The following is a 144,179-nucleotide window of genomic DNA, read 5'->3' on the forward strand; positions in this document are numbered from 1 at the left end:
GAGTATAATCTAAAGTCCTTGAGAAAAGGCAGAAGTATGTTTGAAAACCTAAGAATAAAAGTCAACTTACGTAGACTGCAACGCCGACTCCCATGTCCTCCTTTCCCTCTTGAGACACTCAAACTCAGGAAAATACAACACAGTTATTAGTCCTGAGGAGCCGTCGGGAAACAATTTTCCAGGTGGCTCACCATAATCCAATGGCGGGTCACTTAGGACAAGAAAAAACACTGCACCGGTTAATGGCCCGCTTTTATTGGCTGGGCATTCGCGGGGATGTGCACAGATGGTGTGCGGCATGCCGTGAATGTCAGTTGGTGAATCCACCGGCCACCCCAAGAGCGCCGTTGCGCCCATTACCGTTAACCGAGGCCCCCTTCGAAAGAATTGGTATGGACCTCGTCGGGCCATTAGAGCGGTCAGCACATGGACATCGGTTTGTATTAGTCCTGGTGGATTATGCAACACGATATCCGGAAGCGGTGCCTCTACGCAACATCTCAGCCAGCAGTGTTGCGGAGGCACTCTTCAAAATTATCTCCCAGGTGGGGATTCTGAAGGAGATCCTCACCGATCAAGGCACAATCTTTATGTCACGTATACTGCACAAACTTTATGAATTGCTGGGGATTAAATTGATCCACACCAGCGTTTACCACTTGCAAACTGATGGGCTGGTTGAACAATTTAATCGAACCGTAAGTTCAGATGATGATTCGTAAGTTCATACATGAGGACGCTAGAAACTGGGACAAATGACTGGAACCCCTATTATTTGTGGTCAGAGAGGTCCCGCAAGCCTCCACGGGGTTTTCCCCCTTCGAGCTCCTGTATGGAGAGTCTGAGCCAAACGCACACCCCACGTTAACCGGAGCTGAACGCTGCAAAGCTGTTTAATTAGTATTTCTGGTTTATGTTATCTGTTATCCCTGAAGCTGATGAGTATAATCTAAAGTCCTTGAGAAAAGGCAGAAGTGTGCTTGAAAAACTAAGAATAAAAGTCAACTTACATGGACTGCCATGCTGATTCCCACATCCTCCTTTCCCCCTTGAGACTGAGAACTTTACAGCAACTATAGCTTAATATGCAACTATAAGTAAGCCATTTGTAGTTTGAATTCCCTAAAAAAATTGTTAAAAAACTGTGGCTCTTTGTTACTATGAAAACATTGCTCTGTTTCTTTGAGCATACCAACCAACCAGATATAGCAAAATATCCTAATCTACTAAAATAATAGTGTGAGTTTTGGGCAGTACTACCTTTTTGGCCAACTGAAGATAGACAGGGGAGTCTTCAGGTAACCTGATATTATTTTTGCAATTCTGTTTTGTGCCACTAACATTACACCCCCTTCAACTCAAACTGAAATCTGACGTTCTGATAGGAGGTGAAATTACAATGGTGGCTGACAAAAACACAGTTCATTTGACAAATGGATGACACGGTCTATTCCTATAATGCTATCACAGGAACAGTGCATTTACATTTCTGTTTATGTTCTTGTCAGACAATTTCGTACTAAAGCCACTTACAAGAAACACATTTGCTAACCATTTAACCAGGCACCTTTTCTTGATTAAAATTTGGAGACAAAATTAGTTTGATTATGTTTGCTTGCTATTTACATTTGGATCTAGTTTGGATCTAATTTATTTCCTTTTTGTCCTCCAAGTACATACATGAAAATAGCAATGCGGGTCTGGTCTTAATTTTTGCCACTTGATCTTCCATCTTACCCTCAAACTGATTCCTGACTTAGGATATTTGTGGTGTTTATTTGATTCTAAACAGTTGAGTATTCTTGTTGCTATTAATGGTCCAAATAAATAAAATGTCACCAACAGCCACTAATGCAGCTTTAATTCCCTGCATTCTTAAATGAATAGATTGAGGTTTAAGTCTCACTGATTTAAACAAGCCGTCACAGTGGAACGAGACACCCACATCCTTAGCCCACCACAAGATTTACAGGAAATATCTGACTTTGGCATTTAAAGACATCACAGGTCTATTAAGGTTAATTAAGGGTTATTAAATGCCAATAAAAAACTGTGTGAAACTTATGGAAATACTTTGCATTTCTAGACTCCAATAATTATATGTTTTGCATTGGAGTCATTGGGTCATTATATATTCCAACAGGTTTTCTGATCGAAAGCGCTGTTTATAATATTGCATTTTAAGTTCTCTAAATTACCTCTTCAAGGTCTGCGACATCTAATCTAAGCCATCTCTTGTAAGCACAGATTTTTAAAGTTAATACACATTGGGGCTTGTTGTTAGTTGGTGTCACAGTAAATGTTTTACAAATAGTAAAAAACAATGTTTTTGTGTATATAGAGTACTTACCCAGGGTAAATTTACAGATTAACAGTTTGTCTGTCAGTATCATGAAGCAAGGTGTGTGCATGTGTGTGTCTGCATAATGCCTGTCTTTTAGAGCTTAGAGGTACAAGTAAAAGTAACAGTGGTTTGAAGGTCAAGCACAACATATGAGACAGGTTTCTCCATTCTCCTCAAAGAGAAAGTCAGGATAAAAACCCAGACTGTGTGAAAATTAGACAATAGAACAATTATTTAAACTGTTTAGCCATATTTCCTGATCAAAACCAGATGATCAGTGTCAATAGGTTCTGAGTATACATGGCTAACAAATACATAAGAGACTAAACCTCTATAGCCTGTCTACTCAAGTGAGAGAGTTTAAAGATCAAAGGTCAGAAGAGGGTGTCTGTGTATGTTTGAAATACTAACATTTCACATGGATAGGTAGACAGAAATAGATTTTAGTGGGATAAGTTGATGTGATCACAGCTTGACTTACGAGAACACACGTCTATGGCAACCAAAAGCTGACTTTAAAAGGTTAGATCACCTGACCTTTTCCTTCCTAAAGTCAACCACTTTTCAGATAAGTGCCATCTGAGGGTTTTAAAGTCAATAAGCTTCATGAAAGCATATACTCCATATTGCTGTTGACATCCAAACAGAGCAACCACTGACATAACCAGTAACTCAAATAGTCATGAAGTAGATCTGGAGGGTTTGGAAACTGAGAGAGAGGGATTTCGTTTAATTTGCATTGTTTATTTTATTTTGCACTGTTCTTTTTTGCCCAGTGCAATTGTTTTGGCAATGTTATTCGGCAAATGTGTGTTATTAGGTGTGTTGCCAATATAGCACATTAAAACTGAATCTGATATCACGAGAGAGTCAGAGTGGAGGCAGAGACAGACCGGGACCAAAAATCACAACCCACAGGAAATGATCCCCCACTATATGCATTACAATTGTATATTACAAGCTACTTGCTGTACTATTAAGTTAATGTCTGAAATAGCCGTTTTACATTGAAACATTCCTGCTCCACATGACAGTATATTATATACCCTATATCTTCTGATATTTGGCTGGTATTTTGTTAGAGCTTTTTCTCCCTTTAAATCTTAATGTTATGTGATAGCTCCATAAACATGCACTCTACTGTATGTGTATTTATGTTTGGAAACCCATGCTCTGTGAAAAGTCCCATGATTTCAATTTGGTTGTGCAGACAAAGAACAGCTTGATCTGCTGGTAGTTTTGCACTGATGGAGAAGTTAAACGTTTTAGTAAGAGTCTTGACAGTTTGTGGTGGATCTGTAGAAGTACAGATATAATTCAGTATATACTCAGTGTTCCTGTAATCTAGATTTATTTAATTGTATCTAATCTGTTGCATTATCTTTAAGAAGCACATAGACTCTTAATCATAAACAAACCACCGCACGACTAAAACACCAAGCACACCGCAAACATATTCTAAAAAACATCATCCTACTGACACCAAAATGACCAACATACGCTCTAACAAAATTCTTGTGTGAGATGAAAGAATAGAGGTGCATGCATGCTGTTATCATTTCTACTGTATTTGAAACAATGTAGTGTAATGTTTATATTTGATATCTCCATATGCAGTACTCAACATAGAATAGCTTATGAAAGACATGATGTTATTTCTGTTTTTAGCTTTTAAATGAGCTGCTCATTCTACCAGACTTAATATAAACGGTAATGCACCGTAAAATATACAGGCATCAAAATTACAAATTACAGTAAAGCCTGAAGCATGGTTACCGTATTTTTTAAGGTGAATTTCTGGCAACCACAGCTGCCAGTTTTTTACCATAAATTTAACAGGATTTATTTTTTACTGTGTAGTAGATCATTTTCACGGTTAATGTTATTACGTCATATACTCAATATATATGTCAATACCAATGTTCCCAGATTAAGTATATCTGGAACACAGTATATTCATAATACTTGCATGCATACCTAAAGAACGTACCCGTTTACCAGACAAGAAGTGCCTCCATCAAATAGTACATACTCTGACAGTACACGATTTCAGACACAGGGTAATTTTTCCTTTACAGTAGGTAATTCCGCCCTCTCAGATGCAGATTGAACCCACACAGTAAGTGAAACTTTGAAATCATTATCTCTCAAGGTGAGGTGTGTAATGTAAAATACTTTCTCCTATCCCATCTTAACTTGCAGAGACAACTATTAGTAAGCCATTGATTGTTCCCAAAAAGTGTAAACACTGTGACCCTGTGGTGCTTTCAAAACATTGGTGTTTTTGAACATCCAGCCTGGCTCAACCAATTTTGTGAGATTGGGACATTTTGTGAGATTGGGACAGATTGTTTGATCTTATGGAAGACGGGGGTACTGTTTGGGAAAAATGTATTGACACTAACAGAAATTTTAGACTTCGCCATAAAGTTATTTTATTTGTTTACTTTTGACCTTTGACTAGTTTAACATTTGACCTCCACACATATATTTAGCAAAGAACACAGTGTTTTATTTTTTTCTATTGTTAAAGCTTTTAAGTCTTCTGTAACATTATTTGGGTGTTTTATATAATTTATTTGTTATTTGTACAAAATTTCTAATGTTGAGCAGATTTTACTATTGCATAAAATGGTTTGTAATACTTTCTGAACCAAAATGTCAATATACTAAAACACATTTTAAATAAAACTAAACAATCACTAAACAATTAAGACGTGATAAAACAAAAAAGATTACATGCTATCTAAACCAATATTAACATCAGGCTGATGCCATATTAAGACACAACCAGTATAGCCACAAATCATCATACATCCTTTAACAATGTATGTTAGCTATATGTAGTGAGGTTCACTTCCCCATAGAGGGTGACTAGGTTCAGAGCTGTGGCTTATGTTCTTCATTATCCGGTGCTTGCTCAGACACCAGCGGCAGGATCCGATTGGCTCTGCCTGGTCTCAGAGAGGCAACACAGATCTGGCTCTAAACTAAAGCAGAGGCTGATAATAAAAGTTGTTCCTCAGTTGATTCCAAGTCTTTACTGAATTATTGTTAGATATGATGCATTAATACAAATTTGATGCTGCTGGGTTTTGACTGAGAAACAGATCTGTAAACAAAATTATACTTAACTGTTAATTAACTGTATGCTTGTTATGATTTCTATGCCGATAATTCCACCACACATAAAAAAAAAAATAAAACATTGCTTATTTTCCCTTATTTATGTGAGGCAAGTGGCTTATTTTGGGCTTGTTTTCCAGACCAGGTCGCTTGTTTCTCTTGATTTATAATATAAATGATAAATCATTATAAATAATATGTACATGGATGTGAACATGCAAGTGTAGGAGGTGTTTTGGGGGTGCTTGTGCAAGCACATATATGCAGTATCACTATATCAAATCTGTCTATGTAAATGCACATTGCATGCCACTTCAGAATCTTCTACCCCTTTTGCTCCCTTATTAACACAAGTTATTTACAAAAATAAAATAAATAATGGAAAGATTTATTTTATATAAAAAGACCCGTCATCTTGTTCTTCCCCTTTATGATAACATTAAACTACCCATTTGTCTACTACTTTGCACTAACATTTCTACACTCTTTGTGAACTTTCACACAATATATACACATTTACGTTTGAGACATTTAGATAAAAACAGAATTTCTATCATTTTTGGGACACACTTTGTCTCATGCATCCACAAGCTTAGTGTCTGACTGACATGTGTCTGACTGGCAAGTTTCTAAAAACTTTAAACTGTTTAGATGCTGCTATGTGACCCATTTTAATTATACACAGAATGCTCTACTTTTAAGCACTACATGGAGGAAGTCAAAACTCTCAAACTGCTAGACAACCCCGACATTATAGACAGCACTGATGAGGTAAAAAGGAGATTGACATTAATTACAAGGCTTCATCATCCCTACTAATATGTATAATATTTTTTACTGCAGTAACACTAACTGGTAACTGGTATAGATTCATATTAGCCTAAATATATTTGGGCAAATCTATAAGACTTCATTTTTATTACATCTCTGAAAGTTGTACTTAAAGGTTTCCAAATGTGTTTAGTCTATTAGTTTTTTTCATAATAAATACTATAGTTCATTTATTGCACTGACCTAACTATGGCAATGAGGAGATATCCATGGTCATACCAGTAGTAATGGCATTGTTATTATAAATGCCACTGTTCAGCAATGGAAGAACAATGGTAAACTTTCATAAAGGCAAGTACAATTTAGTACTTTATTAGGCCTGTGTTCTACTAAGCTCATATCATTCTCGATAAAAAATAAATAAATAAAAAATGTCCAAACAAAATCATGAGGCATGTATTCTGCTAAACTCATATCATTCCCCTTCAAATAAAATGTCCAAACAAATGCATTCAGTTACAGTTTCCTGTTACCTTAATCAGAGGGGAATTTTGGCTAATAAAAATGATGAGTGGCCAGTGACTTTGAAATACCACTAGCCACAGTGGCCGGTGAGCCAAAAAGTTAATGTCAAGTATGTGTGTGTCTGACCATCCAATTTGATGCTTATGGTTGTCCATTGCTTCTGTCTGATCACAGTTATCTAAGATTTTTTATTTTCCAACAGAATCCTGCGAGTCGTGATAAACAGTTTACTGCGGATGTAATTTCCCCAAGAGCACACGTCTGGAGATCATCAGGGACCTGCGCAAGTCCAACACCAGCACTAGGAGCAAAGTTAGCTCAGTAACTACACAAACTCTTTAGTGCTTCAACAAGGTCTAGAAAACACATCTCCTCTCTCTCTGCAAAAATAACTCACTTGATGTCCTGTTCCTCTGAAGCCTCCCAGGCCACCCAGCTTCAGCAGTACCATATCAATCTTCACCAGCAAGATTCTCTATTGGTTTTTCTTTTCATTTCTCTTCTGTCTCAGCAGGCTCCAATTCTGGAGTCAAGGACTTTTGTTCCTTTCATTTCACGTGCCATAAAAACAAACAGAGCTCAAGATGGCTGCCATTGTGATAAAGGCGGGAAAATAAACAAATGTGTGAGTTACCTGCTGGCCTACAGAAACTGTGAGTGGTTTAGATGTTTAATGTTCACTGCAAGTTGCTTTATTTTGCTTTGAAATGACATGAGTCTTTGAAGTGAATGAATGGAATAATGTGGATATATGAAGCCAACAGTGTGTGGCTGAGTGCTTGTATGTACAACGTATATTCAATGGTGTGATGACTTCACAATGACTCCAATGCAATCAAAAGAAGCAGAATGGTTGGCTTTCAGTTTTCAGTGTTTGAAAGCAGCTTACGTACCAGATGTTGAGGGCATAAGTGCTTAATATAAAATCAACAAATAACAGCGAAAATTAATCTTGACATATTTGCAAATTTTCTAGTCAATTTTGACAATTTTGGATACATTAATTCTTAGTTGATATGCTCTTAAAGCTATGACATAATATTTAAGCAAGACCATTTTTTTTACGTCTATTTACGTAATTTTTTATCAAACTGTGAATACTGAGGCACACAACAGGGATTCATTGCAAGTAATACATCAAAGATGCAAGGATTCATATATATATATATATATACTGAACCTGCCTAATATTGTGTAGGTCCTCCTTGTGCTGCCAAAACAGTGCCAACCCGCATCTCAGAATAGCATACTGAGATGCTATTCTTCTCACCACAGTTGTCCAGAGAGGTTATCTGAGTTACCGTAGACTCTGTCAGTTCGAACCAGTCTGGCCATTCTTTGTTGACCTCTCTCATCAGCAAGGCATTTCCATCTACAGAACTACTGCTCACTGGATGTTTTTTTTTTTTTTTTTGGCACCATTCTGAGACTGTTGTGCGTGAAAATCCCAGGAGATCAGCAGTTACAGAAATACACAAACCAGCCCATCTGGCACAAACAATCATGCCATGATCCAATTCACTGAGATCACATTTTTCCCCCATTCTGATGGTTGATGTGAACATTAACTGAAGATCCTGTCCCGTATCTGCATGATTTTATGCACTGCACTGCTGCCACATGATTGGATGATTAGATAATCGCATGGATGATTGTTGGTGTCAGACGGGCTGGTTTGAGTATTTCTGTAACTGCTGATCTCCTGGGATTTTCACACACAACAGTCTCTAGAATTTACTCAGAATGGTGCCAAAAACAAAAAACATCCAGTGAGGGGCAGTTCTGTGTATGGAAACGCCTTGTTGATGAGAGAGATCAACAGAGAATGGACAGACTGGTTGGAACTGACAAAGTCTACGGTAACGCAGATAACTGCTCTGGGGGGCCTGGTTCGAATCTAGGGCGTGCTGAGTGACTCCAGTCAGGCTTCCTAAGCAACCAATTGGCCCGGTTGCTAGGGTGGATAGAGTCATGTTGAGTTAACCTCCTCATGGTCGCTATAATGTGGTTCTCGCTCTCGGTGGGGCGCGTGGTGAGTTGTGCGTGGATGCCGTAGAGAATAGCGTGAAACCTTCACACACGCTAGGTCTCTGCGGTAACGCATACAATAAGCCACGTGATAAGATGCATGGATTGACATTCTCAGACACGGAGGCAACTGAGATTTGTCCTCCACCACCCAAATTGAGGTGAGTCACTACGCCACCAGGAGGACTTAAAGCACATTGGGAATTTCAAATTGGGAAGAAAACAATAACCACTCTGTACAATTGTGGTGAGAAGAAAAGCATCTCAGAATGCAATTCAGAGATGCGGGTTGGCAGCACAAAGGGGACCTACACAATATTAGGCAGGTGGTTTTAATGTTGTGGCTGATCGGTGTATATATATACAGCCATCTCACTTAAGGGCAAAGGTTGAGAAAGCCTGAAACTTCGTTGTCACAGGGGTGGCACAAAAATTCAAATCCCATGCGGATGAAGTCAAAGCGGGGTAAGATGAGGTGAGGACACCTTCTCAGATGGATCATCAGCCTCTCAGATAGATTCCCAGAAGCTCTCAGTGGGTAATAGGAGAAGAGGGGTACTGCTTGTGTAAATAAAGTTTCCGTATTCTCACACATATGTGCACTGATTGGAGACTATCGTTGTCATCACTCTTAGGCCTCACTCAGAGTTGCTGTGGAGCTTGATGAATAGAAAGACTGGAACCCTGTTGTTTTAATAACTTATGTTCATTTGAAAGTCTTTAGTGGAAAATAAAATGTTCCATCTTATCATTTAACACTCAAAGTCGATAATAACTCATCGTTTCTACTATCCCAAGGGCAAATAATGTAAATCCTAAAAAGGCCTCTGATTACAATAAATTATCCCACTCTAAAAAGTTGTCTCCCATTACTAGCCACAGGGAAGTATTGGTTGCTGGGATGCTTTTATTTATGTGTTCAAGGTTAACTGCAATTCCCATAATTCTATAAATCGGACATGCCTCCGCTTCTTCAATGTCTGTCACCAATCTGTCACCACAGTAATAAGTGGCAATCAGTGTAATCTCAGTCGGCTAAAGTGTGACTGTGAGGGTGGTACAGGCCTGTATTTAATCATGCGGATCAACATTGTGGTCTGCTTTCTATCAAAAAGATTTTCACTTGATTCTGTTTTTCTTCTAACTCAAATTTTTTTCTACCTTTTTCTAAATTGGATATTCTATACAAAGGGAAGGCAGAAGAGGGCAGCTGAGGGACAGAAGAATGCGGAAAAATTTCAAGAATTAAAAGAAAACCTGGAGGCTTAGTAAAGCAAAAATGTTAACGGCCAAGGAAAGATAGGGAAGGGTTGCATAATGGACCAAGAGGGCAAAGCTGATAATTTTTCATTATTCAATTACGTCCTCTAATGGTGAAATAAATTAGTGTAATCATGCTAGAATGGGCTCTTCATCATCTGCCCTCTGGGGGATTCTCTGATTAATAGGGAACTGGCAGTCATCACTGAGATTTTACATGCATGTCACACCTTTTAAAGTTGATCCCTAAAGCTAAATTTACCCAGCCTACAACTAGCAGAAGACAAAACTCTCTGGGGTGGTCTGGAAATACAATAATGCTCATTAATAAAATCATTCATTAGTCTTCATCAGAAAGAGTGATAAGTGGAGATGTGAAAATTATTAAGATTGGACTATATCATTCTTTAAACAATTTCATTGATGTCCTCTGAATAGTCTATGGGGCAATCAACTAAAAAAGCTGATGTAAAATTATGATTAATTTAAGAATTTTGTATCTCTTGGTTTTAACATATCTGGTACTTCCTGAATGTTTAGACATGTCCATTACATCAAACCCTTCTAAAAAATTGTAATGTGGGGAACAGCAGTTTACATCTCAGAAAACTCATTGATGTGCAATCTACCAATAAGTTAAACACAGGGGCAAATGTTTGATGAATAGTTGTACCCTTACTTTTTTGTCTATGATTTTTGTCTACTGCCAAACCTGAACATAAGCATTCCAGTGAGTCAAATGCCCAAAACAATGATCTGTTGGACAGATAAGTGGAAAAGGCAACAATTAAGAGAGAAGTCTGAAACAGTATGTGAAACTCATGGTGAAAGATCAAAGAGTAAGTCGTTATAACAATTAGTCCTTCTCATATCCTTTGAGGATCATCTGTGGAAATCTGTCAATAATACCTAAGAAATATTGCTAAATTACAACACACACTCTCTGTTGCTGATGTCGAAAAACTAATTAATGCGTTCATGACCTCAAGACAGGATTATTGTAATGCCTTACTGGGAGGAATACATAAACTTCAATTGGTTCAAAATGCAGCAGCCAGAGTGCTGACTAGAACCAAGAAATATGATCATATTAGCCCCATTTTATCGTCATTACGTTGGCTACCTGTTAAATTTCGTATTCATTTTAAAATTCTGTTAACAATGTACAAAGATTTGAACGGTCCAGCTCCGCAGTAATTAAGTGACCTTCTACCATGCTATATTCCATCACGTTCATTAAGATCGCAAAATTCTGGCCTGTTAATAGTTCCTAGAATATCAAAATCCACAAAAGGAGGTAGATCCTTTTCATATTTGGCTCCTAAACTATGGGATAGTCTTCTTAACACTGTTCGAGATGCAGACACACTCACTCAGTTTAAGTCTAGACTAATCGTGCGTTCCATTTGTCTCAGAAGTCGGAGCTCCGAGTTATTTTCAGAGTTCCGAGACCGGAACTCACAAATGGAACACCTCCCGATGTCGGAATTCCTACACGGAAAGTCGGACGAACTCAGAGGACCCCGAGTTCAGAAAGCAAGATGGCTGCGAAGAGCATCGACTGTAGTATGCTGTGGGTTTAAAGTTTTTTTTAGCACTTTTGTCTTTTTTGTGTATAATTTAGTAAGTCGTATACACAATACTGTATGACCGTTGCCTATTGGCATGTTGCTACGATCCTGTTATGCGTGAATTACCATGTAATGTGTTGTTTATAAACTGGAACAGCTAAAATTGGCTAGGTCGCTGCTGCTAACAACAACAATGGTCGCTGCTGCAACAAGAACGATGGTCAATGTTGCTACAACAACACTGCCTAAAGTTACAAACCGTAAAACCATTTACAATTAAACCCCATTAGGCAAATTTATATTGCAAATATACGTTTGTACTTCCATAGGGCATTGCCCTTTGTTTACACTGCTGGTTCAATTAAAACGTGGTTAACATGTTTTGATACAATCAAATACGTGGAAACATTAACATACCTTCTCCGCTTTCTGTCATCTTCCTCGAGGTCTCTTAGGTGAAGGGCATACTTATTTTGTAGCTCTCTGTACTCCAAAAGAGCTAGTGCAACAATTACTTTCCTGGAGGCGTCCATCTTTTTTTCTGACTTGTCGTGTTGTGTGTAATGGAACGCATCCAACTCGGATTTCTTGTTTTTTTTAACGGATATGACGTCGATCCGAGTCCTGAGCTCCGACTTCCGAGACAAATGGAATTCAGCATAAAACTCATCTATTTAGCCAGGCATACACCTAATTTATCCTTCAACTCACAATTAGGTCTGCCGGAACCAGAAACATTGATCATGATCTATAACTCTGCAATAAATTGAATGGCATCTATGCTAATATTATTCTGTTTGTATCCCTGTCTCAACCTCGGGACTCCTATCCTGAGGTCACCAGAACCAGCTGGATCCAGCTCCATTCCTGCTTCGTGTTGGACTCCACTGCTACGTGTCTCTGAGTGATGATGACTAAATGCAGCCGGTGCCAGCCAAACATCACTTCAGTCTATTGCGATGGACTTCAGAGGATGAACTGATGCCAACTCCAGTCATAAGACATGGGATACATCATATGCCATTGCCTGAACCTTGAACTTAGGATAGACCTCACTGAAATTACTGGCCGGTTGAACTGCGATGCATCTCACTGATCTCTGCCTGCATCACCTCGGTCTAATGATGGACTACACTCTTATAATGGAATGCATAGACTATCAATTAATTGCCAACAAAACCCTTCATCAGCCAACTAACAAAGGACAATGCATCTATGTGAACTTCTGCAGTTAATCCAGGATGGACTTCAAAGACATTAGTCATTAATCTTATAGTGCATACAACATCTTTGTTTAAACACTAACCCTTAACACTTACTTAGTTTAATAATTTTAAACCATGACTTGCACTATACATAATTAAGTAATATTGGCATTATATTCATGATGTTAGCCAGAGGGGAACTGGCCCCACATTGAGCCTGGTTTCTCCCAAGATTATTTTTCTCCATTAACCATCTAATGGAGTTTTGTGTTCCTTGCCACAGTCGCCTTCGTCTTGCTCACTGGGTTTCTAAATACAATTATTATTCACAATACACAATTCACAATCGTATTTTATCAAACTACACAATGATGACTCTAAGACATTATAGATATTACAGTTTCATTTTCTGTTAATGTATGATTTTCTGTAAAGCTGCTTTGAAATGATGTGTGTTGTGAAAGGCGCTATACAAATAAAAATGACGACTTAATTCAGCTCTGGAAGCAATGATATTGTTCTCTCTGAAAAGTCTGCAAGAACATGATGACCTCTGTTACACTGTGCTTAGCCAACCACACTGCTTTAAATGGATAGTTCACCCAAAAATGAAAAATCTGTCATCATGTACTCACCCTCAGGTTATTCCAAACCCGTATGACTTTCTTTCTTTTATGGAACACAAAATGAGATGGCAGAATGGCAGCCTCAGTACCCATTCACTTTCATTAAATGGAAAAAAGAAGCAATGAAAGTGAATGGGGACTGAGACTGCATAACATACTACTGTATCAATGGATGAAAGAAAGTCATATGGGTTTGGAACAACATGAGGGTGAATACTGTAAATAAAATCAGAATGATCTTTCTTAGGTGAACTAACCCTTTAATATCTTGTGCTTCTGTCTTTGTGAATTATATAAAACTATATCTGAATGCATCACTTACCTTGCAAAAGAAAGAAATTTCAACTGGATATTTTAGCATTTTGTTTGTATATATTGATTTTAAGTGTGGAGAGGGTGGAGGGGGAAGAAGAGAAAGGATGGATTTTGTACACGAACAGAACACACATTGCTGTATTACATTAGAGCTGTTTTTAAGTGCAGCTCAAGGGCATTTAGGAGAACAGACATAAGATTGAACAGAAAAAAGCATGACATGAATGTGCCACATTATTACAGTTTGTGTCTGATCAGAGGACAACAGTAAGATGACTGGACAACAAAGAAAGACTTAAAGATGGCAAAAACAGACAAAGAGCATGTGTTTGGAAACAAAGAAAAGCTGTGTAACAAAGAGATGCTTTAAATGAAAAATCCAAACTATCAGATACTCACTCTCTCTACATATGCAAGTTCAACACATGTTGTGATTGCATCATTGACTCGCCATGCTTTAATTCTGAAATACTGAAACTGAAGGAGTATGTGTATTTTAATATATGTACATTGTTACATCAATAAACTATTTTCCCCATGAGCACTTGGTGTAGCTTACTCTTCTTTATGTATTAGAAGAACTCTGATACATTGGCAAGCCACCCGATATCTGGTCAGCCAAATACAAGAAGATCTAACAATTTGGTGAGCCAGCCAGGAGAGATTGATAAGAAGAAACTCATCAACTACAACAAGAGACACAAATAAGTAGAGAACTCATCAACTGCAACTCATAAAGTGAATAGAAAAACCTTGGAGATTCTACAGATATTTCAAGTTGAAGATCAACAAAACTGAGTCTGTGGACAATGTATTTGCAACACCTAGACCCTATCAAAAAGATCTTATTTTGGTGAGTGAAACTTAAAAGCTCTCTTAAAGAACACACTTAAGTAAGCAGACCTGTAACTTTATGTAGTGTAGTCACAATATACAATGTAGCACTGTCAAATTTAAGCTTGGTCCTTTCTTTGAAGTCTGTATGTAAAGGAGGAGGCGAGAAGCAGCTTTCCTTGTTTAGGTAAGGATTTATTTTCTCTGTTTGTAGCACAATTTACAGTCTCACGTGATGCACTAAGTTAATCCACTATCACACCGCTTCACAAAATAAACTCTCATTATTTGTAATAGAAAATCTTTGCTTCTGGTTCGGGTCTGTCGTGCCCAGGCTCTCTCTCCCTCTTCTATTTGCGGTGTGTCTATTTATGCCGCTCTCCCCATGCTCACTGAAATTAGAGACAGGTGTTAGACATAATTTAGCTCAGGTGTAAGCGCCCTTACCGCTTTCTCTCTCTCTGGAGAGATGCTTGACCACGCCCCCGCTGCCACATATCCCCACCACCCGACTCAGGCCGGGGCGACATCCGGCCTGCCTACCACTCCCCCCCCATTGCTGGAAAGGAAGTCGGCGACAGCCATCTGCGCCCCCGGTCTGTGGACCACCTTGAACTTAAACGGCTGAAGAGCCAGATACCAACGGGTGATCCGGGCATTAGTATCTTTCATGCGGTGGAACCACTGGAGTGGGACGTGATCTGAGCAGAGGGTGAAGGCCCGCCCCAGCAGGTAGTATCAGAGAGTGAGGACCGCCCACTTGATGGCGAGACACTCCTTTACCACGGTGCTGTACTTAGTTTCCCTTAACGAGAGCTTATGGCTAATGTACAGCACCGGGCGCTTCTCCCCCTCCACCACCTGCGAGAGTACAGCCCCTAGCCCCCTGTTTGAAGCATCTATCTGTAAAACAAAAGGGAGAGAGAAGTCAGGTGAATGTATAAGCGGCCCCACGCAAAGTGCAGCTTTAACTTGCGTGAACGCCCGCTGACACTGCTTCGTCCACTGGACCGGATCTGGAGCTTCCTTTTTAGTGAGATCAGTCAGCGGGCTGGTGACGTCCAAATAATTAGGCACGAACCTTCTATAATAGCCAGCCAGCCCCAGGAACTGTCTCACCCCCTCTTTGGTCTTGGGTCTCGGGCAGGTCGCAATCGCCGCTGTCTTATCAAGTTGGGGACACACCTGCCCGTGGCCCAAGTGGAACCCCAGATACCGTACCTCCACCTGCCCAATCGCGCATTTCTTCGGGTTCGCTGTGAGTCCCGCTCGGCGCAGCGATCTCAGAACCGCCCTCAGATGTTGCATGTGCCGCTGCCAATCACTGCTGTAAATGATGATATCATCTAAATAGGCAGCGGCATAGGCTGAATGCGGTCTGAGGATTTGGTCCATGAGACACTGAAACGTAGCCGGGGCCCCAAACAAACCGAAAAGAAGTGTCACAAATTGGTGTAATCCAAACGGTGTGGAGAAGGCGGTTTTCTTACGGGAAATTGGTGTCAAGGGGATCTGCCAATAACCCTTCGTCAAATCCAATATCGAGTAAAATCGAGCAGTGCCCAACCGATCGAGCAACTCATCAACGCGAGGCATTGGATACGCATCAAATTTAGACACCGCGTTGACTTTTCTATAATCCACACAGAATCGTACAGACCCGTCGCTCTTAGGCACTAGAACAACTGGGCTGGACCAATCGCTGTGGGATTCTTCTATTACCCCCATATCGAGCATCGCATCCAATTCTTCCCCAACAATTTTCTTCTTGTGTTCGGGTAAACGATAGGGGCGGCTACGTACCACGACCCCTAGCTCAGTCTCGATGTGGTGATAGATGAGGTTTGTACGCCCCGGTAGAGGGGAGAACACATCCACAAACTCCTGTTGCAACTTAGCAACCTCCATGAGTTGACTCGGTGAGAGGTGGTCTCCGCAAATGACCGGGGTGAACTGTTTATGTTTTGAACTCACCTCCGGTCCGAGCTCTGCCTTCTCGGGAATTACCGTTGCCAGCGTCACGGGAACTGCCTCCCTCCACAATTTCAGGAGATTGAGGTGGTATATTTGACGTGCACCCCCTCTATCGGATCGTTTAACCTCATAATCGAGATCTCCCACTTGTCATGTGACCTCAAAGGGTCCTTGCCACTTGGCGAGTAATTTAGAGCTCGATGTGGGAAGCAATACAAGCACTTTATCTCCCGGTGCAAATTCCCTTAGCTGAGTTCCCCTGTCATACAGTCGGCGCTGTCGTTCTTGAGCTTGGAGCAAATTCTCCTGTGTTAGCTGCCCCAAACTGTGGAGTTTTGCTCGAAGATCAAGGACGTACTGAATTTCATTTTTACTGTTTGAAGGTCCCTCCTCCCAGGCCTCTCGCGATACATCAAGCACACCACGTGGGCATCGCCCATACAGCAGCTCGAATGGGAAGAAGCCAGTGGAGGCTTGCGGGACCTCTCGTACTGCAAATAACAGGGAGTCGAGCCATATATCCCAATTTCTAGCATCATCGTGCACCAACTTACGAATCATGTTTTTGAGGGTTTTATTAAATCGTTCAACCAGGCCATCCGTTTGAGGATGGTACACGCTGGTGCGAATCGATTTAATATTTAACAACTTGTACAGTTCGCGTAGTGCCTGTGACATAAACGTTGTGCCCTGATCGGTGAGGATTTCTTTCGGAATCTCCACCCGGGAGATTATTTTGAAGAGTGCCTCCGCAACACTGCATGCTGAGATGTTGCGAAGAGGCACTGCTTCCGGATATCACGTTGCATAGTCCACTAGGACCAATACAAAGCGATGTCTGCGTGATGACCATTCTTATGGCCCGACGAGGTCCATTCCAATTCTCTCAAAGGGGACCTCGATCAGAGGGAGAGGGCGCAATGGCACTTTTGGGGTGGCAGTTGGGTTAACCAGCTGGCATTCGTGACATGCCGCACACCACCTGCGGACATCGCCGCCAATGCCCGGCCAATAGAAATGGGCTATTAGACGGTTCAGTGTCTTCCTTTCTCCTAAGTGACCCGCCATGGGATTATAATGAGCCGCATGGAATACCATTTCCCAACGGCTCCTTGGAATCAAAAGTTGGGTTGTATCCTCTTTGGTCCGAGTGCCCTGTGTCACTCTATACAACCGCTCATTTATAATTGCAAAATAGGGGTATGAAAGGGCGATGTCAGGCTGGAGTCGTTGACCATTGATGACTCTCACTTGGTCAAAGGTGTGTTTGAGGGTTTCGTCTCGCGACTGCTCCAAAGGGAAATCCCCGTCAGGGAATTCCCTGAGAAGGGGAGGGGCTGCAGCCTCTCCCCCTCTCTCGTCATTATGACGTGGAGCTGTCGAGGATGGCCCCGGCTGCGCCTCCCCTGCCAGAACATCGCACATTACACATCTCCCTATTTTCGTACAGGACCCATCTGCGCAAATTCCCTTTAATAAAACTCTAAAATCAGGCCAATCAGTCCCCAAAATCAGCGGATGGGTGAGGCAGGAACTAACCGCGGCCTCCACTCTATGCTTTTCCCCCCGGAATTTAATTGTCAGGGTCACCACCGGATACTTGTGAATATCCCCGTGTACACATTTCACCTTCACCGTTTTAGTTGTGACCAATGCCTTGGGTTGAACCAGGTGTTGGTGGATAGTGGTTTGATTACAACCGGTGTCCACCAACGCTTGGTGAGTAGCCCCCTTGACACTTACCGGTATCCAGTACGCTCCTGCCCAGTCGGGGGCAGCCTGTGGGAGGTCAGAGACCTGCACCACTGTCCCCAGCTCCATCAGAGGGCACTGATCTCAGAAGTGGCTCGGGTCACCGCACCTCCAGCAGGCCGGCCCAGGCGCTACGCCCGCACTTGCGTCGGTGGGCGCCCCCCCCTGAGGGGGAGAGCGGTGGGGCATTGGAGTAGGGGAAGGTGTCGCCTCCCACACCCGGGGAACTGGTCTCAGGGGCTGAAGTCCTCCTCGTCTGCGTGGGGCAGGAACAGGACCTGGAGAGAGAGCAGAACGAGAAGAGAGAGGGGAGGGGGAAGAAACAGAGGGAGGAGAGAAGATGTAGGAGGGCTCTTCTGCCCTCGGGATCGCCGCCATGTGGTCCTCCGCAAGTCGGAGAGCTTCCTCCAACGACGCCGGGCGGTGGCACTGGACCCACTCCGCCATCCCTTTTGGCAGTCGATCTGTGAATTGTTTCAGTACCACCTGGTCGATAACTCCATCGACGTCGCGGTCCCCCGCTAGCAGCCATCTTCGGCAGGCGTCACGGAGCCACTGGGCGAAGGCAAACGGGCGGTCGGAGCTCTCCAACTTCAAGCTCCGGAAGAGTTGACGACTTTCCTCCGGAGTGCGACCAACCCGTTGCAAGATGGCTCTTTTTAAATCTCCATAGGCCAGGAGGCTCGTCGCTGGCAGTTGTTGCGCCGCGAGCTGGGCTTCCCCGGACAATAGTGGGATCAGTCGGGCCGCCCATTGGCCAGCCCCAGATCTCAGCGGTCCACTCAAACAAATCCAGGAAGGCCTCAGGGTCGTCCGCCACCCTCATTTTCTGTAATGCTGGTGGGGATAACGGCGTGGGAGTGCCCGGGGTAGCGGCTGAGGATGCCTCCTGGCTGAGGAGGCTCCGGATCGCCTGCCGGTCCTCGGCTTGAGCGTGCAGGAGCTCGACAAACCGGCGGTCTTGATCTTGTCGGAGCTCAAGCAGTGTCTGTTGGTGGCTCTGATGTAGGCTGGTGAGGGCTTGGAGGATCTCCGCCAACTGGGAGGACTCTATGGGACGACTTCCATCCATCTTCGACCCAAACTTCAATTCCCGGGTTTCGGCACCAGTGTAAAGGAGGAGGCGAGAAGCAGCTTTCCTTGTTTAGGTGAGGATTTATTTTCTCTGTTTGTAGCGCAGTTTACAGTCTCACGTAATGCACTAAGTTAATCCACTATCACACCGCTTCACAAAATAGACTCTCATTATTTGTAATAGAAAATCTTTGCTTCTGGTTCGGGTCTGTTGTGCCCAGGCTCTCTCTCCCTCTTCTATTTGCGGTGTGTCTATTTATGCCGCTCTCCCCGTGCTCACTGAAATTAGAGACAGGTGTTAGACATAATTTAGCTCAAGTGTAAGCGCCCTTACCGCTTTCTCTCTCTCCGGAGAGATGCTTGACCACGCCCCCACTGCCACACTGTAGGAATTGTTAAAGAGAACAATTTGGTCCAGTCATCCAGGGTTTGTAGGAGCTTATAAATGTAATACTGTTAATTTTGAGCTTGGTATTTTCCTTGGAGTCTGTAGGAATTGTTAAAAAGATTGATTTGGTCCTTTCTTTAAGGATTATAGGAGCTTATAAATGTAACATGGTTCATTTTGAACTTGGTCCATTCCTTGGAGTCTGTAGGAATTGTTAACAATTTGGTCCAGTTTTTCAGAGACCGTAGAAGCTAATTAGGTTAACACTGTTTAGTTTAGGCTTGAATTTAAGTGAATTTGAGTTAAGAAGATTATCAAAAATTGTGCAAGTTAAAGTTAACATGCCTTCCGCTGAGAGAAACAGAAAGAGTCTGAACCAAGTTATGTAGCCTTCTGAACTAGGATTCAGAAAGAATTAATAAGTGTGATTTCTCACAAGTGAGCAGATAAGCACAATACCCTAAATGTGGTTCATTTGTTTTCTTAACGCCGAGTTAGAACAGAACAGTAAGCATAGGCTAAAAATATAAAATGAGAATAACATCTTGAACTGTTAGAAAATTAAGAGTTCACTAGATGTAGTTGATACAGGACGTGACAATTTTGTTTTTTGGAAATACATGTTTGAATTGTCTGTGTATCTCAATTTGATCTGTCAAATAAATAGCTTTGTATTTACACTTGAATAAGCACCTTGAATGTCTCTAACATCCTTCTGTTCTGTTTACACACCTTTGAGGGCACATTGAGTCTACGCAAAACAATGGTTATGATTCTGGACTGAGGCCAACAACATAAAGGCATGGAACAGAACCTCCAAATGTGACCACTGATCAGATGATGGATAATCTGAATGAATATTTGGACAATATTTGGACTGGGAACCTTTTTGTTCAAATTGAAACCTGCAGAGGTTAATTGGACACAAAATCACCTCATGTTTGCAAAAAGCAGGAACATTTTTGCTGAGTATGAGGTACGCTTCAGACAAACTTGGCTGGAACATGCTGGTGTGAATGAAAATGTATGAAAAACATCTTGACAAAGATACTGGCTTGCCTCTTAAAACTGCATTTGTAAATGGACTTAAACCTGAAATCTCTAGAACTGTTAAAATCTGCTACAATGACTGGGATAGTGTTGGAACAACTTTCATTCAGATTGCTGAATGGACAGCAAAGCTTGAAAGAGCACAGGATGTCAAACTCAGAACTTTGCAATCCAAACCATTGAGGCACAAAATCATAGACAGTGAGCATGAAAAGAAGAAACATCAGAGATGCTAAAGAGCAAAAACACAACATGGAAGGTGCAGGTATTGCAGCAAGGAAGGACACCGAGCTCGTGACTGCACACTGAGATTAAGAAACCAACACAATGATGAGGACAACCTTGATAAGAGGTTTCAACAGCTGACAGCAGAACAAAAACAGATTCTACTAAAAGCTGTTGAGAATCAGAATCAGCAAAACAGAATGAGCTTTATTACCAAGTATGCTTACACATACAAGGAATTTGTCTTGGTGACAGGAGCTTCCAGTACACAACAATACAAACAGCAACAAAACTTTTAAAAAATAATTAAAAATTGAATAAAAAATAAATTAAAAAAAGATATAACGTATTTGTAGAATACACAATAGACAATATATATATATATATATATATATATATATATAATGTATATACATACATACATACACATACATACGTACATACATACATACACACATACATATCACACATACACATACGTAGTGCAAATCTAAATACAAATCTGTTATATACAGTGCAAGGGAATGTAATGGCAGAAGAGGTTGGATAATAAAGTGTATTGCACATTAATTATTGTTCAATGGGTCAGTTTTAACTGTTCATGAGATGGATAGCCTGAGGGAAAAAACTGTTCTTGTGCCTGATGGTTCTGGTGCTCAGAGCTTTGTTAAACTCTTTGTTAAACTCCCCAAGAATAATAATAATAATTGAACTTCATCAGCTGGTGAAGGAAGTACAACCTCTGCTGGGCCTTTTTCACAATGAAGTCAATGCGTGTCTCCCACTTCATGTCCTGTGAGATGGTAGTGCCCATGAACCTGAATGACTCCACTGCTGCCACAGTGCTGTTTAGAATGGTGAGGGGGGACAGTGTTGGGGTGTTCCTCTTAAAGTCCACAATCATCGCCACTGTTTTGAGCGTGTTCAGCTCAAGGTTGTTTTGACTGAACCAGACAGCCAGCTGTTTGCAGACTCATCGTCATCTCGGATGAGGCCAATGACAGTGGTGTTGTCTGCAAACTTCAGGAGCTTGACAGAGGGGTCCTTAGCAATGCAGTTGTTGGTGTAGAGGGAGAAGAGTAGTGGGGAGAGCACACATCCCTGGGGGGCACCAGTGCTGATTGTACAGGTGCTGGAAGTGAATTTCCCCTGTCTCACAAGCTGCTGCCTGTCTGTCAGAAAGCTGGTAATCCACTGACAGATAGACATGGGAACAGAGAGTTGGTGTAATTTAGTCCGGAGAATAGTTGGGATGATGGTGTTGAAAGCCGAACTGAAGTCCACAAAAAGGATCCTTGCATATGTCCCTGGTCTGTCCAGATAGCTGGGATGATGGTGTTGAAAGCTGAACTGAAGTCCACAAAAAGGATCCTTGCATATGTCCCTGGTCTGTCCAGATGTTGCAGGATATGATGCACTCATGTTGACTGCATCATCCACAGACCTGTTTGCTCAATAAGCAAATTGAAGGGGATCTAGAAAGATGTCCTTTAGGTGGGTCAACACCAGTCTCTCAAATGTCTTCATGACCAAAGATGTCAGGGCGACAGGTCTGTAGTCATTAAGTCCTGTGATTTTTGGTTTCTTTGGGATGGGGATGATAGTGGTGAATTTGAAGCAGCATGGGACTTCACACTGCTCCAGTGATCTATTGAAGATCTGTGTGAAGATGGGGGACAGCTGGTTAGCACAGGATCTAAGACATGCAGGTGAAACGCCATCTGGGCCCTGTGCTTTCCTTATCCTTTGTTTTCAAAAGTCACGGCACACATCATCTTCACAGATCTTAAGTTCAGGTTGAGTAGCAGGAGGGGGGAGGAGGGGGGTTGCAGGAGGTGTTGGTGTTTGTGTGAAGTGAATGTCAGGGTGGGTGTGGGGTGTGAGATTGGGCCTTTCAAATCTACAGTAGAACACATTCAGGTCATCAGCCAGTTGTTGGTTCCCTACAGTGTTGGGGGCAGGAGTCCTGTAACTCGTAATTGTTTCATGCCACTCCATACTGATGCAGGATCGTTAGCTGAAAACTTGTTTTTCAGCTTCTCAGAGTATCTTCTTTTAGCCACTCTGATTTCCTTATTCAGTTTGTTCCTGGCCTGATTGTACAAGACTTTATCCCCAACTCCATAAGCATCCTCTTTTGCCTGACGAAGCTGCCTGAGTTCTGCTGTAAACCATGGTTTGTCGTTGTTAAATGTTAAATAAGTCCTAGTAGGGATGCACATATCCTCACAGAAACTGTTATATGATGTAACAGTATATGTGAGCTAGTCCAGATTGGTGTCTGCAGCCTCAAATACACTCCAATCAGTGCAGTCAAAGCAGGCTTGTAGTTCCAGCTCTGCTTAATTGGTCCATCACTTTACATTTCTTACTACAGGCTTAGCAGATTTTAGTTTCTGTCTGTAGTTTGGAAGAAGATGAACCAGACAGTGATCAGAGATTCCCAAAGCTGACAGAGTGATATGCATCCTTTATTGTTGTGTAGCAGTGATCCAGTATGTTCCTGTCTCTGGTTGGGCATGTAATGTGCTGTTTGTATTTGGGCAGTTCACGTGTGAGGTTTGCTTTGTTAAAATCCCCATGAATAATAATAACTGAGTCCGGGTATTGTTGTTCTGTGTCTGTGATTTGATCAGCCAGCTGTTGCCGCGCGGCATTCAAACACACATTTTGTGCAATGTAAACACTCACCAGAATAAACGAGGAAAACTCCTGCAGCGAGTAAAAAGGCTTACAGTTAATAAAGAGTGCTTCCAAATTAGGACAGCACATCTTCTTTAATGTTGTTACATCTATTCATCAACATTCATTGATGTAAAAACAAATTCCACCACCTCTCGTTTTCCCCGTTAACTCTGCAATGCACAGCTGAAAGCCCGGCAGATGTAACGCGCTGTCCGGAATGGCTTCACTCAGCAGAGGTTGAAAAGTCCTTGTTTGTGTGGGTGAGGAGATGTAGTTCGTCCGTTTTGTTAGGAAGAGAGTGGTGATTCGCTAGATGAATACTTGGCAGCGCTATTCGAAAGCCGTGCCGACGGAGCTTGACCAGCGCGCCTGCTTGTCTCCCTCGCCTGTGTCTCTTGAACAGCAATGCTGCGCCTCCTACTAAAATGTCCAGCAAAACATCTGAATATTCAAAAAACAGGAAAAGATTGACTGGTATATGCTGTCGAATGTTCAGCAGTTCATCTCTGGTAAAACTGACTGGAAAAAGATTACTAAACACAGGACAAACAAAAAAAAACAACAAAACAATAGGAGTGCTCCACATCGAGTCGGCCATCTGCAGCGCCATCATGATGTAGCCACAGGGAAACTACTGAACCCCTCTCTGCAGCACCAGCTAAGGGCACTCCATCCAAAAGCTGATGGACTTAAAATGTGTGCAAGCAAGCCAATGAAGCCACCACTATAAATGTAAAAGCGCACACTGAAGTCTCAACAACTGAAGCCAAAATTGGTGCCCTGGTAGATGATGCTGCTACACATACAACGGCATTAAGACAATTTGAATAAGACAGACAATCAATGCTGGAGACAGAAAACAGTGAACACATACAAAATTAAGCATCCAAGGACCCAATGTTGTCGCTGATGGAAGATGAAGCAAAACTGTATGATGGCAATCAATGCAGTGAGAACATCCAAAAAGAAACTGGACTCAGCTATTCTGCAAATGTCACAGGCCGGCCCATATTCCCACTTTGAACCACAGATATTTACAGAGATGTCAACCTAACATCTGACAGTCTTGTCCAAAATTGTGAAACACTCAGCCTGACAGTACAGGATGCAGAGAAGCACGTTTGGAATACTTGTGAGCCACCTCCAGAGGGGGGTCATTGTATAGTGCCTGGTCAGTGTGTAATGATTCAACATCCTCATACGGTACCATCAGAATCCAAATGGCAAGGTCCATATCAGGTTCTTTTGGTAACTGATGCAGCAGTTAAAGTTCAGGAAATAGATTAGTGGATAGACGTGAGCCATTGTGAGTTAACTAATCTGCCTAGGGACGAGGGATAGATGGCAGTAGTGTTTTTCAGAGTCCAGAAATGGTATGACTAGAGTTTTTAGGCTCTGTTGTAGCTTGTCGCCTGAGGATGAAGAGGTAAACATACCACCACTGATAAACATTGTAGTGCCCTGCCAAAATTAGGGAAAGTTTTAAGGGCAGATAGTTATATTTTGGATAATTATATTTTCTTTGGCAAAGTAATTTCCCCTTTTCTCTTGTGTGTCATTGCAGGTATTCCAGTGTTCCAGTGTTCCAGAGGATGCTCATGAACATCTGACATCTACACTGAAACCTGTTGAACATCTATGGACCATAACTGCACCCACCAATTACACATTATCATAACTTGAAAATAACATTTCCTGAAGGACTCAACCTGCATTCTACAGCAGAATGCAACATTAACAGAACACAACAACATCTGGCAGTTCCATATGATCATAACTCCAAAATAAAAGTTTCCAGAGGACTCAAACATTCTTCCAATGGAATGCAACCATGACCATGAACTTTTATTCTGACATACTGTATAACATGTAAAGATGCCTGTATACAGCATGTTGTATACATAATTAGTGAAATTCATATTTTTGATTATCATTTTACATGCTCAAAAATGATCAGAGGGGGGATTGAAGGATTACGTGTTTTTTAATAATCTTTAGTCTACATTGTTAGAGTTGGATCTGTGTATGTAAAGGTGTGAACCAAAAGGGCCAGAAACTCAAGAGCAATCAACCCCTCCCAGGGAGAACATATGGACATTTCCTGTATGTCTGGTTTACTGGGGGCCAGAAACTCGGATCAATCAACCCCCCCCAGGAGGAACATATGGAGATATCTTGCATGACTTTTTTATTGGGGTCCTTTCAGGGAGGTGCTAACACTATTGTTCTTCAAGTATAAAGTTCTGTCACACAGGCAGAACTTTGGGTTAAGATTCAGGAGAGGTACACTACACGATCAACATCAATAAACTCTTTTCCCCACAAGCACTTGGTCTGGCTTACTCTTCTTTATGTATTAGAAGAACTCTGATATATTGGCGAGCCACCTGATATCTGGTCAGTCAAATACAAGAAGATCTAACAAAACCCTGGGTCTTGCAACATACAGTACATGTCAAAAATGGCAAACTTCTTTCTTGCATTCTTTCTGTCTGTCTTTCCATTTCTCACTCTCTTGTCTCCATAGAACCATATTCACAACTCTTCTGCAAAATATTTTTTTACAGTCCCACCTTCAAACTTCTTTCCTTTTCCTTTCTTTTTCATTCTCACTCTCTTTAACTGCTGTTTAATTAGTCCTCTGTTTTTTCCTTAGAATTCTTACAGCTTGCGCTGACAAAACTACATAAATAAATAGCTCCACTGGAACCTTAATAAAGCAACTGCACAGATCCTGAGAGCCTAATCCCCTCTTCCTGAACATGAAGACCCCTAAGGACCCCCCGCCATGGGTTTTAGGTTTCCCACTCAGTGCCAGAAGAAAAAGACCAAAGTGCAAAGCTGGTTTCGCTTTTTCTTTTTCCACTGTCTTCCTTTCCTCTTGACGTCTGAATGTTGAAGGTTAACTATTTCGACATTTAGAACAAAACAATCATCAGTCATTTCAGTTTTCATAAAAATTTGATGGAGCAGTTGATCAGACAACCCTTCAGAAGTCAAGAGAGAGCCCTGAAGGGGTCTTTGTTTATGATTTCAGTCTTAACCACCCAGGGAAGTCTTACCTTTCCCATGTCCCCCTAAACTCGACATCAACCCTACTCCCTTAAAGCATGTGGTGCAGGAGCACGCTGAGGTGCTCTAGGTGTGCTTTGGATGATATGGAAACATTGTGTATCCGCTGGGAGAAGGTTTGAGGCACCATTAGTGCTGTTAAAACATTGCAAAATATGGCTTGAAATGGAGTGGTTTGTCCCTTATGTGTGATCCCTGACCTGGGTCACTGAGTGACCTGTTTTTATTTTACAGTAGGTAGAATGTGTGCAGCTTGCTTTTTTATGTATGTTGTGTGTGTTATGCTCATTTGGAAGAAATGAAAAGTGCTTTGAATGTTTTCACAGCCTGAGTGAGTTATAGTGTCTGTTAATCATAACCACACTGCATTATACATCTGATACCTCTCGAATAAACATATATATATGCATTTATATAAACATGCACAAACACACAGAGTATGGAATCTTAAATTATGCATGATGGATGGATGCAGCCACTTATCATTAAGGAAAAGAAATTACAAAATGTAAATGGATGTGGCTCTCAATGTTCTATACAATTATATGCAATATTTGCATACTTGCAAACAGATTAATTGAAATCCTGTATATTCTGAACATGTATAACTTGAAATAAGACAGGTCTCTCTGGAAAAATCAAGGTGTATAGGTATCAACAAGTTCTTCCTTGGATCTAATGGCCATTGCATTTCCACAAGTTCCAGGTCTTTATTATCACATACCTGGAGAGGATGGGTTTGCTATTTCCTCATGAGACAGCATCTCAAGCTGTCTCAAGCAGCATCACCCTCTGTTTCTTTTGAGGTCCATCAAGGAGGAACTGTAGAGATGTTAAAGAGTCAAATAAATGAAAAGTCTGTGGGGCATGGCCATCAGCTAAAACAAATAGGAAGCTCATGAAAGGAGCATTGTTTTAGAATGCATTTTTCAATTCTGTTAATGGGGTTAAATGGGAAATAGTCAGAGTTAAAGAGATGCAGATATGAACTAGCTGGTTGTAGAGACCTTTATTCAAGGTAATGTGGTCACACACTCATTAGCACTCTTTTCTTTAATACCAGTTACTTGAAAAAACCTGATTAATATCAAATAAGCACAACACAAAATAAGTGCCCACCAGGAAAGAAGAGTAAAGCAGATATTCCAGAACAATGTAAATAGAAAACACATGAAACTCACTAAGTCAACAGGAAAGCAGCCATCAAGGAGGAGAGGGTCCAGCCGAGGTGCCCTTTGCATAACTGGAGGGAAGAAAAGGGTCATCATCATTGAACAGCACATAAGGAGAAGAGAAAGTTTCCAGATGACTTTGTAATGGAAAAACATTCATGGATGTGTGAAAAGAAAGAAAAGGAAGAAGAAGAAGAAGAAGAAGAAGAAAAACATCATGGTTACTGGTGTAACCTCCGTTCCCTGATGGAGGGAACGAGACTTGTGTCGATGTAGTGACACTAGGGGTCACTCTTGGGAGCCCGAGACACCTCTGGTCTTTGATAAAAGGCCAATGAAAATTGGCGAGTTGTATTTGCATGCCACTCCCCCGGACATACGGGTATAAAAGGAGCTGGTATGCAACTCATTCAGGTTTTATGCTGAGGAGCCGATATAATGTCCGGCCATTTCAGCGGGTAGTTCAGCGTTGTGGCAGGAGGGACACAACATCTCGGAGGTTACACCAGTAACCATGACGTTCCCCATCTGTCACTCACTCGATGTTGTGTCAATGTAGTGACACTAGGGGTCCCTATACGAAACGCCACAACTAGCTGAACTGTGTTACGTGAACTGGCGGTGTGTGGTGGGCAGACTGCTGTGTGCCTCATAGCCAGCACACCAGGTTGACACGTAACCTCCCCCAACATAGTTATGAGTGTCGAATGGCACTTTCTGGGGACAAGTCAACTACCCAAGGATAGAGACAGGCTTAACCCAGTCGTGCCCCCCTAAAAAATAAGGGGGATTATCCGACTGGGTCACCAGGTCTAGTCGGGGGGTGTCCCTCCCAAGGGGAAGACACCGCAGAGACCACACCTCGCCCAAAGAGAGGGGAGGATATTTAAGTGGAAGAATAAGTCACACGGTCTTTCCAACCATGTGGAGAGCCTTCAAGGTAGAGCCTGCCCAATGGGGGAGGAGTTACTACAAACATGGAGACTGGGGCAGAGGGGCTCTGCCCAAGGAAGACGCAGTTTGCCAGCAGGGAAACGAACTAGCGGAAGATATATCAAATGGGGTTAGCGTTACAGGGAACCGCCACATGCGGAGCACCTACCCCAGAACAGGGCTCTTAGTTAGCGCGTGTACTGGGCCGGCAGCGAGTCTCTCCGAAAACTTGACTGCCACAGGGCTTGGAGGAAGTCAACCAGGGAACAATGTTTGTGAACACTACTGGGAATTAATGGTGCACATCTTCAGCTCCAAGGGAGGTGGAAGGTGCTATGTGCTAGCGATACACCCGGCCAGCTATCCCGGGCTTATCCGCTTGTGTTGCGTGCCACTACCTGGAATGAAACCGGTTCCACCCGGAGGTTGTAGAACCTTGCACAGGTGTTGGGTGTTGCCCAGCCTGCTACTCTGCAAATGTCTGCTAGAGAGGCACCCCTGGCCAGGGCCCAGGGAGCCGCTACACCCCTGGTAGAATGGGCTGGTAGCCCTACCGGGGGCGGCATGTCCTAGGCGACAAATGCCATAGTTATGGCATCAATGAGCCAGTGGGCGATCCTCTGCTTGGAGACAGCGCTTCCTTTCCGCTGAGCACCAAAGTAGACAAAGAGCTGCTCAGAGATTCTAAAGCTCTGCATGCAATCCAAAGAGATGTGTAAAGTGCGCACCGGACAAAGCGACAACAGGGCTGGGTCTGCCTCCTCCTGGGTCAGTGCTTGCAGGTTCACCACCTGGTCCCTAAAGGGGTGGTGGGAACTTTGGGCACATAGCCCGGTCAGGGTCTCAGGATCATGTGAGAGTAACCTGGACCGAACTCCAGGCACGTTTCGCTGACAGAGAACACTTGCAGGTCACCTACCCTCTTGATGGAAGTGAGCGCAGTCAGGAGGGCAGTCTTCAAGGAGAGTGCCTTAAGCTCAGCTGACTGCAAAGGCTCAAAGGGGGCTTTCTATAGACCCTGAAGAACTACAGAGGTCCGATGAGGGAACGAGGCGTGGTCTGGAGGGATTCAGCCTCTTGGCGCCTCTTAGGAACCTGATGATCAGGTCGTGCTTCCCTAAGGACTAAGCGTCGTGGTGTGCTGCTATTTCGGCAATGTACACTTTCAAGGTGGAAGGGGACAGCCTCCCTTCCAACCTCCCCTGCAGGAAGGAAAGCACTGATCTGACTGCGCATCTCTGGGGGTCTTCCCGATGGGAAGAACACCACTTAGCGAACAGATGCCACTTAAAGGCATACAGGTGCCTCGTAGAGGGGGCCCTAGCCTGAGTGATTGTGTCTACCACTGCCTGTCCAGGGGCCAGACATGGAGATTCCAGAGGTCTGGGTGCGGGTGCCAGATGGTGCCCCGTCCCTGAGAAAGAAGGTCCTTCCTCAGGGGAATTCACCAGGGGGGAGCTGTCGCGAGGAGCGTGAGGTCCGAGCACCACGTCTGGGCAGGCCATTAGGGTGCTACCAGGACGACATGCTCCTCACCCTCCCTGACCTTGCACAGGGTCTGTGCAAGCAGGCTCACTGGGGAAAACGCATATTTGCACATGCCAGGGGGCCAGCTGTGTGCCAGTGCATCTATGCCGAGAGAGGCCTCGGTCAGGGCGTACCAGAGCGGGCAGTGGGGAGGATTCTTGGGAGGCGAACTGGTGCACCTGTGCCTGTCGAATCGACTCCAAATCAGCTGGACCACCTGAGGGTGGAGTCTCCACTCTCCCCTGAGGGTAACCTGTTGTGACAGCGCGTCCGCTGTAGTGTTGAGGTTGCCCGGGATGTGAGTGGCTTGCAGTGACTTGAAGTGCTGCTGACTCCAGAGGAGGAGACGGCGGGCGAGTTGTGACATATAACGAGAGCGCAAACCACCTTGGCGGTTGACATATGCTACCATTGTTGTGTTGTCTGTCTGAAATAACACGTGCTTGCCCTGGATCAACGGCCAAAACCTCCACAGGGCGAGCAGAATTGCCAACAACTCGACAGTTGATGTGCCAATGCAGTCGCGGACCCGTCCAAAGTCCGGCGGCTGCGTGCCCGTTGCAAACAGTACCCCAGCCCATTTTGGAGGCGTCTTTCATGACCACGACGCACCTGGGGACCAGTTCTAGAGGAACACCTGCCCGTAGAAACGAGAGGTTGGTCCAAGGGCTGAAAAGACGGTGACAGACCGGCGTGATGACCACAAAACGTGTCCCATGGCGCCATGCCCATCTTGGTACTCGAGTCTGGAGCCAGTGCTGAAGTGGCCTCATATGCATCAACCCGAGTGGGGTTGCCACCGCCGAGGATGCCATATGCCCCAGGAGCCTCTGAAAAAGTTTCAGTGGAACCGCTGTTTTCTGTTTGAACACCTTCAAATAGGCCAGCACAGACAGGGTGCGCTCGTTCGTAAGGTGCGCCATCAAGGAGACGGAGTCCAACTCCAAACTGAGAAAAGAGATGCTCTGAACTGCGAGGAGCTTGCTCTTTTCCTAGTTGACCCGAAGCCCTAGTCTGCTGAGGTGTGAGAGCACCAGGTCCCTGTGTGCGCATAACATGTCTCAAGAATGAGCTAGGATTAGCCAGTCGTCGAGATAGTTGAGAACGCGAATGCCCACCTCCCTTAACGGGACAAAGGCAGCCTCTGCGACCTTCGTAAAGACGCGAGGAGACAGGGACAGGCCGAAAGGGAGGACTTTGTACTGATACGCCTGACTCTCAGATGCAAACCGCAGGAAGGGTCTGTGTCGAGGAAGGATCGAAATGTGGAAGTACGCATCCTTCAGGTCTACTGCCACGAACCAATCTTGATGCCGGATGCTCACCAGAATGCGTTTTTGCATCAGCATCTTGAACGGGAGTCTGTGTAAAGCCTAGTTCAGAACTCACAGGTCCAAGATTGGCCTCAACCCACCGCCTTTTTTTGGTACGATGAAGTTCATCTCAGCTGGAGGGACAGGTTCTATCGCGCCCTTCCGTAGGAGGGTAGTGATCTCCGTGCAAGGTAGCAGCATTTTCATCTTTCACCAAGGTGAATTGGACACCGCTGAACCTGGGCGGATGCCCGGCGAAGTGAATCGCGCAGCCGAGTCGGACGGTCCGGACCAGCCCTCACAACGGATTGGAAAGCGCAAGCCATGCGTCCAAATTCCGCGCAAGGGGGACCAAAGGGACAATGTCATCAGACGTACCGGCAGGTGGGGCCTTGCAGCGGGGTGGAGCTCGAGGTGCCACACCACGTCGTGGCCGTGCTGAGTCTAAGGACTTCGAAGCACTTACCTGGCTCCTTGTGACCACCCCCGGAATAGCCTGGGACGGGGCAGGAAGAGGCCTGTCCTCATGACCCGTGGAGACTGTCACATCAGGGGCGGATTTGTGCCACAGCTGGGTGCTCAGGGGCGAGAGGCCGCCGCTGGAGCACCAAACCTGCCAAATAGAGTGGTGGACGGTGGTCGTGATGATGGCCGTGCACACCGGATACGTGACCCAGGGAACAAGGAAACTGCTCTTGCTGAGCTCTTGAGTACTGCAGCCACTTGGGCATGCAGCGCAATTAAATGCAAAAGGTAACAAAAAGATGGAGATAGTCCTTGGCCGCCCCACCATCGAGGGTAGTGAGGGTGGGGAAGCTGACAAGATCGGGACCGGGCAGTTAAAAGTGCCTCCCGCGACCTTGTCAGCTCTTCATGCACTTCCGAGAAGAAAGGAATGGGGGCGGGGCATGGCTTTGAGCGGCACCGCGAGCCCAGGAACCAACCACCAATCGACCCCCGGAGGGAGGAGCCCAGCTGAGCTTCCAACTGGACGAGCCCGCTCTCCGATGCTGCGCTCGAGAGCTCATCACTTTTACGGGCTCCAAATAAGAGGTCGAACTCGGCATGAGATGAGCCGGCGGACTCATCCGGAAGCCCGATCGGGGCAGACGAGCATGCTGGGGAATGGGAGGTCCGCGGGGGGATACCCTGCGGAGGCGGTCCCATTGGGGTCCCCAAATTGCCCCCAGTGCTAGCCGCGCTGGCCTCATACCCGTGGGTAAAAGGACCGACGCGAGGGCCTCTGGGGTGGCTCGCTTTCTTACGAAGGCGAGCCGCGACTGCAGCGTTGCCATGGACATATTCTCGCAATGAGAACATGACCATCCACGAATGCTGTCTCCGCGTGAGCAGTGCCCAGACACGTTAGACAGTGATTGTGACCGTCAGAAGGCGAGAGATAACGAGCGCAACCAGGAATAAAACACAATCGGAAAAGCATCTTTAAAAAGACGCGTCTTTAAAAAGACGTTCCGTGTGTGCCACTCTTTTAGAGAAATATACTCTTTTAGAGAAATATACTCTTTTATTTCTGCCGATGCGCCCAGGGGCATTCTCTGCAGTGCACCAGTGCAGAGGGGGGAGAAGCCGCTGAAATGCGCCGTCAGATCCAGCAGAAGTGAATGAACAGTAGTATTCAGCTCAGTGAGCATGACCGTTTGGCTCCGAAGAGAAAATCTGAATGAGTGGTTGCATACCAGCTCCTTTTATACCCGTATGTCCGGGGGAGTGGCATGCAAATACCACTCGCCAATTTTCATTGGCCTTTTATCAAAGACCAGAAGTGTTTCAGGCTCCCAAGAGTGACCCCTAGTGTCACTACATTGACACAACGTTGAGTGAGTGACAGATGGGGAACTAGCATTAATGAATTAAGCACATACATAGAAGACTTGGACGTTCTGACATTAAGAAGTCTGCTGTAATGTCAGCTATCCTGAATTGGCTGGGACATCCCATATTTTGGCTGAAATAAAGTGAAACGTCTATTTTCCCCTATTTTAGTGGCAAAATGCTTGAACCCCTTGAAGGACAGAATGAGTGGATCAAACAAAGACTGGAGCATAAAAAATGGAATGGATTCACAAACTGTCTCTTTTTTCTTTTTTGAATCAAAGGTGCTGGAATGCTGTTCTAGACCATTCCGACCAATTTAACCACTGCTTGAGGCCTATGGAGGTAGAAGTTAAAAATAAATTATCTTGATTTAGCAAAGATAGCTATGTTTTGAAATAAATGGTGACAAATTGGACAGTGAGACATGCATTCAGCTACAAATACACAATGTCTCAATATTTTCAAACAGGTAGTGGTATATAATAATATATTTCTGGTGCAGCAAAAGGTAATTTCTTGCAAAGAGACATGCAAGAGTTTTAACAGTATTTTGGAGGTGGTGTGTGAATAGTAGCAATAAGTTAAGCACAGAAAGCCATTGCTTACATGAAAAGCAGGTGTGGTACCAAAAGTTAATTCAGCAATGTTACAGCAATTTAACAGGCGTCTAATGATGTATTGTTATAAGAGAACAAACATATTCAAGATTATCCATGCTAAATATTTAAATTTTCCATTGTCTGTTTTTGTGTGATCATTGCGAAAACTGAAGCAATCCCACTTAAAGAATTAGATTATGGCACGAGTTCGACTTCTCGTTCGGAGCTCGGGAAGACGATGAGTTATCGAGGGCAGCATCGGAGAGCAGGCACGTCCAGTCTGATGCAGAGGCTTCGGCTGAGCTTCCTCCTTTGGGAACAGTCGGCCAGTCTCACGCCGACGTGGAAATTATAGACATGCTTTCTCTGGTGGCCGTGAGCGTTGGGCTAGAGTGGAACCCTCCACTCTCCCCTGAACCCTCGTGGTTCGACGATTCGTTCCTGGGCTCGGGGCGCCGCCCACGGCCACACCCCGCCCCCGTTCCTTTCTTTCCGGATGTGCATGAGGAGCTGACAAGATCATAGGAGGCACCTTTTACTGCCCTGTCCTGGTCTTTCAGCTCCCCCACTCTCACTACCGTCGATGGTGGAGCGGCCAGGGAGTATTCAGTGATCCCCCAGGTGGATAAGGCGCTCGCGGTGCACTTGTGTTCGCAGAGTGCCTCCACCTGGCATGGGCACCCAAAGCTCCAGTGCATGCAGAGCCTTAGAATCTCCGAGCAGCTCTTTGTCTGCTTTGGTGGACAGCAGAAAGGAAGTGCTGTCTCCAAACAGAGGATCGCCCACTGGGTCATTGACGCCATCGTGATGGCATATCAGGCTCAGGATGTGCCACCCCCTGTGGGGTTACAGGCCCACTCTACCAGGAGTGTGGCGGCCTCCTGGGCCCTGGCCAGTGGTGCCTCTTTGGCAGACATCTGCAGAGCAGTGGGCTGGGCAGCACCCAACACCTTTGTGAGGTTCTACAATCTCCGGGTTGAGCCGGTCTCATCCCGTGTATTGGCAGGCACGAGCAGGTAAGTTCCGGGACAGCTGGCCGGGTGTACCACTTGCGCATAGCACCTTTCCCCTCCCTTGATGTGAAGACGTGCGCTCTTGACTCCCAGTCGTGTTCACAGACTGTGATCCCTGGATGACTTTCCTTCTTAGCCCTCTGGCAGTTGGGTTTGCGGAGAAACTCGCTGACCGGCCCAGTACGTGCGCTAATGAGCCCCTGTACTGAGGTAGATGCTCCACATGTCCTGGTTCCCCGAAGGCGACCCCATGTGATATTTTCCGCAAAATCGTTTCCCTGTTGGCAAACTGTGTCTTCCTTGGGCAGAGGTCGCCATGCTCTGTAGAAACTCCTCCCCCTTCGGGTAGGACCTACCATGGGACCTCTCCAAATGACATACTTCCAACAAGACTCGGTAAGGCCATGTGACGTATTCCACTCAAAATACCCCCCCTCCCCCCTTTTTGGGTGGGGTGTGGTCTCCGCAGTGTCTTCCCCTTGGGAGGGACACCCCCTGACACAGACACTTATGGCTCCCAGTCAGTTAACAAATTCCACTCTTTTTGGGGTGAAAAGAGAGGGAAAGAGGCCTTGGCTGGGCTAGCCTGTCCCTATAGTTGGGCAGTCGACTTGTTCCTGATGGACCGTTCGATGCTCATAAGAGCGTTGGGGGAGGTTACGTGACAGCTTGGTGTGCTGGCTACGAGGCACACAGCGGTCTGCCCGTCACACACCACCAGTTCACGTAACAGTTCAGATAGTTGTGGTGTTTTGCATAGGGATCCCTAGTGTCACTACATCGACACAACGTCGAGTGAGTGACAGATAGGGAATGTCCTGGTTACTTTCGTAACCTCCATTCCCTGATGGAGGGAACGAGACGTTGTGTCCCTCTTGCCACAATGCTGAACTACCCGCTGAAATGGCCGGGACCTGGTCTCAGTTCCTCAGCACAAAACCTGAATTATTGGTTGCATACCAGCTCCTTTTATACCCGTATGTCCGGGGGAGTGGCATGCAAATTCCACTCGCCAATTCTCATTGGCCTTTTTAAAAACAATCAGAGGTGTTTGGGGCTCCCAAGAGTGACCCCTAGTGTCCTAGTGTCACTACATCAACACAACGTCTCGTTCCCTCCATCAGGGAACGGAGGTTATGAAAGTAACCAGCTTTTATTTTGGCGGAACACTGAAAGTGCACTGCAGTGTCAGTGTGTGTATTTGACAATTTACAGTGTTTCTAATTAAAAATCTGGTGAGATGCTGTTGTTTCCTTCTTTTCTGTAGTACTTTGTAGTGTTTTTAGATTTGTATAGTGATTACAGATGTGTAGAATTGTGAGATTGCATGAACCTGCAGCATTTTGCTTTACCAATGCACTTGAACCGTTCCGATACCTCTGAAAACTGTGTCATGTGAGCTCCTTGGTATCGCTCTGAAGGGCGTACAGAAAATATATTCATGTCATAAAGTCACAGCCTTTTGCAGTATTGACATATGACTACATCACAGTTCTGATGTTAATTTGATTAATTGTGCAGCCCTGAAGGATAATGAAATTAGTCTAATGACTCGCTCTGTAGAAAATGCAGTGACCAAATAAAAAGCCTATTAAAATTATCGCGATATTCACGATATTTCTAAATTTTATATCATCAGCAAAATCATCACGGTTATTTCGTGATTATTCAATATGTCGCCCAGCCTTAATAGACAGGTGCTTTATTGATCCTATGTGGGAATTAAGGTGCATTAGCAGCAATACAAACACATAATAAAGTACCCACAGAGTTCAAAATATACCAATAAATACAGAACATTAGACAATAGTACTATATAAGAGACACATTATAAACAAGGCATGTAGTATACATTTATTTGAAGTCCCTAATTCGTCTTTTAAGTTTCTCTCTTTTTCTATGATGGATACAGACCAAATTTACAATGAAAAGCAATTGCTTTGTTTTATTACAGTTTTTGTGCACATAAGACTCAGCACTTGTATTTTCCCAGGATACTAGCATACTACTCTTACTATCTCTATTGTACAGATATGACAATAGTGAAAGAAAAGAATGGTAGTATGCCATTATGATCTCAGACTATGTTCTAATAAGCAAACTTCATGCATGGAGGCCAATAGGTGTCAGTATAAATTCCAAGACCACTGGGATGAAAAAGTGCCAGCAAAACAGCAATGGCATTTTTTCTGATCCTCTTTTGAGTGTGCGTGTGTGTGTGTGTGTGCGTGCGTGCGTGCATACATGCATGCGTGCGTGTGTGTGCATGAAATGGCTTTGCCCTAATCACTCAACCCTTAGTGGAACTCCCTACACTAAAAGCTTTTTTAATTATGAATTCCATTAATATCTCTACCCTCTACACCCCAGTGGGAAAGATGCACACATACACCTAAATCCATCTGTGTGCATACTAAAATAACCCAATCTGAAACACACAGATAAAATATAACACAAACAAAAAATACATTCCATAAATTATGCCTTAATAATAATGTGCCCATGTGTCAGAGAAGATGCCCCACTCCAAAGCATCCTTCTTTATGGAAACAAACAAACTGCATCATTAAAGGTAACAACAGCAGAGGCTCTATAGCCCTTAACAGCATGAGTCACATCAGATGGGGATAAGTAGCCAGGGATTATTGATTTTTATATGAAGTGCCTCGCTCGCATTTAACCAAAGTCTCTTAAAAGCATTTATCCCCATCCACAGACATTAATCATGCATCACTGCTGTATTAATAAGGACTCTGTGTCTGGTTTCTCAGAAACAAATAGATTATATTTTTGTTTAAATTATCTGGCCAAACATTCTGAAATAAAAATGGTTACTATCTCTGTTTGCCATACTGTTCCATTGACGAGGGGCTAGACCAGTGGTCGGGAACCTATGGCTCATGAGCCACAGGTGGCTCTTTGTTAAAAATCAAGTGGCTCTCCAGGTGTTTCACCATTCACCAACACATGATCATTTAAAACTTTCTAAAGACAATTTTCCTGCAGAAAGCGTGGGTGAGATTGCAAAGCTTGAAGACAATGACACTGTTTTTATTTCCTTTCTCCCGAAATTGTCGTAAAGACTACTCCTGGTGAACAAGGTTTGAAATTAATGCGGAGTATTTTGTTGATGTACCAGCCACATTCATAGAGTTCTGGGCCTCGTTTGCCAATAACTATTGACCTTAGCTGTTAAGAGCATATTCTATGAACGATTTTACAAATGTTTGTTATTTTTTTATGTGCGCCCAGGGTGTGAAATAGCACCCTCAAAATGCGACGAGGCTCAATCCATGAAATGCAGGTATTTCATGCACAAGTCATTTTGCTCATCTACCCACAACAGGCGGGTGACCTGTAAGACGTCTCGGAGTGACACATGACAACAAATGCTTTTAGTTACAAAGACATGTGCTTGAAGAAACACACAGACAACAGACAAAAGAAAAGCCGTCATTGCTCGTGTCTGATTCACTGTTTGTTCAGAGGTGTGCAGTGGGATCCCATTTCATGGAACAAGCATTCTGAAAACTGTTTGCAAGAATAATGTCATCTATGAGAATGCTGTAAATTATCTCCGATCATCTCAGAAGGTGCTGTGAGTTTAGTTTGCTTTATTTCCACGGAGCAGTTCGCTCTTACGCATTGTGAACGCAACTCTGCAGGTTCAGTAATATATACAGGTATCTTTGTATTAAAGAAACAAAGATGAAAGTGATTAAATCATAAAGTAATACAAGACACGTTCACCTTGAACCTAAAATTGAGTTCCATTTTATTTTCTTTAGGCAGCATTAACTGTATTACCAAAATGCAATACAAACACATTCGATAAGAACACATATTTGGCAGCATTTTTTGGGAACACAAGTGAATTTATTAGGCTTATTTATTATGATGATTATTATAATTATCTTTACATATATAATTGTCTTTAGTCCTTAATTTCTAGGCTATTAGTAATTTTTTACCTGGTGTCTTTGACGGATGCTTGCATGATAGCAAGTTGGAGAGGGTACGTAAATGTTTGGATTTGGGGAGGTGGCTATATATAAGATTTTTTGATCACTCCATTATTTTATTGCTTTTGTCGTGTAGTTTGAAGTGCAATTTGAATTTAGAAATGTCTTTGGTTTAAGTTTTTCGTGTTTCAATAAATACATGTATTTTTTAAAGCAAAATCAATCAAGCAAAATTATTCACTGACCCTTGGCAGGGGGGTTGACCATATAATCGGAAATCGCGATATTTTAAAGGTGATTATTGTTAAAATATTATATTGTTTACATATCGCCCAGCCCAAAAGGGATGTTACATTTTTCATGAACAATTGTAAAATTATGTAATTTTATGGAGACCCACACAGACACATGTATTAAATTCCATATTGCAACATGTTACCTATTAATTTTTGCATATTTATTTGTTTTTGTGTTTTTGAGTAGTCTATGAGCAATATAAACATTTTATTTGATTGATAAACATTGTTTTTGAAAATGGCTATGGTTCTTTCGAAAAAAATGCATCAACCAAAAATTTAAAAGTGGCTCCTTAGTGAAAAAAGGTTCCTGGCCCCTGGGCTAGACATTTGGGTGATTCAAATGTAAGCTATATATGCGCAAAAAAAACATTGTTTCTGTTTGCCACTGCACATGTGAAAACACTAGCTCAATTTTTAGCATTTTAGGTTGGGTCTAACCCTTTTGAGAAGGTCATGACTGCTTCCTGTTTCGACCTGATCATCTGTGGCAAAAGGACAATACGGGAGCAATACACACACACAGAGCAACCTCTCAAATTATACTTCCCCAGTGACCCACAGTGTGTGTGTGTGTGTGTGTGTGTGTGTGTGCGTGTGAGTGTGTGTGTGTGTGTGTGTGTGTGTGTGTGTGTGTGTGTGTTTTGGTTTGAGTGGTTTACGAGGAATTTTTTTTAGGTTACAAACTGGTAATTACAAGGGTATTATGCTATAAATGTGGTTTATGAGGACATTTCTAGTGTCCCCATAATTCAAATCACTTAAAAAAAAAAACATACTAAACAATGTTTTTTTGAAAATGTAAAAATGCAGAAAGTTTTTTTGTGAGGGTTAGGTTTAGGGGTAGGGTTAGGGGATAGAAGCTATAGATCGTACAGTATAAAAATAATTATGTCTATGAACAGTCCTCATAAGGATAGCCCCACCAACATGTGTGTGTGCGTGTGAGTGTGTGTGTGAGTGTGTGTGTGTGTGTGTGTGTGTGGGAAGCAGCACGTGAAGTTGTTTTATGTTATATTTAAGAAATAAATGTATACGTGTTTGTTAAGCTGGTTCCAGCTTCCTCCTTGCCCATGCATTCCTTGAATCGTTACACTGTTTAAGACAAATCATGTACTTATGGGCTGCGTAAAAACCAAAACAGCAAGAAGAAAGAGAGAGAGAAAGAAACAGACGGGCAGACACAAATTAAATCTCTTTGCGGCTTTATCTCTATGTTTTATACTGTATGTCATTAGTTGCTTCTATGGGTACATGCAGGCTTATATTTAGCATGCTGAGGCAGTCTGATGAAGTCTGTTTAAGGAGCGGATCAACAGAGGCCATGAAGGACAGACCTGCCCCTTCAGTCCCATCTCATCATCCAACTCATGACTGGATTTAGACTCAACTAAAAGACACTCATTGGAATAAATGCTGGAGGCAAATGGCTCATTTTCATATTGATTAAGTTGTTTGGTGATCTTTAAACGACATTGACCAAAAAATAAATAAACAGAAAAAAAAAAAAACAGAAGGGCAGTTTTGAAGAGGAAGTGACAGCAAGAGAGGGAGAAGATGAAAGGGCAAAAGTGAAAGACTAAGGAAATTACAAAAAGCCACTGCTACGCTGAGGGCTTGACTTTGACAAAGTCTGAGAACAATTCCTTCAGAGAGAGAGAGAGAGAGAGAGAGAGAGAGAGAGAGGCCTCTGATATTCTGTATAAATTTATTTTACTTCAGTTACATGCAACAAAGAAACACGCACACATACCTGTAATGAGTCTGTCTATTAAAAGCAAACCAGTGGATCTGCCTTTATGGAACTAGAGAAAAAAGGGCAGCAGATGAAACAAAGAGAAGAGGGCAGAATCAGGGACTGATGAAGCTTGATCCTTCAGTAAACTCGTCCTCTGCAGTCCCTCTTACCACCTTCTTCCCTGCTCTCCTGTTACTTAAACTGCAGCTCTTTCATCCTTCATCTTCACATCTCTGTCTTCCATATGGGTTTACTTTGCTGATGGTTTGCTTTTGTTTCTCTTTGTTTTCTTTTTCTGTTCCCTTTGTCCCATCTTTGATGTTTTCTGTGTTATCCCACATGTCTCTGAAGTCTTAAGTGTAATTTTGACATTTTTAAACAGCACTCAAGCTGAGTAAATGCTGGTATTATGTAAAGTTGGGGGAAGGAATTGGGATTGTATTTTTCGGCACAATTTGTTGCAGCTAAAAACAAACACCAACCATATGCACTGCTTTTTTCCCCTCTGTGATTAAGTTTACATTTTCAATATACATTTCCTCCCTCCTCATCATTACGAATGCTAACATTCATGAGTGTGTATCACTGTAGATTTGTGATGATGTTGGATTGATTTAGACTGAGCAGAAATAGGCAGCTGTGATTACTGTATGTTTCTTTCACTGGTGATTGTTTGGCCACCTCGGTTCTCCCAGACAGGTTGCCTTTCTCATTTATATCCTGTTTCTCTGTGCTTTGGTCCCTCATTCTTCTCTCTGTCTCCCTGCACCTGGAAAAAGAAACATAATCATAGGGGTGAAATCAGTGGGAGTGAAATTATTTTATTCATAATTCTCTGGTGAGGGATCATTTGAGCTGAAATAACTGAGTGAGTGTCACTTGCAGTTTGATGTCTCCTGACTGAATGCAAACAACCTTTAAAAAATCCTTGTTGTGTATCTGCTGGGAACAGTATTAAACTAAACTTTCAATTCAAAGTACACACACAGTGACTGAAAGCAATGGTGCCCTCTTCAGTTGCTATGGGTAAATCACACCTACTCACATCCAACAAGGTTTAATTTTCCTCTGTTAAAGGAATAGTTCACCCAAAAATGATAAATCTCTCATCATTTTCTCATCTTTATGCCATCCTAAATTACTTTCTTTCTTCTGTGGAACACAAACAAATTTATTTTTATGAAAATATTATGTGTTTTTGTTCATACAATGCAATGGAGTTCAACACTTTAAAGCTCCAAAAATACATAAAGGCAGCATAAAGGAAATCCATAAAACCCAAGTGGTTTAGTCTATGTCTTCTAAAATGATCTAATCAGTTTGGGGTGAGAAATGGACCAAATGTAACTTCTTTTTCCCAGTTAATATTGCCATCTGCAATCTCCTAGGAGCAATCATGATTTGAAGTTTGATTACAACTCCTCACGCACAGCTGATTGCAGCAAACTAGAACAAAAGATACATACATATGTGAACAATATATATCACTTCACTTAAGACTGCCCATGTATGTTGTATTGATCAATAAGATGTGACTTCAAAGTTCCTTGACCGCCAGTCTAAAATCAGTTTTCTTCAAAGGTGCATTCATATGAACATTTTCTTCAGAATGGCTGTAGTAGGAACAACCAACACTAGATAGAGCTAAAGAGCTTTCTGATGCTCTTAGCTCAGAAACACAGTTTCTCCTCATTGGATTATCCACTGTTTCCTACACAACAAACTCAAATGACATTAACGTTGTGAAAAAAGATAATGCCAGTAACACCCTCAGTCTTGATCCCTGCGCTAATGCAGGCACACATACACAAACAGAGATACTATCTCTTTCACATAGACACACAAATACACACTCTACATGGGTTGCTACATCTTTAGGCATAATGATACAGCAGAAGAGATTTGGTTACTCACATACAACATGTCCAGGTCACATTTCACCCCAAAATCATAAGGGGAAAAACAACAAGAAATAAGGTTTTGCAAAAATTAAATAAAGCCTGTATTTTTAGGACAATTAAGATTTTTGCAAATGTGACATTATTTTCATGACAGCTAAACACATTTCCTCCTAAAAATGCTCTAACATTTTTCTTTTTCAGTAATTTCTATTAATCTCAACGGTGATATTTTCCAGTGTTAAAAATATTTTATTACTTTTTCTGCATTACATTAATGAGAATAGGGAGCGGGACATGATTGCCATGAAAATAATGCAATTTTCTTACAGCAATTATAATTTCTTATTTCTTTATTTAGATTTTGGGGTGAAATATGACCTGGGCATGTTCTTGACACGTTTTGTGAGATTCGCCAAGACGTATCTTACTTTAAATAGTGATACGGGTACATTTATTTTCATGGAAGAAACAATGTGTGTGTTTTATCCCTCTCCATTTAAAGGTACTGTATGTTTGTGGAAAAAGCTGACTTAGGGTAGAAATTACTTTCTAATCACTCTGTTGCTGGTCTTTAATGTCATCTGAGTGTGTCCCATGGAATTTCACAAGTGAACTTTGACCCTGTGAGGTCACTGTACATCCACTGTCAAATATTAAAAGCAACAAAGTAGTGTGTGCGTGTGTGTGTGTGAGTCTGATTGGGAGTGGGAGTGTGTTGGCTTGGAGGTGGGGTGATTAGGGGCATAGGGTCAAAAGCTTGGAACCCTGGAGAGCATAACACAAAATGCAAAAATCAAGCTACAGAGTAACAGAGAAACACCACAAAGTGAGAAAGAGAGAAGAGAGGGAGCAGTAATGACATATCCACCTTATTTTACAACGCGGAAGTAGGCAAGCGGTTGCATTTCTGGCAAGTGTGACAAAGTTCCATTGTTATTAGCACAATGTAAATAACTAGAAGCAGTCCCAGTCCTCCCTTTACACAATATATGCAAGTTGCGTAGGGCCCCCAATCCACCAGGGGGCCCCAGTGCTATCGAAGACATCATAAGCAGCCAAGTACTGGTATTTGTTGCCATGCAAACAGGAGGGCTGCATCCGAAAACCGGAAAATGCTCCCTTCAGAGGTAGGAAAAAATAAGGTGCTTTTTTAAACTGTACTGAGACCAGTTGCTTTAAGAGTTCCATTCATTAAAAAACGCTGTCGGTTAAGCAATTAACTGATTAGGCAGCAAGGCAGCAAGTCAGCTGTCAATGTTTTCGATTGCAGCTGAGAGCTCCTTGATGCAAACATAACAGTAAAAATAAAAAATAAAGATTGTTTCCATTTCGGACATGTGCCAGATAAAATGTGATGTGTACCGTAGTAGATAGGCATGGCTATGGTTATCCTACCTGTGCAATCATGCAAGTTCTGCTGAACAGACTGTCATGTCAATACTTCAATAAACAAAAACCATTATAACTTTTAGTCAAAAGTGTGCACATTTAGTGAAATATGCTCAAACATTATGTTTAATTCAGATTTCATAAGAAAAAATATCTTTCATATTTTCTGGTCAATTTTGTGATTGGAAAAGCATTCAACAGTGATATTTTGTTCAGAAAGCTAGATGCCACTGGCTAGCTCATTATTTTTGGTGAACATCAAAATTTGATTTAATTTATTTAATTGTTCATTTTTCTTAACTCCCATTTTAGTATTTTTTCAAACTTTAGTTTTTCAAACTTCATTAATTTACTCTTGTTTATTGTTTTATTGTTTGCAAAAATTTTGAAATTACTAGTCTGTAAAGTTAGCTGCTACTGTTACATTGCACTGTACTGTGTTAGGCCATTTTAAATGAAGTATCAAATATATATTTTTGTAATTTTTTATCTGCCTTCGGGACAATTCTCAAGTTCATCAGTAAGACCAGAAGCACCAGCGAGACGCCGGTAATGCACAACCAGCTAAAGTAGTGCAGACCAGTTATGTACAGCTAGCCGTGCAAGTAAAGTCATGTTTATTTGTATAGCATTTTCACAACACACATCGTTTCAAAGCAGCTTTACAGAAAATCATGCATTAACAGAAAATGAAACTAAAGTCTTAGAGTCATCATTGTGTATTTTTATGATTGTGAATTGTGTATAAAAATAAATAATTAAATAGTTAAATAATAATTGTATTTAGAACCCCTGTGAGCAAGCTTTTGCAAGGAACACAAAACTCCATAAGATGTTGGTTAATGGAGAAAAATAACTTTGGGAGAAACCAGGCTCACTGTGGGTGCCAGTTCCCCTCTGACTAAACAACATGAATAAAACGCCAATATTACATATTTGTGTGCAGTGCAAGTCATGGTTTAAAATTAGTAAACTAAGCAAGTGTTAAGAGCTGGTGTTTAAACAAAGATTTTGTATGAACTGTAAGATTAATGACTAATGTCAGACCTGTAATGTACAGCTATCTAAAGCAGACACAAGTGCAGACCCCAGTAATGTACAGGCAGCAAGTGCCCTGCCAACTGACCCTGCAGACCGGCCTTATGTTCCTTTTACTTTTATTTATTGAAAATTAGCACCTTATATACAGTTAGAATTAACTCACTGTGTGTTGTTTGTTTACTTCGAAACTGCTCTTTGAGGTCTTATTCTCAGGGGTGGGGGTATCGTTTTCGGGGTTACGGACATACTGATGGGGGGCCCCCTACACAAAGATTTGCTTAGAGCCTCCAAAATGCTAGGACCGGCACTGACTAGAGGGATAAAAATTCCAGAATTTAGTGATATAGGTTTATTTACTATCACACAACCACAGGATGAACAGCAGAATAATATGCTAATGTAGGATCATTTTCTAACGTCTGCATTAATTGATAAGAGTAAGTAGATCATTCACTTGTTGCTGTGTGTTGTATTAAACAGACAATAATAAAACCTGCTTCTTATTTTACAGAGAGTGTGACGATGCAGTGTTTTTTGTCTCCATGTAAACCTCCATTCATAAGTACCGGTACCTGTATAACCTCCGATGATGCCTTTATTTAGTCATTTATTTTATAAGCCATGATGAATGCGAGAACTATGTGTCTATTAATTACACCGCTAAGAAAGAGAGAATGTTCTTACAAGAAAGGAGAGAACAATGTGTTTATTATTTTGCCAAGATGACACTAGATGCCATCTTTGTGCAATGAATGTTGAAAAAGCAATAAAAGTGCACGCTGAGCTCACTCCTGGTTGTATAAAGTAGTTTTTGGTAGATGTGATGACGGAGCTGATGACTGCATTAATTCCCTCTAATGTGTTTACAAAAATAATCATCAACAATAATAAGATGACATATATTGCCAGCCTGCAATATAAGGCAGCATAATTTAGTATATTTGTATCAGTATAACAGCTTGAAGTGGCTCATACCGGAAGAGGTCTACATTCAAGGTTGATAATGACCATGCCCTAGTGATGCTGAAAAATAAGGTGGACAAGAAAATAAATTATGGCTCATCATGACAACAGTGTGCAAATGAACCAAGTGTTCTCAATCGGCTTTAAGGTAACTGAACTGATTTGATAATAGAGTCACATAGTGAAGCAGAGGATGCCAGGCTGTTTCAAATCAATAAAGCTAAACAAATGCATCTCAAAATGCACAGTAGGGCTCTCCCAGTGCCAATTAACAGATAGGTGGAGGGAAGAGTTCCTCGGATGATGAAGGAAGAGCCGATTTACCGCATAGACTGTGGTGCATCAACACAGACAGACCCATGTGTATAGCCCCTGTGCCTTATGGTGGGAAAACACTGGCATCAGGATTCATTATAGCATGTGACGCTCTTGCTCTTAGCACATTGTGAATAGGACATGTTCCTGGAATAACATACCTATCACCCTCTTATCAATCAATCAATCAATCAATCAATCAATCAATCGATCAGTCACAGCCCTTCACCCTAACCATAAAATCTAAAATACCATTGCATTCAAATTCCAAGTGTTGCATTTGAAAGACATAATTTGATCGTTATTGTGTAATCAGGCACATTTTCAGTAGATTTAGAGAAAAGAAAAGAAAAGAAAAGAGAGTGATGTAAGTAAAAAGAAGACGACTGAAGGCTCTGACAGGAGAGAGAGAGAGAGAGAGAGAGAGAGAGAGAGAGAGAGAGAGAGAGAGAGAGAGAGAGAGAGAGAGAGAGAGAGAGAGAGAGATGTAGGGGGGTGTCAGTGCGTTTGAAAGCCCCGCTGCCAGTGTGCATGTACTGATATGTGCGACGCACGAGGAGTTTGCGTCCCGGTCAGGCTCGCGCACTGGGACCCAAACCGTGACCAACACACAAAAGCGCGGATAACGGAGATGATTTCCCAAACAAACTAACACTAAACGGAGTAAAGTGTACGCTGTCGTCTCATCTTTCATCGCAGAGATGAAGTGTTCTGTCAGTTTCCACACAGCTTTGGATGTGACGCGGTCAAAGTAGCGGGAGTTTACCGTGAGAGACAGCAGGTGGTATTCCGCTGAGAGGAGAGTTGTTGTTGGACATGGGACCGGGTCTCGGCTATTTTGGATACGGTACCGGAGGAACCGCGTTTTCTTGAACGGAGAGCTGACGATAGAAGGAGACCGACGAGATGCGCTCCGACCACGGCTTCATCCTGCTGCTCCTCAACGGGACAGCGTGCTTGGTGAGCGGGAAGGGGTGTGATTTAAGGTCTAAGGGGTCTGTTAAGTTTCAATATTGTGTTTATTGAACCGAACGAGGTCTCTGTGAACGGCTGTGTGCCGCGCTTCAGGTAGTCATACCTGCCCGTCAAGGGCTGACCGTTAACTGTTTTCCCGTCATGCGCTCGCGCCTTCAACCGTCCACTTCACACTTGAGGGCGGGAGTTTATAGGGGCGAGATCTGGATGGACCCGTACGAGCGCGTATTGACTGTTCCTTGAACGTCACGGTTCGCTTCGCGCGCAAGGGGTACGATGCCTGTTGTGCTGTGTGCGAGATAGAGATAGGGAGGAAACAGAGTGCAATTAAAAGAAATACAGTGAGAAAAAGAAGGGTGTCACGCATTTTTTTTTTTTTTTTTTTTTTTTTTGGAGGTGCCCTTGGAAAGTAAATAAATAAATAAATACAACGCAAAAAAACTTTTGGTGTTACTATACATAAGTGTACTGGAAGATAATGATTTTATATTGTAGTGATATCGTTTTATTTCTGAGTGCAAGGGGACCTGGTTTCAAATCCCGACCTGTTACTTTTTTTCTTTTCTTTCAATAAACCAGGCGAAAATCAAGCTTGACAGCCAGTTTGTTGTATGGAAAAGAGAAGCTCGGACATTTTGCAAAATAACTCATTTGGCATGCTGGTTAGTAAATGATGAATTTTAGTTTCGGGTGAACTATCTAAAGTGAATTATCTGTGAAAGGTGAGATTCGATTGGACTGATCAAATTTAGACATGTGAATGGGTGATTATGTGAAAAAGTTTTTAGACAAACATTTGTTTTATTTTTTATTTTTATTTTATTTACCTTTAATACTCGCGCAACTTAATTATCAAAAATACAAATTATTTTTAGTTGCGCTCATGATCCACTTGGCTTAAACATTTTAATAAAGGGATTCCTTTAGGAGTGGGACTTTGCTGAGCTGTTAGACAATGGTCCTCTTGGTTCCCTTGGTGCGTCTATGACTGATATCAATGAGCAAGATATGCCAGGGGAATCTACAGTATATAGCTTAACTTGCATTCGAGCAAAGGTTGTGCATGGCTGCTTGTTTTTCATGCACCTGCTGTGAGAATGTTATATCTTAACACACTCAGTCTAAATTTAATCCCCCTCTAACAGCCTCTGTGTTACAATTATATGCTGTGTAGCTGGAATAATGAATGACTTCTTTGACACCTTTTAATCCTCTTGTATTTTGCAGGGATGCAAAATGCTGACATTTAAAAAGGGGGAAAAAATCAGATTCTGAAATCTAAACAACATGCAAGCATTGGTTTATTTGTGAATTTTAAATATGCCACATACTGTTTAGTGACTGCTGGTAGGATGTAGCATTAGTGCAAATCCAAGCCCCGCTGTAAAACCTCACTTTTGGCTACTTACATTTGTCCATTTTAAGAGTCATTCAAAAGAGGGTGGACAACCTAGATTAATTACAAAACACCAACGTGTAATTAACTGAGGGGGCTGCCAGTGAGAGGAAACTTAATAAGGTCATATTCCCTTATATCTGAAACCCAAGTCTGGATTTGATAGAGGTCAGTCCTATCTTGCAGGCAAAAGAGAGGCACACAGCACATCTAGCAAGGACATTACCAATACTGGGCATGTCCAATTTAATAAGGAAACCCCACAATCTCAACTGAAGAGGTTCATAACGAAGGCAATAATTTTCTCTAATTTATATGAAAAAAGATATATTATTGCAAAGAAGAAGAAGAAGAAAAAAAAAAAAAACTCACATAGGCTGAAACAGTAGACTCAAAAAATTACAGATGAGGGCCAGCAAGGCATTTCATTAAAAATATTGTACATGGTTTGCCCCCCTGTCACAGTGCTGTCAGTGCATACCTTTAGATGAATAACCATACTTTACATCAGCAAGACAATAATAATAATTATCCTATTTAGCTCATGGCTTTAGGTCATTTATCTGCTACATTACTTAAAATCTGAGGCGAGAGGCGGATGCGAGAAAATGGCTTACACGTCTGCACGCCTAAAAAGGGCATCATGGGTAATTCATTTGCCGTGTGACAGTGATATATTATGGAGCAATCTGTGAATTATCCCTTATTAAACACTATTATGCAGTTATTATTAATAGACATGTAGAGCACATTAATAATCAGCTTTAATTTTAAGCTGCTTTATTGAAACTAAGGGCCTGCTTTAATAAAGACTTCCAGGGTTTGTTCAGTTACACTCTGGAGCTTTCCATAAATGTTTGCCCTGTGCCATGGGCTGAATTTAGCAGCTGAGAAAATCCTCTGATCAGTAACTGATTCTTATGAATACGCAGGTTATAAACATCTCAAATCTGGCCATGGACACACTACAACATTTCTGGAATGATAGCTGCATTTCAATGCAGATGTGAATCCTCTAAATTGTTATTCGGTGTGTGTACAGAATACAGGAGTCGCTCCTGAAGTCACAATGGTTGACATAATGATAACCATAGATAGATTTTGGCATCCCACAGCTGTTAACAAGAAATGCAAATGCAAAGAGTTTAACCCATTTGATGTTCTCTATTTTTGTCCTAAGTAATATTGGCGACCAGAGACGTATTATAGTAGCAGTGATTAGTAACCTGTCGTCGAGACAGGTGCTGTGTTTTTTGTTCATGCTGCTAATTTTGAACAGTTTACCTTCTCTTGACTGTATTTGTATGGAATGCCCGCAGACTGCAGAGCTGGAGGGAGTAGCTTATGTGTAGAAAGACAGACTGGTGTCAAAAGTAGCCAATAATTCAAGACACATACCTCTGTTACTGTTATTTTCAAGCACCACACCTTAGACGAGCTACCAGTGTCCAAAAGAGAGTGGCATCTCTGCATTACAACTAAATTCAGTTGCATTAACGACCAGATGTTCATTTCAGTTCTGTATGCACAATGCAGATTTAATGTAAATGCGGTTGTCACTACATGGATTTTTCAGGAGTGAACTTGGTTGTAGAATGTGGTTGTCACCTACATAATCAAACTCTGCGCGTACAGAAAAAGCACTCAGAAGTAGAGGAGTGACAACTGCATTTAGCAGTGTGTGTACGTGGCCTAAACAGATTTATATACTGAATAGATCTGTACAACTGCAAACATCTCACTTAAGTAAAATAATAAAACTTATTTTATTTATGGCATCAATCGTCTTACACAAGTCAAAATTTTTTCACTCTCTTTTGCGTCTGATTGTGATGATTTAAGAGATTTCTCAACAGAACAATGTCAAGCAGTCAAGTGCTTATTGCTGGCAATTACCTCGTTAAACATACAGTCCACTTTCTACACAGTCATTAGGGAAAATCAACTAAACACCAATATTAAAATCAGACAAGCTTCAGTCCATCTTTGTGTGCGTGTTGTAAGATTTAGTTTTGGCTTCCACAGAAATTGTAAAAGACACCTGTTTCTTAAAGTGTATGAATATGTGTGTGCGAAATAGGCCTGAAACTATTAGTTGATGTTATCGACAATGCTGACAATAAAAAAATTGTTGACAAAAATTTTCATGTCGAATAGTCGTTTGATCTCATTTAATGTAACAAGAGATCACATTAAACTCTAATGATGACACACGAGAGCAGCTCTGCAGCTTGTGCCTGATGGAGGAGAGGAAGGATTACACAGCTCACAGTCCAGATGCACTCTAAACTTTCCAAACAGCTTCAGGTGATGTAGATCGCAAAGTATGAGGGAATTATAATGCAAAAACACAAAATAAGTAAATACAGAAGCACTCTCGTTGTGGAATAAGTGGAGCTGGAGCAGAACTTGCGTGTCGAGCATCTTTAAAGGAAACACCCCGGCGATACATTGTTTTGCAGTTATATTCAATGCATTATAACTTTATTAAAGTTCAAATGATACGGAACCAGGTTATGTAAATAACTACAAACTCCGAAACTGCCATTTCTCTGTGCGGTCAACGCCTCTTCTATGAGTTGCGCGAATGTCCCGATCTAAGGGGGGGAGATTGAAACTACACCCGGCTGATAGACACTCTGGCACGGGGACGCTCGTCCCTCAAGCGTGCGCACTTAATGCAGCTAGATTATAACGTGATGGCTCATGACTTATTGAATTATAATATATGTCACTGTGCATTTCTTATTGTGATGAAAATGGGCAATATGCAGCTTTATTAATAAGAGAGAGTTTGTTTTTTGTGAGTTAAAGATGGATTAAAGTGAACAGAAAGGTGAGAGAGGGTAGTCTTTGCCCCAATATACACTGCAACAAAATATGTTTTTTATTAGTTTTTGTTTTGGCTTGTTTTCCAATATATATATATCTAAAACTCCTTTAAAACAACATGCATTTACTTAAGCAGCTGTACTGCAGAAGAAAAACTGTTATCTGAGAATGTTGAATACAATATTAAAAATACAAATATTTTAAAATATCTAAAAATCCTTTAAAAAAAAAAAGATGCATTCACCCGAGTAGCAGCATATAAGATATTTCGACTTGCTTTTATAGGATAGATCTTGAATATAAGTATATTTTGTCTTTACTGCACTCGCAGAAGTATAACCAAGAGAAAAAATACACTTATATACAAAATACACTTATATTTAAGACAAATTCTCTAGCCGTTTAAATATCTTACATGTTGCTTCTCAAGTAAATGTATCTTGTTTTAATGATTTTTAGACAATTTTAAATGGAAAACAAGACCAAAAACACTTGATAACAAAAGGATTTTTTGCAGTGAATTTCTTTACTGAATTAAACTTAATAAAAAGTATTTTCTTCCCTTTAATTCAGTGTATGTCATTTAGAGGTATTTTTAAAAGATGATTTTGTCCTCTTTATTGTTAGAAGCACATTTAATACAATGTTTTAAGTCAGGGCACAAGCTGAATGATCGGTTTAGAGCTAGCGATTAATCGCTGAATAGTCAAATAATTGTTCTAATAATCATTAGATGAATCGATTATCAAAATAATCGTTAGTTGCAGCCCTAGTGCGAAATGCAAACACATTCACACCCTCTCTGAAAAATACATGTAATATGATCAATGTATGATCAATTTTATTTATTTATTTATTTATTTTTTAGCCCATTTAGTTTGGAGGGACAATTCTGAATGGATTAAATCACTGAAAAAAGCCATTTTATAGAATGGACAGTATAGACTAAGTGTTTCAGAAGAGATCAGCAGGGTGTGGGTTCAAGCCTGATTGTGTCCAAATCTGATGTTGTTGAAATGCAAGCTCTTTAAATGAAGCTCTTTAAAATAACTTTTTGCATGCTGCAATCTGATATGGTGCGACTCACCTGTTCAGCAATGCCTCTCCATCCCCTCACGGTCTGCTGCCTTGTCTGGCCAGATGCACCGTACAAGTAAATATTGAGAAATGTCTCTTAGATTGACCTGCAGCTCATCTTGAGACAGCAAGAGGGCATGTTAGTCACTCATAGACAAATAAGAAAATCTCACAGATTTCGGGAAGACAAAAGCACAGTACCAATGGGAGGGATAAAAATAGTAACTCTGCAAGATGTACACACACTCCTACTGAGGAATTCCAATTCGTTAAACAGTCTGCTTTTGTGGTGTGTGTTAAACACTGTTGATTTTATGTGTAAGCACAGCCCGGCTGACCCCTGGTGCAGCCCATGTAGGTCTCCCACCCACCTCCACTCCATAGATGGGCATCACTGACATGGCACTCATGAGCTGGATTTCCTCTTTGGAGATTACAATCCAAGCTAGAGAAATACATATGACAACTTAAATGGCACTTCTTCTATGCATACATCATTATGTCAGCACTCAAAATGGGTGACAGCCATTTGAATTACATCTTTGTTAAATGCCCTTACATAAATATTTATGGAATGCTTAATTGGGACAAACAAAGAGCATTATGTTAGTGACCAATCTAACATTATGCCAAGCATAAAAGGCAACAGGTGTATTTTGTAGTGGTCCTTTTTTGCTAGTCTCTATCATCAGTAGTGATTAAGATCATGACTGTAAGGCCAGAAAAGTACTCAACGCAAGTACGCAAATGCGAAAGCTTGATGAATGCAAAGTCTTCTTTCACTTTTAACATAATTGCTTAAAGATCATCAGATTCAAAAACGTCTTGAAATGACATTTAGTTTTACCATCAGTCTCGATTTGAATCAATATGAAGAACAGTCAGTTTTCAATTAAAGCGATTGATCTGCTGGAATGATTATGACTTGGAAAGGAAAACAGATTTGTTTGTGTCTGAGGAGGTTTTGGACTTCAAATAGTTTGCAGAAACAGATTTGTAGAGAAGGACAAAGATGAGTTTCTTCATGGAGGCAGTGCCACATCCAGTTTATTTGAAGCATGGACATCTGTCACCATCTGTAAGAGCAGACAGATGGTTATTGTACTATCAGAGCATTGCAATGACCTCATCAGGCTGTGACGAAGACTGCTGCTGACTAGGGCTGCAACTAATGATTATTTTGATAATTTACTAATCTAATGATAATTAGAACGATTATTTGACTATTCGGGTGATTATTGCAACGATTAATCATTAGCTTTTAACCGACTATTCAGCTTGTTCTTTCACTTAAAAGGTTGTATTAAACATGCTTGCTAACAATAAAGAGGACAAAATCATCTTTTAAAAATACTGCAAAAAATCCTATTGTTATCAAGTGTTTTTGTCTTGTTTTCCATTTAAAATTGTCTAAAAATACATTTACTTGAGAAGCAACATATAAGATATTTAGATTTGCTTTAAGTGTATTTTGTATATAAGTGTATTTTTCACTTGGTTATACTTCTGCGAGTGCAGTAAAGACAAAATATACTTATATTCAAGATCTGTTCTCTAAAAGCAAGTCTAAATATGAATGCATCTTTTTTAAAAGGATTTTTAGATATTTTAAAATATTTGTATTTTTAATATTGTATTCAACATTCTCAGATAACAGTTTTTCTTCTGCAGTATAGCTGCTAAATAAATGTATGTTGTTTTAAAGGAGTTTTAGATATTTATATTGGAAAACAAGCCAAAACATAAACAAAACAAAAACACATTTTGTTGCAGTGTATAATGGGGCAAAGACTACCCTCTCTCACCTTTTTGTTCACTTCAATCCATCTTTAACTCAAAAAAAAAAAAAAATAAAAAAAAAACTCTCTCTTATTAATAAAGCTGCGTATTGCCAGTTTTCTTCACAATAAGAAATGCACAGTGACACATATACTGTATTATAATTCAATAAGTCGTGAGCCATCATGTTATAATCAAGCTGCAGCAAGCGCGTGCACTCGAAGGATGAGCATCCCTGAGACAGTGCATCAGCCGGATGCAGTTTCAATCTCTCCCCCTTAGATCGGGACACTTCGCGCAACTCATAGAAGAGGTGCTGACCACACAGAGAAATGCCAGTTTTGGAGTTTGTAGTTATTTACATGACCTGCTTCCTTATTATTTGAACTTTAATAAAGCTATAACGCATTAAATATAACTGCATTAAAGATGTAACGCCAGGGTGTTTCCTTTAAAGACACTTGACACGCAAGTTTTTCTTCAGCGGAGCGGCAGCTCCGTCTCTGCTTATTCCACAATGAGAGTGCTTCTGTTACTTATTTGGTATATTTGTATAATACAGTACTGTGCAAAAGTTTTAGGCACTTGTGAAAAATGTTGTATAGTGAGGATGTCTTAAAAAAATAATGACATAAATAGTTTTCATTTATCACAAAATGTCATACAAAGTCCAGTAAACATAAAAAAACCTAAATCAACATTCGGTGTGACCACCTTTGCCTTTAAAACAGCACCAATTCTCCTGGACACAGTTTTTCTTTGTTGTTGGCAGATAGGATGTTCCAAGCTTCTTGGAGAATTTGCCACAGTTCTTCTATCTATTTAGGATGTCTTAATTGCTTCTGTCTCTTTATGTAATCTCAGACTGAGACGATGTTCAATGTGGGGCTCTGTGGGGGCCATGACATCTGTTGCAGGGCTCCCTGTTCTTCAATTCTAATCTTTTCTATTTGCAAAAGTAATGTTTGGGAGTCTAACATTTATATTTCCTACTGACACACTAAAGCTGAAGATATAAATAACCATCTTAGACAAATGTTTTTGTGAAACATCTTATGTGCCTAAGATTTTGCACAGTACTGTACTTTGCGATCTACATCACCTGAAGCTGTGAAAGTTTAGTGCATCTGGACTGTCACTAACGTTGACTAATCGTTTCAGCCCTACTGCTGACATCATTAGGGTGTGGCATAGGCATCTGTTGGCAAAACCTTCAAGGCTGGATGCAAATAGAGTAAAATTGCCGTTCTTATGGTGTCCACTTCATTTTTAATTATTTAAATACAAAATCTTAATTTCTAATATAATAGCTGTTAAATCAAGAATAAGCTCAGAGGCTGGTAACAAATCTGGTTGGAAAACATTGTAAAGATTAGTGGTCAACCTATATGGGTTTTTCGTTGGGTGGCCAAAGGCGGAAATAATATAAATTTCACATATATGTTATACTTTTATATTTTTAACTTGCATTTTAATTTATGAGTAATCCAGTTTTGTTTTGAGGGTTACATTTGAGATAAATTTAACAGTTACTTTAACAGGTAGTTAAAGGGCAGTTCACCCAAAAATAAAATTTCTGTCATCATTACTCACCCTCAAGTCTGTATGAATTTCTCTCTTCTGTGAACACAAAAGATATTAAGCAGAATGTTAATCTCAGTCACGTTCACTGTCACTGCATCTTTTTTTTTTCCATACAATGAAAGTGAATAAAACTAACATTCTCCCTAACACCTCCTTTTGAGTTCCACTGAAGAAAAAAGTAATACAGGTTTGCAACAACATGAATGTGAGTAAGTGATGACAGAATTTGTATTTTTGAGTGAAATATCACTTTACGATTTCACGTCATGTTTGACCGATATATCGCAGAGGCATCAGCCAATAAATTGTCCCCTTTGGCCGATTTGATTCTTGAGGGCGCTGAGAATCGCCTGCTTGCATGTGAAGCGACTGAGACACGAAAACAACCAGTCATGGTTTGTTTTGTTGTTACGTGCCATTGTGTTACTACAATATCAGTGTGCAACACAGTATCATTTAAACGGTCCGCATATCAGAGACAGACGCGTTTGAGCTCATAATGTTAAAGTGCTCATCTGTTCCATTCTCCCTCTCTCTCCTCAACAGTTCCCTGTAACTTTTAACTGTCTTGTCTAATGATAAAAAGGCAAATGTCAATAAAAATAATATCATATACTGTCTGCAAATATGCGCATATCTCGTTTAAACAGATATAATAAACCTCACACAACTTCAGCAGATCCAGCATATTGTGGAACGCTCAAAAATCTTCCTCTTAAGCACGCTTTCTAACAGTCTCTCCTCAACAGTTCCCTTGTAACTTTTCTAATGATAAAAGGCAAATATCAATAAAACTTATATTATATACTGTCTGCAAATATGCATATATCAGTAACACTTTAGAATAATGGTCCAACATTAATAGTTAACTATGCAGGAATGAATACAGGATTAATGAGTAGTACAACATTAATGCTTTAGTTACAACTATTTACTAATATGGAAACATGATTAACCAATCAGAAGGTAATAGCGAACTGATGACTGAGATAGTTCACTGTTAGGTAATCAGTAATTACTGAATTTGATTTTCCTCATTGAGAACTATCAACTAACTATGGCTAATTTAAAATAACTACTAATTAATTAATAATCAAAACATTAACATGTGTCCAAAATGTGAATGATTATGTTTTTATTGTGAACATGATCATGAAATGTGCCTTTAGATAAACATGCGCCTCACATGTGTTCTTTGTGGGAATTAATTTATGAATGTATCAGCTCTCTAAATCATGGCTACAGTGTCTGGTAGAGTACCATAGTCAGCTTACAGATATATGTGCCCAACATGTGTATTCCTTGGGATATCTCTGTTCATTACAAATTATTAACTTCGGCAGTTTTGATATTGCTGGAGGTCTTTTTAAATAATTCTGGTAACCCATAAGTAATGAGCCAAGTGTTACCACATAAACACGAAGGAATTTCTCATTATTTGTAAGCAAGGGTCGTGGTTTTTCCCCTTTTTTCACCCAATTTGGAATGCTTTTATGTCCTTGTGGTCACATAGTGTTGCGCCTCAATCAGGTAGGTGGAGGGTGAATCCCAGCTACCTCCGCGTCTGAGACCGCCAACCCATGCATCTTATCACATAGCTTGTTGAGTGTTTTCCACGGAGAGATAGTGTGTGTGGAGGCTTCATGCCATCCACTGCGAGCATCCACACTCAACTCACCATGCGCCCCACTGAGAATGAACCATATTATAGCGACCATGAGGAGGTTACCCATGTGACTCTACCCTCCCTTGCAACCAGGCTAATCACTCAGCATGCCCTGGGATTTGAACTAGGGAACTAGCAAACTCCAGGGGTGGTAGCCAGCATCTTTTACCACTGAGCTACCCAGGCCCCCCATGGTAATGCATTATTAATTAATGAATACATACTTGAATATACACAAAACATTTTTTTTTTTTACAAAACCTTTTTTAATTAAATTTTTATTCATAGATACTGTAGGTTAATCCTAGAAGAAATGTTTGATTTTATGTAAAGTGCTTTTTTTTTCATTAAGAGTAACTTAATGGATCCAATGAAGAAAAAAAAAGAAAAGAATGAGTGTCACATCCATCAAGCTTCTAATCCAATCAGGGTTCACCATATTCAATGCTCGTGCTGAAACTGAAAGAAGAGCGAGTGCGATTTTGCTCCGCACTCCAGTCGATCCGCCTGCACACGGCAAACATTAACATACTTTTTGTTCTGTTCATACCGAACATAGGCAAAGGAGGAAACATGTCAAATTAATTTGATAAAAACTGTACATATTTACAGAGTGGGCTGTCTAGGGCGGAAGTACACATGTGGAATCGGCCTCGTGCTGCATGCCAGTTTTCTCTCCATTTTCTGTTGAAGTCTTGTGGAGATCAACACACTTGTCCTTTAGACACATAATTTTATTGTTTTACTTTATGTTAAGATATAAGACTTTTAAAACATGTAGTAACCGTGAGCAGCAGCAATTAAAAGCATTATCCTGCTAAAGGTTTGTAGCCTATGCAGTTATGTTAAATTATTTCAATGATTCATTATTCAATGCCAGAATTTTTTTTTTTTTTTTTTTTTTTAATGTCTGTGAATGTTTGTTTGATCTGTTTGATTAAATGAATAAAATGTAGGAACAAACACTTGAGTATTCATTACTAACTGACAAGTAACACCTCGGTTACTATTAATAGTTTATAATGTGTTTTCACTTTAGAATAATGGTCCAGATAACCTTTAACTCCCAAGGAAGGAAACAGTAAGATCTCATTAATTAATAATGCGTTACCATGTCCCTCACTTTAGAATAATGGTCCAGATCATTAGTAATTCCTTCATACTTATGTGGTAACACTTGACTCATTACTAATGTGTTACCAGAATTATTTTAAAAAGACCTTCAGCAATATCAAACATGCAGAATTTAATAATTTTTTAATGAACAGAAGAGATATCCCTAGGAATACACAGATTGGGCACATACATTCTTGCGGCCGAACCTACAGAGGTTAGTTCACTCTCCGTCTCTGTAGCAGATGTAACCCGATCCTTCCGACCGGTGAATACCCATAAAGCCGCGGGTCCAGACGGCATTCTGGACCACGTCATCAGAGCGTGTGTGAACCAACTGGCTGGTGTTTTTACGGACATTTTCAACCTTTCTCTCTCTTTGTCTGTAGTCCCCACATGCTTTAAAACATCCACCATTGTGCCTGTTCCAAAGCAATCCAAAATCACTTGCTTAAAAACTGGCATCCTGTTGCTCTAACTCCCATCATCAGCAAATGCTTTGAGAGACTAATCAGAGATTACATCTGCTCTGTGCTGCCTCCATCACTGGACCCATTGCAGTTTGCTTACCGCAACAACCGCTCCACTGATGATGCCATTGCATCTACAATACACACTGCTCTCTCCCACCTGGAAAAAAGGAACACTTATGTGAGAATGCTGTTTGTAGACTACAGCTCAGCATTCAACACTATAGTGCCCTCCAAGCTTGATGAGAAACTCCGGGCTCTGGGCTTAAACAGCGCACTGTGTAGCTGGATCCTGGACTTCCTGTCAAGCAGACACCAGGTGGTTAGAATGGGCAGCAACATCTCCTCATCACTGACCCTCAACACTGGAGCCCCACAGGGCTGTGTTCTCAGCCCACTCCTGTATTCTCTGTACACACATGACTGTGTGGCAACACACGGCTCCAATGCCATCAAGTTTGCTGATGATACGACGGTGGTAGGCCTGATCACTGACAATGATGAGACAGCCTACAGAGAGGAGGTGCACACTCTGACACACTGGTGTCTGGAGCACAACCTCTCCCTCAACATCAGTAAGACAAAGGAGCTTGTGGTGGACTTCAGGAGAAGAGAAAGAGAACACAGCCCCATCACCATCAATGGAGCACCAGTGGAGAGGGTCAGCAGCTTCAAGTTCCTGGGTGTCCACATTACTGAGGAACTCACATGGTCGGTCCACACTGAGGCCGTTGTGAAGAAGGCTCATCAGTGCCTCTTCTTCCTGAGACGGCTGAGGAAGTTTGGAATGAACCGCCACATCCTCACACGGTTCTACACCAGCACTGTAGAGAGCATCCTGACTGGCTGCATCTCCGCCTGGTATGGCAATAGCACCACCCACAACTGCAAAGCCCTGCAAAGGGTGGTGCGAACTTCCAGACACATCATCGGAGGTGAGCTTCCCTCCCTCCAGGACATATATACCAGGCAGTGTGTGAAAAAAGCTCGGAGGATCATCAGAGACTCCAGCCACCCGAGCCATGGGCTGCTCTCACTGCTACCATCAGGCAGGCGGTATCGCAGCATCAGGACCTGCACCAGACTTTTGAGCTCTTGAACTCTCACGATCAAAATACATCAGCACTGCACTTTATTAATCTTATTATCTCACACCTGTCCTGTCATAAATTATATTCTCTCTTAACAACACACTGGCAACTTACTATCAACCGACAGCCTGAATGTCAATACAGTACAATACAACCTACTTGTATATTTTATATATACAATTTTTTTTTATTGTATAATGTGTATTCTATATTGTGTGTATTGTATACTGTACATTGTATGTTATTATTTGTATATTGTGTTGTTAGTAATTATGTATATATTAGATTTTAAATTGTGTTGTGTAAATCTGATGTTTATTGTAAATTGGTATATGTCTCATCACTGTCATGACAACTATGTTGCTCGGAACTGCACCCAAGAATTTCACACACTATTGCACTTGTGTATGTGGTTGTGTGACAATAGAAGTGATTTGATTTGATTTTGATTTTACATTCCTGTATTTCTGTAAGGTAAGCTAACAATGATCATGGCCGTAACCACCATAGATATTGAGAGGAACATGCGCCCCCCCCCATAATATTGGTCTACTGATATGGGTTTTTTCCATGGTTAATTATTACATTATTAAATTTGGTCCCCATCAATCCTGAATATGTGGTTACATCCTTGACTATGATACTCTACCAGACACTGTAGCCTTGATTTAGCGACTTGTTACATTCATAAATTAATTCCAACAAAGAACCCATGCATGATCTTGTTCACAATAAAAACATAATCATTCACATTTTAGACACGTTAATGTTTTGATTAGTAATTAATTGGTAGTTATTTTAAATTAGCCATAGTTAGTAGATAGTTCTCAGTGAGGCAGATCAAATTCAGTAATTGATTACCTAACAGTGAATTACCTCAGTCATCAGTTCACTATTACTTACTGATTGGTTAATCATGTTTCCATATTAGTTAATAGTAGTAACTAAAGTGTATAGTACTACTCATTCATTCTGTATTAATTCCTGCATAATTACCTATTAATGACGGACCATTATTCTAAAGTGTTACCCAGATATCTCATATAAAAAGATGTAATTCACAAACCTCACGAAAATCCAGTGTTTTATTCCCGTTTGTTACACCTGCATTATCTGCTATCTCTCCAGAATGCCGCCAGAGGTCTCCATCTCCAGAATTCTAGCTTTCCCCTCACAAACTACATTTCCCATACTCCCCCACTCAGGCTGATTACTCACTCACCTGTTTCATATTATCCCATACTATTTAAGTTCTCTGTTTACCTGCATTCAGTGCAAAGTCTTGATCTGCCTAGTCTGCAATTCTGAGCATTATTACCATTCCTGTTCTTCCTGTGTTTTTGACTCCTGCCTGTTTATCATATTTCCCTGCCTGCTTGTGAGTTTTTGGACCTTTTGCCTGTTTATTGGATTAACCCTCTGTCTCTCGGATTTACTTGGTTTGCATTTCTTGGACTGTCTCCTGTGTACTGGACCCTTGCCTCTTTTGTCGTTTATCCTTTTATTCGCTACTTTGTTGTACTGTTCATACATTTATTAAACTGCACATGGATCTTAACACAGCTGCCCCGGCATCTTCGCTACACCATCAAGCGCTCATCTAATATCTTCCTCTGAAGCATGTATTCCATCAGCCAGAATCAAAAACTTCAGGATCAGGATCAAAAGATCCTCTGATTCACAAATCATGATGGTCATTCCATGACAATCCAAGCAGGCGATCCAGGCCGTTTAAACTGTCAGGAGATTGCTGCTCGTGCTGGATCCGCACAACTTCAAAGTAAAAGCATTTCACGTGTGCTATGAGTAAATGTTTTATTCACTATTCACTGTATGTACAGTTGGTTTGATTCTGTATTTTTTTATTATGGTTGCTGGACTACTGTGTGTACTATTAGTTCCTTCTGCCTAATATATTAACAATTTCTTCATGTGCAAATAAATTACAAAAATGTTATGACTAAACAGAAATCAGAAGAAACTGCTACCTACCATTTAAAATACAAAATACATTTTTTAGATTATTTTTTACAAAGGTAAATTTTTGTGTGAAATTGATTAAATATAGTGCTAAATAAGTGTTTATTAATTTTTTAGCAATTTTATGTTTGTTATTTACTATATTAAATTGTGTGATATATATCGGTATTGTATCGGCCGATTGGCCACCCTGCTCTCTGGATATCAGCATCAGCCATTAAAAAAAAAACATACTGCTCACTCACTAATTTCATGTACCCGTTTGTGATTGCCCCATGGACAGTATGAGTGAAGCAAATTTGGTCATCAGCACAGTCTGTGTGGACTGTCTCTGACATTTCCTGTACTAAAAGAGTATCGAAAAGCAGTCCTAGTGTGCATGCAGCCATGTTGAACACGTTCGTATCATTCGCGGTCAGAAGAGTATACTTTGAAAGGCATGCGGTCGACCGGGCGTGATGTGATCCGGAACACACAAAAACGAGGTATACCCGGGCCTTTACACACTATAGAAAGCTCAGATGGAGTGTTTTACACATGGGAGTGTGAAAGGTCCGTTTGTAAGGTGTCTACTTGAGGGAGAAGGTGGTTCAGTTTAAAAACAAGCGGCAATCGCCGATCGAGATGGCTATCTTAAATATAACATTTTGACAATGTGCCAGTAAGCACTGAGACGCTTCTCCAGGCTCTCCCTCTACAATTACTATATTTTTAGCCAGACAGAGAAAAATAAGAAAGGAAAGGTTTCGATTTCACAACGCAACTAGTCCCTCCTTTCTGAGATTCTCATTGGTCAGCGCATGTCTACGCCAGAGGGCGTTGCAGCAAAAGTTAAACTTTTGGTCACATGACAGCGCGTCAATATCACAAACCCTTGTGTTTTCCCTCTCCACCCTTCCGATGCACCATCGCCATTGAAATAATGCATTCACAGCACTCAGACGCAGCGTAAACTCTAGTGTGCGAGCACCATTATTCGTGCAGATTCTAGAATTACAGTTTGATACAAAGACAAGATTATTGATTTGATTTGTTCATCTATATGGATTGGTTTACCAGCTGTCAGCTACATGTTAAAGTGAATAAAAGTATGTGAGAATTCCCCACATTATGAGTGTGGAACATACAAATTGTTTCGCAATACCTGCAATCCTGTGCCAAATTTCATGCCCTGCCCTATGTCACCCTACTTCCTCCTACCATATTTCCAGAGTCATCACTCAAATTCACAGGGCCTGGGACAAAATTGAATGGACCCCCTCTAACCCAGGCCCAATGAGAACCATAGAACAGTGTTTAACAATCCTGGTCCTGGAGTACACCCAAAATGTCTTGGTTACTTTCGTAACCTCCATTCCCTGATGGAGGGAATGAGACGTTGTGTCGATGTAGTGACACTAGGGGTCGCCCTTGGGAGCCCCAAACACCTCTGATCTTTGAGAAAAGGCCAATGGGAATTGGTGAGTGGAATTTGCATGCCACTCCCCCGGACATATGGGTATAAAAGGAGCTGGCTCGCAACCACTCGTTCAGGTTTTGTGCTGAGGAGCCGAGACAGGGTCCCGGCCGTTTCAGCGGGTAGTTGTGGCAGGAGGTACACAACGTCTCATTCCCTCCATCAGGGAACGGAGGTTACAAAAGTAACCAGGATGTTCCTTATCTGTCACTCACTCGACATTGTGTCGATGTTGTGACACTAGGGGTCCCTATACGAAACGCCACAACTAGCTGAACTATGTTATGTGGACTGGCAGTGCGAGACAGGCAAACCATTGCGTGCCTTGTAGCCAGCGCACCTGGCCGTCACGTAACCTCCCCCAACACTCCTACGAGCATTGTACGGTCCCCCGCACCTCTGGGACAAGTCGACTGCCCAAAATGGGGGTGTCCATTCCTAAGGGGAAGACACTGCGGAGACCACGTCCTGCCCAAAGGGGAGGCAATTGTGTGGAAATGCGTCACATGGTCTTACTGAGTCTTGTCAGCAGTGTTGCATGTGGAGAAGTCCCCATGGTAGGTCCTACCCAGAGGGGACGGAGCTCTACAAACACGGCGACTGGTGGCAGAGGGAAACTCTGCCCAAGGAAGACACGGGTTTACCAACAGGGAAACCATCTCGTGGAAGATACATCACATGGGGTTACAAACAGGCAACCAGCACATGTGGAGCACCTACCCCAGTACAGGGCCTAATAGCACACGAGTTTCTCCATGAACTCGCCTGCCACAGGGCTGAGGAGGAAGGACATCCAGGGTCCATGACCTCATGAACACGGCTGGGGGGTAACAAGTGCACGTCTCCCCCTCCAGGAGGGGAAAGATGCTATACGCAAACGGTACACCTGGCCAGTTGTCCCACCAATATACCTGTTCGTACCTGACAACACACGGGATGAACTGGCTCAACCCGGAGATTGAGGAACCTCACGAATGTATTGGGTGTTGCCCAGACCGCTGCTCTACCGATGTCTGCCAAAGAGGCGCCATTGTTCGGGGCCCAGGAGGCTGCCACACTCCTGGTGGAGTGTGCCCGAAGCCCCAAGGGGGGGCGGCACATGAACATTCCAGATGTCTGGTCGCGGTTGCCAGATGGTGCCCCGTCCCTGAGAGAGGAGAACCCTCCTCAGGGGAATTCGCCAGGGAGGGGCTGTTGCGATGAGTGTGAGGTCCGAGACCCAAGTCTGAGTGGGCCAGTAGGGTGCTACTAGGATGACCTGCTCCTCGTCCTCCCTGACCTTGCACAGGGTCTGTGCAAGTAGGCTCACTGGGGGGAATGCATACTAGCGCAGCCCCCAGGGCCAGCTGTGTGCCAGCGCATCTGTGCTGAGGGAAGCCTCGGTCAAGGCGTACCAGAGCGGGCAGTGGGAGGATTCCCGGGAAGCAAACAGGCTTACTTGCGCTTGTTAAATCGACTCCAAACCAGCTGGACCACCTGGGGGTGGAGTCTCCACTCTCCCCTGAGCGTGACCTGTCGCAACAGCGCATCTTGGCGGGCGAGTTGCGACATGCGACGCGAGTGCAAGCTGCCTTGGCGGCTACTGTACGCTACCATTGCTGTGTTGTCCGTCCGGACTAACACGTGCTTGCCCTGGATCAATGGCCGAATCTGGGCGCGCAGCATCGTGCTTGCCATAAATGTGCGGTATCCGGCGATTGCAATAACGATGGCTGTAAACACCAGGTGTGTGACCCAGGAAATCACTCATTTTCTGAACATGTGGGTACCGCAGCCTTTCAGGCATGCGTTGAATCAAAGAAAAGGCAACAAATGATTCTCCTCCCGGCCCTCCACCGGGGGATGGAGTGGTCTGCTTACCATCTCTAGGCCTGTAGCAGGTCTCCACGTGCCTGGGTCGCCTGTCTCAGGGTCGGCTAGAAGCCTTCCTCGGGTTCTTGGTGGCAGACCGTGAGACGGGGGCGTCTACTTCCTGCGGGTGGCTCTACACCGGGACTGGGCCGCTGGCCCGGGCTGCGGCAGTGCCAATGTCGTCGCCGCAGGGGGACACCCCTGGTGATGAGCAGACGGGGTGCGGGATCTTGATCCGCGCCAGGGCAGGATATGCTGAATAGCTTCCGTCTGCTTCTTAACCGCCGAGAACTGCTGGGCAAAGTCCTTGACGGTGTCGCTGAATAGGCCAACCTGGGAGACGGGGGCATCAAGGAACCGTGCCTTGTCAGCCTCCCTCATCTCGACAAAATTGAGCTATAGGTGGCGCTCCTGGACCACCAGAGTGGACTTCGCCTGCCTGTGAGTCCGTGCCATGACCTTCGTCACCCGGAGGGCGAGATCGGTCACCAAGCGCAGCTCCTGCATCAGTCCCAGGTCAAAACTACCTTTGTGCAGTTCTCTTAGCACCTTGGCTTGGTGCATCTGCAGGAGAGCAATGGCGTGCAGGGTGGAGCGGCCTGTCCAGCGGCACCGTAGGTTTTTGTCGCCAGAGGCGACGTAAACCTACAGACACTGGATGGGAGTCTCTGGCGGTTCTGCTTGGTGGCGGCATTTTGCGGGCATAGGTGCACCGCAACCGCCTTATCCACCTGGGGAATCGCCGAGTACCCCCTGACAGCCCCACCGTCGAGGGTAGTGAGAGCGGAGGAGCTCAGAGACCGGGTCCGGGCAGTGAAAGGTGCCTGCCACGACCTCGTGAGCTCCTCATGCACCACCGGGAAGAAAGGGACTGGGGCGGGGCGGGGCCGTGAGCAGCGCTCCGAGCCTAGGAACTAATTGTCAAGCTGCGAGGGTTCAGGGGGGAGTGGAGGGTTCCACTCCAGCCTGACGCTCGCAGCCGCCCGGGCAAGCATGGCCGCCAGCTCCACATCAGCCTGCGACTGGGCAACCGCACCCGAAGGTGGGAGCCCAGTCGAATCCTCGGCATCAGACTGGATCAGCCTGCTCTCCGATGCTGCAATCGAGAGCTCATCCACTTCACGAGCGTCGAATGAGATTGCGAACTCACCCTGAGACGAGCCAGCAGTCTCACCCCAGAACTCGACTAGAGCGAACGAGCGTACTGGGGAATGGGAGCGTACTGTGGGGGGTTACCCGGCAGAGTGGCTCCCATTGGGGTCCCCAAATCGCCCCCAGTGCTAACTGATGTGGCCTCAAACCCATAGGTAGAAGGACCGAGGCGGGGAGCCGCTGGGGTTGCTTTCCCTCTAACAAAGGAAAGCCACGACTGCAACGTTGCCATGGTCATGTTCTTGCAGTGAGAACCTGACCTGTCCACGAACGCTATCTCTGCGTGGGCAGCGCCCAAGCACGTAAGACAGCGATCGTGACCATCGGAAGCGGAGAGGTAACAGTGGCAACCAGGAATTAAACAATTAAACATTTTTAAAACGACGCTCTCCGTCAGTGCCACTCTTTTATCAGGGAAAATATACTCTTTTATTATATACTCAAGATTATATACCAAGAATATATACACTTTTAGACTGTCGAAGCACCCAGGGGCGTTCTCTGCACTCCATCGGTGTGCAAGGGGGAGAAGCCGCTGTAATGCGGCATAAACTCCAACAGTTTTTTAGAGGTGAATGGAACGGCAGAGGATTCAGCTCGCTGAACACAACCACTTGGCTACAAAAAGAAAAAATCTGAATGAGTGGTTGCGAGCCAGCTCCTTTTATACCCGTATGTCCAGGGGAATGGCATGCAATTGGCCTTTTCTCAAAGATCAGAGGTGTTTGGGGCTCCCAAGGGCGACCCCTAGTGTCACTATATCGACACAGTGTCGAGTGAGTGACAGATAGGGAACAGCACATTTTGGATGTCTCCCTTATTTTACACACCCAGTTCAGCTCATGGAGCCTCTAATGAGTTGATGAGTTGAATCAGGTGGGTTAGGGTGCTTTCTCACTTGGTTCAGTTGCTTCATTCAAACCTGAGTTTGAATGCTTCCCCCTCTCCCTACCCCAGCAAGTCTCTGTTTACATCATATTATTAATGTAAGTACAATTGGCAGCTGTTAATACTGTAACTAGTTAACGACTGAAGAGAAGACTGCAGTTCCAATTTTTTACTACATTATTTTTAAAAACAAAACTTTACAAACACAAAACGGCACTTGCGTGCAAATGTGAAGAATGATAGTGTTTGTCTGTTGCTGGGGACTTGGCTGCAGTTTCAGGGTGTGCACCCGAGTACAGAAAACAGCATTCACATCAGCCAAGCAAACCAAACTTTAATTTCAAATTAACCTGGGTGCACACCAAAAGTGCTAGTGTGAAAGCAGCTTTAGATAAGGTAGACATCGAAATGTGCATTGTAGATGGGAACTCCGGGAACAGGATTGGGAAACTCCTTTTTACAACCTTGTTGGGCTCCCCTCATCACACTGCCTGCGACAGCATTCCTAATTGTAACCTCTAATGACTGCCCTGCTCATTCCACCATGCCTCAACCACCTCACCTATCTCAGACCAGATTGTGCTAATTTGCATCCATACGCATGTCCACTGTGTCAATATGGAATAATGCAAAATTTTGATAGCCAATTCAGGCACTGTTCCCACCATGAATACAGAATTGGGCATCACAGAACAGAACCCATCCAAATCAAATGAGATGTTTACTTTAAAAAAAAAAAGAAAAAAAAAAGAAGGTAGGACACATATGGACAAAGGCATGGTGGATGAAGTGTTTGTTCAGTAGCTGGGCCTGAAGTGGCCGGATGTAGGTGGGTAAGGGTCTGCTTATTGGGCACTCATGACCCCTTGAAGCTAGCATAAATTATTAATTAAGAGTCAAATGGCTTGTTTCTTGTGAAATTACCTTTCTCTCCCCTTTGTGTTCCCCTCCCTCCCTAACACCTCTTGCCTTGGTGTGGAATAATTAGTTCTAAGTGCAGAGCCGTTTTCAGATTTTAATCATGTAATAGAAGGAGAAATCTCCCAGCGTGAGCGGATGAGGTTTGTTGCAGAGAGTGAGAGAAATAAACGTGTCGGCGAACACTCAGGGATCTGGGGCCTTTAATTAAAAGTGTATGTCATATTAGAAATGGAGATTTCAATCCAACAGTCTGAGGAAACACAGAAGCACGCAGCTCTTATTGAGAGACAGACAGAGTGAGAGAGGGTAGTATTCATTGCACCCTGTCTGCTTACTATCCTCTGCCGCAGTTATATGGAGTGATTTAGAAAATGAAAATCTCATCTTAAACATATTGTTTTCAGCAAAAAAGTCCAACTTAATTTGACTCTCAGGTTAGCAACACAGTGCCTTTCCACTGGAACACACTGCAGTGTGTGTGTGTGTGTGTGTGTGTGTGTGTGTGTGTGTGTGTGTGTGTGTGTGTGTGTAGTACCTTGACACTCTGGCTCAGAGGAGGTTACCATCAGAATTATAGCACCAAATTAAAGATATGTCAGACTTATTGACAGACCTAAAGATGCACTTGTCAGCTACATTGGTTCATTTTCTACCCTTATTTTTGAAGATTTGTTAAGAGCATGTTATTGTCTCATCAATGTAATTCTGTCTCTCTAATAGGTTTCATATAGGCAAGGCTATATATACAGTGTATTATAAGCAGCTAGTGTTTTTCTTTTGGTTATAGCTAACCCTTAACCTCTAGAAGCCAGCAATGGAAAGGCACTGCGATATGGACCTATATAGGGATATAGGGATAGAGATTTACAGTGAAGATATGGGAGAAGTAGTAAGACTAGTATGGGTAGAATGCCATTCCGAACTCAGCCTTGGTTTAGGGTTTTTCCAAAATCCCTAAACCAGGACCAAAATTATCAATTGTAACTCCTAGAGCTTTCAAGCTACATTCACCAAACTTGTCACAGACCTTCAGACTGACTGACTTAGTGTGCTATATCTTCTGTAACTAATCAGACTGACAGTTTTCCCGCAGGAGACAATTAAACATCCCACCAACTTACTTGTACATTGATGGAATGTTTAAATGGGCTAAGACTCTTCAGTCTCCAACTGTCAAAACAAACACATACGTGTCAAGCAACACTCTAGCAACTAGCTTGAACACCATAGCAAAGCTTAACAACAAGCCAGAAATCTGTGGCTATGGCAAGAAATAAGCCAGAACACCCTATAAATGCCTAGTGACCATGTTGATCACTCTGACAACACCTAGCAATAAGCCAGAACACACTAGAAACGTGCAGCAACCAGCCTAACCCTATAGCAATAGAAACCATAAGACACTAGAAATGACTTAGCAACCACTCAGTTGACCTAAGCAAACACTTAGTAACGCACAGTATGCCTGTCTGTATTTTGTCTGTCTTTTTGACTTTCTGTCTGACTGTCTGACTTTCTGTCTGTCTGTCTGTCTGATTGTAGGGCCTTTATAACCTTAAAAAATTAAGAACTATTTTAAGCTTTAAGGTAGGGCTGTGTTGATACAATCAAACATTGATTTTGCAATTATTTTTCTCATGATATTGTAATGTATCATGATATATCAAATTGTAACGTGTATTGCAATAAGTAATGTATCATGAGGTGGTTGGTGATACCCAGCCCTACTTTAAGACAAGGTATTGTCAAGCCAACATCAAAGTTTGTCTTGATAAACTTTACCTATATACATTAGTTGTACCCAGGGTCCGAAATTAACACCCGCCAAGTGCCAAATGTGGGTACATTTTTGTTTGGCCGGTGAATTTCGCAGTATCACAGGCCACTCTGGCAGGTTGTAAAATACATTTAAAAATGTTCTAGTTTTGTCCTCAAGGGGGCTCGGTGGGCCTACAATACAGACAGTAAAACAGGTGTTTACATAGAATGGGTCTTATCAGCTGCATGATTTGCTTGTAGTCCCGCTGCTCAATACGCTCATTCAAACACTGTCCACTGGCGCTTGGTGAGCAAAGGTGGATTCAGTGCTTTTATTTCAGACTTAAAATTATGATTGCATGTATGCTTTGTGACAATTCTGTAGCTGGGAAAGCAAACATTTAATAAATCAACACTGTTTGTATACTTTGTGCATTTGAAAATTAAGTTGCCATTTTTCCCAACAGTAATCATACATATTTAAGATGACACCATTGCTCGTATACTGAAAGTTATTAGTAGAAAATACTCACTGGCTTTGTATATTACAAACTCGGCCTGAAATCGGCAGCTTTCTGGTGGTTAGTGGGTCTGAGCAGATTTCTCCCGCACCAGTTGATCTCGATGCAAGATGAAAGCAATGTACAGTAACGTTCATGCCATCGGGATGAAGGGAAGACCACTCTTGGATTTCCAGTGGATGTGTGAGTAAGTTTTAATTACCCACAACCACATATACAAATGATCAGGTAATGATTGCATTATAAAAAAAACGGATTATTTTCATGATGTTCGGTTTTGTTAACGGTTCTTAAACGTGCTTTATTCCAGCGATGCAGACAGAAAACCAGAATAAAATACTCAGCAGCAACACTGCTACTGAATCGCGAGACGAGTCATAAAGCACTACCAGTAGACCGATTCCCAAAGAAATTAGTCTTTTGAGCGGGTTCTTTTGAACCTACAGTACGAGACATAACAAACGTCAGTGTAATCTGATTCAAAAACAAATGACTCTTTTGAACTGGTTCTTTTTAGTGAATCAACAACTGTTCTCCGATTCACAAGCGCACGACTCTGTGAGCTGGCTTTTTTTAGTGAATCAAAAAGACTTATGAATCCGTTGGAGCTGACTGAATTAATTGACTTACTCCAAGTAAACCAAGAATTGTTACTGTGTTGTGTACTTTAGGGTCATGAGAGTTACTTACAAATTTAGTTTTGCTGTAATAAGTGAATTATCTGAAAAATTATTCTAAATGGACTATCTGGCAATTAAATATTTCATTAAAAAATAAAACAAGACAACTCTTTAAAAATGCAGTTCACTTTTAGACATGCATACAGTATTGTTTATTTGTCTCATATGTCTGTAAAATCCACTTGTAAAATGCAATAAAAAAATTAAATAAACAAAATGGCCAGTAAGAAATCTCACTGGCTGGTAAATTGTTTCATCTACCAGCCACCTTGGCTGGTGCACTAAAAAGTTAATTTCAGACCCTGGTTGTACCTATCTACGTTTTGAACAATTTAAACGTTATCTTTAAAGTTTCATAACAGTTTACTACAAAAGCTGTGAAGCTACTATTTCATTGGACATCTGCACATTTTGCTATATATTTTCAGGAAAAACTTTTTTGGCTTGTAAACAGTAGCTCTTCTCTTCAGGAGGGTTAACATTAATTACAGTGCCTGTTCCTTTAAACAACTAGGCAAATGCGTGCACCTCTTTCTCTACCAGTATTAGTCTGAAACTTTCTAATCGTGTATCTGTCTTTTCTACTACTACCAGGGGAGACGTGATTCAAAAGACTGGAGCTGGCTACATGCTCACACACTCGTTATGGAATATTTCAGAACTCTGAGGCCTCAAGGTTGCTGTTTTCAAAGGTTACACACAGCAGACAGCAATCCTACAGCTGATAGGAGCTTAATTTAAATCTACATTGAAAATTTAAATTCAAAGATGAGATTTTTTTTTTTTAAACAAAGACTTGACATCAATATGAAAACAAGCACAAGTGTTTAATTAAAAACTGCTGTATAGTGTGTCATAGACAAAACTCAAATTTAAAAGTGTTGAGAAAATTAGAACCTCAGGCCATATTGTTAGCCCATTTGTTAAGGGGGAAATAAAAAAAAAATAAAATAAATGAAAGGAGTATTTTAATACAAGTTAAGCTCAATCAACAGCATTTGTGGCATAATGTTGATTACCACAAAAATTATTTTGACTTGCCCCTCATTTTCTTAAAAAAAAAAAAAAAGAAAGAAAAAAGTAAAGATCTGGGTTACAGTGAGCCAATTACATTTACATTTACTTTTATCCAAAGCGACTTACAAAAGAGGAAAACATAAGCGAATCATCTTAAGGAGACAGTGGTATGAAAAAGTGCCATATTACAAAGTTTCACTAGCATCAGAGTAGCATTCAAAACAGATTAAAGTGCAACAAGATTTTCTTCTTCTTTTTTTTTTTTATTAGTGAAATTACAATGGAAGTGAATTTTTAAATGTTAAAATACTAACTTTTTCCCAAGTAAAGCCACAAGACATAAACAATATGCATGTAAACATGATTTTAGTGTGATAAAATCACTTACTAACCTTTTTTGTGTAAAGCTATAGCCAATTTTATAACTTTGTTTCTTTGATGATGTAATGTTAACAAACCCTGAAAATGACTGTAAAAATAACAATTTAAACAACTTTACATCTCAAATAATGCATGAGTTTTAACAGAAGAATGAATGTAAGTGCTTTTATAAAATTATAAGCTTCACATTTCTGCCTTTAAACCCTCCATAAATTGGCCACATTCACTTCCATTGTAAGTGCCTCACTGTAACCTCGATTTTTGATTTTTTTGAAAGAAAAGGAGGGACGAGTCAAAATAATTTTTTTGTGGTAATCAACATTATGTCACAAATGCTGTCGATTGAGCTTGATTTGAACCCAGAATATTACTTTTAAGATAGATTGGTCTGGCGTTTAATCCTGTATTTTCGTACAGTGTTAACCAGAACCCCAAATTACTGTTTAAATATGTTGTTTTTCTATATTAGATACATTATTTCTTTATTTGTAGCTGATTGGAGAGAGTATTTTCACTTAGAGCAGATGAAAAAGCCTATGACACCTTTATCTGTGACACCATCAATACCATATATTCAATTAAAAAACTACAAGATAACCCATTACTCTATAATTCAATTGTAAAATGATTATTAAAGACATTGTTTAACATTTTTCAGACAAGAGCACATGAAATACAATTTCTCATGGTGCTAAGAACAGTAACAGATTCTCATACGGTTAAATCAGCAGAATCAGTGATATTCCCAGATGCTGTCACTTCAGCTCTGCTGAGTAAAATGGTGCTGTCATCTCTTTAATTGGCCTCAGTAGAGCTCTGTAGATGTCCCTTTAAGAGACTCAGGTAGGATGTTGTGCCAGTCTTTTTTTAATTGGCTGGGGTGAAACTGTGTACCTGTCTCTTTAAATGCCTGTTTATTGCCTCTGGAGCTGACAAGCCTACACTGGTCATCTCCCTACTCTTCTCTAAACCGCTTGAAAATTAGATCAGCACTTTTATTTTTGATTGGACTTTTTGCCACTTTTATTCTGAGGACAGTGGAGAATCAACATGATCAAATGGGGCAAATATTCTGGTACCCTGAAATCAACCCCATTCTGTCGAATTACAGACAATTTTGCATCAATTAATATGTATTTACCTTTTTCTGAAGTGCGACTGCAGCCTCAGGGACACTGGTTGTTGTCCCATAATCAATGATTATTGCGATTTGGAGGTTGCATTTTCCCTCTTAGTTCATATTTTTTACACTGACAGTCATGATTAATGTTGGGGCTTGGGTTGGGGCATATGGTTAATAAAATAAGCATCCCTGTTAACTGTACATATACAACTTGCTTCACAACATGCTTTTGGTGCCACTCTGTGGACATTGCACTCGGAATCTGGAGCTCACACTTGCCCATAAGTTTACCAACACTTCCAGCTTCTGCCACTGGGGGAAGTAGTTAGAATTTTAGTAAGCACAGGCTGATTTCAGCTGAAGAACTTTCAAACTATAGTTGCTGAATTCATAGTGAGATTAGTCTTTGAGAATTGAAAAGAAATGATATGGGGGGGTGGGGACATAAAATGACTGGTAAATGAAAGACCAGATTCGAACAGATTCGGTCACCCACACACAAGCACTGTCGTACCACACCACCAAGCAAATGCACTACCTTTTAAGCCATGCCACTGACTGAACAATATTTTTTAAAGGGATACTGTAAAAGTTCCACCTAGAAGGAAGCGGGAGTCAGGGTTGCAGTCCACATAAGTCTATTTTTATTTCTCAGGTTCCAGTCACACTTTTGCCTTTTCAGGACTATTTCAGATTACACTCATCAGCTTCAGTGATAACAGACAACATAAACTCATAAGTATTAAATCAATAGCGTTGCACTGTTCAGCTTCTTGTAACATTAGGTCTGCGTGACTGGGACTCTCCACCTGGTCTGTCATTTCGCCAGCCTTTTTAAAGCCCCTCTCCGCCAACCCTGACATGAGACACAGGTGTTTAATATAAAAAAAAAAAATCACCAGGTGATGGCCCTCACTGCTTCCTGTCTCCCCAGTGACAGACACACGACCATGTCCCACTCCACAGATAGTTCACCCAAAAATAAGAATTCTCTCATCATTTACTCACCCTCTTGCCATCGCAGATGTATATGCTTTTCTTTCTTCAGCAGAACACAAACAAAGATTTTTAGAAGAATATCTCAGCTCTGTATGTCCATACAAAGCAAGTGGAAGGTGATCAGCACTTTAAAGCTCCAAAAAACACAGATAATCATAGTAAAAGTATCCATATTACTCCAGTGGTTAAATTCATATTTTCTAAAGTGAGACGATCACTTTGGGTGAGAAACCAATTAATATTTAAGACCTTTTCACTATAATTGTTTACTTCCAGTTGCTCTCCAATGTGCATCCATGAGGGGACCGAGTACATGCAGCCTCTCGTGTTGCCTAAGCGTGCTGGCTTGTTCAAATGAAAGCAAAACCAATTAAGATTGTGAACAGCGTTCTCTTGTAAACAAATCGAGCGCACTTCTGGTTATATTGCGTCAATTCTCTTCAGATTATTATTTTGCGTCAGATTATTAATTTAACCACTTGAGTCGTATGGATTAATTTTATGTGTCCTTTATGTGATTTTTGGAGCTACAAAGGTCTGATCACCATTCACGACCTACAGAGCTGAGATATTCTTCTAAAAACCTTCATTTGTGCTTGTATTCCATTCTCTCTCTTTCTCTCATTTCATCCACTTTTACTTTCTTCAACTCATTCTTAACCCCCGCTCTCTCCAAGCATGAAAACATACTTTTTTTTATCTTCTTGTTCTGTTGGCTGGATAAGCACCTAAGCCCTGTGCTCAATAATTTTCAATGACTCACACGACACACACCAAACGGCAAAAACACAAACTAGTCCCAGCCAACTGGCTCACCTATTTTGATTACTCATATACTGTATGCTTCAAATCTGTTGAGCGTTACACATCATGCCCTGCACTGATGTCCTCTGTGTTTGTTATTTCTACAGTTTAGCTTTGGTTTTTACCAATCTTTGGTTTGATTTGGATGTCTTCCTTTCCATTCTGTGTAATAAGATACAAAGGTTTTACCTGTCCTGCCCTGGGTCTGTGCTTCTTGACATTATAGCACCACACAGCCCATGTGAGCTCACCTCCACTGAATCTCACAAAATCACTCACTTTCCCTTCTGTTTCATCCTTTCTCTCTCTCCATCCCTCCTTATGCAACCTTTAGCTCTATGACTCAGCTGCACAGTACTTTCTTTCATTCTTTTTTCCCTCTTCTGTTCAGCTATTTGCCATCTGCTGCCTAAAGCGGTGCTCTTGTACTCTTTTGTTTTATCACCCTGCTAATCATCATTTAGGTCTCCTTAAACTCACTGACTGCCCAGACGCTTACATTGCCAATGTCACTAAAGGGAAGAAAACAGACACCTGCTTTGTTCCAAAACCTAGTAAGCTGCCTTGCTGTCTATACAGAATGCATAGGCAGCTTCCTAACTGAAACGGAACCTCATAAGTGACCAACTTTGAAAGCTCCACAGATTTAGATAGAATTTACCTTATTCACAGTAGCAATATCATTGACTTGAATGAAAACAAGGCTGTGAGGATTAGACTTACTGTCTCTTCAATGACTTGCACTGTATAAGCTGTATAAGGCTCTTTGATTGCACCTAATTTTCCACAACTAATTTTATCTGGACTGTTTTGTCAACTAATAATTTCTTGGATTTGTTTTTCAATGTTTCGCCAGCGGAACAATCCAAAAACCCTTTAAATAACTATACAACCCATTGAAGATACTGTACATACATCCCTCACAGTTTTGTTGTTTGTTATTCCCATAAAAATCAAAGATGGCACAGATGTTGAATTACTGTATGTCAGAATAAGAAAACTGATATGAACTGACTCAATGAGCACCATGGCTTAACTTTTTTGAAGCATGTGCACTAACTGCACAACTAAACTCAGCAAAAAAAGAAACGTCCCTTTTTCAGGACACTGTATTTTAAAGATAATTTTGTAAAACTCCAAATAACTTTACAGATCTTTATTGTAAAGGGTTTAAACAATGTTTTCCATGCTTGTTCAATGAACCATAAACAATTAATGAACATGCACTTGTGGAACGGTTGTTAAGACACTAACAGCTTACAGACGGTAAGCAAGGTCACCGTTATAAAAACTTAGGACACTAAAGAGACCTTTCTACTGACTCTGAAAAACACCAAAATAAAGATGCCCAGGGTCCCTGCTCATTTGCGTTAACGTTCCTTACGCATGCTGCATGGAGGCATGAGGACTGCAGATGTGGCCAGGGCAATAAATTGCAATGTCCGTACTATGAGACGACCTAAGACAGTGCTACAGGGAGACAGGAAGGACAGCTAATCATCCTCGCAGTGGCAGACCACGTGTAACAACACCTTCACAGGATCGGTACATCCGAATATCACACCTGCGAGACAGGTACAGGATGGCAACAACAACTGTCAAAGTTACACCAGGAATGCGCAATCCCTCCATCAGTGCTCAGACTGTCCGCAATAGGCTGAGAGAGGCTGGACTGAGGGCTTGTAGGACTGTTGCAAGACAGGTCTTACCAGACATCACTGGCAACAACGTTGCCTATGGGCACAAACCTACCTTCGCTGGACCAGACAGGACTGGCAAAAAGTGCTCTTCACTGACGAGTCGTGGTTTTGTCTCATCAGGGGTGATGGTCGGACTCACGTTTATCGTCGAAGGAATGAGTGTTACACCGAGGCCTGTACTCTTGTTACTTTTTGATTTTGACATATCTGTGAAACTTGTTCAGTTTATGTCTTAGTTGTTGAATCTTTTTATGTTCATACAAATATTTACACATTTTAAGTTTGCTGAAAATAAAAGCAGTTGAAAGTGAGAGGACATTTCTTTTTTTGCTGAGTTTACATGTTCTCGTTTTATTTCCTACATCAGTACTCATTACATGTTAACATTTATTTCGGTGTTTAAATGTTTAGCTATTTTGTCCTACATATAATGACAGAAGTTTTAATTCTTTCCGAATAAGTTTTGCAACTCAAACCTTTCCTTCTCTCTCTCTCTCAGCCCACCGTAATCCACATGAATGTTGAGTGTAGGATTATAGAGGCTGGACATTCTAGACAGCTGTTACACTTCCAATCCTGCACATGAAACCAAACCCTTCTGCTGTGTTCTTCCTCTCCCTTGAGCATTTATTCTGTGCAAAAAAAACAAAACAAAAACCAACAACTATCGTGTTATTCCACCCGCTGTGTTTATCATGGCAATGTTGTCTCGCACTGCTCTCTTCAAGTCGTCAAAATGAGGCGAACAAAGTCCACATCAAGTTGGCAGGGTGATGAAATGGTTTATTAAGCCACGGACCTTAGTAATGAAAGGAGGAGTAATATCGCTGTTGAGAGGTGTAGAAAATTATAGTGTTATATTAGGCAAATCATGTCCTTAATTTCAGATGGAAGACAAAAAAAGTTATTAAATCCAATTGATCTCATTCAGAGACGCTTTCATTTTGTCACTTGATTCAGAGTGTGGATTATAATATCCTTTCAATCCCTTTCCATCCCCTCCTTATTATCAGCTATCTATCCTAGAATCCTAGCTTAATTTAATATCTTCATTCCATAAATTAAAAAAGGACTTCTTAATTTCTGGCCCCAGAAGTGTTTCTAATATTTGTCTCTTAGTGTGCCAGTCTCATTAGGATCATTTTTAAGTAAAGTGGGCATCCCCGAATCTGTTAAAAAAAAGAAAATGAGATTGAGGTCTGAATAGATTAAAATCAATATGTCGACCTGCCTTTTATTTTAGTTAATTATTAATCTGGAGCTGAGATGCTGTGTGCCATTTCTGAGGTAGGTTTGGAGGAAGAGAAGTGAAATGGATAGAGAGAAGTGAAATGAGCACAGAAAAGGCAGGGAAGGATGGAATGAGAAGAGGTTAAAACTTCAATAAAATGTACTTAATTGATTGATTGAGATTGATTGAATATTAACAAAATAGTGTCTCCAGAATGGAGTATTTACTAGAGGAAGATGAGATGAAGAACAAAGCTTTTAGTTGGTGTAAACAACATTGCATCATTTAGCACAGGGACACAGCAAAGAGGGTGTGTGTCTGTACCATTTATAAGCAGTTATGTTTGTCATTTGTTTTAACCCACTAAAGAATTTGAAATAAAATTAAATGAAGCAAGCAAGTCCAACAACAGAAATTAGATGAACTGTAATATAGACTGATATATACACTGATCAGCCACAACATTATAATCACTGACAAGTGAAGTGAATAACATTTATTATCTCATTACAATGGCACCTGTCAAGGGGTTGGATATATTAGGCAGCAAGTGAACAGTCAGTTCTTGAATTTCATGTGTTGAAAGCAGGAAAAATGGGCAAGTGTAAGGATCTGAGTGACTTTGACAAGGGACAAATTGTGATGGCTAGACAACTGGGTTACAGCATCTCCAAAACGGCAGGTCTTGTGGGGTGTTCCCGGTATGCAGTGGTTAGTACCTACCAAAAGTGGTCCAAGGAAGGACATCCGGTGAACCGGCGACAGGGTCATGGGCGCCCAAGGCTCACTGATGCACATGGGGAGCAAAGGCTAGCTCGTCTGGTCTGATCCCACAGAACAGCTACTGTAGCACAAATTGCTGAAAAACTTAATGCTGATAGGGTCCTGGGTAGCTCAGCAAGTAAAGACGCTGACTACCACACCTGGAGTCGCAAGGTTGAATCCAGGGCATGCTGAGTAACTCCAGTCAGGCTTCCTAAGCAACCAATTGGCCCGGTTGCTAGGGTGGGTAGAGTCACATTGGGTTAACCACCTTGTGGTCTCTATAATGTGGTTCTTGCTCTCTGTGGGGCACGTGGTGAGTTGTGCGTGGATGCCGCGGAGAATAGCGTTAGCCTCCACACGTGCTAGGTCTCTGCGGTAACGCGCTCAAAAAGCCACATGATAAAATGTGCGGACTACGCCACCACGAGGACTTAGAGCATATTGGGAATTGGGCATTCCAAATTGGGGAAAAAATAAAATAAAATGCTGACCATGATAGAAAGGTGTCAGAACACACAGTGCATCTCAGCTTGCTGTGTATGGGTCAGAGTGCCCATGCTGACCACTGTCCACCACCGAAAGCACCTACAATGGGCACGTGAGCTTTAGAACTGGACCATGGAGCAATGGAAGAAGGTGGCCTGGTCTGATGAATCACGTTTTCTTTTAGATCATGTGGACGGCCGGGTGTGTGTGCGTCGTTTACCTGGGGAAGAGATGGCAGCAGGATGTACTATGGGAAGAAGGCAGGCCGGCGGAGGCAGTGTGTTGCTCTGAGCGATGTTCTGCTGGGAAACCTTGGGTCCTGGCATTCATGTGGATGTTACTTTGACATGTACCACCTACCTAAAGATTGTTGCAGACCACATACACCCCTTCATGGCAGTGGTATTCCCTGATGGCAGTGGCCTCTTTCAGCAGGATAATGCACCCTGCCACACTGCAAAAATTGTTCAGGAATGGTTTTAGGAACATGACAAAGTGTTCAGGATGTTGACTTGGCCTCCAAATTCCCCAGATCTCAATCTGATTGAGCATATATGGGATGTGCTGGTCCAACAAGTCCAATCCATGGAGACCCCACCTCACAACTTACAGGACTTAAAGGATCTGCTGCTAAAGTCTAAGGTCTTGTGGAGAACATGCCTCTATGGGTCAGAGCTGTTTTGGTGGCATGAGGGGGACCTACTCAATATTAGGCAGGTGGTTTTAATGTTGTGGCTGATCGGTGTAAATCACTGCCACACTGCAGTCAATTAGGACAATGCAATCCATAATCAATACCATAAAACCATTCAGTCAGAATGACAACATGGGATAATTTACAGTCAGTTGGTCATTATGAAAAAATAAACCTTGGATGATCAGGACCCCAACGTAAAGTAATAATGAATGATTTACTGCAAATTATTCATCTTATTACATGACTACTAAATAAAAAAATAAACATTAATTATATTAAAGGAATAGTTCACCCAAAAAGGAAAATTCTCGCATTATTCACTTACCCTAATGCCATCACATATGTGTAGGTCTGTCTTTCTTCAGCAGAACACAAATTTAGATTTTTTGAAAATGTTGAAGCTCTGTAGGTCCTTATAATGAAGTAAATGGGTGCAATCAGGCTGCTGGCTATTTGATGGTCCAAAAGGCTTATTTAGGCAGCATAAAAGTAATCCACATGACTCCAGTCGATCAATTAATGTCTTCTGAAGTAAATCGATAGGTTGGTGTAAGAAATAAATCGATAATTAAAACTTTATTAACTTTAAAAAATCACTTCCTGCCAGCAGTCGATGCATCAATGACGTAAGCGCTATGGCGCGTTCATGCGAGAAGTCGGAAGCATGCGCTTTGTACAACAGAGCAACGAACGTCACGTGAGAGTTAGTTCATTTCAAACAGCAATACAGCACTGGGCGGAAACAATGATTTTAATTACCGATTTGTTTCTTACACCAACCTATCGATTTTCTTCAGAAGACATTAATTGATTGACTGGAGTTGTTTGGATTACTTTTATGCTGCCTAAATATGCCTTTTAGACCGTCAAATAGCCAGCAGCCTAATGGCACCTCTTTACTTAAATCATAAGGACCTACAGATCTTCAGCATTTTTCTAAAAATCTTAATTTGTGTTTTGCTGCAGAAAGACAGTCATACACATCTGGGATGGCATCAGGGTAAGTGAATAATGAGAGAATTTTCATTTTTGGGTGAACTATTACTTTAATATAATAATATTGATTTTAGTTGAAATTATGTTGTGACAGATATCTTGCTACTTTGAAGGAGGAAGTGGGGGCCACGTGAACAGTCCACTTCTTTATTATGTACACTTTTCAGTCTACAACAATGCTTTTCAGCCACACACTGTTCTTTTCAGCCACACAGCTTTGTGCATCTCTCCCTCTTCCTCAGGCTGCTTCTTTATCTCTCTTCAGCTCAAACTGTAAACACAAACAGCTGTTAGAGATAATTTCTTATAGGTGTCAATCCTTACTGTTCTTCCTCTCCTGGCCTCGCTCACCACAGACGCCCTCGGCCATGCCCACATCACCACATATGTTATTAGGTGAGAAGAAAGAGAACACAGAGTTTCCAGAAATGGCTGCATTCCACCTCCAGTTTTCTGTTGGTGCTTATATTGTGAAAATGACTATCTGACTAGTCATTATCATGCTTATTACATGGCTACTTGCCAAATAAATACATAAGTGGAAATGAAATATTGATTTGAGTTTAAATGATTTTATTTGCTTACTTGTAGAGATCACAGAGTGATACGAGAAGTAGGAAATATGACTTGCAATACCTGGAAGACTGGTGAAATTTCTCTTTATCCCTGGATGTGCGGTCATTATTCAGAAATATCAGACGGCTGGGGCCAGTATTGACCAGTAAGAATCAAGTATTCCAGAGAGCTGTATAATATTGTTGGCCAATCCTCAGAAAGCTTTTCTAATGTTTAGGTTTAATTTGGCATGACATTTTGCCACAAATTAATCCAGGTACAAATCAAACCCAACAATCATGTAGTGTACAAGGATCATCAAGACAGGTACTTCTAAGCAGAATAATACAATTTAATATTTTTGCCTCCTATTAGCTTGTATGACATTGATGCAAGACCCACTCTGTATAGCTGCTGAGCAGATTAGTGGGTCTGAAATGGAGCTAATGTAGAATAATTCAGTCTGCAGAAGCATTACACTCTCATCGAGGCAAGATATTAATCCATGCATTCTTTTATAGAGATCTCTGAGCCTCGAATAAAGAAAAGCTCAAAGTGAGAGAGAGAGCTTGAAAAGAAGCACAAAGAAGTCTGAGCAAAGTGAGCCAAAAGAAAGAACAAAAACAACTACAGAAGACTGAATTAGCCAGAGCGTGCTGCGCTAATCCGTACTGTATAAAATGGAGTCTTTCTTATCAAGATTGGAGACTGACACTTAGAGTAAAGTAAAATGAGAATCAGGCATGAGTAAGCCTGATTAAGCTGGAATAAGCCTGCATAAGACAAGATGAGATGGGCATGAAGCATCAGAGTGGGCTGAAGGATAAGGGTTGAGACAGGGCAGCATGCATTATGGAAGAGAGATTTCCTTAAGCTCAGTGGATAAGGCCTGCCCTGACAGTGAGAACACACACACACCAGACACGTATACACTCTCGTAATATACGTACATGCTCAAATAGACTGGCAGCAGGATCACACACAGGCACACAAAGATGAGCAAAATCCTCAAAAACAACTATGACTGCATGCATACATTGAGAGGGTGGATTGACATATAATATGATTGGAATATATACTCTGTCTAACACGTCTTAAAATTATTTGAGGATTAGTTTAAAAAGACATACTTCTAACTGCCCTCCTAAAGCATCATATCTGCTCTGTCTTTTCTTTCTTTCCTTTTGTTTTGTTTTTCATTTTCACAAACTCTATTCAAAAGCCACAGTCACCTACATACTCAGTGCCCGCCACTTTGTGGTTAGTATTAGTATTCATTATAAAACGTGCAATACCCAATGCATGAGAAAAGCATTTTTTTAAGTTTTTTTATTGATTCAGTTCAACAGATTGGCACTGTGTGGTGTATGACAGGCTGGAACCATGAACAAAGCAACACAATCTATATTATAACCTTTCCAGAAACATAGTGATAAACAAGAAGTTCTACAATACCAGGAGAAAGCTATCTGTTAGCATCCCCATTCTTCTCTATAGAGCACAACAGTCTGGTTCTAGAAGTAAAAATCCCATTCATTTTCTCCATAGGTGAATTACTTCTCTGATCCACCAATCAGAGATTCGCAATAGCATGTCAAAGGAGCCCAGCATCAACTGCTCACTCCCATATTTGGCGGGTGATCATTTCACACCCTGGGCTACTATTCAATATATTTGTTGACTTCCCAGCTCCATGGTTTTGTCATTTCCCGATATTGTCAGTCATTGTTTGTCAATGACTGTCGAAATCGACATCGGGATATTTGTCAGATACCATCAATATCCGAGCATATCGTCCTGTTGCCCAGCCTTAGTGCATGACTGCTTAGCTATAGCAGCAGGTCTCACATGATTTGTCATTTGTCAATAGAAACAGAAAGGGAAACATATAAGTCCATTTCATGCTTTTAAGAGCCCTCCATCTGTCACTGGTAAAACATCTGCTATGATATAATGAAATACTTGTGATTCATATTTTGCTTGGAAAAAAATGTCAAAACACACTGCTAGTTTTGAGTAGTTATCAATTTTGAAACATACTTTTTTGACACCTTATGTAAATGGAACCAGTTTGTTCAAATGAATCAGATTTCATAAAGCTACACAAAATCATGTTGCAGCAACTTGCAAAGTCTCTGCAACCGATAAACCTGGAATTGCTTGCTTTCTCTCAGTCAGAAAGTTTCCTTACAACGTGAGTCTACTTCCTAGAAATGAATGTCTTTTTTGGGGACTATAGCTTTGAACTTGACCGTGCAAATATAATGCAGCTCAGGCCTGTGGCTCAGAGAAATAGACCAAACAGAATTTAGAGCCCATCAGATAATAAACAATACATCAAAGCTGCATTGTTCTCTGACACTCAGCAACCCACACAAACCAATGAAAAGTCACAATACACACAAACTCTTGTTGGGTTATGTGTATATGAGGTGTATCAAATAGATCATTATCATCTAATAATTACCAGTTACACCCACTCTGGGGCTCTTCACCGATCCATGAGTCCACCTCCACCACTCACTGTGTACAAACACCGAGACACACATCTACTCACGTACTGTACCCACCCACACTATTTCATCTAACAACAGCCTCTCCTCTTGCACTAGTTTCCACCTCAACTCTAGACGTCTCCCTTTCTCTGTTTTTCTTCTCTTTGTTCTTGCCTAGCAGTTCTTTGTCATTGCCAGTGCAGACTTTTTGTTGTTGTTGTTGTTAATAAAAAATAATTAGCCTTAATTGCATATTTAGCTTAGCCTCGTACCCAACCCAATTTTGTTTGTTTCTTTTCACAAAGCAACAGTTCACCCTAAAATTAAAATTATGTCATTTATTAATTATTTTTTGTTACGGCCCAGTTTTATTTTCTTTCTTCCGTGAAACACAAAATGAGATGTTAGGCAGAATGTCCAAGCTCCTCTTTTATATTCAACAAAAGTGGATGGGGATTTACAGTATACTGCAAGCTCTAAAAAGGACAACAACAACAACAACAAAAAACATAAAACTATCATAAAATACAGGGTTTGAATGACATGGGGTGAGTATGTGGTGAACTGTTCCTTTAAAAACTGAGCAAAGGTGTTCAGATTTCTATCTGTCTCTCTCTCTCTCTCTTACTCAGATTAGCCCTGGGAGTCACATAGATCTCCTGTAAAAACAGAAAAGTCATAAAGGGATAAAATCATTCCCATGCAATATCTAAAGCAATATAGTGAGTGCAGAGGACAGGTCAGACTGCAGAGATTAATTCCTGTTGATGGGAGTCTAATGTGTCCTGTACATTTGAGCGAGATGTCAGGATGCTTTGCTGAGGGTGAAATGTTGATTATAGTGCTGATGATGTTTTCCTTTCAATTCAGTCTTCCAAATCATGCATTATTACAGCCTTTGCAAGGCAATCTGCATTTAAATTCCTCTTCTTTTTCTTGTCCACAATTTTCTGCAATTAATTCAGCTCAAACTGCCCAACATACAGACTGCATTTAAACGTTGTTTTTTAGATAATTTGAGCCTTATGTTTGCTTTTACTCTTGGTTTTTATCATTTTTAAACTTTTAAGAAATTTAAGATTAACAACCTAGTCTCATAGAATGAACATTTTTACATCTACATTTTTGCAAACTGAATTTCATGTGCCAAATTCTACGTTTTGTTGCAGTTTTCTGGTGAAGAGGTGCTACAACAATTGTGTGTTTTATCCACTTTCACACAAATCACGAGTACAATGGCTGATTTTGACTTTATAAAGACTTTTTTTTTCTTTTTTTTTGCACTATTACACACACACTGCTATGTTATTATATCGAAACACTTTTACTATAATGCATCATTTGAAAAAAAATGTTTTAATGCTTGTATTAAGGACCCTAATTCAGAAGTACACAATTTGAGACAGTCAAGCACAGATGCACGGACATAGAAGCGACACAAAATTACATAGTCATTTCTCATTTTGTTTTTTGACACTATCGGTAAGGTTTAGGTGTTGGTTAAGGCAAAGGATGTTTTGTGTATACATTTGATTTTAGATCACTATTGTTTAGGTTTAGATTAAATTTTTAGGTTAGAGAGGTACGTTTTACTCCTTAAACCTCCATCTAATATTCACCTTAAAAACACTGTCTGATTACGACACCATTTCACTCGCTCTTGGCCCCCCTCGCTGGACATTCGCTGGGAAAGTGCAGCCAAGCATGTAATAAGGCATGTAATTTCGTTTTGCAGAAATGTTGACACAGTCACGTAATGTTAATGAGAACAGGCTGAAGATTAAAGTTTGTAAATTGTTTTGCATTGTTTGAATGTTTGGCATTTAAAATATTACTGACAACTATGGTGTTTTTGTAATATGTATAGAGTGAATTGCAGTTAATTTTCTTTCTTGCATTTATTTGCATACTAAATTATGATTGGTCTTTTTTTCTTATATGACTTTAACCATCTATAGCTGCATTAATACTGCAAAGACAGTGTTGCATTTAGTTTTAATTCTCAGGTATTGCCAACAAGCAAACAAGATGTTTGACAACAGCAAAGTTTAATGCAGCTCTGTTACTGCAATTCATTTAAGTAGAACCAAGGTCACTGTGATTTTGCCAAATAGGACATGTTCCTGGATCAACATCTTTTGTTGGTCCTGGAATAACGTTCCTTCTCAAAGAAACATAATCTTAACCACATCCCTATCCCTAACCATAATATACCCCTAAATTTAGAGCAAAATGTTTTGCAAGAATTGTGTACCTAACCCCTAACCCAACATTAACCCTAAATCTAACCCTAAAATCTGACTGGCTGAAATGCTGTTCCAGAACCAACAAGGATGTTTATCCAGGAACATGTGTTACTTGGCGAAATCACAGTCACCTACTCTATAACCAAAGCCTGAAACCTTAGTTTACCTAAAACAGTTAACACTATTCATTTGGTGCATTGCAAGAACTGATATTTCCTTCAGGAGTCACAAATCTAGTTTCTATTCAGATTCCTCATCATGAAACCTCCTCTGTCTTTAGTTTTTTCATCCTTTCTATTTTACTGTCTCTCACCGTCTTACTCCTGTTCCTGTTTTCTTTCCTCCAGCTGGCTCTTGGACAGGAAGATACCCACTCCTCCTCTTCTCCCTTTCTCTCATCTTCGTCAAAGTCCTCCCCTGCTGACTCCTCTAAAACTCTAGGGGTTCTGGGTGCTCAGGGTTCGGTCTCACCCCTGAGCCGCTGGGTGATGCATAGCCGAGGCCGTACTGCCAATACTTCCATGATGGAGCTACCCTACCGCTCGCCTGTTCCCTTCTCCAAACAGGAATTTTGGGAAATGCTGGGTAGTGACCTCCTTAAATCGGACACAGATTCATTGGGGAACTCCCGTGTCAAGCGCCGTCCCCCGATCGTCAAAACAGGCAAATTTAAGAAGATGTTCGGCTGGGGTGACTTCTACTCCAACATCAAGACGGTGCGCCTCAACCTGCTCATCACGGGTAAGATTGTGGATCATGGGAATGGAACCTTCAGCGTCTACTTCCGTCACAATTCCACCGGCCAGGGGAACATCTCTGTCAGCCTGGTACCTCCAGTGAAAGCGGTTGAGTTTGACTTAGAGCGCCAGAGTGTGGTCTACCCTAAAGACTCCAAGATCTTCAACTGCCGTATAGACTACGAGAAGGTTGACCGCAGCAAACGCACCTCGCTCTGCAACTATGACCCCTCCAAGACCTGCTTCCAGGAGCAGACACAAAGCCATGTGTCCTGGATCTGCTCCAAACCCTTTAAGGTCATTTGTATATACATTTCATTCTACAGCACGGACTACAGACTGGTTCAGAAGGTCTGCCCAGATTATAACTACCACAACGAGATGCCCTACCTACCTTCAGGGTAGATCTATGAGGACAAGCGAACTAAAGGGGTGAGGAGGACTGGTTGGGGGAAGGGGTTTACATGAGGGATATCTGGAGGAGTTGTAACGTTAATTTGTGTGGGGGGTATTTTGAAGGATACTGAGGTTCTTCTCGAAAGACTATTCAGATTATTAACATTGAGCACTGGAAATGCCTCCTTATGACCTGAACTGTCTCCTGTATGGCCTGTAGTCATCACAGATGCTTATCTAAAGGTGAATGTACAGTATTTGATGTGCTGCAGTTGAAGTCTTAAAGAAGTTCTGAAACAGCCTGGCAAATTTGATATGCAAAAACACATACTGTATATGCAAAACCAAATTGTTAGGCCTAGGTGAACAGTTTTTGCTGCTCAGGGTGGGGGGTCCTCTACGTCAGTACAGGTCCCTGATTGGCTGCCCTCATCGGTGCCCAGTGTTACCATCTTCGAATCAAGTACTCCAATTTTGGGACAAAAGAACAAACAAAAACATGCTGGACGTCTCAGACTACTATGCAGAGGTGGAAGAGGTTGTACTTTTGGTGTAGCTTTTTTTTTAGTTTGTTCCAATTAATAAACACTTTAGCAGGAATCAGCTTGCACAACCCAACACAATACATTAACAAACACACAATATGCCTCATTGACACCTGTCTCCACCTCTGTATATTAAAAACTGGAAAGAATGTCAAAGGCTGACTGAAAAGACACCTGAAGCAATGTGGAGGTGCTGTCGAAGCAGAATGCAAAAGTGCAACAGCAAAATGATCAAATTTAACAGTGAGATAAGAGTCTCCCCTCCCTTATGTCATTGAGAAAGAAACAGAGATAGAGAGAACAAAAGCAGGACAGAAAGCACTTTAATTAAAATGCAGTCTGCATTTGACAATGCAATGTCGAGTCTGCATTGAGTCAATCTCTTTTGTTCCGACTGTTATGGAAAAAGTGGAAAAGTAATTCTGTTTAGTTAGGATTCCTGACTTTGTGCTGTGATAACTATTCTGCTGAATGCAGGATTGCTTCGTCCTTGTCTAAACATTTGCTTCCAGTCAGCCAGTTTATCTTTGACAAAGAGAGAAAAGATATTATGTTAATTTTGCATAATGTAATCATGTTACTAAATGGGTAAGCTTGCAGAGAAGTCTTCTCTGGATGTTTCAATGAATACAGTGTTTAATGATAAATATATTGAAGGAAAACAATCTTTAATATCACAAAAAGTCTGAGACTAAATTCAATGGATATAGATAAAACAAATCTAAGGGAAAACAGGCAGGCAAACTAAAGTCGGAAAGACAAAGTCTTTAGGCGTACAGGACAAAGATGAAGAGGAGAATGAAAACAGGTAAAGTGATGAAGGAAAAGAGGATATGAAAGAGAAAATGGTAACACAAAACATGAGCAAAAAAGATGGAACAGCACAAACACATGAAAACGGGACAGAAAGAATGAAAGGGAGGGTAAGGGCAGAGAAACAAGAAAAAAAGACTAAAAAACACCCAGGATGCTAAATAGAGTAACATAAAAGCACACTATGGAACATCAAAGTGTCTCACCAAGAGAGTTGGGGGGAAGCAGCTTTTTATGAGCCCATGAAAAAAAAAGAAAACTCTTTGCCAGAAGTTAAATTCAGTACAGTGGATATATCCCTGTGGGGTTCCATGCAATTTAGTGAATTATGAAGACGGAAATATCCTGCTGGATAGATCAGTTTTTCCATGTTCTTAAAAGGCATACTATTTATCTCCCCCTAATCTGAAATTCATTGTTTTACATACAGGATCATTACACAGTTCCAAGTCTTTTTCATCCTCAATTTATGTCAATACCTCTGCTTCACATGAGCACTATCTAATGTCTTGACAAAGCCTGTGTACTAGTGCCCTACAAAAGCAAAACACAGTAACTACACCAACAGTAAAAACGAAGAAAAACCTCCTTTTTTTTTTTTTATCAAGTCAAATATGGATAAAATGTTCACTCTGTTTTCTCTGAATCTGTGCATAGTTGAGCCAAACCTGTCTTTCACAGGGCAGATCTTAGTCTAAGGAATCCAATTTCAGTCAAAACTCAATTTGACAAAATGTGTAGTTACCATGTTACTTCTTTGCAAGGTGTAGCAGCCAATAATGTAATAACTACCGTTAATGTAATAACTGCTAATAATGTAATACATTTTATTACAATTTTTTTTTTTTTTTTTATTAACCCAGCCAATAATGTAATAGCCAGCCTATAATGTAAGAACTTATTACATTATGGGCAAAAAGTTATTACGTTATTGGTTCAGAAATTTTATCACATTATTGGTAAGTTATAACATTATTGGCTGCTACACACGGCAATGCTATCACTGTGTGGAAGGTGTTTGCTAAAATAATAAGAGCTAAAGCAGGTAGAGGAAGAGTCACCTGTTATCCTCTAGGGTTTATTTCTAATGATCTGGGCCTCATTTCCCAATAACATTTGATCTTAGCGGGTAAGAGCTTTTCTACGAGCGATTCTACGAACCTTCGTTATTTTTTTACGTGCGTTTCCCAAAACTGCACGAGCGAGGATGTACTTTAAGTGCTACTTAATAGAGTCACTGTCCGTGTGACAGTTCTGAAATGTGGATATATTATGCTGCTCGTCATTGTAACTTTATTATATTTGTGCGTAAATTTACAATCATTACATATTGTTTTACAATATTTTTATTTTTTTTTTTTTTTGCAGAACATTCTATTTCTTTTACACAATCTGCTTCCATAATCAGGTGTGGATGTGTAATATTTCATTTTCACAAATTTCTCTCGATATGAAAGTTTCCAGGATTAGTGAAGACAGCGGAGGCCCTTTGTATGATCCTGCTAATTACAAGCATTCATTGAATATTACGAGGTTCACGGTGTTATCACGCAGCGCAAAATAAGGGGATGTTTAGAAGATGTGCTTTAGGGACATTCACCAATGAAGCAGAGGGCTGCTCTTTTCTCCCAAAATTGATAACAGTGACAGCAATGCTTCATGTGCGGTATGATAGAACTTGTAGTGCTGGCGAGAGCGCCTTTGGGTGTCAGATAGGAAGCGGAGACAAGGATGATGAGCCAATATATACTGATGATTTTCATGCAGTTACTGACTTTTTTCTTCTCTCTCTGATTTTAATTTATACAGTTGTCTGCATCAATCATGACTTTGATGTTACTAACTAGTCCACACAAATAACTTTATTTTTTTACTAATTAATCTATTCATCCATTTATATAGACTATCTCTTTTATGCATTCGGTTATTATTATTATTATTATTATTATTATTATTATTAGACTTGTCTGTTACAAGAAAATTAAATAAAACATAGGTATCCTGATATTAATGGCTTAGCATAAAGTATAGATATAGGTATTTAAATTGTATCGTGTAATTTCGCATTTGTCCTGCAGTTGTCTGCATAAGTCTATGTGCTTACAATGCTCTTTATGCTGTACAAGTACTCCAGAGCACTCTCAAGCATTTTCAAGTTCTACTTAGGCTTACGATGCTTTTGGGAAACAAGGCCCTGGCCCAGACAGAATCTGAGTAATTTTTTTGTGTGATTTTTGGAGGAAATCTGCAGAATTCTGTGGAATTGATTTAAATATGGTAAAATGTGTTAAACAGAGCTCAGAGAACTATACTCTTATTGGCAGCACAAAGCATGATCAAATTATCTGAAGTATTTAATAAAGAAACACTCACGAGGATTGGTGTGTGTAAAACTTCAAGAATGATGGGCATTCCAATTCACTTTATGCAAAGTTTTACAGGCACAATTTCTGTGTGGGCCAGCACATAGCGGACTGATGTAACCGGCATGTGTCTGATCTATGTAACTGAATGTTTAATCCAAGCTGTAATGCTTTGATCTGTCTCTGTTGCATCCTAAACATGCAACACAGAAATGTTTAGCCAGTCTAAGACTAAGAACAGATCCTAACACATGAAAATAAAACACCTCTGTCAGTGCTCCAGGCTTTGCCCAGTGCAGCGTGTCTCGCCTGCCCTGCCACTGAACTGTGCAGTGGGGCGCACAGCTCTCTGCTCTTTTCTCCCAGAGGCGCCAGTCTGGACTTAGCTTCCCAATCTCCTGCAGCTTAACTACACTACCGCTTGTGCAGGAATACACACACACACACACACACACACACACACACACACACACACACACAAGCAGCATTACATAGTTTGGAAAGACGCACTATGGTGTAATTGCTCATCCTGCAGGATTACTTTCTTTCATTTGTTCTCTTTCATTTATTCTATATCATTGTTTGGTCTGTTTCTTTCATTTGTTCTCTATCACTCATTCGTTATTTTGTTTTTACGTTATTTTGCTTGTTTGTTCTTTCATTTGTTTTAGTTTTTTGCTCTTTGTTTCCCTTTTGCTTGTCCTTTCTTTTGTTTGCTTGTTTTTCTGTTCATTATTTCTCTTGTTCATATGCATTAATTTGTTCATTCTATCATTTAATTCTTTGTCTTTCTTTCTTTCTTTCTCCCAAGAAAGCCCCTAGTGGTTCCCCTCACTCCACTTATGGTTGCAGAATACTTGATGAATCAGCCTCATGCTGCACTCAACCTTGGCTAACATCAAAACATAAATTGTTCCCATGGTGATCTGGTATGCAAGTTTGCTGACTAGTATGTCTATGTTAAAATGCTGAAGATGAGCACAGCAAGAATGAACAACAACTTAAGTTGCTTTTAATTGTCAAGTAAAAGCACCATTTCAAATTCATCTTATGCACAAAGCTAGTGGCAAATATGTTAATACCTGTATATAGCACATTTCCTTCAGTAACAGATACATATACGTTCAAGGGAGATATCTCCAAAACAACTCAGAAATCTCCCTCTGACTGCAGAAAAGGGATAAGGAGACTACACTGTCACGCACTGCTGGGCGTTGCCAAGGCAAGGATAAAAGTTGAAGTGGAGGAACTCTTCAGTTGTCATAGCGACAAGCTCTTTGGCTGGCCTGTCGGGCATGGACAGAGCATCGGACACCTGGTGGATCCATAGAACCAGTACTGAGCTAATGTGCTCCATAAGCAGCAAATTGTATGATGAAATGTGGTACTACATGTACTGAACATACATATACTGCACATAAATATATAAATATATGAATATGTATAAATAAATATATGAAGACAGATATATACATTACTCCAACTCCCGAGAACTGGATGAAGCTGTATTACATGTCTGACATACAGTGGACTTCTCTCTGGTTCATTTAAGGTTTATCTGTTGACTTCTTTATTTTTACATTGTTTATTTTATGTGTGTGTCATATTGATATAGTGTATGGATGACAATGGTGGCATTTATTGTGGTTTTCTGACATCTGAAAAATAAATTAGAAGGAAAGCACTGAGTTTGGCTCCCAAACTCAGAGTGCAAAAGTGACTGTTGTCTCAGGTCTTGTCTTGTTTTGACTGCTGATTGACAGAGGGGATGACATAAGCATGACATGAAAGTCTATATTATCTCTCTATTTGCATACTTGTATTCAGTGCCCATGGCAAGAAGCGGAAAAAACAGGAGGCAATAGTCCACTGGGACATGAGGAAAAAAAGATGGAAAAAGAGAGATGACAGAGTAACTGTAACATAACATAACTAAACAATAAACTGCACCATAACCTCATCACCATAAACTCAAAATGTCTATTACTGACAAGTTTTTTGTCACTTTTTATCAATGAACTTTTCTTTCTTTCTTTCTTTTTCATTTTCTCTCCCTCACTTCTTTTTTCCCTCCTTTCTTTTCTCTCAAAAGTTTGTTGTCTTTCATTTGTTTGTTGTCTTTCATTTGTTCTCTTCCTTCTGTTCCAATCCTTCCTTCCTTCTTCCCTCCGCTCTGTGTACTTTTTGGCCATAATAAGCACTAAATCTGTCCAGAATCAGAATTAAGTCAGACTTCCTGTAGCATGCAGTTGAGCGTAAATAGCCAGAGAATGATGTTCTCATAAAGCAGTTCATTTACAGAATTGTAGGTGGCAGCAACCTTAGCCCTCCCTCCTGTTGTCATTTTTATTTCACCAACCCTAACCCCCTCCACTCTCTCCCTTCTCTCTTTCCTCTCATCTCATAATCCAGCCTTTTGTGTTACCTGCCTGAGGATAACCTTGGAGAGAGTGATGAAACTACTCTAATTGGGGTTGGGGGAGGGGGGCTACAAAGCACAAGAACAAACCAGACAAAAAGGCATAAAAAAGACTAAAAGTGACAAGAAGAGTCAAAAATAGCAGGTCCAAAACATGGCAGGAGGCCAAAAATCATGACAGGGTTAATAAAGTATTGGAAAAAAGACAAAGGGCTGTTAAATATGGTGTAAGTATTTCTGAAAACTAACACAATGAATAAATAGCACTGCAAGGCATACATTTTTAACACTAGTTTTGCCTATTGTTAAGCCAGTATAGGCCCATGTTTGCCACATACAGACACCCAGTCTATTAATTTGCCCTGTGTATCATTAATTTAGTTAGCATAGGATCTTTTGTGTGCGTGTGCGTGCATGTGTGTATTTGTGACAAACAACACAGGTTATTGTGTCAATTACATACAAGACCATACAAGAAACACAAAGGCAAATTCACAACATTAATATGGGTGATTCTGAGTCGGTTATTGCCTATTGCGTAAGCAAATATAGGCCCACGTTTGCCTATACTGTCACCCAATCTAATAATCGGCACTGTTTATCATTAGTTTAATTCTGTATTTTGTTGCTTATATTTTCATTTGGTGGCTTAATGTGAGGAATGTTTCTTATACATGTCACCACATAAACTTCACATAATAATTTTATAAATTTAATGGAATAAACCTTTCACTGAAGGAGTTTATTTAAGACAGATGTGTTCTTTAGTACACACTTTGTTGTATGAATTTGCGTCCTAATAAAGTGCAGCTCTAAAAAAGTTTTGGGCCAACTGATGAGTAACTTCATTTAATTTACATGCCATAGCCAATTTCACTCACATTTGGTGCTTGGTGAGTGTTCATTTTGGACCCTAAATATATATAAAGATTTTCTTATTGCTTGGCTGATTTGCAAAGAAAGAAAAATTGTAGCTGGCTGCATGAAACAACAACTTCAAGACCAAGCAAAAGCCTCTGCCAACCGGTTGCATTGCAGTGTACTGAACAAATGAACTGTAAGCTGTAAGCAGTAATTCTACTATGGCTAGCACCTTCTTACCAATGTCTGCCTTTCAGCAAATCAATTCTAATGGGTGAACATAATGTCACATAATTAATATTCATGAACAAAGATGATAAGTTTTATACTGTGCACCCCCACCACCACACACACTTTTTAAATGGTTCCTACAGTATAAGCCTCTGGCAGTCAGTAATATCATTAGTTCTCTTGAATTGTGAATCATTTTTAAAGAAAGATGAGAAAAAGCTCTAGGTAATATGGCAAGCTGTTATTGCAATTTTGGCTTTTTTACTTCTAAGATTTTTGAGGTTTGTCTCAAGGCCTCACTCTTCAATCTTTCTCCATCACTGCGGATGTCAGGTGACATACTCAGTGCATTTTAACACCAATCATTAACGACAACATCACTTCCACCACTCTAAAGTAACAAATATAGGCAATGAGAAAGAGAACTGTCCCTGTTGAAAAAAGCAGTATTGCTGGTCACCAGCGCATGTTGTGTTGTGAAAGCTGGTGTGCTTCTTAACTACCTTAATACAAGGCAAGTCATTTTTATTTGTATAGCGCCTTTCACAACACACATTGTTTCAAAGCAGCTTTACAGAAGATCAGGCATTAACAAAAGATAAAAATTTAATATCTATAATGTCTTGTCATCATTGTGTAGTTTAATAAAATACGATTGTGAATTGTTTAAAAATAAGTAATTAAATAATAATTATATTTATAACCCCAGTGAGCAAGCTGAAGGCGACTGTGGCAAGAAACACAAAACTCCATAAGATGTTAGTTAACCCTTTAAAGCCTGAGCCCAAAATTCCGAAAATTCCATTCTGTGCCATTATATGATATTCATATCCATATTCATATTACACTCATATTCATATATCATCACACACCTGAACTGTATATACCATATTGAAGAGAAGAACTAGGGCTTTCAAATGATATAAATATACAGTATGTATGATTATTTAAGGTTAAACATCCTTTATCAATAATATTTCACACAGCAATTTTTACAAAATTCTTCTCTGGCCACCATACTTCATCAGACAACTGCATTTTCAACCATTTTAATTACAAGCTAGAGGGAAACTTAGAGTGTATGAAATATACATAATTTTGTGGGCAATGTAGAATAGCAGACAGATTAGAAATATAATCTAGTGTTTAAATGTTATGACCATTCTAGTGATTAGTGGGAAAACGGAATAAAACAAACATTTAGAATGTTAAGATACATTTCAAATGACCACACCTCAAATACTCCTTTTGAGCACCTGTAATAATACATTGAGATTGCATCTGAAATTGAAGGACACAAACACTGAAATATACATTTTATGTGTTCAATAAATCAAATACTTTATTTAATTTGAACATTAGAATTACACACAAATTACACAGCAAAACATACAAAATCAAACTTTCGAACTATCTACAGTAAATACATTTTTAATAAAGAGTGCAGGAACAAAATATATATAAATTCATAAATACTCAACAACTGCAATACCTGTGGAGAGAAGAGAGGGAGAAAAGAGGGGAGGAGGAGGACAACAACACCAGTAAACACAGCCCAACCTAGGCCTCTTCGCGAAATTGGTCACATTCAGCTGAGTGCCAAGACTGAAAACAGTTCCTATCGTGAACCAAGCAAAGTCTTTTGCCATTACATTCCAGCGCGCAACAAGCTACTTTAGTTTTATTTTCAGTCTTACTTTTCCGATAGCATAGCCAACATCTCTTAGAGGACTCTTCAAATTTAAGAACATGGGCTGTGTGGAGTGATGACGAAGGAGGGACTACAGGCTTTAGTGTATGCAAAGGGAAACTTGCGTGAACCTCCCAGCTGACGAGCCAGGTTTTCTCTGAAATCTATCTGGGTTAAGTTCACCGGGCTACGCTCATCCCCTGGTGCTGCATGAATGTGTTGCCATTCCTTAAACAATATGAAACTATTGACGACAACAATGTCTATGAAGTGGACAAAAAGAGTCTTCCACCACTTCTGAGTTTTTTGTAGGACGTTGTAAGATTTTATCATTTGGTCTGACCTATCAACACCACCCATGTTTTTGTTATAATCACTGATGACAGTGGGCTGGAGGGCTACTTCTTTTGTCCAGTCGCCATCATTTTTTACAAACCTAGTAATTTCGGTTGAGCCATTCGCATTGTGGAAATTGGAGAGGCATGTAACTGCACGCGTGTCCTTCCACTGAATTACAAGTATATTCCCCTCAATCCTACAAAACTCATATCCCCACGAGCTGTCTTGCATTCCCATCTTTTGATGTCTTTAAATTCTGCAGGAAACAGTTTACGATTCACCCTGCATGTCCCACAGGCATTAGTTCTCATTTCCAACAACTTAACCATAAGAGCTGTGGATGTGTAAAAGTTGTCAAACCAAACATTGTGGCCCTGGTCTTTGAATGGCTGCAGTAACGATTCAACTACTTTGGTGGTCAAGTCAGTGACACACCCATCGTGACTACCTGTGTAACATTAAAGTCGAGAGTATACCCCGAGTCTGATGTTGCAATTACCCATAATTTAAAACCCCACCGAGTAGGCTTGCCCTTCACGTATTGTTTAAATCCTGACCGAGCTTTAGACTTGACCATAAGTTCATCTATTTCGAGATTTTGTTTAGGCTGAAAGAGCTGCTGGCATTTTTGTTTAAGGTGGTCCATAATATAACGCAACTTCCTAAGGCGATCCTGATTATCCTCTGTGGTAGGGTCTACAACATGTAGAGCTGCTAAAAGAGCCTTGTAGCAGTCACGTGACATAAATCCCCTCGCCTACGAGCGCTGAAATGACTTGGTTACCCAATGACGATGGGAATCAGGGAGAATTGAGAACCTCATGTAAATGAGCAACCCAAGAAATTTGTAAAATTCATCGGGGGTCACCTCCATCCAAGTTCCTTGGTAGCTGGAATATGACGGACAGTTTAGGACGAGCTCCCACCTCTGTTTGTAAAGCTGCATATGTCAGCAACTACAGCCTGAGTAAAAAACAGCATGAAAAAGTAATTTCTCGCAACATCATATTGGAGGTTGACCGCACAGCCTGACGCACGCTACCTAAGTCAATAACGAATGGACAGCTAGGATTAAATGGGAGAGGTTTTGGTGCCTGTGAATTGATGTCAGAGTTCGAGGGATAAGAAACAGAGTCAGGGAAGCATTTACGCTTTCTAGCTGACTTGGGACCTGTGTGAGAATGGCTAGCCATACCCAAAATAATAAGAGTAACAGTGTTAGTGTTACTGTGAGTATCAGTCATATGAGAAATAGAAACAAACAATACATACACATTCATACATACCCAGTTGTTGGTCTTGGCTGGGGATCAGGTTCCATCTCATCCTCCATCTCCTCATGGTCCGGGTCTTCCTGCAGTAGTTCCTGGTCCAGCAGATCTTCCTCCTGTGTGCTCATGCCCTCATGAGCCATGTTCTCCTCTGCTATGAACCTAAGCTCATCAGCAGTCAGCTGCCTCCTCCTCTTGAGGGTGCTGAGCAGGGAGCCATAGTCTCTATCCATCTCTACAACAGAAACAAAGTACAATAATTGGTAGCCAGCAGTGTGTTCTTCACAAATCCATACACTGAGTAGTCATCAAAGGCTTGCAGACTAAGCAGACAGCAAACAGCTGTCATGCAGCCAAATGCAGACAGCCCTCTCACACTTTCCTTGTGAACAGGAAGCTACACACAGTCTAAAATCATGACACAGTCTAAAACAATGTGATGGATGGGTAAGGCTATCTGCTAAATTATAGAAAGATATCTACCATTTTTTTATTACATGGGAAAATCAACAAGCTAGATAACTTATCTAACTAGCAGCCCAGCTTCCAGGAAGGTCTGAACAGTGTCAAAAAAAAAAAAAAAATGTCTGAACAGCATCTGCTCTCTGCCTCACATTACTTCTGATGGATTCATCACAAGTGACAAAATTGGCAAAAAAGTTATTGATATTTAGTTAAAAATTTACATAGTATTGCTAGCTAATGTTTATTTAGCAAGTTTCACAGAAACTGGCAAAAAAGGTTGATATAAAAAGAGGCTCGCCGATGACGGTCATGTCAGTTTTTCCAGAAAAAAACTAGCTAGTGCTACTCCCACAAATAAATGCTTCATAACTAAAAAGGTTTGACTATCTTCCACAAGCGACAAAATTGGCCAAAAAAGTTATTGATATTTAGCTAAAAATGTGCATAGTATTGCTAGCTAATGTTTATTTAGCAAGTTTCAAAGAAATTTGCTTAAAAATAGAGGCTAGCTGCCTGTCCGATGAACGCCGACGGTCATGTCATTTTTTCCAGAAATAACTAGTTTTACTCCTACAAATAAATGCTTCGTAACTAAAACATTTTGACTTTCAATAGACAATATTGACAACACATGTTAAATAACTTGTCTTACCTCGAAAGATCGCCTCAGTTTTTAATTTGAAGCAGTAAGTCCAACACTGGAGGTAATCTCCCGGCGTATCCTCTCTGGCTCCTCTCAGGCAAATGAAGGATGACGCTGATGACGATACATTTATTATTCACGCCCAGTAACCCCTTAACCAATCATATGTGCTTTTAGCTTATATGGTCATAAGTATCTGGCAGTTTTCAGATATATAATCGGTGATTGGACGGCAAAGATACTGAGATAGGAACCATGGGAATAATAGTTCCCAAATTTGAATGCTCCGGCTGGTAAGGGTTAATGGAGAAAAATAACTTTGGGAGAAACTAGACTCACTGTGGAGGCCAATTCCCCTCTGGCTAACATCATGGATATAATGCCAATATATGCGTATCCCATGTCTTATGGCTGGAGTTGGCATCAGTTCATCCTCTGAAGTCCATCGTAATAGACTGAAGTGATGTTTGGCTGGCATCGACTGCTATTAGTCATCATCACACAGCGACACGTAGCAGTGGAGTCCAACACCAAGCAGGAACGGAGCTGGATCTGGCTGGTTCTGGTGACCTCAGGATAGGGGTCCCGAGGTTGAGACAGGGAAACAAATAAAATAATATTAGCATAGATGCTATTCAATTTATTGCAGATTTATAGATCATGATCACTGTTTCTGGTTCCGGCAGACCTAACTAAAGCAGCCTAATTGTGAGTTGAAGGATAAATTAGGTGTATGCCTGGCTAATTAGATGAGTCTTTAGTCTAGACTTAAAATAAGTGAGTGTGTCTTCATCTCGAACAGTGTTAGGGAGACTATTCCATAGTTTAGGAGCCAAATATGAAAAGGTTCTACCTAATTTTGTGGATTTTGATATTTTAGGAACTATTAACAGGCCAGAATTTTGCGATCATAATGAACGTGATGGAATATAGCGTGGTAGAAGGTCTTTTAAGTACTGCAGAGCTAGACCATTCAAAGCTTTGTACGTAGTTATCAGAATTGTAAAATTAATACGAAATTTAACAGGTAGCCAATGTAATGATGATAAAATGGGGCTAATATGATCATATTTCTTGGTTCTCATCAGCACTCTGGCTGCTGCATTTTGAACCAATTGAAGTTTATTTATTGATCTTGCTGGACATCCTCCCAGTAATGCATTACAATAATCTAATCTTGAGGTCATGAACGCATGAATTAGTTTTTCGGCATCAGCAACAGAGATGTGTTGTAATTTAGCAATATTTCTTAGGTGGAAGAATGCTGTTCTACAAGCATTGGTAATTTGATTTTCAAAGGACAGATTGGTATCAAATATAACACCTAAGTTCTTTGCTGTTGATGATGATGTAACAGTACATCCATCGAGAGTCAAATTATATTTTAGCGGCTTATTTTTAGAGGTTTTTGGTCCAATAATTAGTACCTCTGTTTTGTCGGAATTGAGTAGAAGGAAATTTCTGGCCATCCAATCTTTTATTTCATTGATACACTCTGCTAATTTGGAGAATTGTGAAATCTTATCAGGTTTTGAAGAAATATAAAGTTGGGTATCGTCGGCATACCAGTGGAAACTTATTCCACAATTCCTGATAATATCTCCCAGGGGAAGCATATACAAGGAGAAAAGCAGAGGCCCTAAAACTGATCCCCGTGGCACTCCATACTTTACTTTTGTTTGGTTTGACAATTCCTCATTTACATAGACAAAGTGGTAGCGGTCTGCTAAATAGGACCTAAACCATGCTAATGCAACTCCACAATTGCCAACATAATTCTCCAGCCTATTCAAGAGAATGTTGTGATCTATCGTGTTGAACGCAGCACTAAGATCTAAAAGCACTAGAAGTGAAATGCAGCCACGATCAGCTGATAAGAACAAGTAATTTGTAACTCTGATAAGTGCAGTCTCTGTACTGTGATGAGGCATAAATCCTGACTGAAATTGTTCATATATTGTCTTTCTCTGTAGAAATGAGCATATTTGGGAGGATACTACCTTTTCTAGTATTTTCAACATAAACGGGAGATTTGAAATCGGTCTATAATTAGCCAGTTCTCCAGGATCAAGTTGTGGCTTCTTAATAAGCGGTTTGATAACTGCCATTTTAAAGTTTCTTGGGACATGTCCTAAGGATAGTGAGGAGTTAATAATATTAAGAAGAGGTTCTGAGATTACTGGGAATACTTCTTTTAAAAGCTTGGTTGGTATTGGATCTTGCAAACATTTTGTGGCTTTTGATGTTTCGATAAGTTTTGTTAGCTCTTCATGACCTATGACGGTGAAGGATTGAAGTTGCACGTGAGGAAAATTATGAGACATTGTTTTCTGAGGTACTGTGACAGATGATTGCATAATTCCAATTTTATTTCTGATTATTTCAATTTTATCAGTAAAGAAATTCATGAAGTCATTACTCTTGTGCTGCGACGGAATATCTGGTTCTGTTGAGGCTTTATTCCTAACCAATTTACCCACAGTACTGAATAAACACCTAGGATTGTTGTGGTTATTTTCTATGAGTTTGCTAAAATATGCTGACCTGGCAGCTTTTAGTGCCTGTCTGTAGCTACAGACACTATCCTTCCATGCATCGCGAAATACCTCTGATTTTGTACTCCTCCATTTGCGCTCCATTTTCCAAGCTGCTCTCTTGAGAGCATGAGTGTGATCATTGTACCATGGTGCAGGGCTTTTTCTTTAATTTTCTTTAATCGAAGGGGGCGACACTATCAAGAGTGCTAGAGATGACTGTATTTATATTTTCTGTTATTTCATCAAGTTCTTCTAGGCTTTGGGGTTTACTGAGTGTATGAGATAGATCTGGTAGATTATTAGTGAAGCTATCTTTAGTGGTCGAAAGAATAGATCTACCTGAACGATAGCATGGTGTAGATTGAGTAACATTAGCTGATCGCAGCATACAAGAGACGAGGTAATGATCCGAGATGTCATCGCTCTGCAGCAGAATTTCTGTATTATCAACATCAACTCCATATGACAGGATTAAATCTAGCATATGTTTATGACGATGAATTGGTCCTGTTACATTTTGTCTGACTCCAAGAGAGTTAAGAATATCAATAAATGCTAATCCCATTGTGTCATTTTCATTATCTATGTGAATGTTGAAGTCACCAACAATTAAAGCTCTATCTACAGTAACTACAAGATCTGATAAAAAATGTGCTAATTCACCAAGGAAACCAGAATAAGGCCCGGGTGATCTATTTACTGTAGCAAGGGCAAAAGATGACAGAGATTTTTATTTATATCTATATCTGATGGTGTCACATTAAGCATTATTAGTTCAAAAGACTTACATTTATATCCTGTCCTCTGAGTAACACCAAAAACTTCACTGTAAATTGTAGCAACACCTCCTCCTTGACCCTTCAGATGAGGCTCATGTTTATAACAATAACCTGGGGGAGAAGATTCATTTAAACTAATATATTCATCTGGTTTAAGCCAGGTTTCAGTCAAACAGAGCACATCCAAACAATGATCTGTAATACTTTCATTTACAATTAGTGCTTTGGTAGAAAGAGATGTAAGGTTTAGTAGCCCTATCTTTATATGGTGTTTATCTTTAATTTGTTTGTTTTGTTCAAGTTTGACCTTAATCAAATTTCTAAATTATTTAGTGAGGGTTTTGTGTTTGGTAGTTCGGGGAACAGACACAGTCTCTATGTGATATCTAGGTGAAACAGTCTCTATGTGTAGTAGTTTATGTGACCTGTGTCATGTCTCAAGGCAGCAAGCAGACGTTTGGATTAACCAGTTTGTCTGCTTCCTGACCTGGGCCCCAATTAGTCAAATACTATCATTATTAAGACTATGAGCCAAATTACTAGAGAGGAGAGCGGCACCTTCCCTGGAGGGATGGAGTCCGTCTCTCTTTAGCAGGTCAGTTCTACCCCAAAAACTCTTCCAATTGTCTATAAATCCTATTCTATTCTCCAGACACCACTCAGACATCCAGCCATTTAGTGACACTAATCTACTATAAACCTCGTCTCCACGACGAGCAGGGAGGGACTTAACCAGCAAGACTTCCTTGATTGACCAGATTCACCAGAGAGACCATGCTGGTTGACTATTTTTTATTTTATTTTTTTGCTGGTAAATAGCACAGCTATGCTCCACCACATAGACCAAACAACACCAAACAACATAAACTAGCCTGGACCAGCTTGGAAGTTAATTCTTTTCAGCAGGGTTCTCATAACAAGCAGAAAAAATTAAAACTTTATTAAGTTATTCTTCCTTCCTATAGGTAAAAATTTGTATATGTCATTTTAGAGCTGCAATCTTTTAAGGTCACCTCAAAACCTGGTCCATTTTTTTTTTTTTTAAGTACAGTACTTTTACAATATTGAGTAAATTTAGTTTTCTTGGTTCGAAATCGTTTAGCTTTCAGTATATGCAAAATAAATATGAAAATCGTGTGCAGCTATAATAAAATAATCTATGTATATACAGTATATGTAGGGAATGATACATGAACTCATGCTTTTGCTAGAATACGTAACTCTTGCTAGTGTGCACTGTGCATGCAACAGGAAGCAAAACAGCAAGCAGTCTTTGGGAATTTTAATAAATGCACTCTGAGGTGTGAAATCAGCGGTAACACTACAGCCTTAGGAGTGCAGGTAAACCAAGAGGAAGCCCACAACAACAGGCACAGGAAAGTGTTATTTAGGATACACAGCATATGCGAGCTGCAGTTTCTGATTAAATTGAAGCATTAGTACAGATTAATATGCACAAATTTATGGGATGGGATTATGGGATCTCTTGTGGCCTGTTCGCTAATAATGTGTATTGTGAACAAAAAGCACTCCAGGCTCACTTGATTTTCCTATTTGCGTAAAGGCAAACATGTTTGGCCCTGACAGGTTCCGGTACAACGCGAACACGGAAGAGAGGTTGTGTCTAGAAGGTAACCCTCTCATGTCAACATTTTTGTTTCTATGGATATGACAGAGGGAGAAGCATATTAAAAGTATTGTAAACTGTACACGAAACAAACTCAAAGGTCTTTCTTTAGTGTTCTGTGCTAATAAAAAATTGAGGGTTTAACCGGATGCCTTGAAAGCCACATGAAAGTTAAGAAATAATGACAGGAGTATTTATTGTTTTCAATGAATGGAAGTAACCTGAGGCTGTCAGTAGTTTAAACATAAATTGTGATTAATCTTATTGTTTATAATTAATAATACTAATCTACCATGATTGAATGTTGCCTTTAAATCCAGTATTTTTATATATAAAAATACAATGCATTCAGTTCTGTTGTATTAGTTTTCTCTTTTAATGTTTAAAACAATACGTAATTAAACAGAATTACATAATATTGATACCAAAGAGCAATTATAGAAGTAGATCTGGCACTACTTTACCCACTCACAAGGTGCATGGATAGAAACAATGGGAATGGAGTAGAGGAATCCAGCAACACTTGCAATGATAAACTTTACTGGACTTAAAATAACACAACCCAATGCATTTCAGCACGTAGACCTTCATCAGGGTTGAGTACTGACGTGCGCAGAACAGGGGCGCAAGCCCCTGCCCCTTTCGTTCACAAATCTAAAGGTACCCTTCACAAATGTAAAGGTGCCCTTTTAAGCAGAGGTGCATTTAAGAGCACAGAGATTTAAGAGGTATTTACTATAGCACAACCTCCACCCCCAGCTCAACAACTATTGCTGCACCACCCCCACCCACTCAACAACTATTGACAGCAGATTTCTCTTCACACGCTGTTCATGTCCTTTCACCCCGCCCCCTGCTAAGGTCCGTGCAAATCACTGGGGTTGAAATAAAAAAATACAAAACATACTCATTTAAAACAACTTTGACCATTGAAAGCACACTTAAATAACCAATCATATTGGGCTCTGGAATTGAATCCAGCTGATGCATCCCTACTCATTTTAAATTAATTAGGGACATGCATTACCTCAATCGTTCAATCAGTGCTTTCATTGGTCAAAGTTGTTTTAAATGTTTAATTGTTGTTATAAATGTCTTGTATTTTTTTTTTATCTCATTTCTGATGAAGGACTACATGCCAAAATGGGTTTGTGTTATTTATTTTAATGTCCAATAAAGTTTATCACTGCAAGTGTTGCTGGATTTCTCTGCTCCATACTAAAGATCAATAAAATATGTTTTATTGAACATAGACACCTGTTCTTATGCTGCTTATTCGATTTGAGAGCATTAAACATGTTTACATTATCTTTTAAGTTAATTTGTAGAGCTATTTGTACTCTTAACATTAAATATACCCTTAATAATAATAATAATAATCATAAATAATATATTTTTGTTATTGTGGGCTTGGTCCCACAAATGACCAAGTGTGAATGCAGGAAGGACAGAGACCCCGTAACTGGTAAAGTGGACAAAAAAGAGATCTGAGCCCACTTACAAGGTCTCAGATAATGTGAATGCAAAAAGTGGACAGAGTGAAAAAGGTTCTCTTTGCTCAGAACCTTTTTCACTCTGTCCACTTTTTGGTCCACTTAAAGGGGTCTGAGTTTGGTTCATTTAAAGGGGACTCAAGTGTGAAAATACCCTTAGTTAATTCCCCACTTTACGGTATGTGTTGGCATGACGTAGTGTGATAGAATCATTTATAGCCCTTTTCCACTGACATGGTTTGGGGTCGGGTTCCTGGGCCGGTGCGAATTTTTGAACTGTTCTGCACGTTTCCACTGCAGAAAAGGCCGTTCTGGGGCTGAAAACCTGGTTCCGCACCGGCCCTAAAAGCTTGCTGCTCTCCACGCAGGAACCGATTTCATCTGCGAGTGTAGGGCAGTATAATGTTTCATCACCAAAATTTTCTCAAACAACAGTTGCTACCGTCTGCAGTAAAAAGTATTTCTTCACTCTATAACAACAATAAAGCAAATAATAATAATTATATGTCATCAAAAGGAATGAGCGCTCTACTTGCGATATGGTTTTTATTGAGATACGAGATTAATTACACAGATCACAAAGGGAAAAAATAAGCTATACAAGAAGATACAGCAGAAAAAGATGCATGTTGACTTCAATCGGACAATTGACCAAATCATAAACAAACTGAAAAAACACTTAAGGGAGTGCAGAGAAGGACCTAAACAAAAGTGGCAGTCGACGGAGCAACAATGTTTTGGACTCGGACACCAACAAGCCTGCTATCAAACCAGGGCATTGAATTAAGTCAGTCATGCTCGAGATCTGATCTCAGTAAGTTATTATATTTTCCAACTTTGTTAGCTTGTCCTCTTATTTTGTGTGTTGTTTTGCTCTGTAAGGGGAATTTTGACCAGCTACTCACTAAGTTTAAATGATCACAGCTCTCTGTTAAATAAACCGGTGGGATTCTCAATCAAGATGTAAACATAATATGATATGCCATGGCAAAAATCTAAATATAACCAACTGCTACACCAATGTTTATAATGATTCTGTGGCACTAGAAAAAGATAGTCATGTAAACAGAAGACCCTGTGGGACACTGGGGCTCAGGCCAGCATTGTAAATGACACCTGGCGACAAGAGCACCTCCCAGACACTATAGTTCAGCCTCTTGAAGAATTACTAGGAGAGCCTGGCTGCAAACAACACAGAAATCCCATTTAAAGGCTGGGTGGAGATAAACTTTCAGTTGGATGGAGGACCTATCCCAACACCACTGTTGAAAGTGCCAATGTTGGTTTCCAGTGACCCAACAGTCGCTGAAGATCCAATAATTGGCTACAATGTCATTGAAGGGGTGATAAAAAGGACAGGAAACACACCAGGGCAAAAGAAAAGAAAAATGCTTCACACCATGAGTACTTTATTCTCTATCACACAAAGACAGGCACATACAATGATGAAACTCATACAAAACCCAGAACAAGATGTGAACTTTGGTGTAGTAAAAACAGGAAGAAAGCTTTTGTACCTGCCTGCAAATCAGATCACAACTGTAACTGTCCGAGCTCACATCTGTTCTCAGTACAGGGGTCAGGAACTGCTCTTTTCTCCTGATGAGTTAAACCCAGTTCAAGAAGGCCTAGAACTCAATGAGGCACTGGTGAAGATTCCTGAGAGGCACATCAAATATATACCTATATCAATTGCCAACACAGCAAATCAAAACATCACTCTTCACCTAAATCAAATCCTGGGCTACTTGCAGTCTGTGAAAACTGTCTATCCTGCTGCAGTCCAGTCCACTGAGCCTGAGCACATCTCTAATGAAGAAATCCAAAACTGTGAGTCAGCACCTGAAAAGGCATTTCCTGTTTAGACAAAAGAAAAAGCACAGCCACAAGAATGGGATCCTCCAGTGAACCTTGATCATCTCACTGAAGCCCAGCAAAAAGCTGTAAGGAAAATGCTGAGAGATGAGTGTTAAGTTTTTGCTTACATTGACAATGACATTGGTTGCAGTCCATCCATTAAAATGCACATAATGTACATAACACTTAGCCCAATTCAGAAAACCTACATGTCTGTTCCAAAGCCCTTGCATGCTGAAGTAAAGGAATACTTGCAGAACTTGTTGAATAGAGGGTGGGTAACCCCTTCCAGATCTGCATGCTCATCTCCAGTAGTCTGTGTAAGGAAAAAAGTTAGCAGCCTACAGTTATGCTGTGACTACCGTGAGTTAAATCAAAAGTCAGTGCCCGATCGCCATCCCATTCTCAGAATACAGGACATGCTGGATGCACTGAGTGGTTTTCTGTTCTGGATCAGGGCAAAGCATACCACCAGGGCTTCCTGGATGAAGAAAGCCAGCTACTGACAGCATTCATAACTCCATTGCAGCTATACCAATGGGTGCTGATTTCATTCAGACTCAGTTCAGCACTGGCAGAATTTCAATGAAGCATGAAAAGCTGTCTGTTGGGTTTCAGGGACAGAATTTGTCAGTCATACCTAGACGATAACTTGATCCATAGCAACAGTTTTGAAGACCACTTGGCTCATGTCAGATTAGTGCTGCAGAGATACAAAGAGCATGATGTAAAGCTCACTCCAAGAAAATGTGAGCTCTTCAAATGCAAAGTGAGGTTTTTGGGGAGGATGGTGTCTGGTGATGGTTATACCATGGACCCTGCAGAGATTGAGCCTGTGCTGGCGCAGAAGGAAAAGACGCCACCCACACTCGGTGACCTGAGAAAGATGCTAGGGTTCCTTTCATATTACTGCTCTTACATTCCCAATTCTCCTTCATTGCACAGCCATTATACCAGCTACCGCCAACAAAACAAAGTGACTCAACCAAGCCAGAGCCAGTGTCACAGAAATGCAAGCTAACCTGTAAGAGAAGAGAAGGTAATTTGTCATCACATACTTTAATCAAGTGGACCCAGTCCCATCAAGAGACACACAACTACTTGACAGATTGTCTCTCAAAGCCGCCAATCCTTGGCTTTCCAGATTTCACTCAGCCATTTGTATTGCACTGTGACACAACCCAGGAATGGCCGGGTGCAGTACTGTACCAGCGCCAAAATGGAAAGATGGTAGTGATAGCCTACAGATCCTGAACACTTAGACCCCCAATTACCACATGCATTCTGGAAAGCTTGAATTTCTGGCACTGAAATGGGCTGTTTGTGAGCATTTTCATCACTACTTGTACTACACCCCATCTTTCGTTGTCTATACTGATAACAATCTTCTAACCTATGTGCTCACCACTGCCAAACTGAATGCCACTGGGCACAGATGGGTAACACAGCTTGCTGACTTAAAGTACCGTCCGGGTAAGAGCAATACCGATGCTGATGGCCTGTCCTGAATGCCTCTTGACATCGACAAGTACATGGAAAAGTGTATGGAACAAGTGCAGCCAGATGTTGTCAGGGCCTCAGTGGAAAGGGTAGTGGTGGAGTGTGGAAGCCCCTCAGAAGGAACAGGGTTTGTGCACCTTGATGCCTTAAGTCTTGTCCAAGACAGTGACCTGAGTAACTTGGGTCCACTGCTGACTCCAGACCAAATTTGAGAGGCTCAGGAGAGTGACAGCATCATTGGAAGTGTAATACAAAAAAAGAGAATCAACAGCCAAGCAGAGAAGCAGTAAAAGCTGAACAGCCTGAGGCGGCCATACTGTTGAAACATTGGTTCAAGTTTTACATAGATGAGGAGGGAGTGCTGCGTAGGAAAACCAGACAAAGAGAATAGCTTCTCATTCCTAAATCTTACCATTCTCTGATCTTAAGAGAGCTACACCAGAAAATGGGTCATCTGGGAGTGGAAAGAACACTATGCCTCATCAGAGATCGATTTTATTGGCCGAGAATGCAGAGGGATGTGGAACACTTTGTCAGAAAGGTCTGTGAATGTTTGAAGAAGAAACAGCTGTAGCATCTGGACCAATCAGACACACAATTATTCATTATTTAATTAATAATCCAACAGATGTCTCAAGACCGTAACAAGCAAATGTCCAAGTAGGCCCAAGCAGACTCCAAGATGTCTGCTCTCCCACAAATCATTATCAGTTTTTACTCCCCCTTTGCTGACACTGGTCCAGCAACTAGTGGACCTCAGAGACATTCCAGGTGGGGGAAGGTTGCCACATGCAAAAGCAAAGGAATATGGCTGAGAAGAAACTCACTCCATTCCCCCATAGGAAAGACACACAAAGCCCATAAAACAGACTTTTCTTCATTAATTTATAGACAAACTGTTCTATAAATGAACATGCATATCCTCAGGACATTGTGTGTATGATCATTACTGTCTCGTATAGTGTCTTTTGTACTGTATACTGTTTTGTGCATGCTTTATGACAGAGTCACTAGATAATGTCCCTTCTGCTCATGGTTGCTGTTTGTGTGGGACCGGAAACACCTGGTCCGACCGCGAGGTCGCGGGCCGGCAGGCCTCAAACACATCAAGCCATATGTAACTTCCTTGACCATAACTGAGTCAAATTAACACTGCAAGTTCATCATCATTTCTTCATTAAATGCAGAAGAAATTGATTGCAACTTCAACACCATCGACTCAAGGAACCATCAAGACTTTCTCCTGAGACTGCATCCAGGTGATCTCTCAACATCCAAGGCATTGCAAGTATCGTACAATTAACTAACTAAACAGAGGTTTAGTATAAGCTGTGAACCCCTTTGTTAAGGTGCTTTGAAGTAAGAAACTGATGGTTCTTTCAGATGGTTAAATGACTCTTTTCATAGCTTCATTCCTCTGTTCTGTTCCGGTTTCATTCACTTTTCCATTTCCCATGTATGCCTAATTTGTGTGTATGTGTTTGTTTAGATTAGTTATGTGTTCGTGATTTAGTTAAATAAAGCTTTTGTGTATATTCTTGCGAGTTGATTATGGTCTGCTTGTAAATCAACATCAATTTAACGATTTGATCACAGCTACATGCTAAGAAAGAGTTATTTTTCTGTGGCCATGAAAAATATCCTTTCTGAGAGTTGATAGACGATCAATACTGAGTGTTTGCTGGACGAACAGATTAATTGATTGTAATGTTAATTCAGCTACATCAAGTTAATTCTATTAACTGATCCAAATATTTATAATTGATTATAACGAGTTATGATTAATTATTCAAATTCCCCTTTTAAAGATAATTTGACTGTGGTATATTTAATCTCATCCCTGTTTTTAAAAAATGTTGCTTCAAAGCTGTACCTAAATGTGTGTAATATTATTTTCAATAAACCATGAGAATAATATTACTCCAATAAGAGAATTAATCATAATTCCCTTATTAAAGCTAACTCCTTTCAATAGAAATTGTGAGTGGATACAACGAGACTTTGTATTACGATAATGGTAATGTTTAATGGTTTATTCAGACAAATAATCTATTTATTTGTCATTTATCTAATTTATAATGGTTGTCCAACACGACTAATTCCATTATAAATTTCCTTACATAATAATGTAGAATAAGGACAGTTTAATTTAATTCCTAGCTCACACATACTGTTTCCCTACATATAATGGTAGAGGTATGCAGGCACTTTAACCCATCCCGTGTACATTTATACTACCAAATTCGCTACACAGCCAATCAGACAGACTCGAGCACCTTTAACCTCAATCCATACCACCTTCCCATTTGAGATGTTCTCAATAGACTTTTTGGACTTGGAGACGTGCAAACAAGGCTTTGAATGCATACTGGGGGTGATGGATCATTTTAGATAAAGAAAAGTTAAATATTAAGAGTCATGGCTAGCAAGAGAACAATATAGACAATATTGATTCAGACTGTACTAATTTGCACTTGAACTGAGATGTTATAGTGTTTAAATATGCCTTTACTGAGAGACTGAAATACAAGTGTTCAGATATGTTATCATTTTTGTTTTATTGTTAAAGAGTAATATGTTTGTTTAAATTGCTTAAGAGAAAGTAGCACTGTTTGAGAGAAGATTGATAAGTGAATTTATTTTGATTTTAATGTGGAAATTGCATTTGTCTGTTACAGTATCTGGATACAATGTTGTACTGTATTAATCAGTGGCGAATTCTCAGGGCCAGAAAAGACTTCTCTGCTGGCCAAACATGCCAAATAAATAAATACATATTTTTCATCCTTTCATTCTCAATCAACTTTTTGCTATGTATTTTTAATCGCTTTCCACTCTTAATTAATCTACAAACAAATAGAGAAAAATGAAAAGTTTATCCAGTCAGAATTTATTCCTTGAAGCTTACAAGCAAAGTGTGACAACTGTTTCACTAATCAAATGCCCGAAGCAGCACATGAGTTTGATCCCCGTCAGGCCTTCAAATTAATTCAGAATCCCTCAACAGTGCAAATGAATGGGCAACCAAAGTCAGATTGTCAGATTCATCAGCCAGTCAGATTGATTTATTTGTTCTTGGTGGGTGTGATCTTTAGGATATGTCCCGGTCGAGGCCTTCTAGCTGGCCTTGAGCGACGCAATAACGCTTTAAGTGATGTACGTAATTCAAGAGCGAAAAGCGTAAGATCAAGCTGTCTGACAAGTCGGCTGTCATCACTGCTTTTATTGCCGTTGAGAAAGAGATCCTTATGGATTTAAAAAAACATGAGATGTTCTGCATGACCGTGTGATTGTTTCATTTATTAAACAGGAAAGGAGGACTGATTTTCACTTCAAGCTAATTGGTAAGCGCTTTTTGCATTGTTATAGCAACACCAGGAGTTTTCTAAGTGGAAATTAGGCTGCTTGAGCATTCAGTGTCGGATCAAGTTTTGAAAAGTAGTGCTGCATTCCATTCAACTCAGAAAGTCGGATTTTACAACTTCCTACTAGGAAAAGTGCAATGGAATGCATCTTGAAGTCAGAATTACAACTTGTAGGCTCGTGCAGAAATTCTCAACTCCGATTTCGCCGAGATGCAGGGGCATGATGTCACACAAACATGTCGATACTCAGGGAGATATACAAAGTAAGTGATAAACATTCACTTTATTAAGTAATATTGATAAATGAGTTTGTTTCCACATTACATGATATTAAAGCTTGTTTAACAAATGCCTGCTGAAACAGGTGTATAAAACATTATAATCTCTTTTGATAATCGTACATCTGAAGCACAAATGCTAGCATTGCAGCATTATTTATCAGTTGTGTTGCTAGGAGACATCTCTAATAAGAGTCAAACCCCTGCTAAGCTAACGGGAGCATTGCAGTTTTGTTTCCTTAAACGTCATCTTCCAAATATCGGGGAATGGAATGCATTTATGGTCAGAGATATCAAGTATGAATATCCCACATCCAACTTTAATGGAACGCAGCATAACTGTGTACCCTGATGAAATGAAATTTATTGCAAGCAACATTTAAATCACAAACATTATTAGATAGATTTTTCCAGGTATTTTAGACCTCCTTGGTAAATTCATATGAAAAATTATGATTTTTTGAATGTCTGTTCTGGAGATGTTCATTTCACAAAACAGTCATGCTGCAGTTACAATTAGGCTTGCTTGAGCATTAAGTATCTTTACAAGTTCTGGCTTTCGTGCGTGGACGTGTTTTTAAAATGTCAATTGGTATTACTAGTTAGCTGCGACATAATGTATGATGCCCAAAGGCATAGGGTGTCTTATTCATTGTGAAACTGTGTTTTCTTAATGGCATGAATCACACTGAAGGCCTAGACTTTAAATGCACGGCCCGCCACTGGTATTAATACATACTGTAAAATCCTCATTACTGCAGGAGATGTAGTTATGGGCAGGGTTGGGAGGGTTACTTTTGAAATGTATTACACTACAGATTACAGAATACATGCTGTAAAATGTAATTTGTAACGTATTCCGTTAGATTACTCAAGGTCAGTAACGTATTCTTAATACTTTGGATTACTTCTTCAGCACTGGTAGATTTTTTTCACTTGTTTTTGACTATAAAAACTCTGCCAGTACAGTAAGACAAAATACACATGTTAGAAATACATTCTCTGAAAAACCTAATTAGCTTATGCAGTGTAGTTTCTTAAATAAGACAAATCAAATTTATCTTGTTTTAAGGATTTTTTTGATATTTTTACAGGAAAAAAAAAATTAAAAAAATATTATTAAGAATGTGATTTTTGCCCTAATATCAAAGGTCTTACTAGAAAAAAAGAAATTATGATCCAACGTGAATTTTCTTGATAAAAAAATATGATCGTGCCTGGTAATGTGCATGTAAAATGGCTAGAAATAGCATTTTAGCTTAGTGTAAAGCTGACAATTTACACAAGGTTTATTTCTATTTCTTCTGCTCCAAACTTACTTCTCTGTCTGCTCGTATGAATGTAACACATCATAAGAAAGTGTTTCACCACTGTTCAAATGCACTTTGGATCACATAATTTATATGTATAAATGTTTTCCATCTGAAAGGACTAAATATCAAATGAATCAAATGACAATAAAATGCAAAGTAAACTCTTCAGTAATCTAAATACTTTTTGAATGTAATTGTATTCTAATTATTTAAATTATTTAAATTGTAACTGTAGTGGAATACAGTTACTTATATTTTGTATTTTAAATGCGTAATCCCGTTACATGTTGTCATGACTGCACCGGGCTCTCCCTCACCGTCAGTCACTCGCTCTCACTCGCCTGCATTTTAATCACTCACACCTGCAGCTCATCTTCACCTTGTTTTGACATGCACTTAAGCGCACTCTCACCCTCAGTCAACATCTATCCTTATTGTAGGTGTTATGGATTGTCCTGTGGTTCTGACAAGGTGATAGTCAATCTCTACAATTTGCCTACTTGTGCTTCGATTCCCTGTTCAGTTTCTCAAGATAAGTGACTTTGTACATACTGAGTGTATGGCATGCCAGCTTTACCAGTATTTGCCCCGCTCATGTGTTGATTAACTGCTTGCTCTTACAAGATTAACAACTAACATGAAACCTGAGTTATTCCAACATATGGACACTTATAAATGACCACTTGCCTGAGTGTTACTTCCTGGTTACACTTCACGCTGCTGTGTCTATGCTGGATATGTGACTTTTTGTGTGAACCTCAAGCCTTGTAATTTATACCAACCTCCCTGTTGAAAAGTAACTCTCCTTTTATGCCAGCTTTAAGTTCTTTGTTTTTGGCAAGTGCCATGTTTCCTGTTGTGGATCTGTGTCTACTTCCATTGCCCTGTGTTTGACTTAAGTCTATTGTCAAAGACTTTATTTCTATCCTGTGATTCCCTGTATACACAACTTGCCTGTTTCTCCTGAGTTTCCTTTCAGTAAACTCCCACATTTAGGTTCATCACAACTCCTGTGTTTGTTACACATGTGCCTTTACTCCTCAACCCTAGTTATGGGCAGTGAGTGCCAGAGACTCGATCCTCCACTAACCATTCTTTTCCATGTTGTAATCTTTCCTAACAGAATTCCAAAACAAATGTGCTGCATTGGAAGAGGCATCTGTTCTTTCCTATACATGTAACAATTCCACAGTTATAGTTTGCAGAACTTGGCAAGTTAAGCCATAGTTCATAGATTGCAAAGTAATGCAATCCAACATTACTCCATATGTTTAAATATGTCCTCAAACAAGAGTAAAGGCAGTATACAAACACTGTGCCATGTTTGAACCATAGCCTTACTGACATTTACTGTGAGTCTTGCTATTTCATTTAAGAGTGATACTGTAACCAGATTGATATCTATATATAGTAACTAACATTTTTTTTTTTTTTTTTTTTTTTTTTTTAATCTACTATAATGCTGTTGATTTAAGTGCATGCATAAAATGCTGTTCATAAAATCTGACTTGTATTGACTCCAGAACATCTTTTACAATCATTCAACACCCCCCAACCAGCAATACATTCTGGTGACGTGAATTAAAACACATTAACTCAAACAGTCAAAGGGGTTTTATTTGTATTTAATTATTTTATTTTTTTTAAATGATGGACTGAAAGGGCCATTTAAGGACATTCCACGACCTGTCCCTGAACCAGATTTTGAACAATTTGGCTGTATCCTTGGTGTTGTTGTCTTGCTGGAAAGTTCAGTGATCACTGAGCTTTAGTTTACACACTGAAGGTATCACATTTTTCATGCCAAAATGGCCTGATACCTGAAAGAATCCAGGGTGTCCGTCACATAGTCAGGATAGCCATTTCCTGCAGCTGCAAAACACCCCCATAACAGGACTGACCCACCTCCATGCTTGACTGTGGGGATGGTGTCATTTTTGTCATCTTACTCCAGATGTACTGCTGACCCATGGCTCTAAAATGAATTTTCAGTTTAGTGTCATATGTCTATAAAATCTCCTTCCAGGACTCCACAGGTCTCTTCTAATTAATTCTTGAATATTTCAAGTCAACATTTCCCTTGAAGTTCTGCTTTCTTCCACACCCCAAGAAGGTTGCTGTTGTACCATATTTTATAAAAAAAATAAAATGTATGAACGGTGCTGCCAACTTTGTCTTGGAAACTGAAGTGCCTTGGAAATGTTCTTTTAGCCATGACCTTGTGTAATGAAATCTCCTCTTAGATTTTTAATTGCATTTTTTGCATGTAAATACATTTTTGTGTACAACACTAAACTTAAATTTTAAAATGGAATAATTTAGATTGCAACTGTATTTAAGATTATCTAGATTATTTTATACCAATATAAGGCCAGAAAGTGCCAAAGTATATAGATGTCCATGAAAATCATAGTCTAAAAATTGCATGGTCTAAGCGTTAACCTATTTACCAATTTGGTTCTTCCATGAGATACAACATGGAGTAGTTCAACAAATTTGGGATTTACTGCATACCACAGAACCCAGCACTGGTGGGTTGATTGCTATTTTTACCTTTACCATGAGCTGCTGGACTAATTTTCATAACGAAACAATATAGATGTGCTCTTTCTAGTTAATGTTCCAACCTGCAGGATCTATAAAAAAGGTTCTGGAATACTCGAAGCAAAAAAGCATCAAACTAAACAGTCCATGGCAGAAGAAAAAAACAGGAGAGAGTAAGCAAGAGAGGATGAGTAGGACAACGAAGACCTCCATGCCTATGAAAACCAATTAGGAGAGTTGTTACCTGGAAACCAAAAGGCTCCAGAGGCTAGTCATTAGGCTAGCTCTGTTCTTCAAATTCAAATGTGATTTTTATTTTTTATTTTATCTGTCTCATTCTTTACATGGAAATATTATTTCCTATAGTCATTTTAATAGCTTCTCTGGATCACCGTGACAGCGAGAATGGACTGAGACAGGGATAGGTGACTGTGAGGTCAACAACCAAGATTAGCACAGCCTGTGCTTACACAGATAAAGTCAGCAACACACACTCCAACAGCTTCAGAAAATCTGCCTTAATACTCAATATTTACTCAAACACACAGGAAGATGGTGAGAGAGAGCGACCTCCCTGCAATACCTAGAGTTGAGCCAAGAAACAGGCCCTTCTCTATGGAGCTTCAGTCCTAATGTTTCACTCACATCTACTAACCCCATCACACCAAAACCCTGGGCAAAAAAAAAAAAAAAACAATACTGCCCAACTATTTAACAATGTTAGGGAAGCTACTTTGAAACTGTAGCTTCCCAAGCTACAACCTACTCATAACTGAAAGTAGTTAAACTACAGTCAAGCTACTCTTTAAAATAGTAGTTAAATACACTTCAATTAATTTACAAAAAGTAGCTTCTATATTGAATTTAAGGACAATTTTATTTATTTTTTTATTTTTTTAAGATGCAGTATATAACAATCAGATGATATTATTTAATTATACAGTCTTTCCCATCTGAAAATTAATGTGGTTTTACTACAATAACCAGTTTAAATATGGTGTTTGCAGTAACACAAACCACAAAATTAACCTAATAAAACTATTGTCATGATTACTACAATATTACTGTAGTAAAACCATGGCTACCCTATGGATACTACAATATTACTGTTAAAATGTGGTTAAGTTTATCAAAACCATGTAAATTCATAATTTACAAAAACTAATAAAGAAAACAACCATTAAATCAATTTATAATGATAAAAAGCAGCAATTAGCTAAATACTTTGCTTCAAAAAAGAAGGCAAAGTCTCTTTAAGGCTGTGCAGGGCTCTTGTGAATCATATATGTAAATTAGTCAATTCACATAAACAGTCCAAAAGAAAAGACTCCCTATATTGAATCATTTGATGAATTCCCAAGGTCAAATATAAGGGAATCGTTTATTTTAACCGGTTCATTTACATGAACTGTCCAAAAGAACCAATTCACTTAAATGATTCTGTTTTCCCAGCAGTACATAAGAGGACGATATAGGTGAGCACGTTTTATTACTGCCTTGGCTCCTCATTAAAAAATTTAGCTCTGTACTGGAAGAACGACACTATTGCATTAAAAGCTGAGCTACTGTCACACTACTGAAAAATGTAGTTTAGTTAGCAGCATCAATACTTTTAGTGAACTACTCCTCAACATTGCTATTTCGATGAAACCGCATTACACAAATTAAAAAAAATGAAACAGCTATATCACCTATTGGAAAATTCAAACACAACAACAACATAAAATTATTTTCTATCTGTAACAGATAAAAAAAAAATAAAAATAAAAAAAAGATCATTACAAGATACAGACTTTGCTATAGAAATGGGCAGACACAGGAAAACATGGCGGCCATGAAGGAAAATAGTTTCCACACTGTCATCGAAGCAAAACCTAGACATAGCATTAAACAAAATGCACAAAATACAAAAAAATTCTGGAAAAGTATTATCAAAAATTAAAGAGATACACCCAGTCTGTCCTCATGAAAATTATGTGACCATGGCAAAAATTTTGAAAAAATGAAATAACACGCTTCATTACACATTTCACTGCAGTTTCCAGGTGAAATGTCCAACAGGGTGTGCCAAAATTGAGTGAAATGGTGTTGTAATCAGATGAGGTTTTTCAGGTGCATTTTATATGGAGGTTCCCTGTCTATCACTCTCTCGACGTTGTGTCGATGTAGTGACACTAGGGGTTCGATCTTGAGTGCTCCAGTCACCTTTGCTTAAAATAGAAAAGGCCAATGAGAATTGGCGAGTGGAATTTGCATGCCACTCTCCACCCCCAGACATACGGGTATAAAAGGAGAAGGCATGCACCACTCATTCAGATTTTTTTCTTCGGAGCCGAATGCATGTATTGTGTTCATCCTCTCACCTTTCGCTTATGCTGCTGGATTTTACAGCGCATATCAGCGGTCACCCTCGCACGGTCGAGTGTTGTGCTTCCCCTGGGCGCTGAGTCTGCGGGTGCTAAAAGAGTATATTCAAAAGAGTATATTTCCTTCTAAAAGAGCTCGCACATACGCTTGGCGTCTTTTTAAAGATGTCCTTCCACGTTTGCGCTACTGGATGTGGCCATTATCTCTCCCCTCCGGACAGCCATGAAATCTGTCTCGAGTGCTTGGGGCGCCAGCATGCCGAGGCAGCTTTCGTGGAAGGGTTATGTTCTCATTGCGAGAACATGCCCATCAGAACATTGCGGTCACGGCTCACTTCCTTCTTCATGAAGCAATGAGCCACTGTGGCTGCTCCCCAACCCACTCCAACCTGGGCTGATGATCAGCCGGCCAGGTCGGCAAGCACCGCGGGCGATCTGGATGTGGATATGGGAGCGTTTTTGCCGGCTCAACCCCCGCGGACCTCCCATCCCCCAGCACACTCGTTCTAGAGAGGTAGAGCGCAGGATGAGGTGGATGCTGAGATGGCAGCCGTGCTTGCCCAGGTGGCTGCGAATATCGGGCTGAAGTGGAACCCTCCACCCTGCCCTGAGCATTCGCGGCTGGATGATTGGTTTCTCGGCTCGGAGCGCAACTCACGGCCATGCCCCACCCCGGTGCCTTTCTTCTTGGAAGTGCACGAGGAGCTAACGAATTCATGGAAGGTACCTTTTTTAAAAAAAAGCAATAGAGCCTGTTCCTGTAGCCGAGTTGCGCAAGGGCTTTTACAGCCCTTATTTTATCATGCCCAAGAGAGGGTGAGGGTCGCACCCAATCTTGGATCTGCGTGCTTTGAACAAAGACTTACACAGGCTTCCATTCAAGATGTTAACGCAGAAGCGCATCCTGGCATCAGTACGACATCAGTATTGGTTCGCGGCCATCGACCTGAAGGACGCATACTTTCACGTATCGATCCTTCCTCAACACAGACCCTTTCTTCAGTTTGCCTTCGAGGGACATGCATACCAGTACAAGGTCTTCCCCTTCAGTCGGTCCTTGTCCCCTCGCATCTTTACCAAGGTTGCAGAGGCTGCCCTGGCCCCGCTGAGGGAGAAGGGCATTCGCATTCTCAATTATCTTGACGACTGGCTAATCCTAGCTCACCCACGAGATCTATTGTGTGCGCACAGGGACCTTGTGCTTCAGCACCTTGACCGACTCAGGCTTCAGGTCAACTGGGAGAAGAGCAAGCTCTCCCCTGTGCAGAGCATCTCTTTTCTCGGTATGGAGTTGGACTCGGTCACTCTAAAGGCACGTCTTACAACCAAACATGCTTAGTCAGTGCTGACCTGCCTGAAGACCTTCAGCCAGAAGGTAGCGGTGCCAATGAAACAATTTCAGAGGCTCTTGGGACATATGCCATACTCACCTTCTGGCCGCGCTCTCACGTTAGGGAGCACGAGCAGCAAGTCCTGTTCATTGCGCCATACTGGCCCAACCGTACTTGGTTCTCGGATCTGATGCTCCTGGTAGTATCACCTCCCTGGTGCATTCCCCTGATGTAGGACCTTCTCACTCAGGGGAAGGGTGCGCTCCAGCACCCGTGGCCGGACCTCTGGAATCTCCACGTCTGGCTCCTGGATGGGACGCGAAAGAGGTCTTCCGCCAGCGGTGGTAAGCATGATCACTCAGGCCAGAGCCCCCTCAATGAGGCGGCTGTATGCCTTGAAGTGACGTCTCTTCGTGAACTGGTATTCTTCCCGTGGGAAGACCCACAGAGATGCACCGTCAGGTCTTTGCTGTCTTTCATTCAGGAAGGGCAGGGGAGATGGCTATCTCTCTCTACCCTGAAAGTGTACGTGGCTGCCATAGCAGCTTACCACGACACACTGGACGGGATGCCCTCACGAGAGTGTGACCTGATCAACAGGTTCCTCAAGGGCGCGAGGAGGTTGAATCCTCCTAGACCGCACCTGATTCCTTCTTGGGATCTCTCTGTAGTCCTACCTGCCCTACAGAGAGCCCCCTTTGAGCCCCTGGAGCAGGCCGAGCTCAGCACTTTGTCTCTGAAGACGGCCCTCTTGGTGGCGCTCACTTACATCAAGAGGGTGGGGGACTTGCAGGTGCTCTCTGTTACCAGTGAATGCCTGGAGTTTGGGCCAGCACATTCTCACATGATCTTGAGACCCCGGCCCGGTTACATGCCCAAAGTTCTCACCACTCCTTTTTGGGACCAGCTGGTGAACTTGCAAGCGCTCCCTTCAGAGGAAGACCCGGCCTTGTCGTTGCTGTGTCCAGTTCATGCCCTGCGAATCTATCTGGACCACACGCAGAGCCATAGACACTCAGAGCAGCTCTTTGTCTATTTTGGAGGACAGCAGAAGTGGAAAGGAAAGCTGTCTCCAAGCAGAGGCTAGCCCATTGGATTGTGGATGCCATTTCTCTTGCATACCAGTCTCAGGACTTGCCGTGCCCCTTGGGAGTCCGGGCACACCAGTACTCATGGTATACCCCTTTTCAAGTGAGCCTGTGTGCTCGGGCTCAGTGCTCCATGAGTGGTGATTCCCCCTTGGTAATCCTGTATGATGAGTTTCCACTGTTCGGTTTCCCCTTAGGTGAACCCTGTCTTTCCCCTCGCCAGAGCTTTCTCTGCCTCGGCCACTGTGACTGCGTACCCTCTTTGTAGATAGGGTCCTATCTAGGGTAGAAATGCGACATGAAAAGCAAATTTTCTGAAACAACCACGTCATTTTGTGTCACTTCCATGACACTTTGGTCTCACATGTCAACTTGCGTTTTTGGCTGGGCTCGAACATCGGTTCTCTGAGACCAAAGTCTAAAACTAGGGATGTGCCCGAAGCACGAAGTACCTTGTTCGGAAAGGCACAAATAATGACTTCAAAACAAATAACGAATTCATCCGAATAATAGAAAAAATATTCAGAAGACAGATCATCCAACGAGCACAGGTATAAAGTGATATTTAAAACAAAAAACATACCCAAATTTACAAAGAAATTATGAGCCTGTGTGAAGTCAGGTCAAGTCATTTTTATCTGTATAGCGCTTTTCACAACACACATTGTTTCAAAGCAGCTTTACAGAAAATCATGCTTTATGAGAAAATGAAACTGTAATATCTATAAAGTCTTAAAGTCATCATTGTGTAATAGTAAATTGTGTATAAAAATAAATAATTAAATAGTTAAATAATAATTGTGTTTAGAACCCCAGTGAGCAAGCCGAAAGCGACTGTGGCAAGGAACACAAAACTCCATAAGATGTCGGTTAATAGAGAAAAATAACCAAACTGAAACCAGGCTCACTGTGGGGCCAGTTCCCCTCTGGCTAAACAGCAGGAATATAATGCCAATATTAGTTATTTATGTGCAGTGCAAGTCATGGTTTAAAATTTGTAAACTTAGCAAGTGTTAAGGGCCAGTGTTTAAACAAAGATTTTGTATGAACTGTAAGATTAAAGATTAATGTCTTGTCTTGACTAATTGTTTGTGAAGCCAATATTACTACAGTGCAAACCTTATGAATGAAAATGTGCATATTGTCATTTCAAGTTCAGATCGCATGGCCACGGTCTCGACTCGGTTTGCAGTCTCCTTCAGTTGTGCGCATCTCAGAAATCTAAGCTTGTCAAGAATAAAATTAAGTAAAGTACTATATATATCATACATATTTCCCACTTCTTAAAATACCTGTTTGTTAACACAGTAACACCAAATGTTTCACACAATTCACACGTAAGGAGCCATAATCCAACCTGTCCACGATGTTGAATTCCTGACCTGAGAAGTGATGATTTTATAGCATAGCTCATCTGTCTCTTAAAGCTAGAGGTCTGCAAACCGTCCCAGGCCAAAGGTCTGCAAACTGTCCCGGGCCTTTTTCAGGTAGGACTTCAGGTTTGGTCGGGTTTGGGTTTGTAATTAATGAAAAAATAAACAGGCCTACCGAACTTATTTCGCACATGCGCTCTCACTCACGTGCGAATGGAGGAGTTAGGGGTTGTTCACACTAAATGTCTGTTCTGTTTTCCCATTGTTTTCCTATGTAAACACATGCTGGATGAATGTCTTTGACTGTTGCGCCGTTTTTCGCTGTTTCTTCAGCATCTCATGCAGGACCGGCAACATTTAAACACCGTGTCAAGTTAAAAAGAACTTCAAATTTTCAAAAATACATGTCGAGACACCTGCGCTCTGTTACATTCTTTGCGCTGCATCTAGGTTGTTTTTAGCGCAGGTGTCACAAAGATTCAATGTTCTGAACAAGTTCAGGCTGTAAAGAGGGGACTGTTGCATTGTTTCATATTATTCCAGATTGTTCTGCACTAAGCAAAGTTTCAGTGCATAAACTAGTTCATCTGGTGTACTGCAGGAGCTGTGCAGTATCTACAGTAAGTTGCAGTTGTAAATACAGCAATAATACTGTCAAAACAACAAAAGTAATTTACAGTGTATCTAACACTCTATCAGGTAACACTCTATCAAGCTACCACGCAAGGTAATCGCATTGGAATAAGTGTGTGCATGTTACTGGCTCTGTAATACAAGCATTGTAATAAATATATAGTTTTTTAAATGATGTGTTAGAATAAAAGTCTTTCGATATCAGTGTGTGTGTAACAGTGTGAAAAGCTATTTTTTTTATAAAGTCATTTTCAGCCACAGTTGTTGTAGCACCTCTAGTGTTAATTTCACCAGAAAAACTGCAATGAATCCTAGAATTCGGCACATAAAAGTCATTTGCAAAAATGTAGTTCTATTAAAATGCATTCTATGAGACTAGTTTGCAGACACCATACATTGAACAACAATAAAAAATGGACCTAAAATACAAGGACCACTGTGTGATAGCAGCACAGTATGTGCCTTACTGCCACAATATGTTTATTAAAACATATTAATTATTAAAATTAATTTTTAATAGATAGATATGGTTTAAGAAAAGCAAAAGAAAGCGAAGTGAACCTGAACAGCCCCAGGGTCCAGAATAACATGATAAGTATAAACTAATCATTATAATTTAATTAGAATAATCTCCCACAGACCTTGCAAAATTAAATTAATGGCTGGATTAAACAGTGTGAGAACAATGCTCCATTCCTCTTATAACTCCACCTCACAATGGATGTAATAAAATGATTAAGATTTTGTCAAATTATTTTAAACCAACAAGAGATTAAGTCCACCTCACAGATGGTCAATGTAAGCTGATATATTAATTAAATGCTTGATACAGTAGAAATTACAGATAGAGTGAAATATCGGGAAGGCCAATTTATCACACTATAGTTGGCCTGTTTTGACTATCGGCATAACCGTGTCAGTTTGGTCAATTAACAAAAGTGTTCCCTCCCCCATTGATGTATATACTGGCATCGACCATCAGCCACCCTGATATCTACATAGATATTGGTATTAGCATCAGCCTTTGAAAAACCCATATCGGTTGACCACTGGTAGACAAATCGAGTGAGTTTATATAGTACACTTGAAAGCTCATTTGATTCTTCAAGGTTTCCATTTTGTGGCAACACATTCTTTTTTTTTTTTTACAAATGATTTTGATTTTTTGCCTCCACAGTTCACTTTGAATAAATGAGTTGGTCTGTTTTTGGTGATCTGACTTGACAAAATCTCCTCCAGAGACTAGAGTGGAAGCCAACCAAACAAATAACAAAGCCTTGACATTTTTTTTTTTTTTTTGTATCCAACATAGCCAGTTTTAGCCAACCAAGGGCTTCTTTTGTATACAGTATGCTCAAATGATTAAAACACAATAAATATGAGCTGACACTCATTACATGCTTTAATAAAGCAACAAGAAGCTGTGTGTTACAGTGAATCAGTGATTATACCACATATAAGGGATGTTCTCATAGGCACAACGTGAATCAAAATGCTTACAACCCTGATTGTAGTGAAATCACTGTAAAGCATGACCTCTCATAACTTACTGCTTTTATAAAAACAGCAGCAACAGCATTTACATTTATTACAAATAATAATAATAATCAGACTCTGCCATGTAATACACCTCATTAAAATATATGTTGGCTGTTTACGGCAATATAGCAACTTGGCACATTAAAATAGAATGTCACAAGTGTGCATTTATCTGCAATTTACAAAAGCTTTGAGTGTGGTTCATCTGTTTATAACATTCCATCAGCTTTCACAGAAATTTGAACCCTGATGCTGAACATCCCTCTTTTAAAGTCATCTGCCTGTATTCTGACCTGGACGAGCTTTACATTCTGTTCAACACAACCTATTAATAGCATTGTGATCTAACACCTTCAGGCCTCAAGACATACAGAGCTGAAACAGGCATTGCGAGTCGATCATTGTGACAGTGGTGGAGATCGATCGATCTCTCTCTCTCTCTCTCTCTCTCTGTAGGCCAGCTGTAAAAGACATCTCCACTTCAGAGTGAGGTGCCATGAATCAGAGGAAGTGATTTAAAATCACTGACGGGACTTTAAATACCAGACAGGAATCATAGCTGTGCCCTTTGGCAAAGTAATTATTCACTCGACTAAAAGACGCCTTGGTGTGTGTGTGTATGTGTTGAGACAGCCATACTGGGAATTTTGTAACTGATTTTTCCAAAGGATTTCTATTGGGTATGTTCTTGTTTATAGGTTGGGTGGTTGAATGGACGGATGAATGGATGGATGTACATGAAAGGAAGTGAACAAACGAAAGAGATCAAACAAATGAAGGAGAACAAATCAAAGAGAACAAACAATAGAAATAAAGGAAAAGAAAAAGGTAAGATAGGAAGGAAGGACTAGACTGAAAGAAGGTAAAGAGACTGAAAAGAAGTGAAGAAACAAGAGATATAACAAATAAATTAAAACAAATGAAAAAATTACAAATTAAAGAGGAAATGATAAAGGAAAGAGAGGAAGATAGAAAGAAAGAAAGAAAGAAAGAAAGAAAGGAATGAATGAAGGAAGGACTAGACTGAAAGGAAGTAAAGATACTGAAAAGAAGTGAAGAAATGAAAGAGATCTAACAAATAAAACAAATAAGATAAAATATTTTTCGTTGATTTGGGGTTGTAGAAAATCTTAGGTGAATTCCTCTGAACAAGTTTAACAGAATAAATTAAATAATTAACAAACAAATAATGAAACTTGTGTTTTTCCACTTCTGTTGCCAGTTTGATCCTAATAATGAAGAATCGGAGAGAAATAAGACAGATAGATAGTGTCAAGACAAGAACAAGTGATAACAGAGAAAAAAGAGAAACTGTGAAGTTTACATAAAGAAATGAAATATTGCTTCAACTTTTTATTACTTATGCAAACTTTCATCTTTTTTATTACTTATGCACATGGTAGGGGCCTCAATTATTTCCCTCATAGTTCAACATGCCGACTCAGCTTTTGCTCTGTCTCTCTCCCCTCCTCCAACATCCCTCAATCAATCTTCATTTTCACTCTCTCTACACATTCCTCCTCCTCCGGCACAATTTTCCTCCTCTTTAATGGCCGGACGTCAAAATCTCTGAAGTAAAACACTCCTCATCTTATCTCTCTCTTGTCTTTCCCCATTTATTTTGAACGTAGTTCCCCCTTCCTAATAAACACAAACTTAAATTGTACATTGGGATGTTGGACCGGATCTGTCATAATAAGCAGCTCCTCTCAGACTGGGGGAAAGGGATGTACTGTACAGTGAGGTTCAAAGTTCAGAGCCCACACTGAAAATAACAAAGTTTCAGGTTAAAATGTCATGAACAAAGAAACTTTGTGATGTAAAATATTTAAGAATATTTATTAAAATATGTAAGAATTATTATTATTATTATTATTATTATTATTGGGGATTTTAAAAAAGCAAATCTCACATGTGAACTGCCCAAATACAAACAGCACATTACATGCCCCACCAGAGACAGGAACATACTGGATCATTGCTACACAACAATAAAGGATGCATATCGCTCTGTCCCTAGAGCAGCTTTGGGACTCTCTGATCACTGTCTGGTTCATCTTCTTCCAATCTACAGGCAGAAATTAAAATCAACCAAGCCAGTAGTAAGGACTGTAAAGAGATGGACCAATGAAGCAGAGCGGGAACTACAAGCCTGCTTCGATTGCATGGACTGGAGTGTTTTTGAGGCTGCAGCCACAGACCTGGACTCTGACCTTCACTTCACACAAACACCATCACCTCCTGCAACCCCCCTCCTCCCACCTCCTGCTACTCAACCTGCACTTAAGATCTGTGAAGATGATGTGAGCCGTGTCTTTCGGAAACAAAAGACGAGGAAAGCTTCAGGCCCAGATGGCGTCTCACCAGCGTGTCTTCGATCATGTGCTAACCAGCTGACCCCCATCTTCACACAGATCTTCAATAGATCACTGGAAGTCCCATGCTGCTTCAAATGCTCAATCAAACAGGAGCAAACAGGTCTGTGGATGATGCAGTCAACATGGGATTGCATCATATCCTGCAACATCTGGACAGACTAGGGACATATGCAAGGATCCTTTTTGTGGACTTCAGTTCGGCTTTCAACACCATCATCCTAGCTATACTCCAGAATAAATTACACCAAATCTCTGTTCCCATGTCTATCTGTCAGTGGATTACCAGCTTTCTGACGGACAGGCAGCAGCTTGTGAGACAGGGGAAACTCACTTCTAGCAACTGTACAATCAGCACTGGTGCCCCCCAGGGATGTGTGCTCTCCCCACTACTCTTCTCCCTCTACACCAATGACTGCATCGCCAAGGACCTCTCTGTCAATCTCCTGAAGTTTGTAGACGACACCACTGTCATCGGCCTCATCCGAGATGACGATGAGTCTGCATACAGAAGGGAGGTTGAACAGCTGGCTGTCTGGTGCAGTCAAAATAACCTTGAGCTGAACACGCTCAAAACGGTGGAGATGATTGTGGACTTGTGGACATGTTGGGCTAAAGCACATAACTGGTAATCAGATGTTGCTGGTTCGATCCCCACAGCCACCACCATTGTGTCCTTGAGCAAGACACTTAACTCCAGGTTGCTCCGGGGGGATTGTCCCTGTAATAAGGGCACTGTAAGTCGCTTTGGATAAAAGCATCTGCCAAATGCATAAATGTAAATGGACTTTAGGAGGAACACCCAAACACTGACCCCCCTCACCACTCTAAACAGCACTGTGGCAGCAGTGGAGTCATTCAGGTTCCTGGGCACTACCATCTCACAGGACCTGAAGTGGGAGACACACATTGACTCCATTGTGAAAAAGGCCCAGCAGAGGTTGTACTTCCTTCAACAGCTGAGGAAGTTCAATTATTATTATTATTCTTGGGGAGTTTAACAAAGAGTTTAACAAAGCTCTGAGCACCAGAATCGTCAGGCACAAGAACAGTTTTTTCCCTCAGGCTTTCCATCTCATGAACAGTTAAACTGCCCCATTGAGCAATAACTATGTGCAATACACAGTTTAGTCTTTTTTATTTTTATCCAACACATCCAACCTCTTCTGCCATTTCATTCCTCTGAGAAAAAAAAAAAAACAAAAAAAAAAAACATTTGCACTGTACATAACAGATTTGTATTTGTACTGTACATATGCAAATATATATTAGGTTGCACTACTTATGTGTATGTGTGTATGTATGTACGTATGTGTATAACTTTTTTTTATAACTATTTTTATTTTTTATTATTATCTATGTCTTGTTGCTGTTTTTGTATTGTTTTTGTATTGTTGTACACTGGAAGCTCCTGTCACCAAGACAAATTCCTTGTATGTGTAAGCATACTTGGCAATAAAGCTGATTCTGAAGAAATATTTAAAATTCTGCATTACTTCTTGGTCACAAATCAAATAAGCAAAATTTTGTTATTGACCATGTACAAAAGGTCAGATTTTCTTGCTTTCATTGTGTAGCGGGGTGAGTAAGAGACATACACAGTGGGTGTGGCGTCAGGCCTCAGAGAGGTGTTTATTTTAAATAATAAACAACATAAAAAGTCTAAAAAGGGGAAATTAAAGTGTTCATGGGGGAAGGTCTCCAAACAAAAGGGGCAATCTGGTGTCCTCACAGTGAAATGGGGGCTCAGTGCAGGTTGTGGAGTGTTCAAAGGAATGGTCCAAGACATGGGCAAGGGCAAGTCACCTGTGCTCCCTTCCTGGGTCCGGGGCGTGAGGAGCGGCGGCTTCTTTAGTGGTTCAACTTCCCAGGGGCCGTGGCGTGTGAGGGGAATAGAGGCCCAGCACCGTGGGTTCTGGGGAGTGTGTCAGGCGATGCATCTAATTTAGCCAGTACCCTCCCTGCTCTGCTCCTAGACCTACAAGGATGCCAGTGGTGCATTCACTTTTAGAGATAGAAGCCAGCTCCCCGAGGAGAGACGCGCTCTATGAAATTCATGTTAATCTTTAGTTCCATTTTTCACTAAAGATTTTATGCTGATATTATACTGTAATTTATCTTGAAGAAATGCAATTAAATTAGAAAACAGAGCATATACACAAGTGGCATTCAGAAAAATCTTACATGCTTGTCCACACCAGTTTTGGTCCACCTCCTGTGACAGGCACAAATAACTGCAGAAACTTGCAGGGGGTTGTGATGTCAGTGTATATCAGGATGGCTTGACAATATCTGAAAGTGACATGACATCTCGAGAATAAGGTGAGTTGTCATAGACTTTGTGAGAGGGTGTGAAATCACATGGATGAGGAGAGACACGTGTAAATTAGAGAGAGAACCAGAGATCATTTGGGATAGCAAGGCATGAAAAAAACAAAAGAGTAACAGACATTAAGGTTTCTAGAGACAAATTTTATCAGAATTTGATCATTATACACTATATTGCCAAAAGTATTCGCTCATCTGCCTTTAGTCACTTAAGTTCATTCATTCATATGAACTTAAGTGACATCCCATTCTTAATCCATAGGGTTTAATATGACGTCGGCCCACCCTTTGCAGCTATAACAGCTTCAACTCTTCTGGGAAGGCTTTCCACAAGGTTTAGGAGTGTGTTTATGGGAATTTTTGACCATTCTTCCAGAAGCGCATTTGTGAGGTCAGACACTGATGTTGGACGAGAAGGCCTGGCTCGCAGTCTTCGCTCTAATTCATCCCAAAGGTGCTCTATCGGGTTGAGGTCAGGACTCTGTGCAGGCCAGTCAAGTTCTTCCACACCAAACTCGCTCATTCATGTCTTTATGGACCTTGCTTTGTGCACTGGTGCGCAGTCATGTTGGAACAGGAAGGGGCCATCCCCAAACTGTTCCCACAAAGTTGGGAGCATGGAATTGTCCAAAATCTCTTGGTATGCTGAAGCATTCAGAGTTCCTTTCACTGGAACTAAGGGGCCAAGCCCAGCTCCTGAAAAACAACCCCACACCATAATCCCCCTCCACCAAACTTCACAGTTGGCACAATGCAGTCAGACAAGTACCGTTCTCCTGGCAACTGCCAAAACCAGACTCGTCCATCAGATTGCCAGATGGAGAAGCATGATTCGTCACTCCAGAGAACGCGTCTCCACTGCTCTAGAGTCCAGTGGCGGCGTGCTTTACACCACTGCATCCGACGCTTTGCATTGCACTTGGTGATGTATGGCTTGGATGCAGCTGCTCGGCCATGGAAACCCATTCCATGAAGCTCTCTACGCACTGTTCTTGAGCTAATCTGAAGGCCACATGAACTTTGGAGGTCTGTAGCGATTGACTCTGCAGAAAGTTGGCGACCTCTGCGCACTATGCGCCTCAGCATCCGCTGACCCCGCTCTGTCATTTTACGTGCCCTACCACTTCATGGCTGAGTTGCTGTCATTCCCAATCACTTCCACTTTGTTATAATACCACTGACAGTTGACTGTGGAATATTTAGTAGCGAGGAAATTTCAGTCACCATTCACCTTTAGTCATTTTTGGGTGAACTATGCCTTTAAAACAAGACCTTATATTTATTACAGTAATTAATACTGTAGCAACTGTCTATTTCAAACAGTTAAAAAAAAAACAAATCTCTCATCATATAAGTAATTTAAACCTTTATATTTTTCTTCAGTTTGATTCTACTAAAAACAAAGAAATAAAAGGTTTTGAACCCTTTAGTCGTTTAAATTTACTGTATTATGTGATTTTGTTTAAAAATATTACATCATTGATCAACATTAAATTACATTAAATGTCATAAATATCCTCCACAAAGTCAAATACAAGTAGACATGAGGAAGTGAGACACGACAAAGAAAGATGATGGACATTAACTACCCTCCAACAAACTTGTCTCACTACTCCATGCCACCACACTCAACCACACAATTCACAGCTGTTATCAGTATAAGCTTTTTATCATGCAGTCATTTTAAAAGTATTATGTCTGGAGTGTCACACTGGACAATCAAATTTAGTAGATCCACAGAGATCTGGTGGAGAACTTAGATCTTCCGGTTTTTCCAATAAAAGAGAGAAAGAGAGAGAGAGATGTTTATATGTTATATGTTTATATGTTGTTTAACTTTCATTAAACTATTGATTAATGTTTTATTTATTTATTTTACATGCAACCTCTGCTTTGGCAATATTGTATTATTCACAGTCATGCCAATAAAGCCATTTTGAATTGAATTGAGAGAGAGAGAGAGAGAGAGAGAGATTGATTTATCTTTGAACTTAATGGAACTGTCATGGTCCAGGAATCAGAGGCTGCTCTCAAAGCATTTATGGAATATTTAAACAATTAAAAAACAGTCACTGTCTAATGCAACTCCCTTACAAGTTGACCACAAAGATCCAAATACCAGCTATTCTCCTGTAAACGGCATCCAAAACACCACAACAAATGCAGCATCTTTGATTAAATCTCCATGTCAAAAATGAAAGAAAATTTCTCATTTCTGGAGACAGATGTTGCGGAAATGAAAGAATTAATAATGTCCCACCTGAAAGAAAACAACTTGTAAAAGCTTACAAATGACGATGAATTTTAGACGAGATTGAAAACTTACAGAGAAACAAAGAACAGATTACACAAGAACTTCAGCATGCTAAAGAAGAGTTGAGGACAGTAAGATCAACAGTGGGAAGACAACTAACAGAGATTAAAAAAATGTAGGAGAACTGTCTGTCTTGAAGTCAGAACTTCGAACCAAAGATGAACTTATCTATGATCTGAAAGAACAGCTCAATTCTGTTTCAGCGTTCAAAGAATCTCCTGCTAGACCACCAATATCTTCAGAGACACTCATTGAAAATCTGCAGCTAGAACAATCACCACCAATGGAACAGCTTCACTCCTCAACAGATCCACAAGACTAAACCCACAATATGGCTCCAGACAACCACAGAGTAGCACAGGCTAATGGCCTCCAATGGCAAACATATAAATGAGAAACTGTTACTTCCAAAAATGAAGGTCCAGCACATCATTATTCACACAGGGATGAATGATTTACGGGCAATGAAAGTCCATGTGGCTCCATTGCTCAAAGAGGTCACCAAACATACATAAAACAAATCAACAAAAATTAAAAAATACTGTCTGGTTCAATAATGAATGTAAATGTCTTAGAAAAGAACTGAGGCAACTTGCCAAAAAAAAACAAACAAAAAAAAAAAAACAAACAAAAAAAAACACACAAGGAACCAGCCATTTAGGCAATAAGGCTCACTAACTCAAACTGCCTGATATTACAAAAGACTCATATGCAACAAGAGAACTAAAGTTAAATTTTATGAAACTAATCAATAGACCAAAACACATTTTGGAGTCTATATAAAAAAATTTCCTAAAAAAAGTCCCAAACCTGAAACATCACTCCAGAATGGCAATATTTGGAAATCTTAATTTGTAAAACTCTATCAAAACACAGACCTCAACTAGTCCCAATAAAACAAAGGAAAAACTTGATTTCATGAAAACAATAAACAAAACTATCAAAACCCTTTAGATATACAAAAATGTCCTCTCACTTTCAACAGCTTTTATTTTCAGCAAACTTAACATGTGTAAATATTTGTATGAACATAAAAAGATTCAACAACTAAGACATAAACTGAACATTTCACAGACATGTGACTATCAGAAATGGAATAATGTGTCCCTGAACAAAGGTGGGGTGTCAAAATCAAAAGTAACAGTCAGTATCTGGTGTGGCCACCAGCTGCATTAAGTACTGCATTACATCTCCTCGTGGACTGCACCAGATTTGCCAGTTCTTGCTGTGAGATGTTACCCCAATCTTCCACCAAGGCACTTGCAAGTTCACAGACAATTCTGGGGGGAATGGCTTAGCCCTCACCCTCCAATCCAACAGGTCCCAGACGTGCTCAATTGAATTGAGATCCGGGCACTCAGAACACTAACATTCCTGTCTTGCAGGAAATCACGCACAGATCGAGCAGTATGGCTGGTGGCATTGTCATGCTGGAGAGTCATGTCAGGATGAGCCTGCAGGAAGGGTACCACATGAGTGAGGAGGAGGTCTTCCCTGTAACGCACTGCATTGAGATTGCCTGCGATGACAACAAGCTCAGTCCGATGATGCTGTGACACACTGCCCCAGACAATGATGGACCCTCCTCCTCCAAATCAATCCCACTCCAGAGTACAGGCCTCGGTGTAATGCTCATTCCTTCGACAATACACGCAAGTCCGGCCATCACCCCTGGTGAGACAAAACCGCGACTCGTCAGTGAAGACCACTTTTTGCCAGTCCTGTCTGGTCCAGCGAAGGTGGGTTTATGCCCATAGGCGACATTGGTGCCCGTGATTTCTGGTAAGGACCTGCCTTACAATAGGCCTACAAGCCCTCAGTACAGCCTCTTTCAGCCTATTGCGGACAGTCTGAGCACTGATGGAGGTAACTCGGGCAGTTGTTGTTACCATCCTTTATCTGTACCGCAGGTGTGATATTCGGATGTACCGATCCTGTTCAGGTGTTGTTACACGTGGTCTGCCACTGCGAGGACGATCAGCTGTCCTTCCTGTCTCCCTGTAGCACTGTCTTAGGCATCTCACAGTATGGACATTACAATTTATTGCCTTAGCCACATCTGCAGTCCTCATGCCTCCATACAGCATGCCTAAGACACGTTCAAGCAGATGAGCAGGGACCCTGGGCATCTTTCTTGTGGTGTTTTTCAGAGTCAGTAGAAAGGTCTCTTTAGTGTCCTACGTTTTTATAACTGTGACCTTAATTGCCTACCGTCTGTAAGCTGTTAGTGTCTTAACAACTGTTCCACAGGTGCATGATCATTAATTGTTTATAGTTCATTGAACAAGCATGGAAAACATTGTTTAAACCCTTTACAATAAAGATCTGTGAAGTTATTTGGATTTTTACAAAATGATATTTAAAATACAGTGTCCTGAAAAAGGGATGTTTTTTTTTTTTTTTTTTTGCTGAGTTTAGATAGCTCTATCAGAAATAAAAACATATTAAAGACCTTAAATTAAGGAAAGCATTTGGACAAGACAGCATTAGTAATGAAATGCTTAAATACAGTAGTCACAACATCATTAATGCTCTAGTCAAACTATTCAATCTGGATTTATGGTCTGGTATCTTCCCTGAGATCTGGTCTGAATCTGGACTGAATGGACTGATCACTCCTATATACAAAAAAGGAGATAAATTTGACCCTAATAATTATCGAGGTATATGTGTAGCCAGTGCCCTAGGGAAGCTATTTTGCAGCATAATAAATACTCGTTAGGAATGTGACTATACAAGACACAAAATCCTCACCCTGCTTGAACAGTATTGTCATGACTGGGCACTCTCAGTCAACCTGGATAAAACCAGAGTCATGTTGTTTCAGAAGAAGGCCAGATCTAAGGGAAACAGATTCCAGTTCATTTACAGAGGAGAGGTCTTACAACACAGCACCACCTACAGTTATCTGGGCATTGAAATAAGTGAATCTGGAGGACTTACTCTGGCTGTAAAAACATTGATTGAAAAGGCTCGGAGGGCATTTTATGCTGTCAAATCACGATTCGGCCACATAAAATTACCAATTATAATTTGGACAAAATTATATCATTCTATTATAAAACCAATACTATTATATGGATGTGAAATATGGGGACCCATGACAAATTTTCACCACTGGGATAAAATGCAACTGGAATTTGCAAAAAATAATTTTAGGTGTACATAGAAGCACCTCAAACAGTGCCTGTAGGGCTGAATTAAGTCTATACCCCTAAACATCGAAATTCAGAAAAGAGTCATACATTTCTGGCATCACCTCAAATATTCTGATCCAGAATCTATCAAATATAAAGCCTTCCTTGCCAACAAAATCCCTGCTGTATCAAATCCTCTGAATATTCTTGCTCTGAAACTGATTAATGAAACCAAATTTGATATCAACTCCAATTACAAATCTAAACTTATCCTAAAGCATGATCACAATGAAACATTAAAAACTGAATTTCACTTCCACAACAAACTCCAGTGCTATTAGACCCTAAATAGAACTACCAAATTTGCAAATTACTTATCAATTAAGCAATTTAAAGAAAGAAAGTTTCCATCTAAATATATACTAAGTGACCATGATCTAGAGATAGATCCTGATTACCGAGAGAGCAGAGGATATGTAGACACTTTCTTTTTATTTATCCAATGTACCTGTCATGAACTGCCCTTTGTTTTCCCCTTATTTATGGACTTCTTGTCCCAGGATGCACCTTTGTTGATTACCCTCACCTGCCCTCCATCTTCCACAGCTGTTCCCTGTTCCATTATCATCCTTCTGTGTATTTATACCCTCTTTTTTCCTTCCCTCATCTTCAGTTCTTGTTTGTTAGTTTGTCTGTTAACGTGTTAATTTAAATGTTACATTCATATTTACCAGCAAACTGCTGTGATGTTTGATTTTTTTTTCCTTTTTCTCAAGTGTTTTATTTTCATCTTTATGTCTTCATCTTCTGTGTTACATTAATAAAAGAGTCTGCGTTTGGATCCACACTCTCTCATCTCTCCCATCAACATTACAGTACCAGACTGTCAGAGCAACATTCTTTAACCAATTTGAAACATTTTATCATTCATTCCATAAAATGTCTGATACAGAGAATCTCACATATGTACCTGAAGATGACAACACAAACTAGCCACTAAATTTGTATTTACTATTCACAAGAAATAAAAAGTTGTCATTTTGTGGCTTTTTTCCCCCTATATAATATTTATTGGTATTTACATGTTTCACTCTTCTCTGTTACTTATTGTCTTATTGCATCTTTTTAGATGCAATTGAAACAACTTTGTAATGCTTTGGCAATACTGTTATAAAACTGCCATGCCAATAAAGCTGAACTGAAATTTAAAATTGAGAGATGCAACAAAAATAAAGGCAGAGTGTGAAGAGGGGAAAGACACAGAAGTGTTAGATGTGAGGAAGGGTTGAGTGTAATTATATTCACAGTTATATGAAGCATACACCAACTTAGACAGACGCACACATACGCAGCTGCACTCATGCACTGAAAATCCCTTCAATATATACACTCAGACAGGTGAACTGAAACAGACCCACTCCAGTTTGAGGGATTAATAGTAAAATCACTGATTCACATCAAATAATGCACTACTGTAACCCCACCATCATGCATACACATTCCCACATTTTGCATTGCTCTGTATATGTATATATATGTATGTGTGTATATATATATATATATATATATATATATATATATATATATATATATATATACACACTGGTGGCCAAAAGTTTGGAATAATGTACAGGTTTTGCTGTTTCGGAAGGAAATTGGTACTTTAATTCAGTGAATTGAAGTGGCATTCAACTGGTCACAAAGTATAGTCAGGACATTGCTGATGTAAAAAACAGTACCATCACTATTTGAAAAAAGTAATTTTTGATCAAATCTAGACAGGCCCCATTTCCAGTAGTCATCACTCTAACACCTTATCCTTGAGTAATCATGCTAAATTGCTAATTTGGTACTAGAAAATCACTTGCCATTATATGAAACACAGCTGAAAGCTATTTGGTTCATTAAATGAAGCTTAACATTGTCTTTGTGGTTGTTTTTGAGTTGCCACAGTATGCAATAGACTGGCATGTCTTAAGGTTAATATTAGGTCAAAATTGGCAAAAAAGAAACAGATTTCTCTAGAAACTTGTCAGTCAATCATTGTTTTGAGGAATGAAGGCTATACAATGCTTGAAATTGCCAAAATAAATAAATAAATAAAGATTTCATACAAAGGTGTCCACTACAGTCTTCAAAGACAAAGGACAGCTGACTCTAACAAGGACAGAAAGAGATGGGGAAGGCCCAGATGTACAACTAAACAAGAGGATAAGTACATCAGAGTCTCTAGTTTGAGAAATAGATGCCTCACATGTCCTCAGCTGACAGCTTCATTGAATTCTACCCGCTCAACACCAGTTTCATGTACAACAGTAAAGAGAAGACTCAGGGGTGCAGGCCTTATGGGAAGAATTGCAAAGAAAAAGCTACTTTTGAAACAGACAATCAAAAAGAAAAGGTTAGAGTGGGCAAAGAAACACAGACATTGGACAACAGATAATTGGAAAAGAGTGTTATGGATCTTAACCCCATTGAGCTTTTGTGGGATCAGCTAGACTGTATGATGCGTGAGAAGTTCCCGACAAGACAGCCACATCTATAACGTGCTACAGGAAGCGTGGGGTGAAATGTCACCTGAGTATCTGGACAAAATGACAGCTGGAATGCCAAGGATCTGCAAAGCTGTCATAGCCGCACATGGAGGATTTTTTGATGAGAACCCTTTGAAGTAGTTTAAGAAGTTCTGAACATTTTCAAATTGTAGTAGTAATTTTTCACGTTATTAATGTCCTGACTATACATTGTGATCAGTTGAATGCCACTTTGGTGAATAAAAGTACCAATTTCTTTCCATAAGAGCAAAATCTGTACATTATTCCTAACCTTTGGCCACCTGTGTGTGTGTGTGTGTGTGTGTGTGTGTGTGTGTGTGTGTGTGTGTGTATATATATACAGGTGCATCTCAATAAATTAGAATGTCGTGGAAAAGTTCATTTATTTCAGTAATTCAACTCAAATTGTGAAACTCGTGTATTAAATAAATTCAATGCACACAGACTGAAGTAGTTTAAGTCTTTGGTTCTTTTAACTGTGATGATTTTGGCTCACATTTAACAAAAACCCACCAATTCACTATCTCAAAAAATTAGAATATGGTGACATGCCAATCAGCTAATCAACTCAAAACACCTGCAAAGGTTTCCTGAGCCTTCAAAATGGTCTCTCAGTTTGGTTCACTAGGCTACACAATCATGGGGAAGACTGCTGATCTGATAGTTGTCCAGAAGACAATCATTGACACCCTTCACAAGGAGGGTAAGCCACAAACATTCATTGCCAAAGAAGCTGGCTGTTCACAGAATGCTGTATCCAAGCATGTTAACAGAAAGTTGAATGGAAGGAAAAAGTGTGGAAGAAAAAGATGCACAACCAACCGAGAGAACCGCAGCCTTCTGAGGATTGTCAAGCAAAATCGATTCAAGAATTTGGGTGAACTTCACAAGGAATGGACTGAGGCCGGGGTCAAGGCATCAAGAGCCACCACACACAGACGTGTCAAGGAATTTGGCTACAGTTGTCATATTCCTCTTGTTAAGCCACTCCTGAACCACAGACAATGTCAGAGGCGTCTTACCTGGGCTAAGGAGAAGAAGAACTGGACTGTTGCCCAGTGGTCCAAAGTCCTCTTTTCAGATGAGAGCAAGTTTTGTATTTCATTTGGAAACTAAGGTCCTAGAGTCTGGAGGAAGGGTGGAGAAGCTCATAGCCCAAGTTGCTTGAAGTCCAGTGTTAAGTTTCCACAGTCTGTGATGATTTGGGGTGCAATGTCATCTGCTGGTGTTGGTCCATTGTGTTTTTTAAAAAACCAAAGTCACTGCACCCGTTTACCAAGAAATTTTGGAGCATTTCATGCTTCCTTCTGCTGACCAGCTTTTTAAAGATGCTGATTTCATTTTCCAGCAGGATTTGGCACCTGCCCACACTGCCAAAAGCACCAAAAGTTGGTTAAATGACCATGGTGTTGGTGTGCTTGACTGGCCAGCAAACTCACCAGACCTGAACCCCATAGAGAATCTATGGGGTATTGTCAAGAGGAAAATGAGAAACAAGAGACCAAAAAATGCAGATGAGCTGAAGGCCACTTTCAAAGAAACCTGGGCTTCCATACCACCTCGGCAGTGCCACAAACTGATCACCTCCATGCCACGCCGAATTGAGGCAGTAATTAAAGCAAAAGGAGCCCCTACCAAGTATTGAGTACATATACAGTAAATGAACATACTTTCCAGAAGGCCAACAATTCACTAAAAATATTTTTTTTTATTGGTCTTATGATGTATTCTAATTTTTTGAGATAGTGAATTGGTGGGTTTTTGTTAAATGTGAGCCAAAATCATCACAATTAAAAGAACCAAAGACTTAAACTACTTCAGTCTGTGTGCACTGAATTTATTTAATACACGAGTTTCACAATTTGAGTTGAATTACTGAAATAAATGAACTTTTCCACGACATTCTAATTTATTGAGATGCACCTGTATATATATATATATCATACACAGAATTACATTCAATAATCATTGTAATGCACATTCATATCAGAATTCTACACCGTAAAAAAAACAGCTGTGGTTGCTAGAAATTTATTTAAAAAATGCAGCATGACGTCACATTTCAGGCATCATGGGATGGTAGTTAGGTGGCTGTATATTTGACAGTTCATAACCCTATATATCATTAACTGATATGATGTTAATATGCCAACCTGAACTACATAAATCTGCTTTGCACTTTAAAATATACTGATAACCATAATAATATAGGTGACAAGACAAAAGTCTTTTGACCTAAGTGCCTAACCTAACCCAACTTAACACACAAGACACCAAAATAATGCCATAAGCATTAACCAAACAACATCAGATGTACTATAAAACACCCAGATAACAAAAATAAAAAGGAAAAGTTAACTAAACTATTTAACAATATATGAGAAAATGCATCACACAGAGACATCTGGGAATGTCCTTTTTATGTTTTTTACTGGAAATTGTAAGGTGACTTATTTGTTTTATTTACAAAAAATAAAATTTCAACAGTATGCTACTGTAAAAGTATATGCTTTATTTTGTTAAATATGTAGATTCACAATAAATTATTTATAAATGCATTCTCTTTATTATATATATATATATATATATATATATATATATATATATATATATATAATCAGTTATTTACTGTAAAATTACATGTACCGTTTTGCTAAATCGAATATGATTTTTTTTTTCTCCACATAAGGTATGGTAACTTATAGTTAACCAATCAGCAGGTTTTTACGGTAGTATTTTAACATTATTTTTCCTTTCAAATTTTTCAAATTTTACAGGGTACATGCAGGAAAAGGTTCAAAGGGGAAAAGCAGCAAGCATGCGAAAAGAGATGAAAAGAGGAGGAGGGGAGAAGAAATTGAGAAAACGAGTTATAGAGGGACAAGGGGAGTGGGTTTAGAGATGGAGACACTGGGGGAGGCCAAGCACGTTTTATGAGGCCCTTAACATTTACCTGTCCGTGCTTCAATTCTGTCTGTCTATTACAGCCAGTTATCCTCCTACACACAGATCATCCATCAAATAATAAAGAGAGAGAGAAAGAGCGAGAGAGAGAGAGAGCGCACTGGTGGGGGGTGTTTGAAAGAGAAAGAGATGGACAGGACAGCAGAAAAAAAGAGGAAGATTTGTGAAAAACAATAGAAATAAAAACATAAGGGTGAGAGTGAATGAAGAGTGAAAATGAGGAAAGATTGAAGATTTTAGAAAACAATATATTTTTCAGGTTGTCACACACAGTATTTTTTAGCATGTTTGTAGACAGACATTTTTTAATATAATTGCTGTCTGGTAGCTCACGCATTTATTGAAAATTAATGGCCAAAAAGCAGCCAAAACACTTCCCAATAAACAAGAAAATTAAACATTGTGGCCTCCACAAAAGAGACAGACAAAATGAGGCTCAAATGTCAAGGACGGATAACAGCAATCTGCCTTTCACAAGAGAATAAAGTAGAACTGCCTGTGTGGAATATGAAAGATGGCAATATTACTGTTAATTGCTAATGTGGGCAGTGTAATGAGACATAGAAACTATCTGCAAGTGTAATAAAGTACTAACATATTACTTTTGCACAATATAAACTCTGCTATATATAGTCAGATTGTTTTTCTTTCTTTAAGCCCTTAAATTCATTTCCAAAAACAAGGACTTGTCCTTTATGTAAGAGCCAATCAAGGCCAAGATTAATTGTCACATGACCAAGCAAAACTGCAATTTCTATCTTTCTAACTAATGTTATATTAAGCAATATGTAGAGTAGTAACGTTAGCTAATCTTCATAATGAATGTAATTACAAAGTGTTACGGAGAAAATCTAGCTTTTATGTACTGGGGGTCCCTGGGTTTGTAAATGATTAAACCCCTGCTCTAGACCACCAAATCACACTATTTTAGTGGGGGCTGAGCTCACCAAAGGCCAAAATCTTAAAATCTCCCCTGTTTATGGTCAGCCTGGGGAATCTTTAACATCAGCAGAAGCTTTGAGGGTCCTCTGATGCTCAGGACAAAAAATAAAAAAGAGGATACAATTACAGACAGACTGAAGCAGAACATCATATGACAATGTGATAGACCTTTAAGGTCCCCTTTATTGATATAATAAAGCCATTGTGACCCATATATAGTGGAAACCAGGGCTAGTAGTTACAGGATTCTTGTTTTTTTTGGTTATTCACAATCTTCATTCATACCGCCCCCTACTGGGCAGGGAGAAGAACTTCTAGCAAAAAATTACTTGATCTGTTTCTCACGCACACATATCTTATGACTTCTGAAGATATGGATTAAAACTCTGGAGTTGCATGGATTACTTTTATGATGCCTTTTTGTGCTTTTTGGAGCATCAACATTTTGGCACCCATTCACTTGCATGGTATGGACCTACAGAGCTGAAATATTCTTCTAAAAATCTCAGTTTGTGTTCTGCAGAATAAAGAAAGTCATTAACATCTGGGATGGCATGAGGGTGAGTAAATGATGAGAGAATTTTAATTTTTGGGTGAACGATCCCTTTAAGAGGGTTATAAACTAGATGTTTAAAACCGACATACAGAGATACTGTACTGTACAGCACTTGTGACAACTAGCCCCAGTCTCCCCTATATGTATATAAAAATCCAACAATGCTTGAATTCTCCAACTTTCACAACAGCAACAGCAACATTATCAGTTCATTTTCTTGAGTTTATCATTCTTGAGCACACGCCTCTTGTTAAGTGCTTTGTGAATGCTGTAATGTCGACAACCCCACAAATAAATCTATAATGAAATGCATTGAAAAACAGTCAATGAGAGTGAGAGAGAGGGGGGTGGCTAGAGAGAAAGAGTGAATAAGTAACCTTGTGTTCTCTTCAGCAGTGACTCCCACTGCTCCATCCCTCTATCCCCAGCAATTAATCATCTGATAGTGAGCTTACTCAAGTGTGCCTGTGCCCCCTATTCTAATTAACCAGAGAGAGAGAGAGAGAGAACGAGAGAGAGAGAGAGAGAGAGAGAGAGAGAGAGAGAGATGGAAGGAGAGATTGCAGGCTGGGGAGTCTGCGATTTGAGGAGATATGGAGGGAGAGATGTAAGGAGCGACAGTGGATGGGAAGATTTAAAGGGGCTGCCACCCTCCGCTGATCTTGGAGGAACAAGGCACCATACTGCCACCAATCGCAGACTATCAAGCATACTAAACAGAGAGAGAGAGAGAGAGAGAGAGAGGGTGTAGGGTCTCCATAGCAGAAATGTTGATAGTGTATGTAGGAGTGAAAATTTGACTAAGTTAAGGGTCAGTATCAAATAAGGATGTCCAAGATGATAAACATAAGAATTCGTTTTAAAATATGATATAAACCGCAAGTTTTTAGAAATGTATTCTTTGTCTTTATGTTGCATTTGAAAGAGCTTTTAGCATTTTAAGCAAATGTTTTGATTGAATGATTAAAAAAAGTGGTTTAACCAAAATAAAAAAGTGTGTGCTTTCCTTAAACCTGAATCCATGAGTTTAGACAAGTTCCCTTTCAAGGAAACATTGACGTTGCGTAATGACACAATTGGGACTATGTCAGTGAGTCACGTGGT

At 40.5% G+C, this 144,179-nt stretch overlaps 1 protein-coding gene across 2 annotated transcripts; it reads left to right on the forward strand.

Annotated features, from left to right (window-relative positions):
- Window positions 1–47,366: 47,366 nt before the first annotated feature.
- LOC127450529 (neurexophilin-1) lies at window positions 47,367–94,030 on the forward strand. Of its 2 annotated transcripts, XR_007898999.1 has the most exons (3): window positions 47,367–47,783; window positions 87,856–88,884; window positions 93,174–94,030. XR_007898999.1 is itself a non-coding variant. In XM_051714749.1 (2 exons), exons 1-2 carry the CDS (start codon window positions 47,730–47,732, stop codon window positions 88,648–88,650), a joined length of 849 nt encoding a protein of 282 aa, XP_051570709.1. In that variant the 5' UTR covers window positions 47,367–47,729; the 3' UTR covers window positions 88,651–91,357. The 2 variants fall into 2 exon arrangements, 1 of the variants encoding a protein (XP_051570709.1); XM_051714749.1 differs by lacking the exon at window positions 93,174–94,030 and having other exon boundaries at window positions 87,856–91,357.
- Window positions 94,031–144,179: the final 50,149 nt, after the last annotated feature.

Source organism: Myxocyprinus asiaticus, chromosome 13 (genome assembly GCF_019703515.2).
Source record: "Myxocyprinus asiaticus isolate MX2 ecotype Aquarium Trade chromosome 13, UBuf_Myxa_2, whole genome shotgun sequence".
In the NCBI taxonomy this organism is placed as follows: domain Eukaryota; kingdom Metazoa; phylum Chordata; class Actinopteri; order Cypriniformes; family Catostomidae; genus Myxocyprinus; species Myxocyprinus asiaticus.

What these genes read in the sequence shown, in the direction of transcription:
- LOC127450529 (XM_051714749.1), top strand. Translation starts at nt 47,730, where the DNA reads ATGCGCTCCGACCACGGCTTCATCCTGCTGCTCCTCAACGGGACAGCG. An exon ending in TCAACGGGACAGCGTGCTTG is followed by an intron (nt 47,784 to 87,855) that starts GTGAGCGGGAAG and finishes TCTTTCCTCCAG; the next exon opens with CTGGCTCTTGGACAGGAAGA.